Source organism: Marmota monax, unplaced genomic scaffold (genome assembly GCF_021218885.2).
Source record: "Marmota monax isolate L192 unplaced genomic scaffold, Marmota_monax_Labrador192_F-V1.1 WCK01_AAM20220418_F8-fsc00070, whole genome shotgun sequence".
Taxonomy (NCBI): domain Eukaryota; kingdom Metazoa; phylum Chordata; class Mammalia; order Rodentia; family Sciuridae; genus Marmota; species Marmota monax.
In genome coordinates this window covers 666,814-810,992 of record NW_026692116.1, presented here as the reverse complement: position 1 = coordinate 810,992, position 144,179 = coordinate 666,814, and the positions used below count along the sequence as shown (strand labels likewise).

The 144,179-nt window shown below is 39.5% G+C and overlaps 1 protein-coding gene across 8 annotated transcripts; it reads right to left on the bottom strand.

Moving 5' to 3' along the window:
- Positions 1-29,656: 29,656 nt before the first annotated feature.
- Positions 29,657-140,923, bottom strand: Lrrc8d (leucine rich repeat containing 8 VRAC subunit D). Of its 8 annotated transcripts, XM_058585077.1 has the most exons (5): positions 140,792-140,923; positions 117,823-117,969; positions 103,017-103,156; positions 98,093-98,188; positions 29,657-32,611 (listed from the first exon to the last, which is right to left on the bottom strand). In XM_058585077.1, exon 5 carries the CDS (start codon positions 32,607-32,609, stop codon positions 30,033-30,035), a length of 2,577 nt encoding a protein of 858 aa, XP_058441060.1. In that variant the 5' UTR covers positions 32,610-32,611; positions 98,093-98,188; positions 103,017-103,156; positions 117,823-117,969; positions 140,792-140,923; the 3' UTR covers positions 29,657-30,032. The 8 variants fall into 8 exon arrangements, with proteins under 8 accessions (XP_058441060.1, XP_046317428.1, XP_046317434.1 ...); XM_046461472.2 differs by lacking the exon at positions 103,017-103,156; XM_046461478.2 differs by lacking the exons at positions 98,093-98,188; positions 103,017-103,156 and adding an exon at positions 61,034-61,096.
- Between the last annotated feature and the right edge of the window lie 3,256 nt (positions 140,924-144,179).

The window sequence follows — 144,179 nt, the reverse complement described above, 5'->3', positions numbered from 1 at the left end:
TGATATGCTTGCTGAAATGGTGAACATTTCTTCATAAAAGTTCCAACTTGAGTACAATTTTCCCTCCCTTTAACTGGTGACTGCATTCAGAGTGTATGTAAAATGCAGTTCTATTTTAGGTTTGAAGATTATAAACAGGTTTTCTACCAACACGAACCTCATCTGGTGGGACATTTCAAAGTCACACTTAAAGAGGTTCATTATGGGCCAACTCATTTATGGCAGCATCTCTCTTCCTTCTGGTCTCTGACCACTAAATGCTAGTTTTTCCCACTCACATATTTCCAAATGGCTCCAGTGGAGAACTTTTCTCTGAGTGTCCACATTGAAATAAGGGAATCCCAAGTGCTGATAGAACCGAAGGCTTACTTGTAAAGTAGAAATAATAGTATCTGCCTTGCAGGAAATTATAAGAATTGAAATGAGATCAAATATAAAAGTGCATGATACAATGCCCAGGCCATGCTAGTGAATGAATGGTAATCATTCTAATGTTTTATTTTTTTATTCCTTAAACATCTCAAACTTACTCCCGTCTGCAAGCCTTAGAACTTTCCACTCCCTCCACTTGGAATGTTCTTTCCCAATCTGCCTCCTTATCATTCAAGTCAAGCTCAGAAGTCCCCTCATCAGAGATGCTTTCCATAACCGCCTAAGCCAGAAGTTGTGTAGACCTTATTCATCTTCTGCTAACTTTGATAAGTCCCTGGAGAACTGATATTTATGAACAAGTATATGGTAGGCACTTCCTTTATGCAAAGCAAAGGATAGAGATTAAAAGACCATTTCCTGTTGATCTCACTTCTGCATTGACCCTGAGGAGCTTGCAGAGCCCCCTCCTCTCAAGATGATTGAACCTCTGGGTCTTTGGAGACTCTGGGCTAGCTCTCGTAAAGAAAAGCCCAACCAAACTGGCTGCAGGGTGCCTGAATCTTCTCCACCTCTTTGGGGAGCCCCCACTCCCTCCTGGAAGGAATGAGACACAGTGAATATCACTGTGGGAAGAGGTACTGGAAAGAAAAAGCATGCAATGGAGGAAGGATAGCATCTTCAACAAATGGTGCTGGGAAAACTGGAAATCCATATGCAACAAAATGAAACTGAATCCCTTTCTCTCACCATGCACAAAAGTGAATTCAAAATGGATCAAGGAGCTTGATATCAAATCAGAGACACGCCGTCTGATAGAAGAAAAAGTTGGCTACGATCTACATACTGTGGGGTCGGGCTCCAAATTCCTCAATAGGACACCCATAGCACAAAAGTTAATAACTAGAATCAACAAATGGGACTTACTCAAACTAAAAAGTTTTTTCTCAGCAAAAGAAACAATAAGAGAGGTAAATAGGGAGCCTACATCCTGGGAACAAATCTTTACTCCTCACACTTCAGATAGAGCCCTAATATCCAGAGTATACAAAGAACTCAAAAAATTAGACAATAAGATAACAAACAACCCAATCAACAATGGGCCAAGGACCTGAACACACACTTCTCAGAGGAGGACATACAATCAATCAACAAGTACATGAAAAAATGCTCACCATCTCTAGCAGTCAGAGAAATGCAAATCAAAACCACCCTAAGATACCATCTCACTCCAGTAAGATTGGCAGCCATTATGAAGTCAAACAACAACAAGTGCTGGCGAGGATGTGGGGAAAAGGGTACACTTGTACATTGCTGGTGGGACTGCAAATTGGTGCAGCCAATTTGGAAAGCAGTATGGAGATTTCTTGGAAAGCTGGGAATGGAGCCACCATTTGACCCAGCTATTCCCCTTCTCGGTCTATTCCCTAAAGACCTAAAAAGAGCATGCTACAGGGACACTGCTACATCGATGTTCATAGCAGCACAATTCACAATAGCTAGACTGTGGAACCAACCTAGATGCCCTTCAATAGACGAATGGATAAAAAAAAATGTGGCATTTATACACAATGGAGTATTACTCTGCATTAAAAAATGACAAAATCATAGAATTTGCAGGGAAATGGATGGCATTAGAGCAGATTATGCTAAGTGAAGCTAGCCAATCCCTAAAAAACAAATGCCAAATGTCTTCTTTGATATAAGGAGAGTAACTAAGAACAGAGTAGGGTCGAAGAGCATGAGAAGAAGATTAACATTAAACAGGGATGAGAGGTGGGAGGGAAAGGGAGAGAGAAGGGAAATTGCATGGAAATGGAAGGAGACCCTCAGGGTTATACAAAAGTACATACAAGAGGAAGTGAGGGGAAAGGGAAAAATAATACAAGGGGGAGAAATGAATGACAGTAGAGGGGGTAGAGAGAGAAGAGGGGAGGGGAGGGGAGGGGAGGGGGGATAGTAGAGGATAGGAAAGGCAGCAGAACACAACAGACACTAGTATGGCAATATATAAATCAATGGATGTGTAACTGATGTGATTCTGCAATCTGTATATGGGGTAAAAATGGGAGCTCATAACCCACTTGAATCAAAGTGTGAAATATGATATATCAAGAACTATGTAATGTTTTGAACAACCAACAATAAAAAATTAAAAAAAAAAAAAAAGAACATAGTCTGGAGTCAGGTGGGCACATGTTTGTACTCCACCCACCAATCATAATTGACTAAGACTTTGAATCATTCACATAATTTGCCTGTGCTTCAGTTCTACATTTCAAAAATACATCTATAATACTTCTGTTATGGAGTTTCTATAAGGACTAAACAAGATTGCAATGCATATAAACTGCTTAACGTACCTTTCGGGGGCTGCCTGCCAAGTATTTATTTCTTGCTTTAAGTGGGAGAGTGAAAATTACCACTAAGTGGGGGAACATGATGAGGGAAGCTTCCCCCAGCCTAGTTCTTGGAGAAAATAGAAAAGGAGAGACGAGGAGGATGCAAAAGTGACTAATTCAGGAAGAGGTGACATCTGAGTTATCAAGTAGGATAAAATTAACTTGGTTCACAATCAGTAATAGAAGGCCTTGGTAGAGCACAGTGACTCTGCATGTTTTATATTCAGAAAACCTGGCTTCCTGTCCCAGTTCTGCTGCTTGCAAGTGAATTGGGCAAAGACACTTCACTTCTCATGTTCTTTATAGGATAAAATGGGTTGAATAATACCTGGCTTTCAAATTTACTGTGAAAATGAACTAAGACGTAGGATGGAAGGTACCTGGCTCCCAGCCAGACTTTTATTCATAGTAACTCTTAACCTACCGAGAGCTGCTAAGCTAGTATCTGAAGAGACAGGAGTAAAGAACATAAACATCAAGTCCTTATTAGTATTTCAGCTGGGCTAAGTTAGGTGGTGATAAGTAGCACCCAAATTTCAGTGACTAAAGTTTGAAAATAAAATTTCTTATTCATAATACTCTTTCATAATAGCTGTAGGCTCTATCCCACACCTTTATTATCTGCACTCAGGCCCCAGGCTGACAAGAGAAACCCCTTTTAGGAACATCACTGTTTGCCATAACAGGAAAAAGATAAGATGATACAGCATTCTGACTTTTAAAGCTTCCACGGACACTTCATTGGTCAAAGCAAGTCATGTGGCACTCCCTCCCAATGGGTGAGAAATTACTATCCACCACAGGTCAGGAAGGAAAGAGGACAAGAATATTTGTGAACAGCTCTAATGACTACTGTAGGTAGGGAGAAAAGACTTCAGAAAGATTTAATTATCTCTTTTCCCAGGGAAAGATTTGCCATGAATTACCTTGTTGAGAATTGGCGTATTACCAAGAATATGTTTTTCTTTTCTTGATGAAAATAAATTATTAGCAAATAGGCTTGCAGAGTTGTTGTACTTTTTTGCAATGTTTTCTGTTGCCATGCCCACTGCTAAGTATAGCTACCTGAAGTTGATTGCTGTAGCCTTCTTTATTAGCAAGGCTGCCTCCTGTTCCTCTGTGAGTCTCTTCCGTCTCCCATGTTAGGAAGGTAGACCTCCTTGAATCTTTTCCTACTCACATTTTGAAACCCCAAATTTCTGCCAGCACCCAAAACATAGAATACTTGATCAGAAACTATGAGTTTGAAATGACTAATATTTGTTATTTTTAAATTTTTTTACTTGACAATGGACCTTTATTTTATTTATATGTGGTGTTGAGAATCGAACCCAGTGCCTCACACACGCAAGGCAAGAGTTCTACCACTGAGCTACAACCCCAGCCCTGAAATAGCCAATATTTTAATATACCTTTCTCACCGAATTGGGTCTCTAGTCACTGTGAAGTGCAGGAAAATATTGCCATCTTTCCCATTTTAATTATGCAAGGACTTCTCAGACTGCCTTCCTTAAATCTAGGGGGGTGTGTCAATTATCTACTGCTGTCTACCAGGTTATCCTAAAATTTAGTGATGTAGAAGAACAATAGATATTACTATTTCTCATAGTTTTGGTTTTGTTTTTGGCGGGGGCGGGGGGGGGGGGCTCAGGAATTCTGGAGCAGCTTAGCTGGCAGGCTTGGCCCGGGGTTTCTCATGAAGCTGCAGTAATCTGAAGGCTGGCAGATCTGCTTCCAAAGATGACATACTCACATGCTGGAAAGTTCATGCTGACGGTGAGTAGGAGGGTTAGTTCCTCTCAATACGTGGCTGCTCTGCAGTGCTGTTTGAGTTGTGCTCCTTCCTCCTGTGGAAGTGATCCAAGGAAAGCGAAGACAGGCCTGCAATGTTCTTTTTGACTGAAACTCCAAGTCACACACTGTCACTTCTACAGTTTTCTATCGCTAACTCAGGGCAGCGTGGGAGGGCATTTTACAGGGATGTGGTCACCAGGAGGCAAGGATATCATTGGCAATATTTTGAATGCTGGCTACCCATGAAGGCAGGAATTCTCTCACTTCACTTGAAGCCCACCCCAAACATAAAAAGCAAGAATAATGAGATAAATTCTCTGAAGGCAAGGATTTTTTTTTCCTGTTTGTTCTCTGCTTTGTATTTTGGACATGACCTAGTACATGACAGTATCTCAATAAATGTTTTTGCAATAAATAGATAAGAAAAATCAGGAAAACTTTTGTTTAAGTCTCTTTGTAAAACATTACAAATATTGTGCTTTTGCAGCTTCAATAAGGCAGAATGAATGCCTTGGAAATGTGGTACGCAGTGCCTTATTTTGTAGACACCGAGCAAACATTGAGAAAATAATATCCACAAAGTTCCCTTCAAATTGGCTCAAATTCATTAACTTTTTGATATATGATTTCATGCTGGGCATGGTGGTGCACAACTATGATCCCAGCAACTCTGGAGGCAGAGGGAGGATAACAACAAGCTCAAGGTCAGTCTCACAACTTAGCAAGATCCTGTCTCAAAATAAAATTGTAAAAAAATGTTTGGGGTATCACTCAGTGGCAGTGCACCTCTGAGTTTAATCCCTAGTACCTCAAGCAAATAGTCTGATTTCATCAGGGAAGCAATGTGACACAGTGAATAAACTCAGAAGAACTGAGATTTTTTTCTTGTTCTACCACCTTAGCTCAATGAATTTGGGCAAGTTGCTTTGCCTTCCTGGGCCTCAGTTTCCCTACTTACAAAACAGGTTTAGGGCTGGGGCTATAGCTCAGTGGTAGAGCACTGGGTTTGATGCTCAGCACCACATAAAAATAAATGAATAAATAAAGATATTGTGTCCATCTACAACTAAAAATTTTTTAAAACATAGGTTTAGATTAAGATATCAAAAGCACTTCTAGCATGAACATTATTTGACCTCAACTTGAATTTTACCATAAAAACTAGACTTAAAAGAAACTATTTCTGATCTACTCTATTTATTTGAGAGTTTTTCTATATGTACCAGATTTGAGGCTACAGTGCATGCATAGGGCTGAGTTTATTTAAGGTTTATGGAGTGAATCACTGAGTCTATGTGTATGAAGATTTGAGAATCCTCCTAGAAAAAAGTTTATTTCAATGTAAGTGAGAGTTTGGTTTAAAAACAATGTCTGAAGAATTAGAAGAGAAAAGCAATTTTTAAAAATAGCTCCATGCCACCCATAACGTTCACAGACCCCATTTGCTCCTGTCTGAGAGCCCAAGAGATGGGGCTGAAAGTGAAATGGGTGCAATAACATGTGCAGTAATGACACACCTTTTTTTTCTTGTCTCCCACAGAGGAATGCAGTGCATTGAGCGTGGTCTAACCCAAGAGGAAGAGAATTCCAATACTGTTTTATTATTTTTAAAATTTTTTTGTTTTATTTTTTATTTTTATATGGTGCTGAGGATGGAACCCAGTGCCTCACGCATGCTAGGCAAGCACTCTACCACTGAGCCACAATCCAGCCCCTCCAACACTGTTTTATTTGGGAAGCTGTGAAATCAGTATGGGAGAGGACCCTGGGGATGTAGTTCAGTGGTAGAGCACATGCCTAGTCCATATACAGCCATGGTTTTAATTCCAAGCACTATGAACAAACATGACAATAATTTTCTTTGGAGAGGCTGCGTCATGTCAACTCTTGGTTCTTATAAGCTGGTAATAATCAGAGCTCCACAGAGTGTAGTCACTACATTTTCACACCTTTTGTTGGGTTAAACTCTAATTGGTGCCTGGGAACGCTTGCTGTGAGATCAGAAGAACTCTGAAAAAAATGTGATAAGAGCAGAAATGGGAAGGGGAAGCTGCTAGCCACTTCCCTCATCTCCAATCTTCGGGTGAAAATCAAAGCAGAGTACCCTGGTTGTAAAGTAAGAGAATATATTCATAAGCACCTTAAGAAATTCTACACAGTGGGCATGCAACCCATCATTCATATATATATTTCCCCCCTGCTTGTAGGTGCATTGCGGCCCTCCCAGGTATCCCAGCCTACTGCTGCCAAGGAATATGTGAGTGATAAAATGTCCAAACCTTGAGTCCTCCAAGTTCTTTATTTTTGATTGTTGAACAGTGTGCTTGGGGCATTTGCAGTCGTGGAGTTGAACACCTATACCTTACACTAAGCTAAGCGTCATCATATTAAATTAATCCCATTGTTCCCCTCAGCCCAGGTCCTTTGGATCCTGCTTATGTCACTTAAGCATTGAGGATATGTGGGTTAGTGTCCCAAAGGGAAAATGACCAGAATTCAGAGAAATCCCAAGGGCTAGTAACTTTGCAGAAGCCACAAGGGAAGGGTGAACACCTAGGCAATGGAAACGTCTTGTGTCTCTGGATGAGAGAATCCTGTGCTGGCCTGCAGGAAGGGAGCAGTCCTCTATTCCCTCTCTCCATTTGGATCTCCCGCTGGAGCTCCTCAGGTCCAGACCCAAATAGACTCCTAGGCCACTTGGCACACAGTTTACACAGGTCTTCCTCCCTTCCTAGAGCAGGATGGAGAGTGGATCTAGGGGACCACATGAACTTTTCCAGATCATTAATTAAAATGTAGAACACTCAAGACCATAAATGGAGATCTTCAGCACAACACTATAAATTTTATAGTCTACCCATTGATCTATTAATTTAAAACATGCAGTTCATTTGATATATCATAACCAAGAAAATTATTCTATATTCTTAACACACTGATGCCTCTTTCTTCTAGTGCTTTGCTTTTTTCCCCAGATTTCTTGAAATGGAATTCACTCATTGCAGTGTATAAATCATTGTATGTGTCCACTGTATACTGTAATTGTGGGAACCTCTTATGTACAGCTGGAGGGTCAGATGTACAAGTCACAACTTGGGGCTTGCAATTGGCATCAAAAGGGGGCAGAGGTAATTTTGTGGAACTGCGTCCTTGACCTATGGGATATGACACTGTCTTCAGGTAGGCAGGGTCAGAATTGAGTTAAATTATAGTCTACCCAGTTGGTGTCTGCTGGAGAATTGCTTGGTATGCCCAATCTGGTGTTGGAAGGCCCATGTGTAAGAATAGGGAAAACACTGTTTTTTTTTTCTATCTTTATTAGCATCTTTTACTAAGGATTATGTTTTCAGATTCACCCACATTGCAGCATACATCAGGGATATTCCAGTGTATGGATATACCACATTATTGAGTTTTTCCACTTTGGGCTGTTATGTAATGTATAATGCAGCTATGAAATTTAGGTACAAGCTTCTGTGGGGGCATATGTTTTCATTTCTCTTAAGTATATACTTAGAAGTGGAATTTCTAGGTTGTAACTCTATTTTTAACCTTTTCAGGAACTGCCAAATTGTTTTTCTAAGTGACAGAACCATTTTACAATTCTACAAGCTCTGTGAAAATGTTCCAATTTCTCTACTCATACCCTGGCCAACCCTGTTTCCCCCCCCCGCCCCCCTCAGGGCCTCATGCATGCCAGGCAAGCACTCTACAACTGAGCCACATCTATAGCCACCACTAGTGTGTGTGAAGGGATATCCTGCTGTGGTTTTGATTTGCGTTTCCTTGATAGGTAAAGATGTTGAGCATCTTTTCCAGGTTCTTGGCTCATTTTTTAATTGAATCATGTGTCGCCCCACCCCACCCACAGCAGTTCTTGAGATTGAACCCAGGAGCCCTCTACCACTAAACTATATTCCAGTCCTTGTAATTTTTTTTTTAATTTAGAGAAAAAGTATTACTAAATTGCACAGGTTAGCCTTAAATTTGCAATCCTTCTGCTTCAATTTTCACAGTCCCTGGGATTGCAGGTGTTCACCACCACATCCAGCTTTGTGTGCATGTTTTATTTTTTATTAAATTGTAGCAGTTCTTCATATGTTTTAGATACATTTTAAATATATGATTTGCAATTTTTTCTCCTATTTTGTGGGTTGTCTCTACCCCCTTTTTAATGATGTCCTTTGAAGCACCAAGTTTTTAATTTTAGGATGTCCAATTTATCTATTTTTTTTTCCTTTTGTTACCTTTGCTTTTGAAGTTATATTTTAGTGCTGGTTTTATTTTATTTTATTTCTTTGTGGTGCTGGAGATGGAACCAGGCCCTTGTAAATACTAAACCCGTGCTCTTCCACTGAGCTATATCAGAGCCTCTAGTGCTGTTTTGAGAGCTATTTTTTTTCCTAGCTTCTTGTTCAGGGTTGGAAAAATAGTTCTGGTTTTTCTTTCCTGCCCCAAATTGCTCAGAACAGTAGAAGCTAATATTTACTGAGTACTTACTGGGTGCCGGCTCTTGTTAAAGAGTTCCAAGAGCTTGGGTAAGCAGCCCAGGATTTCAGGGCTGGTAGGGGTCAATCCAGCTAATCTGTCTCCAGCTCTCAACTGCTTCACTGTCCTACTGAAAGTATCTCCCTTGTCTTGACATTTGTTTCATTTTTTGCAAGAGGAAACGGTACATCTGCTGTTGGTGTTGGACAACTCAGTCTGCCTATGTTCTTTGTTCCCTGCCCTTCCCTGAGGTGAGTGCCCTGCCCCACCCTTCGAGGACTGCCAGAGTCTACAAAGTCTCCAACACACACATGGATTCATCCAAAAAGGCAAAACAACACCCTCCTTCATGACAGAAGATTTAAAGCCCTGACGCCACAACTGCCGCCTCTCCTTGACCCTGGTCTCACCTGACCTGTGCTGAGTCTGTCCTCGTGGTGATGTCTGGGCATTGACATCCAGGGGCAGCTCTGACACTCCCAGGAATTGAATTCCACTTTGTGGCTTGTTTTAGAACCCACACCAAAGCTCCCAGGTTTAAAATACTTCACCTGTCAATTTGAATAAGTATCATCTTGTGGGGCAGTAGAGGACAAATCAAGTTAGAGCAACTTCTCAGTACTTCCTTTCCCTTTGACAGTATTGACTTTTGGACTTCACTTTCTGTGTGTGTGTGTGTGTGTGTGTGTGTGTGAGAGAGAGAGAGAGAGAGAGAGAGAGAGAGAGAGAGAGAGAGATACACTGGGGATTGAAACCAGATTGCTCTACCATTGAGTTGTATCCCCAGAACCTTTTTCAAAATTCTTTAACTTTGTGACAAGGTCTTACTAAGTTGCCCAGGCTAGCCTCCAGCTTGCCATTCTCCTATTTCAGCCTCCCTTTTGGCCAGAATTACAAGTGTGTGCTACCATACCTGATTAGAATTCATCCTCCTCCTCCTCCTCATCATCATTATTCCTATTATCATTGTTATTATTTGTGGCACTGGAGCTAGAACCCTAGGCCTCCTGCATGCCAGGCAAACACTCTACCCATAAGCTACATCCCTGGATCCATTTTTTTTTTAACTAAGTGAGATCAGACTTACCAAGCAGGAGTCTAAGAGCTTCTTCTCCAATACTTCATCCTGCTATATCCAACTGCCTATCAAATCTGTTTTAATCAGCTTAAATGTTTCTTAGCCTCCTTCTTTCATTTCATCCTTCCAGCCACTGTATAAATTCAGTTCCTTATCATATTTTAGATGAATTACCTGGTCTAATTTCTCAGGTCCTTCTTCCATCTAATTGAATTGAGTTATCTCTTCATGGTTGTCTTCCCCAGCAGGTTAGGATATCCTGACCTGAAAGCCAGAGACAGAAAAGAAGTAATTTTCCCAGAACCCAGCACAGAGTCCTCCATCTAAAGACATTTCATTAGCACTCATGGAAGAACACTGCTGCCATACTTTTCCACTGCCTGAAAATCCCTAATGAAAACCCTTGTAATAAAAGCAATTTAATCTCACATGACCCAGGTGTGCCAGAAAGCCCCTCCTGACTCGCAGAGTGGCTAGGCTTTGCTAGTCCTCCAGATGTGATGAAGACAAAGCAGGCATCTTGTCTCCATGAAAAGGGGTCCTCTGCTGGCCTGTGTAGGGGTAAAAAGATGTAGTATCTTTTTGTCACCCATATCAAGGGTCATTACCAACATTTATATAGCAAAAAAGAGGCTAGCAAGAGGTTACCATTACAAATTGAGTTAATGAAGTTTTATGTGGCATGAGAACCTCCAAAATTGAAACCCAAAGACCCAGGTAAAATGATGTATTTTTTAGCTTGATTTCATGAAGAATGGACAGCTGTGAAGAAATACCATTGGAAGCCGGGTGCGGTGACACACGCCTGTAATCCCAGTGGCTCTGGAGGCTGAGACAGGAGGATCTCAAGTTCAAAGTCAGCCTCAGCAACTTAGTGAGGCAGGCACTAAGCAACTCAGTGAGACCCTGTCTCTAAATAAAATACAGAATAGGGCTGGGGTATGGTTCAGTGGTTGAGTGCCTTGAGTTAAATTCCCAGTACTAAAAAAAAAAAAAAAAGAAAGAAAAAGAAAGAAAGAAAGAAAGAAAGAAATACCACTGGATCAAAAAAAAAAAGATGTGTTTTGGTGGTCATAAACCAAAGGGGGAACACAGCAAGGCTTGTCTGCTCAGATTCTTCTAGCCTCTCTGTGTAGCCTTCTTATTTCTCAGTGTAGGTAGAACACCTGTTACATGAGAAGCTTCAGGGGAAAAGAGAGAAGGCCAGAGAGTGACATTTCTAGGTTTTATGACTTGCTTTGCAGAAGAAAGGACAGGAGACAGGAGGGTGGAGAAGGTAAGAAGTACCTTGCCTCTGAGACCCTTCAATGTTCTTCAGTTCAAAATACTCTGCACGCCATAGCACCATACTGTAGGATATAGTGTTCTGAGCCCCAGCACCTGTTAACTTCTCTTTTTCTTAGTTATGGAGGAGAGTCTGGCCTATGTCCTTCTCAGACCATCTTCCCATCAAGGGATCAGAATTTTTGTTTTCTAAATATATGCACACATATTTTCCCAAGTTCACATACCTCCTGAACACTGATAAAGGAGTATCCAGACTTTTTTTTTTTCAAAATATTTAGGTCAGCATTACAAAATAATTCACAGGAGAAGGACCAACAGTTGTAACCCTATCTGAGTAATCTCCCCACTTCTTCTACATGGGGAAAGGTGGAGGCAAGTGGAAAGGACAAGGACTCACAATTTAGGCTTTTGGGGGGTTCCTCAAATCACTGCTTTCTTGCTAATTCTATCTTCCCAGGCCTCTGCTGTCCTCCTCTTAGGTCCTCCTCCATGATCCCCTTTTTAGTGTTCCCGTATCTTTGCCATAGAAATCTACTCCACTCTGCCCTATTCCCATAAAAGAAAGTGGCCCTCATTGCTGCTGTCTTTTCTTGTTAAATCCAAAGATTAATGTTTTGGCTTTCTGATGGATTTTAGAAGTACTTCCCTCTGCCAGCCTCAGCCACTCTGAGGTAGGAGGAAGGTAGATTGGTCCTAGAGTGGAATGTTCAAATTTGTTTACTCTGGGACAGTGAAGACTGTTGGCTCAGACAACTTTCCTTATGAACTACCCAAAGACAAGTATCTCTCCCCAAGACCATTATTATCTTTCAAAAACAATGCAGGTCAGTAGAACAGGCCAAAAAAGAAATTTTCAGCCAATTAATATGATCTTCATCTATTCCTATTATTAAAATTTTGGCATTTTATTGTGGTGAAGGAGTTTTTGTTTCCATTTTGAATCTATTTCATTGAAAAGGTCCCTCATGAGTTGAGATTTATTGATTTTTGTTTTTATTTTTCATTTGGTGGTAGTCCTGGGCATTGAACCCAGGGCTTCTCACATGCTGGGCAAATGTTCTACCACTGAGCTATTTCTCTAGCCCCTTTTTAAATTTTACTCTGAGACAGAATCTTGCTAAATTGCCCAGGCTGGCCTCAAACTTGAGAACCTCCTGTCTCAGTCTCCCGAGAAACTGGTATTACACTCATGCACCATGGTGCCCAGTTTACCACAGAATTTTTTGATCCCCACATCTCTTCCCATATGGGGCAGTAATGGGAAGGATCTAGCTTATCCTGCTGCAAGAATAAATAGGAATTTAGAAGTTTGTATATAGAATTAGCAAGATAATTGCAACGGTTCTGTTTGTTCATTCAGTGCCTTGAGTTGTAAAGTGTCCTTAAAGAAACTTTATATTCTTCATATTCTTCAATTTCAAGGGAAATAATGAAATTCCTAATTAACATGCAGCTTTTTTGTCTTGAATCTAAAGACCTCTTCTTCCAGTTCACTGTTTGCAAGATGAAAGGAACTGATTAAAGATTTCAAACAGATTCTTGGAATCCAGTGTAATTCACCTAATGTCTACTGAATCTCTGCCACGGGGAGGATTGAGTGGTGAAAATGCAATTTTGTCTCCCCCAGGGAAAAATTCTCATGGCTTCTACACCCTTGCTTTGAGAAATAATATGCCAGAACAAAAGCCCATACAAAAAATACTATTTCTTTTGCCATGTCAACCTGACGGCAAAGGAAGAAAACATTTTTCCAAAATGGTTCATCCTAAAACCTATAAGCCCTACTGGGGATTTTCATGGGGTAAGTAGCTTGTTGGGGTTCAAAAGTTTATGGAAATCGTTCCAAATTTCTCGTTTTTCTCTCAGTAGTGACTTCATTTAAACTGGACAGTGACAAAGAAACTTCTTCAAGGAAAAATAAAATTGAAAGAAAAAAAAGAATTTAAACAATAATTGAGTCTCAACCATATTTCAACTGGAAATATGAGCACATAAACAGTGCCAAGAAAAATGTGTTTGAAAAGTCGTTGGAAAAAATATCACATTTCCTCAAACTATTTCAAGTGAGAGAAATCATTCATGAGAATCTAAAAGGGAACAATTTTTAAGGGATAAACACAGCTATTTTACTCTTGGGTATTGAGAAATACTTTAGTTTACCACTCATACTGTCCTAAGAAATCATCTACCTCCACTAGAAAATTCTGGGCATAGGCAAATTAACCTGCATTATAACATAAAACATTATTTTCCAGAATATTCCCAACCCCGCTGCCACCTACTAGACAGTACAGCCAAGGTGCTCTACCACTGAGCTATACCCCCAGCCTTTTTTTACGTTCATTTTGAGACAGGTCTCACTAAGTTTCCCAGGTTGACCTTGAATCTGCAGTCCTCCTACCTCAGCCTCCTGAGTTGCTAGGATTACAGGTGTGTGCCACCACTCCTGGCTAGAGTAGCCTTTTTTATATGGCACATTATTATGAAACATTCTAAGTTCTCAGATGCATTTGTCCTTCTACCTTCGTTTTAATGTCAAATCCTAAATGGAATTTGCATCACCACACGTAACAGACAGATGCTTTAGTGGTAAGCCATTCTTGATGAATTCCCCTTCTCCATTTACTTAAAATTCAAATTGGTTGGGTTGGTGTGCTTTGGGTTTCACATCTCAGAAAATGGTGTCACATGCTACTTTTATTATTATTATTATTATTATTATTATTATTATTATTATTATTATTTAAAAACCCTGTTAATTCTTTTTTAAAAAATGTTATTGTATTTAAAAAAAAATATCAATGAGTCAGAATCCAAGTCTTCCTCTTCTATCTCTATTGCTATTGTCCTGGTCCAAGCCATCAGCATCTTGCCGAAGGAACATTACTACTCTAGTCTCCTAAAATTTATCCTCTTTCGACCCCTGCTCCCCTAAAACCCATCCTTTTTATTGCTGCTAGGTTAAGCTTCGAGAACTTAAATTTATTCATTTGGTTTCTGACCCTCTTGAAATCTTCCAGTGTCTTTCATCACACTAAAATAGAATGCAAACATCATGCCACTGTCTAGAAGACCCCACATATTTGACCTGCTTCTTTGACCTCATCTCATACCCAGTATTCTTCACTTACTATCCTGGCTTCAATATAACTCTTGTGCTTCTCTAACCCAAACATCCAACTTGTTTTAAACTCAGCACCCTTCAAAGGCCTATGTCTTAAAGGCTTGGTCCTCAGTCTGTGATGCTGCTGAGGGGTGGTGGAACTTCTAAGAGGTAGGACCTAGTGGGAGGAAGTTAGGTTACTGAGGCACACCTTGGAAGGGGACTTTGGGACTCCAACCCCCTTCTCTTCCCTTCTTTTACTTCCTGGCTTCCTCAAGGTAAGCAATTTGCTCTTCCACACTCTCCCTGCCATTACATGCTGCTTCACCACAGGCCCCAAAGCAATGGGGTCAACTGACCTTGGATGATACCTCTAGAACTGTGAGCCAAAACATTTCCTCTTTTTAAGTTGATTACCTGGTTATTTTGTCATAGTAATGGAAAGCTGACTAAATGGTGTTTCCTCTTTCTGAAACTCCCCTCTCTAGATTCTTTCCTTATCTTTTCTGCCCAATGTGTAGTCCATAAACCAAGTAGCATAAACATCACCTGGGTCCTTATTAAAAATGCAGAATCTCAGGCCAGTATCCTCATGTATTAAATCATGATCTACATTTTTATAAGATCCCCAGTTGATTCCTATGCAAATTTTAAACCTCAACTTAGTTGCTGCCTCCTCAGAAAGACTTAGCCAACTCCCAATCTAAATTAGTTTCCCAAATAATTTTCTATTATTCCACTTACTTGATTTTTCTAATGGCAATTAACTTTAGACAAAAACATTTTATTTGTTAACTAACCTGCTTGCTGTTTCTTTCTCCAGTACAGTCGAGGTTTCATGAAGGCTAGAACCATATTTATATTGTCCACTTCTGTGTTCCCAATGCACCTGTCTCATCAATGAATACTTGATAGAAGAATGACTATTCCAACACACATTTAATCTTCATGATCAAGGAGATGGTGGAATAAAACAAATTTTTGATTTCTGTTTAATCTAGCTTTTTCTAACCAAGTTACCAGCCAGAAAAAGTATTAGTCATATCAGTTATTTTGGCACAAATTGCTTGCTGTATGCTAATCATATTTAATAAAAGAAGAAAGGACAGAAAGAAGCCTGACCTCAGAAGATGAGGTGGTAATAATGACATGGAATTTACAAAAGCTTGGAATGCTGAGAGATGTAAAATAAGATCACAGGGCCCCCAGAAAGGTGTAAATGATGCTAGTTTCTTGCCTTATAGAGCTTGTGGAACACTGAAGATTGAAGCTTTACATTTCCTATTGTTTACATGGAGTACATCATCAATTAATAGCTATTAAGAAGGAAAAGTATGATAATAATCTCCAATTAATAAAATTTCTCATATGATGTTTTAGTCAGCTTTTTCACTGCTGTGACCAAAAGACATGATGAGAACAGTTTTCTAGGGGTAATTTTTATTTGGCACTCAGAGTTTCAGAGGTCTCAGTCCACAGACGGCCAACTCCATTGCTTTGGGCCAAGCTGAGGCAGAGCATCATGGTGGAAGAGGCAAGCAGCTCAGGACATGGCCATCAGGAAGCAGAGAGAGACTAAGCTTGGCTCACCAGGGACAAATTATATACCCCAAGGACACATCTCTAGTGACCCACCAGCCACATTCTACCTGCCTACAGTTATCATCCCGTTCATCCATTCAATTGGATTAATGCACTGATTATGTTAAGGCTTTCATAACCTAATCATTTCACCTCTAAATTTTCTTGCTTTATCTCTCACATGAGCTTTTGGGGGACAGCTCATATCTAAACCATAACACATGAAAACCTCATTCCTTACTCATCAGTAAACCAGAGGGAGTGTTGGTAGAATGTGTCTATATCAACAGGGGAAGTACAAACAGTTGAGTTACATTTGTATAGCATTTTCATTGTTCTGATGAAAACAAAATCTGCCAGGTGTAGTGCACAGGCCTGTAATCCTGACTCAGGAGGCTGAAGCAGGAGGATCACAAGTTCAAAGCCAACCTCAGCAACTTAGTAAGGCCTTAAGCAACTTAGTGAGACCCTGTCTCAAAAGAAAAATAAAAAGGACTGGGGATGTGGCTCAGTGGTTCAGCACCCCTGGGTTTAATCCCCATTACCAAAAAAAAAAAAAAAAAGAAAGAAAGAAAAAAAGTTCATATGTATGTTTGAGCTAGGAAACATAAATTGTTTGACTAATTCTACATACAAATTTAAGCTCTTATATTTGCATTTGCATTTAAAATAAACATAGTACAATAGATAGGTGAGTTGGGCTTGGTGGCACATGTTTGTAATCCCAGCAACCAGGAGGCTGAGATAGAAGGATCACGAGTTCAAAGCCAGACTCAGCAAAAGCAAGGCTTTGGGTTTCACATCTCGGGAAGTGGTGTCACATGCTAAATGGTGTCTCTAAATAAAATACTAAGTAGGGCTGAGGATGTGGTTCAGTGGTTGAGTGCCCCTGAGTTCAATCCCTGGTAATCCCACCAATAAATAAATAAATAAATAATAAAGTTTAATCTAATAATTTAAAATTTTATATTCTTGTTTTTACATAGGATGACAGTAAGAAACTAAAAACACTTAAGTTGAGAGAAAGAATAAAATATCATGTTTGGAAAAATGACTCATCTCTAACTTGCTGTTAGCCACAATATAGTCTGTAGATAACTCAAAAGGATTTTCTTGAAGGGGCCAAGCCTTCTCCTCCAGCCCTCAAATCATAAAGGCACATTTTGAATATACTCAGTTGAGCACTTTCTCAAGTCTGGTTATCATTTCCTGTTAATATTAAGATTGGCTCATTAACCAAACCTTCTCAGTGTAGAAAAGCAGTCTCAGCTTGAGTGAAAATTGTTCTCTGCTCAGACCAGAATGACCTGGCAATCACAGGTTAGACACATGACTACAGAGTGTAAATTTAGACAAATAGCACAATGCTGTCCAGGGGCAAGGTCCATAAAGAAAGGACCTGACACCTTTACTGTTTAGTGTCTTCATGGCTCTGGATCATGAACACCTTCAGATTATGTCCTCCATGGGGAAGTATCAGAAAAATAAATGTTTCCATTTCCTCCTGGCCGCTGGCCTGAAGCCACTTGGCTAACCAGATATATTTACAGAGCTTCCCAGGCTCTATCCCCTGGGGAGGAAAACAGAAGAAGCTGCCGAGGCGTTTTGCTTGGAGGATTTTGTGATGGCTGGTAGAAAATGTGGGTCAAAAAGTCAGAAGCTTACTTCTTATGGGCTGTGTGACCTTGATCTAGTCACTCTCTCTGTGTGGGCCTTGTTTTCTCATTCCTAAGGTAGAGGTGTTGATATTTGCCTTACCTGTCTAGTGAGACAGTTGTGAAAATAAAATCTTTTTTTTTTTTTTTTACAGTAAAAGCATACCCAAAGTCACAATGTGACTAAAAACAAAACATTCTGGAAACATTTTCAAATTATTATATTCAATATTTAACAGATGTAGGCATTTCCCATAGGCCAAGGTGGTGGAGAAAAATCAGGGCATAAAAACAGATATTTCTACTTGTATAAAGTTTATAGTTTGTTAATCAAGAATAAAAACTATGCAGAAACGTAAGAGTGGGGCTGTTATTTTAAGTAGGATGTTGTGGCAGATTGTTACCATCATGGCCCCTAATAAATCAGACATAAATAAGCCCACACTCTCTTGCAATAGATTCTGCTATTCCTGACTGGCCAGAGGCCAAGGCCCAAAGAGGCCTTGAAATGTCCACTCTTTGCTTTTTGAAATATTCATGTTGTTATGTAAGGAAGCCAGGATTGGACTCTAGAAGAATGAGATACCCCAGGAAGAGAGAGAGACTTTGCCAACAGCAGCAGCAAGGCCCAGCCACAAGAGTGAGGCCATCTTACTCCCTCTGGTCCAAGTCAAGCTGCTGGAGGACCCTGGTGAACCTAGGTGCCCACAAAATTGTGAGAAATAATAAACTGATGTTTTTAAGAGACCAGAGAAAGCCTCTCTTAGAAGGTGATATTTAAACAAAAACTTGAAGGAAGGCATTATGGATTGAAAGTTTGTGTCCCCACCCCAAAAATTAACATTTTGAAGCCCTAACCCCCAGATTGGTTGTATTTTGCGAAAGGGCCTCTATGGGAGTATTAAGGTTAAATGAGGAGGTAAGGAAAGGGACTTGATCTGATGGGATCAATGTCCTCGTAAGAAGAGAACCATAGAGCACTGAGAAAAGCATATGTGGGGACAGAGTAAGAAGCTGGCTGACACTGGGCCAGGTGGTGCATACTGGTGGTCATCCCAGTTACTTGGGACGCAAGTTCAAGACCAGCCTTAGCCACTCAACAAGACTCTGTTTCAAACTAAAAATAAAAGTCCTGGGGATGTAGCTCAGTAGTAGAGTGTTCCTGAGTTCAATCCCCAGAACTGAGGGGAGAAGAAGGAAGAGGAGGAGGAGAAGGGGGAAAAGATGATGATGACAGTGGCTGACTACAGGTCAGGAAGAGAGCCCTCACCAGAAACCAAATTGGTCAGAAACTTGACTTGAACATCGATCCCCCAGAACAGTGAGGAAACAAATTTTTGTGGTTCGAAACACCTCATCTGTCTATGGTAGTTCGTCATAGCCTGGGATGACTAATACTGAAACCACGCAGATGTCAGGAGGGTGCTCTCCAGTCGGAAGGATGAGCTGATACAGAGGCCCTGAAGCCCAGGGAAGGTGGAATGTTGGGAAACCAGAGCACAGCAGAGGAAGGAAGGATGGGAGGATGAGGTCTAAGAGCCTGGGGAGTGGAATGCAGGCCACTAGGCCATTTAAAGCCTTTGCCTTTCATTCTGGCTTAGAAGAATGATTGGTACAGAGTTTTGAGGGGTGGAATGACCTGTTTCCAAAGGGCATGGATTTCTGTAATATTTGACTTTTGTGTAATGATGAACATAAGTTAGTTTTGTAATCAGGAAAAAAAGGCACCAAAGCACTTAGAAGGCTACATAAGTAAACAAAACAAGTGATGCCCTTTAATGGCAGCCCATGAGGTGCAGAGAAAGAGAGTAGGTGGGGAGAGATTGAAGCTGATTAGAAGACCAGTTCCACCAGGCTACTATCCTTAGGTTCTATGAAACTTAAATGCTTGCATTGGGCTCCTGCTCTTAATTACACCCTTGTGGAGAGGAGCCTGGGAGCAGAGGGTGAACGGGCCAGAGCAGAAAACAAAGCATAGATTGAGTCCTTCCTTGCTGGGGATCAAGTACATCTGTTTTACTCCAGCACTTAGCACATTGAATGGCTTATGTGGGGTAGGAGCTCAATTACTATTTGTTTCTATTCCCTTCCTAACTTCCTTCCTTATTGGTATTTGGAGACAGGATCTCATGATGTTTCCCTGGCTGGTCTTGAACTCTTGAAGTTAAGCAATCCTCCTGCCTTGGGCTTCTGAGTTGCTGGGACTGCAGGTGAATATCACAAAGACTGTTTTTCAGTGAACATTTCTTTTGGCTTTTTTTTTTTTTTTTGGACTGGGGTTTTAACCCAGTGGTGTTTTACTACTGAGCTACAACCCCATCCCTTTTGATTCTTTATTTTTTTTAAATATTTATTTTTTAGTTGTAGATGGACACAATATCTTTATTTTATTTTTATGTGGTGCTGAGGATCGAACCCAGGGCCTCGCATGTGCTAGGCAAGTGCCCTACCTCTGAGCCACAACCCCAGTCCTATACTTTTTATTTTGAGACAGGGTCTCACTAAGTTGCTAACGGCCTCATTCAGTTGCTAAGGCTGGCCTCCAACTTGCAATCCTCCTGTCTCAGCCTCCCAGATTGCTGAGATTATAGGTTTATACCACTGCACCCATCTTCAGTTAATATTTCTTTAAGAAATGAATGAACTGGCCTGACCAGTCTCCTTAAATGACTCTGCCGATCACTTTCTCCATCCCCATCCCCTTTCTTTGACAGTACAACTGAATTCTACAGAGGGTCTTTACAAAAAGAGTGGATGGAGTGGAGGTTAATATTTCATATACTAAAATAGCAAAGTCTACTGTACTTAAGCCCTGCATACCTCATGGTCTGTTTCTAGTTTTTAAAATGTAGCAAATTGAGCTGAACCTTCAAGTAAGCTTTGAAATCTCACAGGTCCTTGGATAACCCTTTACATCTCATCAATCCATTTATGTGTAAGTGTGTGATTGGGACTGAAATTGTTAAAAGCACAATGGAAATGTTGGTAGGAGTCGTGTATGTTTGTGAAAATATTATCTGCTTTTTCTTCCCCCTCTTTGGTAAAGGGATGCTCAGTGGACAAAGATGCTCAGTGCCAGCCTGTCCAAAGTGCAAATGTGCTTTGCTGCAATCAACAGAAACATTGCCAAAACATGAATAATCTTTTTTTCTGAATTCTAGGGGAGCTAACCCTGATGAATAGAAGAAAACATTCTTTTTATGTTGTAAATGATCATCCCCTTAATGATCTATTAACATGCACTTTTATAGATCTAGTATTTTTCAATACACAGATGTGTATCTCTCTCTCTCTCTCTCTCTCTCTCTCTCTCTCTCTCTCTATATATATATATATATATATATATATGAATGAAATACATTTTTCAAAGGAAGTAAAATCACCCACTGTTTGTGGTCATGGGGAGATGACTTTTCAATAACCCCGTCTTAGTTATAAGTTTCAAGTTAACCAACAAGAAATATAAAATGCTGTTCAGCCAAGCAGCAAATTCCTTATCCCCTGTACCACGAAAGCAGATCACATACTTTATTGTGGACCCAACAGCTCAGTCTAAGAGAGAGCTCCTTGCTGCTCTTCTTTAGAAATCTGAAATCTGTCTCCCAGCAAGCTGAGCCTTTTGCTAGATAGATCACTGGGTCTATCCCAAGTTTAAAGAACTACTTAGAAATCATCATAACCAACCAAAGAGGGTTCTTAACATTGCAAAGTCTGATTACCCTGATTTGCTTAGCAAAATAAACAAATTAATAAGTGTATAAAGAGCTGCTTGTGTATCAAGTCACTAAGCACTTGTCCTTGCTATCTTTTGAAATGAGAGGAAGGCAAATTAATTCTTACTGGGACAGCGTCTAGTTCCTTACCTCTTACATTTGCATAGCCTTGTTTCCCAGGTTTTATTTTATATTTGCTAATGGACACATCTCCCCAAACTCTCAGAAACATTAGTAATGAAGACCACTTCCATGTATTAAACATTCAATGTGCCAGACACTGTCCTAAGGGCTTCGTATGTGTTGGCCAATTTAATCAACACAGCTGTGCTTCAGGTGAAGACTATCATTAACCCCATTTCACAGATGAGGAAGCAAAATCACACCATGTTAAGTAATTCTCCTTCCAGGAGGCAGTTCCAGTAGCTTAAGCCCTAGCCGGTGTACTCTGCAGTTTCTCAGTTCCAATGACAGAGAGCAGGTGGTTAAGCTGCTGGCAGGAGGCTCTGTTTATTCACAGGGAGTTAAGTCTTAGGCCAAGAAAATTAATTTAACTTCATACAATTAGGAGGATTGTAGCAAAAGGAATTCAGTATGAGTACAGTTGTTTCCTCTCATAATCTTCTCAAAAGCAAACTGCAAGAGTTCCCAGTTTATTGCAACTGAGCACATGTTATTTGCTCTGCCTTCAGCTCTTGCTGGTGGTGGAAGAACTGAAGCCATACTTAGAATGTGTCATCAGGCTAATTTTATTCTGTAAATAACAGAATAATTGTTTACAATATTTTAAAACATTCCCACCCCTTTCCTGGCTTCCTCCAAGTTCTTTCTTAGTCCTCTGTCAGCAGACTTTTTTTGGTCACCACGGACTCTAATTTTAGTCCTGGTGAATGAGAAGATTCTCTTGGTAATATTGACTGCATATGAATTGTATTATCTTAAAAAAAGTCTGCTCAGTTTTACAAGAGGTTGAGGATATAAAACATACACAAATTGTCTCAAATGACAACTCGTGTCTTGGTTAAAATTCACTTACCAAAAAGAGTTTTTTGTTGATCTGTATGTTTTTTTCCTGGTGCTAGGGATTGAACTCAGGTTTTCCTGAATGCTAGGCAAGAGTCCTATCACAGAGCTACAGCCAAGCTGAACTCATTTGAGGTGAAGTTTTAGAACAAGTTACAGTGGGTAAGAAGAAAGGCCAAAGATATGAAACAAACAACACAAACACACATACACACACACTCACAAACAAACAAATAAATAAATAAAATCAGAACATTTTAGAGGCTTTGAAATGTAAACCTGTTAGTGTAGTGCATTACAATAGAGGTGGGATTATCAGTTTCTCACTTCTCTTCCTTCTTTCTCTATCATAAGCAGTTTCTTCTGTGTGAAACTGGGTCCTTCCTCCCCACAGACCACAAATATCTGATTTCTTGTCTTAGCCCAGATGGTGGAGTACAGTGACCGTTGACAGAGAAAGAAAGAGATCCAGAGAAAATAAAGGTCAGGATGATGCAGGCGCCTGGTGCTGCCTGGGTTGGTAACAGCCTGAGAGTCCCTGTTTGAAATGCCAAGCTGGAAAGAAAAGTCACATCTGCCTGGAGGGCCCAGCAAATGTTAGTGTTTTCCTGCACCCACCTTTTTGGATCTGTTGAATGTCACTCTCTACCGCATTGACTCTGCATCAAATAGCGGAGACAGAGCTTTCTCATTTCTGAGTAAGTGACCATGAGTAAAGACGGTCATGCCTTTAACATTTAGCAAGGAAAAATAATTACATTACCTGGGGTGGATTGCCCTTTCATGACTGTCAACAGCCCAACTGAGGAAACAAGTTGTAACGCTAAGGACAGATGCTGAGACACATCAAAAACTTCACTCTAATAATGCTAAAGAATGAAAGAAAATCCTAGCTTGGGGCATATTTATGTAACCGGATGTCAACAGTGATTTCAAAACGTCTTTTGGAATTGCTGACAAACACCAGTTTAGTGGGAGAACACAAGTTCTGGTGCCTGATTTAGCAGTGCCACTCTTCTGCCAGGAAGGGTGACCTTCGACAGATAGCTTAACCTCACAGTTTCTTCATGTGTGAAACAGGGACATTCTCAATTCCCTGATCTTCTGTGATGAGCGAGTCAAGTGCCCATCAGGCAATGAGTTGGAGCTATTGCCACTTACCTACGTTGTCCAGTTCACTTCCTAATATCTTCTTCCACTTTTTGAAATAGATTATGTGCTGAATGCACAAATTCCCTGAATAGCAGTTACTTACAACTGATCAGTGGAAAGTGTGGGCTTGACTATGTGTCAGCTACTTCTCAAACTAAGATGAACAAGCTGTCTTCAACTGAACTTCCTGCCTTCTACGATGATAAATTAATGGCAAACTGTTATTATGCAGGGTTTATCTCCAGGGAGTAGTAGGCACTGTGCTGACATTATCTTCACAATATCCTGAGTAATCTAATCATCATTATCAAGATGAGGAAGGGTTAGGAAGGTGACCAGATGTTTCCACTATAACCAAAGCCAGATAGTCAGTAGGCCTAAGCTGTAGGAAAAATCTGGATTAAATCTTTGGAAATGTATCTTGAAGAGATTTCCTTCCAAGCAGTGCCTCATTTCAAAATGCTGAATTATGTGGCTACTACATATAGTTTTTCAGTGGCAAACTAAAAACAATATATTTCTTTTCTTTTTGGTATCAGCAATTGAACCCACCGAGCCATATCCCCAATACTTTTTATTTTTTGAGACAGGACCTCACTCAGTTGCTTTGGGCCTCCCTAAATTACTTAGGCTGGCCTCAAACTGAATATCCTTCTGCCTTCTGAGTCACTGGGATTACAGACGCATGCTACCACACTTGGCAAAAATATATTTCTTTATATTATCTATGTGGCATGGTTTAATACCCATGTGTTTCCTTTGAGTAGATCTTACCCTGATATTACTCCTGCCAGGTTTCACGGTGGACTACCTGGCAGTTTCCCAGGGGCACTCTAAAAAGGTTCAAATGGGCAAATTATCTCATGGTTGGCTGAGCTTTTGCTGCTAACTCAGACCAGTCTACGGTTAAACAAAGGAATGGGGGCATTTAGCTACCTGGGCGTGTGAACGGTGTCAATGGATGAAGGGTATAGCCCAAGTGCATGAGCTACTGGGGCAATTATAGGCACTTCCAGACCTCACACTCCTGGGAAGAGGGCATATATTGCTACCACCTTGGCAAGCAGCCCACAGCAGCAGTTTGCTACCCATCTTTCTTATAGTTGCTATGGTGATATGAACAGCATGCTGCCTGCAGGAGCAAATGGGGGTGTGGGAATTGGTGTAAGTCACAAGCACCAGCCAAATTCCAAATTTCTCTCTGGAGGCTGATGGGAGAGGCAGAACCCAGTGGTGCTGGAAAACTAGCCAGCACCATCCTCTTTTCAGCTGAGGATGACCAGCTGATTCATTCTCTATAGATTGTGCGCTTCTAACAAATTCCCGAATGATGCTCTTGCTGCTGCTGTCTACAAACAGCTGTTTTGATTTTTTGTTTTGTTACTGAGAACTAGGGGATTGAACCCAGGAGCCCTTGATCACTGAGCCAGGCCACTTTCTAATTTTGAGATAGGGTCTAAGTTGCTGAGGTTGGCTTTGAGCCTGCAATTGTCCTGCCTCAGCCTCGTGACATACACAGCTGTTTTGAGTAGCAAGGTCTTCAGAACTTACTGCGTGCACCAGAGTGCTTATTTAATAGAGGCTTACATAAGAGAGAGGTTTATTTCTCCTTTCTGCAACCCTGCTCCTTGAAGTCATCAGGGGACCAGACCATTGTTGCACTGCTGTGCCGTGTCTGATTTGTTGCTCTGCTTTGCACAGTCTAAATTGGACCCATTTCTATAACTGCAGTTTAAGCAGCAGGAATAGGGCAAGGAGGTGGCATGCCCTTCTCTTTAAGGGCCCAATCCAGAAATAGTGCATTGCTTTCCTCTTCCCACTCATTTTGCTAGAATTCAATCACGTGGCCACATCAAGTTCCCAGTAAGGCTGAGAAATATTTTTATAATTTTATTCTGTGTTCCACATGCCCACTGAAAATTTCACTCTCAAGAGAGAATACGTATTAGAGACTCACAATTGTAGATTAGAGACAAAAGTAATATAAGTATTACTGAGTATGTACTGTTTGCTAGGCACACTACCTCTAAAGAATCACCTTATTCAATTGTCACACACAAGCCCAAATTCCTGAACCCAAATAGACAGTTGATATGCATTTGAGTTTCCAAAAAGTTCAAGAGGGGTTGGAGGTATGGTTCAGTGGTAGAGCACACCTAGCAGGCACAAGGCCCTGGGAAAGATCCCACTACACAAAACACAAAACAGAATAACCCCTCTGCCCCCGCCCCCCCCCGCCCCCAACATTGAAGAAAGAACAAGCTAGTCTGTAAGTTTTAAGATTTGTGAGTGAAGTGGCTTTCCCCATTGCAGAGCATGATCCATCCCCACCTCTCAGACAGACTTGAGAGGTGCCTGGTTTGTGCTTTCCTGCTCTTCTTCTCTTGCTTCCATTTTTCCCTGTCTCCAGCAAACATTACCCTAAAAGCCTGGTGCCCTTGCCTAGGAGAGCCACAGCTGGTCAGGACCAGATGGGGTCACTTTGTGCCACAGTCATAAGTTAGAAGACATTTAAAAACTTGTTTCCAGGGGTTTCTTCTTTTCCCCCTTCTTTTCATGAAAGGGGCTTTTTGTTAACCACAGCCTTTGTTTGGGGATTCAGTTAATAAAGGGACCATTTTATCGGAATGAATTACTGACGTAATCACCGCCAGACGAGAGGACAGCACTCTGGCTTTCATTCAGCAAGGTGAATGGAAACAACTGTTGGGCGTTGGTCTCAAGGGCACTTTGGAGTTTGCTGTCATTAGCAATTTGAAAAGAGTTTGTTCCTGGTTGATATACAAAGCAGGAGAGACAGTCACAGAAACTACTAGGGATATTTATAAAATATGACTTCCCTTTATACATAAAAAATGTCAGTTAGTCAGAATCCACTGGCCAGGAGTTATACAGAATGAACTCTATTATTAAATTGCTAAATCACCACTAAGAATGGAGTCTCTGTAATGATTTCAGCTCATTTTTCTGAACCCTTAAGAAAGCCAGTCTTCTTTGCCAAGCCAACTAAACAATGGTGGAATAAAAAAAAAAAAAAAAAAAGCCACAAGAAAACTAGGTTCTGACTGCATGGGATTCACCAAAACATGGAATATTTAGATTGTTTACAATAATTTTCTTCATATGGGTGCTCAAAAACTTTGGAGAAAGATATGAAAATATTGAGCCAAGACTTATACATTCTAATTTGTATCACCCCATGTCTGATGTGTATGCGATCAACATAAATTTGTGGTTACATGGGTAGACAAAACAGGCCCATAAATCCCTCATCTGTTATGTGCTGAGACTCCAACACCCAGGTATTTTGAATTAATCAGCATTTATCAGGAAACTTCTCCTAGAACAGTGCTACTTGCAAACAGCAGCATGGAATGTGCCATTTAAATCAACTGACCATGAACTCTTCAACATTCAAGGACACTACAAAGGGCTGATAAGGTCAACAAAAAGTGGGTAAGAGGAATGGTATCCTTTGATATTGTTTGGAGGCATCTCATGCCGCTCAGTTCTAAGTGACTGAACCCCAATTACTAAATAGAAAATAGGCTGCCTGGGGGAGAGCTGCCAGTGGCCAAGCTTTGGGAGTATTTCAGATTCTAGGCCCTGTAGAATGGCTGTTGTCTGAAAAGCAAGATGAGCATGGCATCTTGCCACTTCTCCCCTACAAAAATGACATGCTTGCCCTTTGTGCATGTCTGTAATCCCAGCTATTCAGAAGGCTGAAGCTAGAGGAGTGCAAGTTCAAGGCTACTCTGGGTATCTTAGTGACACCTTGTCTCAAAATATTTTAAAAAGGGCTTGGGATATAGCTTAGAGGAAGAATGCTCCTGAATTCCATCCCCCGTACCACAAAAAAAACAAAACAAACCAAAAAACACCCCCAAAACCACATGCTAGGCAGGTGTGATGGCATACACCTGTAATCCCAGCAACTCAGGAGGCTGAGGGAAGAGGATCACAAATTCAAGATCAGCTTGGGAAATTCATCGAGACCCTCTCAAAATAAATTTTTAAAAAGTTCAATGGTAGAGTACTTGTTTAGCATTTGGAGGCCCTGGGTTCAATCCCCAGTTCCACAAAAATCAAAAGCAAACAACCCTAAAAGCTTGTTTTAAAACAACTCTTCATAAGGTATATATGTTCAGTATGTACAGCTTTTTATATGCCAATGAAACTTTAATAATTTTTTATTTATTTCTGGTGCTGAGGGACTGAACCCAGGGCATTATGCATTCTAAGCACATGCTTTACCACTGAGTCACACCCCTTTGCACCCGTCATAAAGAGATTTATCACTGGGAGTGGTGGCACACTCCTGTAATCCCAGTCTGAGACAGGAAGATCTCAAGTTCAAAGTCATCCTAGTTTCAAAATAAAAAAAGGAAGATAAATTTTTGGACTGCAGAACAAAGATCATAATATTTGGTCTGTTGATTTCATAATTAAGATGGTGTGGCATTCTTTTAAAAATGCTGTAACAATTTCAGGTGATAGCAATTGCTCAGTGGGGAGAACAGTGCCACGTGGCTGATGGGAGGGAAACGCAAGGAGTGTTTACAGGCACTTTGTTATATTACAACTGTAATTAATCATTTCTATCACTTGCATATTAATATTAATGCCCTCTACCTGGCTGACAATCTCTATGTAGCCCTGTGACTGATTCTAGTATTGAATTCTCAGTTCCTCACACTGGCTAGGCACAATGCTGGTGCATAATCAACACTGGTGAATTACATTAATCAAGGCTGAGAGAAATAGAAGAGTATATATGGGGGATAATGTATTTGAATAAAAAATTTACCATTCACCTCTGATTCTCCAAACTTGGTCTTTTATAAGGTGGTCTCCCATCTCAAACCTTTTAGGAATATAAAGGAATGGCCAGGATGTGGGGGCTGTGGTCAGTTCCTAATTCAATGACAGTGACTGTAGCCTTTCCTATTAGTGACAATACTTCTTAACTCAAGAGTATTTACAAGTTCTCCAGAAAGCTGATTCACCTCCAGTATCTATATGAGAATCCTAGAATTTAATTTTGGGGAAGACAACAAGGAAATAAGTCCATCTTTCCATAGTCTGTGCATAGGGTCCAGAGGATGTCCTGTGTTTCACTGAGCAAGTTCAGGCTTGTAGAGAGAGAACATTACTTTGTCGCTCAGAGCACCAAAAAGTTCTTTCCACTTGAAAAAGCACTCCCAGGGAAGACCCATGAAACACTTGTCAATAAATACCTAGATGGGGGTCAGGAAATTTTTCTTTTCTTTTTTTTTGAGACAGACTTAGATAATCCATAAGCTAGATAAAGTAGGAAAATCATAATCTTAAAAAGTGTATTCTGCTAGAATGTCCCTGGACATGGCCTATCCTAGCTTGAGACAAACACAGGAAATACAGCTTGTCACTAAGATGAATAGGAAGTCAAAAGTTTTCCAACTCAGTAAACTACGGGTCTTATTTTATAACCACTACCTCCATCAAAAGAGTAGGAAATTAAGTGATACTTACTTTGATTTTGTGTTGTCTTCCAAATGGTTATTTTATAAAGTTGTCACCAAAGTCACTAAAATTATTGTGGCTGTAATTACACATTTATTTTTAAAAAACATTTTCTATTTATTGGTAATATTATAGTATCAGTACAAAAGTGTCTCATATAATCAGAAATCTAGTCCATGGGAAAAAAGTTACTATTAAAGGATGTGTTTTTTTTTCCTTGTTATTATTTATTTTTAAGAAAAACAAAAAGGCCCAACAATCTGCACCCCTTTACTACATCTCAGGCCTTCAAGAGGGTAAAATCCATAGGGGATTCTACGAAGAAGCAGCATTTAGCAGATATTAAAAGAAGTGCTTATTTGAGGTGCTATTTAAATTAAAACAGGAAAGAAATCAATATGTCAGCAAATCTAAATTTATAGGTTTGGACCTGATGTGTCTTAAGCAATCTGAGTAAAGCAATATTGCATCAGCTAAGCAAAACAAATCAAACACCTCAAAAAAGGTAGTATAGTAAGAAAAAGTCAATTTAATCATTTACTTAAGCAGGCAAGCAATTTGTAAACATTCAGTAGCGGCAGCATCCAAGTTACAAACAATTAAAAAGAACCAAGATTAGTGATTATAATTTTTCCTTCCCTTTCCCCAGAAGAAAAAATTAAAAAAAAGAAGAGAAAAAGAAAAGATTTGGAAATGAATGACTTAAAACACTACAAACATTGAACATTCAATTATGTCTTCTATCAGCCTTCTATGCACCCTCTCATGTTTTATTTTAAAAGATGTATCTACTCCTAAAATGCATTATCTTGCAATAACTTGTACATGAGCATTTGCAATCTAGGAAGTTGTTCCTGCACATGGATGTGCATGTAGTATCTCAGTTTAAATCCCATTTGCAAAGGGAACATTTATGTCTTGATTCAATGCTTCTTTGACTTCTAGTGGCAGAGTGTCAAAAAGGTGATCTTCCACAGCAAGCCCGCTTTTCTTGAGCATTCGACACTGGCCCAGCTGGGCTGGCAGGCGGTCCAAGCAGTTCCCCTTCAGCTCCAGCTGAGTGAGCTGGGACAGCTGACCAATTTTTTCTGGGAGGGAGGTGATGCAGTTCTGTCCCAGATTCAAAGTCCTCAACTTCACACATTTAAACAATTGTTTTGGCAGAATGTCTACTTTGTTCCCAGTGATATGCAAATGCTGCAGGTTCTGAAGCAATCCTATTTCTATGGGAATCATTGAAATGTTGTTGTAGCTTACATCTAAGCATCTGAGTTTCTGTAAACTAAATACTGCCACTGGTAAAGACTCGAGCTTGTTGTTGGAGAAATAAAGTGACTCCAAGTTTTTGACATGGGTAATGGAGGGGGGAATGGTAACAATTTTATTATGCCATAATTTTAAACAAGTCAGTCGTTTTAAATGCTGGAAACTGATGATCTCCTCGATTGTGCGTATGTTATTTGACTTTAAATCCAGTTCCTGTAAATTAGAGAGGCTGAAAATAGCATGTGGAATTCTCTCTAGTTCACAGTTCTGGAGCTCCAGCTCAGCGACATTCATCATTTTCTTAAGGCTGTTCAGTACCAAGAGTTTAGTGCCGTCATTATGAATGACTAACTTCGTAAGATGTGGAGCCACATCTGTAATGTTGGAGGGAACTTTGGTCAAATTGCTCTTCACGTGGAGAATCTTAAGGTGCCGCAACTCTCGGAGAGATTCAAGTCCTATCATCTTGTTGTTTTCTGAGTTCAAATTGCCTATCAAGTACAACTCTCGAAGGTTTTTGAGCAAATACACCCAGGCAGGAATTTCAGCCACATCTGTGAACTTCACGTGAAGGCATCTCAAGTGATCGCGGAGAAAGCTAAAAGCAGTCTGTTCAACTTTCGCAGGGCAGTGGCAGAGGTGGAGCTCTTGGAGGTTGGTCATTTGAGAAATCTTAGCAGGAATTTTAGCTTCTGGAATCAGTTCAAGTTTTAGCACGTCCAGGTCTGTGAGGTCAAAGACGGCATCGGGCACCCCCGACAGCATGAACAAGTGCAGCTCCTGCTTGTCCTGGGCGTTGCGGGACACGTGCTGTCTGAGTTTCTCAAATGTCCATTCATGGTTCAGACTAATTTCCCTCAGTTTGTTCTCACTGACTTCCGATAAGAACACACCAAAACGCTTGGAATAGAGCTGGTCGTACTGGTCTACCATGTGCAGGAGGAACGCAAAATCGTTTTTGACGTCTGGAATGTCACTGAAACTGCTCTCTTCTCTAACTTTTTCAAAAGAATATTCCTTCAAAGGTATCCTGAATAACCAGAAGAGAGTGTAGAGGCAGATAAAACCATAAACACAAATAATGGATATATAACTGATGAGAAGCTTCTTCAACATGTAAGCCATATTGTGGGTGCACTCAAACACCTCATAACCAGTCAGGTGCTCGACTTTCGGCTTGCAGACATGCTCAAAGCTGATTGCATTGACAAAGTTTGCAGTGTAGCAGAGAATAAAAATGAACTTGGCTGTTTTGATAACTGTCTGGACCACATAGAGTTTATAGATCAAGTCACTGTCTTCTACGTGAGCACGGAATTTCCTCACTTTCTCAAACAGGGCTTTTGCCTGTTCCCCATCTTTTTTATCCAGGATGGTCATGCTGGGAACTTCGATCACAGGCTTTTCAGCTGAGAATTTGAAGCCAGTTTTGTTGATCATTGGGGTGCTGGCGCTGGGGCTCCCTTCATCGCTGCTGGTGGACACATGCTTTGGTAGAGTCTGGGCCCCTGTTATCCTCTGCTTGTTTTCCTCTGAGTCTTCACAGGCTGTCTCAGACAGCGCTTTAGTAGTCCAAGGAGATTCAAAGCACTTTCCTAGTATTGAAACAAAATGCTCTACTTTTGAGCATGTTTTGGGATATTTGAACCAAAAGTTGCTACTGACCATGAGAATAATAGTATGTATAAGAGCAAGGTATGGAAAGTACTTAGAATACCAAGGAAGGGCCAGATGGTAACACATCTGATTAATAAATACATATTGCTGAAAATCCAAGTTTGTTTTTCGGCCCGTGGGATCTCTCTTCTCCTTCTTTTCCTCCTGGCTTGGAACTGTGGAATCCATGTGAGGATACGTGGCTCTGAGAGGTATGTCAGGTGTCACAGCAGATGTGCCAAAGGAAACGTCGTTCGTTGTCTGCCCATCTTGGTCTTGGTGAGTGGCTGTTTCCATCTTCGGGATTTCGGTGGTGATGTCAGTGTTTCCTGGTGATGTATGTGTCTTTGAATTTACAGGAGATGGCAGTACTGGCAAGCAGACCACCTGATCTTTGGTAAGTTGCATGGTTCCGGCAAAGATGGCTACCATCAACATTACAACAGCCAGGTAATCCATAAACACGTCCCACCATGGTTTCAGGATTCGGTAAGTTGGCTGAATGTCATTAAGTGAAGCAACTTCCGCAAGGGTAAACATTCCTAGAAAACGAAAGAGAGAGAAAAAAGACATTATAACAGAAATGCAAGTAACAACAGTAAATGAGAAAAAAACCCCATGCTTGCTCCAAACTAAAGAGTCCTCATACAGGGTCTATCTTTTCATCCAAGATAGGCATAGTAAAAATAAACAAAGAGGAATATATATGAAGCAAATGGTCATTTGTTTATAGCTGTTTCTCTCTGACTGCAAGAGAAAAGGGAAACAAAAACAAGGATTGCATGGCATGCAATGATGACAGCCTGCGCGAAGTCTAGTGATGACTGGATCTGGAGGAGGATAGGAGAGCGGGATCCATTTGTTATGGATTGGACTGATTTAAGGTTCAGACTTAAATTCAGGGCAGGAGCATGGGATAACTTCTATTGTAAAAAGCCCAAGTGGAAGGGTCTACATGTACTATTCAACTCTGGACAGTCATGTATCCCAGACTTGATCGTGCCATTTACCAAAGGTGTGATTCTCTAAGCCTTGTATTTCCCATCTGCAACTTCTAAAGACTATCAGAAAGGCTTCATAAGGAAAGAATGCAAATGCCCTTAGCATACCCTCTGGTCCCAAGTACTTGTTATCTGTTTATATTAGTTCTTATTATTGTGCTGGAAGTGTCCACGAACAGTTGAAATAAAAGTTCCAGACTTGAAGAGAAGTCATAGAATACATACTTAGGATTTATCAACATATAGTTAATACTCTGGAATCATAGTACGCCAAACTAAAAGATAAACAACTCTGTCTCATGCCATGAGTACTTCAGTCCCAATCTAGAGATCACAAAACAGCACTGACTCACAGGCTACAAAGAAGCTCTTACTTCAAGTACGTGGTTACTATGCTTTGCACAAGTTTATTCTTGGTAAAAAAATTGATGGTCCACCTAGGACCATAATTTTTAAAGGGCCGCTTGTGCGGATAACAGGAAAAAGAAAAAAATATATATATATATATTTATTTTATATATATATATATATATATTTTTTTTTTCTATCAGGTTTTAGAAAAGCTGTTAGGGTTGGAGGATTGAATTGAGAAGTGAATGTTGACAGTGACTGTCCTAAGAACACTGGCTGTCTTTTGCATCTTGATTATTTCAGCTGGTATCCCCACCTCCACTCTTGACCTCCTCCAACCTGTCAGTCTTCCACCCTCCTGCAGGTCCTTTCGCTAACTCCTCCCCTCCCCACCCTCTTAGGTCAGTAACTTCAGTTCTTCTAACAAGCTATTCTCCCTGAGTTCAGCCCCTTGTTGTTTCCTCTTTCTAGACTACTTCCTCCCCCTTTTGACACTAGACTGTCAGGGGCTCCCATATGACTCTGCAGCTCTCCCCATCATGACCCAATCACACTGCCTGTCTGATCTCCCACTAGATTATCAATTTGGTAAGAACAGGGGCTGTGGCCATCTTCCTTCTGTGTCCAATATATCCAATACTGGATACATAACAGTGCTCAATCAGTAACAGAATGTACAAGATTCTGATCATCACCTTCATCTGCATAAAAGTTCCAAGAACACTTAGTAACTGCCTACCTATGGTATTAAGCAGAGGAACATTTTATTAAGCTGAATTCTTTCATTGAAAGGCTTCCTGGAAAAGGAAATAGGGAGGGGGAATAGTTTGAAATAATCAAAATGTAAAAGACAAGTCACCAATGTTCTTTGAATAGTTACTAGCACAGAAACTCCAACCTCAGGTGAGCTCTTCTCTAGCACACTGTCTACTCTGCCACCCCACTGGAGGTTCTGTGCCCCTGCATTTCCTTCAGTCTACTTCCCTTCTGTCGAGTTTTATTTTCTCTTTAATTACCGTGGAAGCACTACCTTTTGCCCCACATCTACTCCTGAAAGAGTACAGAAAGCAGTTAGTAGCAATAATAATAATAATAGTTATTGCTTGTCACCTTCCTGTCAAATATCATGCACTATCTCAGGAGCTTTATATCTGACACCATCCCTGTGTTTGTACAGAATGCATTCCTGAAAATGAACGTATGAAAATTTAGAGTTTAAGGTTTTGGTGGCAAAGTAAATGGCTCCATTTCCAAAATACTATAAAGTATTATAAAATCCACCCAAATCCCTAAACTGAAAAAGACAGATAATACTAAGTGCTGGTGAGGATATGAGAGCAACTGAAACTATACCATCTTTCAACAGAAAAAGTATAGTGAAAGTAGGTATGGCTACAGCCTATCGTAGTTATTCATGCTAAGCTACAGTCTAATTCAAGTACAAATGTTAAGATGATTGCTACATGTTATCATTATTACATAGAACTGGTTCTGGAGAAAAATCTTTAGCATGTACTCATTCCTCTATGATATCTATACCTCAGTTATAAAATCTTCATAATGACCTCACAGGGTAATGTATCAGGAACACCCAGTTCACAGTTTGGCACAAAATAAGCCTCCAAAGATGGTCATTGAATCCAAATGTAAAAAAGACTTACTAGGAGATAAGCAAGCCAATTTCAGTCTTTATAACTGAAGAAAGGATTGGCTTCTCCACCCCTCAAGTCAAACCTAGGGTCTTGAAGTGCAGTCTCCCAGTGTAGATTGGCAGCTGCTGGGCCCTGGAGGTGCGCTGATTTTTAAATCTTCAGACTAACTGCTATTCAGCTAAAGAATCTGTGACCTACCTGGATCTACACTCTGCCTTCAGGAGCTCCACCTAGAGGAACTCTGCTCAGAGAACTCTATAGCCACCTCATCCTGAGAGGGGAGCAGACAATATACCCCAACCCACTCCATCCCACACGCTGAGAAGGGAAACCAAGAATTTGAACTCCAACTGGTAATTTGAGGAGCAACATAAAGAGAAAGAACTTGACAGCCTGAGGCTACTACTCTCTTGTGCAGTACATGCCTCAAGAAAAAACAGAAAGACATTGAGGAGCAATGAACCTATACTCTGACAATTTCTGACCACCATAAGGAAACAATTCCTTAATTTTTTATCAAGAAACGTTTTTTTCCCCCTCTCATCCTTTTCTTTCTTTTTTTGATTGTTTGCCTGTGTGCTGAATGGTTCATGAACCTTTGTACATATTTGCCTCTTTTCTCATTTCCTGAAGATAGTTATTTTTCATGATTCTGTCTTTTGAGGGACAGGGTTTTTGATTGGTATATTGTAGTTTTGTTTTGTATTGTTTTACACTTATCTATTTCTCTTTGATTCTCTCTTTTCTTTTGCTAACAAATTCTATTGTTTTCTCTTTCATTCTTCCTTTAATTTTTGACTTCTACTTTCTCTCCTTCTCCCTCATAATCATCACATCCTACATCTCTTCTGCATTATCCCTGTTCACCTTTTGAAATAAAAAATGCTTTGTCAAAGTTAATGTTATTACTGTTGGCAATTGCTTATCACACCATTTCTGTTTATTGTGCCGATTAACGCTGTAGATGTTATAACAGGATCTAAGTATTTAGTCAAATGCATTGGTTGTTGTTATTATTTGTCTCCCCCTAAACTGTAAGGTACTAAAAACTTCAGGCACGTTATAAGTCATAGGGTAGAAACTCCACTGCTTCACATTCATACTAATAAGTGGGTAGACACACAAACAATATGAAGAAGTGAGGAAACAAACCATCACAAACCAACCAAAATACCTCAATAATAGAATCCACTGACATCACAGTGGAGAAAATGTCAGAGAAGGAGTTAAGAAAGTTTATAGTTAAACTGATCTGTGAGGTAAAAGGTGATGTAAGGAGTGAAATCAGAGAGAAAATACAGGAAATGAAAGATTACTTCAATAAAGAGAAGGAATGAAAAAGAACCAAATGGAAATACTTGAAATGAAGGAATCAATAAACCCAATTAAAAATCCAATGGCTGGCATCACCGGCTGATTAGACAACTTGGAAGACAGAGTTCTAGGCAATGAAGACAAATGTATATAATCCTAAAAAAAAAGTTGACCACAGAGAAAAGATGTTGAAAGATCATGAAGAGAACTTTCAAGAAATATGGGATGCAAAAAGGCCAAATTTAAAATTCTTTGGGACAGATGAAGGCTTTTAAAACACAAAGTAAAGGAATGTACAATCTTTTCAATGAAATAAAATCAGAAAATTTCTCAAACCTTAAGGATGAAACTGAAAATCAAATTTTTGTTAAAAAAATTTCACAACGAGAAAGCCTGTACTACAAAACATAATCACTAAATTATTTCATGAGGAAAAAATAAAAATTAAAAGTGAAAACCTTCAGAAGGAGAAATTACACTAGAAGATTAGTCAATCAAAGGAGAAATTAATACAAATTAAAAACTAGAAATAAATCAAAATGACAGGGAATAAAAAATCATCTCTCAATAAGAACACTGAATGTAAATGGCCTAAATTCATTAATCAAAAGGCATAGGCTGGCTGGAAGATTGAATTAAAAAATAAGACCGAACAATATGCTATCTCCAAAAGACTCACCTCACAGGCAAAGACATCCACAGACTGAAGGTAAAAGACTGGGAAAAACATACCAATCACATGGATCTTGCAAACAATCAGGTTTTCTATTCTCATATCAGATAAAGTGGACTTCAAACCAAAGTTAATCAGAAGAGACAAAGAAGGTCATTTCATACTGCTTAAGGGAATTATATACAACAATAAATAACAATTGTAAATATTTATGTCCCAAACAATGGAGCATCTAAGCACATCAAACAAACTCTTCTCAACATCAAGAATCAAATAAACCACAACACAATAATACTGGGGGCCTCTCTCATCACTGGATAGATCTTCCAATCAAAAACTAAATAAATAAACTACAGAGCTAAAAAATATAATTAATAATTTAGACTTAACAGACATATATGGAATATTTCATCCAAAGATTGAATACACTTTCTTTTCAGCAGCACATGGATCATTTTCTAAAACAGACCATATCTTAGGCCACAAAGCAACTCCTAACAAAGACCAAAAAGTAGACACAATACCTTGCATTCTATTAGATCATAATGGAATGAAATTAGGAATCAATGATAAGATAAAAAATAGAAGCTACTCTAACACCTGGAAATTAAATAATTCATTATTGAACAAGGAATGCCAGCAGAAGAAATCAGTGGTGAAATAATAATAATAAAAAAACCACTTAGAGGTAAATGAGAATAGTGATATAAGAAATCAAAATCTCTGGGACACTATGAAGGTAGTTCTAAGAGGAAAGTTCATAGCATTGAGCTCGTTCATTAAAACAACAGAAAGACACCAAATAAATAATCTAACATTGTATCTCAAGTCCCTAGAAAAATAAGAACAAATCAATACCAAAATCAGTAGAAGACAGGGAATAATTAAAACCAGAGCTGAAATCAATAAAGTTGAAGTTTAAAAAATTAAAAAAAAAAAAAATCAATGAAACCAAAGTTGGTTTTTTGAAAAAATAAACAAAATTGATAAATTGTTAGCCAAGCTAACCAAAAGAGGGAAAAAGCTCAAGTCATTAAAACTCATGATGAAAAAGGAAAAATCACCACAGAACAGACACTACTGAAATACAGAAGATAATAAGAAACTCTTTTGAAAACTTTACTCCAATAAATTAAAAAATCTTGGAAGATAATCGACAAATTTTTAGAGTCATATGATCTAATAGAACCAGGAGGATACAGAAAATTTAAATAAACTAATTTGAAGAAATTAAATTGAAGGTGCCATCCAAAGCCTACCAACAAAGAAAAGTCCAGGACAATGTGAATTGTCAGCCCAGTTCTGCCAGACCTTTAAAGAGAAACTAACACCAATCATCTTCAAATTATTCCATGAAATAAATAGAAAAGGAGTGACCCCTTCCAAACTCATTCTATGAAACCAGTATCAGCCTGATACCAAAAGACAAAGACACAACAAGGAAAGAAAACTTCAGACCAATATCTTTGCTGAACATAGATGCAAAAATTCTTAACAAAATCCTGGCATATCACATACAAAAACCACATTAAAAAGATAGTGAACCATAATCAAGCGGGGTTCACCCCAGTGATGCAAGAGTGGTTCAACAAATGGAAATCAATAAATGTAATTCTTCACATAAATAGACTTAAAGACAAGAATCAAGATTATCGGAATAGATGCAGAAAAAAAAATTAGATAAAAATACAGCATCCATTCATGTTTAAAGCACTAGAAAAACTAGGGACAGGGGGAACATACCTCAACATTATAAAAGCTATCTATGCTAAATCCAAGGCTGACATCATTCTAAATGGAGAAAAACTGAAAGCATTCCCTCTAAAATCTGGAACAAGACAGGGATGCCCTCTTTTACTTCTATTCAACATAGTTCCTGAAACTTTAGCCAGAGCAGTTAGGCAAAAGAAAGACATTAAAGGGATATGAATAGGAAAAGAAGAGTTCGAACTATTTGCTGATGATGTGAAACAGAATTAACACCCATAAATCAATTGTGTTCCTATTCATGAGTGATGAAGCAATTGAAAGAGAAATCATAAAAACTATCCCATGCATAATAACCTCAAAAAATTGGTTATCAATCTAACAAAAGAGGTGAAGAATCTCTACAGTGGAAACTACAGAACACGAAAAGAAAGAAATTGAAAACTTTTAGAAGATGGAAAGATCTCCCATGTTCTTGGATAGGCAGAATAAATATTGTCAAAATGGCCATACTACCAAAAGCACTATACAGATTTAATGCAATTCCTATTAAAATTCCAATGATATTCTTCATAGAAATAGAAAAAGCAGTCATGAAATTCATGGAGACCAATGGAATAGAAGACACAGAGACAAATCCACATAAATATAGTTATCTCATATTAGACAAAGGCACCAAAAACACACACTGGGAAAAAGACAGCCTCTTCAACAAATGGTGCTGGGAAAGCTGGAAATCCATACATAGTAGAATGAAATTTAACTCCTCTCTCTCACCCTGCACAAAACTCAATTCAAAGTGGATCAAAGACCCAGGTAACCCTGCATATAGAATAAGAAAATGTAGGCCCAATACTCCACTGATATGTGGATGCTAACCCACAGCAAGGGGACAGGATGGAGTAGGAAGAAAGAATAGAGGTTTAGTGGATTAGACAAAGGGGAATCAAGGGAAGTGAGTGGGGATAGGAATAGAAAAAACAAGGGCTGGGGATATAGCTCAGTTGGTAGAGTGCTTGCCTCGAATGCACAAAGCCCCGGGTTTGATCCCCAGCAACAAACACCCCGCCCCCAACCCCCCCAAAAAAAAGATAGAAAGAAAAGACAGTAAAATAAATCTGGCTTACTTTTTCTGTGTACATATATGAATACACCACAGTGAATCTTAACATCATATATATCCACAAAACTGGGCCCTAATTAGAATAAGATATACTCCATACATGTATAAATATATCAGGATAGGTTCTATAGTCATGTATAACTAAAAAAAACAAATAATAATTTAAAAAGTGTGTTACTCAATATCACATATTCTTTTAAAAACATGTAAATAAAAATTACTTATGGGCTGGGGTTGTGGCTCAGTGGTACAGCACTTGCCTAGCACATGTGAGGCCCTGGGTTCGATGCTCAGCACCACATAAAAATAAATAAAATAAAGGTATTGTGTCCAACTACAACTAAAAAATAAATATTTTTAAAAAAATTACTTATATTAGAAAGGAGTAAATTATATTAGATTGGGTACAACTTTGATGCCACAGAGACCTGAGTTTAAATCTTGTCCTTTGTTCACATTTGATAGAAGTGTAAAATGGTTAACTAACTACACACTGGAAAACAAAAATCAATGAGATTATTATTATTATTATCAGCAAGATTATTATTATTATTATTATTATTATTATTATCAGCAAGATTCTAGTATCAAACAGAAAAATATGATCACCTAAATTAAAACTTTAAGAACAATAAATCTTACCATCACTACCAATAACCCTTCCCCAACACTCAATATACATGTAAGAATGTACATGCAAGTACACAGACTCACAGAACACCCAAGTCAGATATCAAAAATCCCTACAGTTTAAGAAAATAATACCTGGAATGGTGGTGCATGCCTATAATTCCAGGTACTCAGAGGTTGAGGCAGATCCGAGGATCACGAGTTAAGGCAAGCCTCAGCAACTTACCAAGGCTTCAAAATATAAGATGGTTAAAAAAAAAAAAAATGGGACGGGGGTACCCCTAAATTAAAAAAAAAAAAAAAAAAACTTTCTTGGGGCAGCACTGGGGATAGAACCCAAGGCTTTGCATATGTTAGGCAAGTGCTCTACCACGAAAGGACATCCCTCGCCCAAAGAAACACTTTTTAAATAGAACCTACTATTATCTGATTTCACACTGGGCAAAATCCACCCATTTTGTGAACCACCAAAAACTTTTTATAAAATCCATTTAACACCTGGAAGATGAGTTCTGAAGAAAATTTAGAACTTGTGAAATATAAAAAGAACTTTACACAAGGAATATTTTGGTACCTCTTTAGTAGTTTCTCCCAAGAGCACTGCTATTCTCAGGGAAAATTTGCTTCAAAGCTAAGGAACAAAACTCTAAATACTTGGTAATGGATCTAAGGCAAAGCAGCTTAGGAATTAACAAAAACGTGTTAATATGTTACCGTGAATTCCTGGCCTTTTGTTCTAGCTCTCACTTGTAAAAACCCAGGCTCATGTCTGAGAGCTTAAAGAGGAGAACTTATTCATGGGACAAAAGAAAGAAGTCTCCAAGTCCATGCTTCCACGTTTTTTTTACTCACAGGACCCCCGGTGATCCTCAACACACTGTCACTGGCATACCCTAAATCCCAAACTCTGGACAACAGAATATCACCATGCTTTAGTTCCTACAGACCCCACTTAGTTAACTCACTCTCTGCTAGAAACTTCATTTAACAAATATTTGCAGATTATTTGCTATGTGCTAGATACAGCTTCTGGGGATTGTAAATGGGAATAATTTAAAACCCTTAATGAGAACGGCATCCTAGAGAAAACATAAAACAGGGGATAATGGCAAAGGTCTTACTGGCCCCTACAATAGAGTCTGGCAGCTACCTGACCTTAACTAAAGCTCCAGAGACAGCTGGCCCAAGCCTAGAGTGAAGCCTTCATAATTCTAACCTTCATAATCCTAACTTTACCCAGTTTATTATGTAGCCAGTGTGATTACTAAGAGAGCTTTGCTTGCATCTTTCAAGCCCCTTCTTTCCACCTGTAATATGGGCATCTTAGACCAAAATTTGACAATTCTATTCTTCCGTTTACTCACTTTGAGTGTTTTTTTTTCCTGGAGTATGCATGGCACGAGCCTGAAACAGAGCTAAGGAAAACATGCTAGGGATGGAATTCCCTGACCTCCTAAGCAGCTTTGCATGGTCCCAGAAGCTTGTCGCACTCTCTTCCAGCTGTCTCTGGGATAGAGAGCCCCTCTGTTGGCAAACTCATGAGTACTCTGGACATGGAAAGCTGGGAGCCTGCCAATCCTTACTTCTGCTGTGGTGAAGACAGCTGGAAAGCACCCAAGTACCTGGTACATACACGTGCTCATCCTATGAGCCCTCAAAAACTTCTCAAAGGTAGCATGAGAGAAAGATACTAATACAAATTCTAATCCCTGGATAGGTAGCTTATTTAGTTGAAACGGTTTCTTGGTAGTGTATTGGAGGCCCTAGTCATTAGAAATAAAAATGAATGTATAGTCAAATAATGGCTGCTCCTGAGGCCGGCACAACCCTTAGGCTTCCTTTCTCCCTCAGCTGGGTTTAAATTCTTCTCCTACAAGGAGGGCAATGCACAAGATAGGCACTTAATTAATAAAGGTCACTATTAATTATTCCAAAGTAAAAATGATCGGCTTTGATAGGCTGATCATTTTCAATGCCTAGATGGACGACACATTATAGCTCTTTGTAACAGGTTATTCTAAACCTAACTCGATCCAATAAACAAAGAGCAGGCAGTTTGGCTCACACCTAAACATTTTATAGGGACAGAAAGACAAAGGTGAGGGTGAGCATATCCTTACTAGGACAGACGATCAATATCTAATTCCTGAGGAAGGGCAGAGGCTTAGAGCCTGGTCTTAGCACACAGCAGGTGATAGAAAAGGCCAGGGATGAAGGAGCTCCAGAGAGGGAGTCTCTTTGAGTTATGAAGCTGCCAGAGCCTCAGATTTCCTCACACATGGGGTTTTCTTCACTTCTGAACAGGCAATGGCGCTGGGTGTTGTAGTGCCTAGGCACATGCTAAACATTCAAGCACACACTGTACACTGAAGTGTTGAGCCCAGAGCTCAGGGAGTGAGTACAGCATGAGATGATGCAGGACCCTAGAAGATTTGAGATCATCAAACTAAGGGTAGTGGCAAGTCAATGTTGAGTTTTTTTGTTGAAGACAAGTGAAAATCAGTTTTATGTATCTTTATCAAAAGAATACTCTGGGCTTAACATCCAGGTTAGTAGGGAAGATGAGAGCTCAAGAAGGCAGCTGCTGGGGCTGGGGTTGTGAAGCTCAGCGGTAGAGTGCTTGCCTAGCATGTGTGAGGCCCTGGGTTCAATCCTCAGCACTGCATAAAAATAAATAAATAAAATAAAGGTATTGTGTCCAACTACAACTAAAAATTAAAAAAAAAAAAAGGTATATGTTGCATTACTCTGGTCAAAGGACATATGTGGTAGTTATAACCAGGCTGTGAGTGATAAAAAGAAAAATGAGTAGTAAGCAAGTCTTATAAGAGTCAGGAAAAAAAAAAAAAAAAGCAGAACTTAACAACTGATTGTATGGGAGGGGAAAGAGGAAAAGACTCCCAGATTTCTTTTAATCCTCCATTTCATTGTCCCACTATTTGTTCTTTTACTCTGATTTACATGGTTTTATTATAAATGAATTTTTTCACATGCCTTCAAACCTTTTTGAAAAGTAGGCAGATTATATATAATAAATGAAAACTATAAACCCTCATATTCTTAGACAAGAAATAGACCATGAAATCTACCAGCTTAGTTGGAACTACAATGTGTTATTAATGTATAGGTAATTGATAACTATTCTTTTGTAATATTTCTGGAGTGAAACATACTTTGAAAACTAAAAATATTTAATTTTGTCTTTACCTATAAAAAAATATAACCATTGTGTGCCAAACAATCAAAAAGGGTCAACTTGCCTTATGTCAGTCAGCTTTTCCTTGCTATGACCAAAATACCTGATGAGAATAATTTTGAAGATGACACGTTTATTCTAGGCCTATGGTTTCACAGGTCTCAGTCCATGGTCAGTGGTCGGACCCTCTTGCTCTGGGCCTGAAGTGAGGCAGAATATCATAGTGGGGTGGGGTGGTAGAAGAAAGCTGCTCAGCTTGTAGCAGCTGGAAAACAGTGAGAGCAAGGAGCCAGGGACAAGATAAAGCCCCAGGACATATCCCCAGTGACCTATTCATTCAGCCATGTTCCACCTGCCTACCCAATAGTCTACTAAAATCATTAATCCAGGGCTGGGGCTGTAGCTCAGTGATACAGCACCTGCCTCACACGTGTGAGGTACTGGGTTTGATCCTTAGCACCACACAGAAATAAATAAATAAAGATATTGTGTCCATCTACAACTAAATAAAGTAAAATAAAATAAAATAATTAATCCATCAAGTAGATTAACCCACTGATTAAGAATACAGCTCTCTTGGGCTGGGGATGTGGCTCAAGTGGTAGCGCTCTCGCCTGGCATGCGCGAGGCACTGGCTTCGATCCTCAACACCACATAAAGATAAAATAAAGATATTGTGTCCACCTAAAACTAAAAAATAAAAAAAGTAAAAAATACAGCTCTCAAGGGGTGGGATTATGGCTCAGTGGTAGGGCACTTGCCTAGCGTGTAAGAGGCACTGGGTTTGATCCTCAGCACCACGTAAAAATATATAAATAAAAATAAAGATATTATGTCCATCTACAACTAAAAATATTAAAAAAAAGAATATAGCTCTCACAATCTAATCTTTGTATCTATGAACATTCCGGTGTTGCTTAAAATTCCTGAGTTTTTTGGGGAACGTTACAAATCCAAATCATTATACTCGAGTTTGTGCCCCAGCACCACAAAAATAAAAATGCTATCTTGGACCATTTTCTCAGAGTTAAATAGATGTGCTTTATCAGAAAGTAAATATTCAAAATGATCCATAGTCAAAGATCTTCATGAGTTTTCAAAGAAGCAACTCATCTAAAATAAGTAACAACATACTGAATTAAAAATTAGATTTGTCGTATTTTGTACCTTCCCACCACATGAAGGTTTAGTTTTTTTGTTTTTGTTCTTTTAAATAAACCACAGTCCGCTCAATTCTGATTCAGTATTATAACTCCACTAATTCTTTATAATTGGGAGAAGTGTTATAATGTCCTAACTATGGCTCTCCATTAAAACTCCACTTGTTCAAATAATTTGGGGATAGGGAAATGACCATTAATTACAGCACACCTTAGCTAATGAAAGGCTTCCTGCTAAATGTCCTCTCAGAACTCCTTTTCTGGATCATTTGTAATTTTCACAAGAGTGACACAAATAAATAGATGCGAAGTACTTAGAAACAAGATTAAATATGAATAAAACATGTCTTTGTTTTATCAAATCCTTCAAAATAGGACAAAAGTAATATTTATCAAGTTTACTAATTTATCACTAATTCTAAAATCAGGCTCTATTTGTGTTACTTTAAAAGGTCAACCCATTGGGGGAATTTTTAGTTAATTCTAAGACATTTTCTAATGTTAATAATAAATTCCACCACAACAGAGATTATTCTGTTGAAGGTCATTAACAATTTTTAAGTGTTTGGGTTGTCCTTAATTTGTACATTATTTGACTGATTTATCCCTTTACTCTCTCTCAAGTCCCCTCCTGGTTTTGATTTTTCTATTCTCCTTTCTTTTCTTTATTGATTTCTTTTCCTCTCAAAGCCTTCATGACCCTTTATATTCCTATCAACATCATATTCCAAATTCTGGGTTTTCTTCACAGGTTCCCCCTGCCCTCCCATCCCCCCAGATGTTTCTGCACCTCTAAATCCAATTCCAGGGAGCCCTAGCCATGAGAACATTTAATATGTGTGCTTTATTACAACCGTGTTTTAACCCATTTCATCGATAAGGAAAATGAAGATCCGAGTTTACTCAGTGAGTAATGTGAGATATCAACTATTTTAATTTTTCAGATGAACTCATAAAAGGTTGCGATAAAATGAAAACTTAGGCAAGTGAAACTCCTTAAGTCACATTCTTATATACCATTCTAGCAATTTAAAATTGAAATTCTATTTTAAGTTAATTCAACAAAAGAGACTGTAGGCTACTTATGTACATATTATGATATCTGTTGTGTTGATTATCTTGTACAGGTTTGGAGTATTTGGTTTTGTCCTCATTCTACATCCTTGTATCTTTGAGCCCTCCTTTACTGTTACCCTACTTCTTGGCTATCATTTACTTATGAAGTGTAAATCATTTTAATATTAGCCTTAAAAAAAAACCCATTGATGAATGAAAAACTATGCTACCTTTCCTTGTCTCCCTAGAAAGTTTTTTGTTGTTGTTGTTTTTTTTGTGTGTGTGTATTTTGTTTGTTTCACTAGTTTTTCAATTATTCCAGAAACCAGATTCCATTAGCCTGAATAGTCTGAAAAATAATAGGCTTTAACTGTGGGTTCTTAAGGTGTTATGGTTTGATTCTTTAATGTCCCCTGAAAAGCTCATGTGTTAGGCAATGTAGGAATGATCAGAGGTGAGACGATTACTGGTTGGTAACTGCTGGTAGGTGGCATGGCTGGAGAAGGTACATCCCTGGGGGTTGGTGCTTTGGAGGACTATATCTAGCGCCTGGTTCCTTGCTCTCTCTGTTTCCCAGCTGCCAGGAGCTGAGCAGCTTTCTTCCCCCAAACCCCTCTGCCATGATTTTCTGCAGCACAGCAGGCCTAGAGCAATGAAGCTGGCTGACCATGGATTGAGAGCTCTGAAACCTTGAGCCCCAAATTAACTTTTCCCCCTTTATAAATTGTTCTCAGGTATTTTGGTTAGTGATAGAGAGCTCACTGAGGCTTTGCACAGGCTAGGTAAACACTGTGCCACTGAGGAATATCCAACCCTCAATGTAATATTTTGAAAAACTGTTTTGCAAACTCATACTTAAGCACCTGCTATTTTTTTTTTTGGGGGGGGTGCATGGGGGCGGTTTACTGAGGATTGAACTCAGGGGCACTCAACCACTGAGCCACATCCCCAGCACTATTTTGTATTTATTTAGAGACAGAGTCTGGCTGTGCCTCATTAATCTGCTGAGGGTGACTTTGAACTCACCATCCTCTTCCCTCAGCTTCTGGGTTGCTGGATTACAGATGTGCACCACTGCACCCAGCAATTTTTCAGTTTTGATAATGAGGATTGGTGTAATAATTTTTAAGTAGAGATGGTTGAGCTAAAACTCAGAAGAAGGATCTGGAATACAACTAGACTTATGACTAATCAGTGTATGGAAAGTGAGATCACCCAAAGAGAGCACACACAGGAACTAGGGAGAGAGGCTTGTCCTGGAGCCACAGCAGGGAAGCATTTCAGGAAGAGAGTGGTGAGCAGCAACACCCATCACAAGCTAGTGCTGAAGTCAGGAATAAAAGTGCCTCCAGTGCTGGAGCCTCCAGAGATTCCTATGAAGCCCTTTCCGTGAAGTTTGGCCCACAGTGAACAAGGGTCAAGTGAGAAAGTGAATACTGAATGTTCCCTTCTCAAAACCTACCTGGGGTGGGGGACACAAAGAAACAAAGGCTAGGTCAACAGCAAGATTGATAGAAGAATATACTTTTTAGGATGGGAAAGGAGTAGGGAAGTAGAAATTGAAAATAGCAGGGTGACACTAGGCACGGTGGTACTCGTCTATAATCCCAGGCTGAAGCAGGAGGACTGAAAGTTTGAGGCCAGCCTTAGCAATTTAGATCCTGTCTCAAAATTTTAAAAAGTAGGTTGTGGGTAGGGTGGCTGGCAATGAAGCTGAGTGGTGGAGTACCCCCTGGTTCAAACCCCAGTACTACTATACACACACACACACACACAGACAAAAAGTGTGAAAAAGTTCAGAGATGTAGAGATGTTTTTGAGCATAAAGGTAAGTCACATACTATAAACATTTCTACTAGGACCTACAACTCACATATATATAGGGTGCTTAATATTCACACCTTCAGAAAGGACTAAAGACCACGGAATTCCAATTCTGATAGAAGTTTGGATATATAGTGTTTGCTTTTCCCTTTAGTAAGCTGGTAAACACCAACATAATAGGGTCTTTTTTGGGGAAAGACTAAAGGAAAAAAAGATACCTTGCAAAATGGTTCCACATCCTATGTAATTCACCCCACCTGTACCACATAGTACCTGGCCACAGGGGTGAGCAGCTCTGGGTATGATCAAGTAATGGGCGGAGAGGTGGGAGGTACAGGGTGTGCTGATGTCCTCACACGGCAATCTTAGGCAGTGCCTTCCACTCAACCCCAAGGCTACTGAAAACACACAGGGAAGGTGGGAAGAAAAGTATCCCTATTGAGGAACCAAGTACTCACATACTTGGCTCATTAAATTGTCCATCTGAGCAGTAGGATTATGTTTTCAGTTCTACTAAGAGGAAACTGAGGGATAGAAAGCTTGAGTAATTTGACCAAAGGTCACACAGCTAATGTACAGTGGACTAGGATTCAAACCCAGATCTGACTGACTCTACTAAGCCCACAGCTGCCCCGTTCTCTTGCTTTACATTAGAGATGAGTCCAAATTAAATTAAATCCCCAAATTTACCAACCATTAGAAGGAACCTTTATGTGAAGGAGACAACGCTTAGTGTTCAAAGGCTACCCCAGGACACCTGGAACACAGTCTAAAAAAATGCAGCTACAACTTACAACCTAACTGCTATTTAACGACAACATCACTTCACACCTTTATCATCAGTCTGGTTTTTTAATAGCCCATTCATGGAGTCCAAAGAACCCGATCCTTACTAACTACTAAGAGACAAAGAAATAATGTGAACTTTGTTTTATAGCAAGAAACAGCTACACAAGGAGATGGCAGAATAGAGATTACAACTGGAAAGACACCTCTGACATTAAGTGTGCTAGATTGGCTCCAATGAGCGTCAAGTCTCACTCAGTTCTTTACTCATCACTATCAGAAGCTTAAAAAATTCAGACCAAATATTCAGGGTAAGCCCTTCTTTAAACCTATGTTATGAAGATTTCCTTTTATTCTGAAATCATTTAATATTAACTGTTATGCTGACTCTCAAAGAGTAAAATATGTACTCCTACCCCCTGTGAACAGAGTTGTACCTTAGCTATGATTTCACAAATATTAAGGAAAGGTCTAAAAGGCTTAATTCAGACCTAAGATTCTTACTCTGTGAAGGGGTTTGGTATTTTTACTACATTCTTAGAATTCTACTTTGCCAAATAAATTTCCTTTAGTGCTTCTGAAAGATGCACCATTGGACCCCATACGCCTTCTTCTCTGTCTCTTAAATTAGGAAATGAAAAAAAATGTGGCATTAGGGAAAATATTTCTACGTACTACTTTTAGTTATTAAATCATCGGTTACACAAGCCAAGGCACCAAATTGCATCCTAGCAACCTATACCTAATGGCTGCTTTGTGTATATGATGGAATTTGAGGAGGTAGTGCATTTCTTAGAGGATGCAGGTATTTATTCACTAATGTCACAATCAAGCAGAAGAAAAACCAGACCTGAATTAGACAAGCACAGGCTGAAAGATAGTAAGGCCACAGATATAAATTACAGGCCTCCCCTAAATCAAACTCTGTCATCAACCTCACATAGAGCTTTCTGCACAGTCAAGTCTGCCTTAATTGGTTTTCATCCTGTTGCCGTTGAAAAACAGAAAACTGAGCCATCTCAGGCAGCATTATGGGTCGGTCTCTCTCTCTCTCTCTCTCTCAAGCTCAAGTGAATACATCCATTTTTTAAGGAAATACTAATAACAAACAGGTTGAGGGTATTTTCCACTGGTTTAAAAATAAAGCATTCTGCTGGTAAAAAAAAAAAAAAATAAATCTCAGAATTATAGGAACAGGAAGCAGCAGCTGGATTTATCAGCCTTCATTTCCTCTGAGAGTCAAAGTAAGGAACTCCCCATTGAGACAAAAGCAATGCAGAGGTTAGCCCCTCCCGCCAGACCTACAGGATCCCCACGCGGCTGCTGACAGTTACAACAGCAGATGGTGGTTGGCCACTTCAAAACCAAACTGCTCATTTTATCTTATGGAGCATTTGGTGTCCAAGCCCTGCATTTTGATAAAATGAAAAATCTGACTAACATCTAAACACACATATATAATTGGCCCTAGAGGAGCCTGACTCTCATCTCTCATTGTATTTCCTTCCTGGGCTCATTCCAGAGGTTTCCAGAGTCCCCGGGACATCAGATGACCAGGACATACCCCGAGGGACCCTGTGGCCTTTTTCTGGTGGCTTACTGGATACAAGCCAGTATCCTGGGTGGATTCTAGTCCCCTTTCAGCCATCTGTGATAACAGCTTAAGTACCTGGTCTCTCTCAGGCTCAGTTCTCTCCTCTGTGAAACAGCAAACAGATCGCCTATCTCACAGAGGTGTCATGAAAAGTTAACAAGACAATGACTGTGAAGTACTTGTAAGTCACATGTGAATAGTAACAGGTCAGAGTCACAGGATACACATACTTATCTAAGGGGCTTTACCAGTGTCAAAGCTTTCACAAACATTGCATTTGATGCCCTAAATGATAACAGCAGGATCAGGGGCAATGGAACTATGGTGGTCCTCCTCCTCCTCCTCCTCCTCATTGTGGTCATCCTTACTGTTTTACAAGTCATTGGTCTAGAGGAACCCAGGGAAACTCCTCTGCAAGTGTTCAAATACCTTAAAAACATTTCTGGCACTTAGTGAGTGACAAGTATGAGGTGAGGAGTTTCGAAAGGTGCTTACATTTCAGGCTTGTGGCTCTGGGCAAGTCCCTTCACTTCTCTGGCAATATGATTCATTCACTTGTCAACAGGCTAGTGGCAGACAAAAATAAATTAGACCTGGTTCCAGTTCTTGAAGAACTCTTGGAAGCAAGGGTGGGGGTGGAAAGACGTGACATATAAACAGATTAATTACAAAACAGTATTTACTTAAAATATGGAGTATGAACAAAATGCTGTGGGATCAGAGGGCAGGAAATGACTAACTTTGTCTGGGGGACTCATGGAAGAATTCCTTTAATTTGTAAACTGGGAAAGAAGGGAATCAAACAACAAATTCATCATCTTTGGGGGCTAAAACCCTGAGAAAACTAGTTTTAGACTGGCAATAATCTCAACACAGCATGATTCCTCTTATTTGCTTGCTCACAGTCAATGCATAGATATATTTGAAATAACCTAGATATCTTAAGTAATGGAAAACTGTAGGATACAAAATTCTAAAAAAATCACTTTTTTTAAAAAAGAATATTACTCAAATATACATTATACTTGCAAGTCTGTGAAAGTCTGTGGAAACAGGGTCTATGTTTAGCCTTAGGTGCAATAATTTATGAGACTGAATCCTAGAGCCAGACTGCGTGGGTTCAAATTTTGACTTCGCTAGTTACTAACTATAGGAATTGGGGCAATTTACTTTATCTCTCTGTGCTTCAGTTTCCTCACTTATGAAATGTGGCAGTGCTGTGATAATAAGAATAGTAATGGTCACCTGCCATATATGGCCAATGTGAGGATTCAATGAGTTCATATACAGAAGTGTTTCCTGGCACAAACTGAAGGTGACCTGAGTTAGCTGTACATTTCCAAAGTGCATTAACTGGGATCTTTGGATTGCTATTAAAAAATTACTCTCTTAGGATGGAAAGTTTCACTTTCTAGAAATTTATAGAATATTCCAATAATCAGTGGTGAAATATAAGCTGTTGGCTTCAACAACCCATACTTTAAGCAGAACTGGGGGGAATGTTATACATCAAGTATGAATTTAAAAACTTACTTCAAGGGTCAGATGTGAAGCCAACACACTAATGCAAGTTTAAGGTGGTGTAATCAGAGATCTTTTTATTTTAAAAAAACGACCCACCTTTAAAGTAACTATATCAGGGCTCTGAATAATATTTTGGAAATTACAGAAAAGCAAAAAACAAAGGGAGGAGGGTATTTATATATTCCCTCGAGATTTCTTTTGTTCCATTGTCATAGTATTATCTTTAAAAAAGATATAGTTTATAGTATTCCAAAATTGTAAGAATTCAATGTAACATTAAAGATGCAAACTGGGGGCTGAGGTTGTGGCTCAGTGGTACAGCACTTGCCTAGCACGCATGGGACACTGGGTCTGATCCCCAGCACCACATTAAAAAAAAAAAAACTAAACAAAATAAAGGTATTGTGTCCATCTACAACTAAAAATATTTTAAAAAGATGCAAATTTGGCTACCTATCAGAAAATATAGACCATTAAATATTAAAGTTATTTTCATTTTTTTCTCATTGCATTCACATATAATTTTAGGAAATCTTTTGGGCCTTTAATAGTATTTTATCATTATTATATAGTGACTGTCAGTTGAAATAGATTGTATCTAGATAAAATTAAATTTCTGTAAATCAAACTGGATGTTTTAATTGGCAGCATCAGCAGCACTCACCAAACCATATTTCTGCCTTTAATATTTAATACATTAAACATCATTTATCCACTGGCTTTAAACCAACATCAATACTTACTGACTCTAGGGACCTGTGGTTTTTATTATAGTCGATAATGCTTAGGTTCAGGCTTTGAAATTAATCACTAAGACCTGCTGCTAGAAGAGTGCTTTCCAGAGCCTCCAAAGAGTAAAGTGAAAGAGAGGCGGGTGGGGGTGGGGTGGAAGATATTTATCATACCCTTGTTATGTCTGGAAAGAACGGGATATTGTTTCTCAATACAAAAGGTTTGCTTTGTGACTCTTAATGCTTTACAACATATTTACAGGAAATGAAGCAAAATAATTCAAACTATAATGTTACTGAGATTGAAATATGTGGGCACACGGGGGTGGGGGGTTATAAGATCATTTCATTTAAATAAATTATTTCCTCAATTTTTCAAGTGTGTGTGTGGGGGAGCTCAAGAACATTAAGTGTGGCACAAGACTACAATCCAGCAGCTCAGGAGGCTGAGGCTGGAGGATGAGAGTTCAAGGTCAGCCTCATCAATTTAGCAAGGTCCTAAGCAACTCAGCAAGACTCTATCTAAATAAAATATATATATTAAAAAAAAAAGAAAAAAGAAAAAGACTAGAGATGTAGCTCAGAGTAACTGCCCCTGGTTCAATCCCTAGTATCAAAACAGAATAAAACAAAACACAAGCAAAATTAAATATGTGGGATTCTACCTCTGGTTCAGAGGTAGAAAGCTTGCCTGGCATGTGTGAGGCCCTGGGTTCAATCCTTGTAATACAAATCAATCAACCTATCAATCAAACCATTAATAACAAAGAATACATGGGTATATACACATACATAAGAGTTGTCGGGTCCCCCCCCCACCCCAGTGCTAAGAATGCCAGGCAAGAGCTCTACCACTGAGCTATACCCCAGCCCCAATTTTTTGTTTGTTTGTTTGTTTTTTAAACTGGTAAGAATGAATGATACCTGATGAACTGGAGCTAGCTCCAGACAGGCCCTAACCTACTTTAGATCTATTTCAGGCATCAAGAAAGACATTGCTTAGAACAAGTCTCCCCCTCCCATACTGAGGATTGAACTCAGGGGCACTCGACCACTGAGCCACATCCCCAGCCCTGTTTTGTATTTTATTAGAGACAGGGTCTCACTGAGTTTCTTAAAACCTTGCTTTTGCTGGGGCTGGCTTTGAACTCCTCCTATCCTCCTATCCCAGCCTACAGAGCTAGAACAAAAGTTTTATAAGACTAAAACAAACAACAAAAAAAGAAACCTTAAATTTAAGAAGTAATTGTCCTTTCCAACAACTCTTTTTTCCCCCTTCTTTCCTTCCTATCTATCTCCTATTTATTTATGGTACTGGGGCTTGAACCCAGGGGAGCTTGGAAAGAGCTATATCCTCAGCCCTTTTTATTTTTTAATTTGAGACAGGATTTTACTAAGATGCCCAGGCTGGTCTAGAATTTGTAATTCTGCCTCAGGCCTCCAACTTGCTGGGATTACAGGTGTGCACCACCACACCCAGCATTTGCTATCCTTTTAAAAAAACACCAATTGTTTTGTAGGTTGTCCACATAATCATATTAGAAAAAATAAAAGAAACGAAATCATTCAAGTGGTTCTGCCTGAGGGTATTCAACTAGTTCATTTAATTCTACAAATCAGGAATTACAATGATAAGATAAAATAAATTTGTAAGTGTTTGGTGGGTATAAGGCAAGAAACTTAGCATGAACTTGTAGGAACTGACCTTTTAGGTACCTGTGTAAGGTCAAAAGTTTATATCACTATTATTTAACCAATCTTTATAATCAGAATTAAGAACAAAAGTTTGGTGACACTGTAATATTTTATAGAAAAGGCTGATTTAGGACAAAAGGTTCAACATTCAAATAATTCAATGCTATAAACTTTTTATTGGGTACCAGGATCTCTACTTAGCAACAGATGAATAAAATTCTTTCATTTTTTTCTTTTATCTGCCTAATGATATTGTGTGATGCTCGATTTATAGTTCTTAGATTACCTGGGGCCCCAAAACTATTCCAATTAAGAGGTTTTAGTTGGGCACAGTGTTGAATGCCTATAATCCCAGCAACTCAGAAGGCTGAGGCAGGAACATTGAAAGTTCAAGGCCAGCTTCAATAATTTAGCAACATCCTGTCACAATAAAAAGGGCTGAGGATTTAAATAAGTAATTAAGTGCCTCTGGGTTCAATCTTCCAGTCAGTACCAAACAAACAAACAAATAAACAAACAAAAAAACCCAAACCAAACTAACCAATCAACAGGTTTTTAGTCTGTCCTGTATTTTACTGTCTTTGTAATGAACTATTAATGTACATGTAGGTAGTGTATATACCAGAAGAGTTGTTACTTTAGGTTTCTACAAAAGAAAATTTAAAAGGTAATCCTTCTCAGATTTATGATAAAGGTAACTCTATACACACCAGGCAGTTCTATGAGAAATTATATTCAATAGAATGTTGATTTTATTTCCCCCAAACAATTATTTATATGGGAAGAACATGAGTGGCCCAAGCTCTATTTCCAGCAGATGCAGGAGAGTTCTAGCAGAACTCCAGCTCTGACAGACACTGCTGAATCCCACCAAGGACAATTAACATTTCTAGGTCCCAGACTCCTTATCTATAAAAGAAAGACTGTATTAAGATCGTCTTTGGGCCCCTTCCTGACCTAAAATTCTAAAATTTGGTTCCCTTAAAATTCAAAGTCAAGGGCTGGGGATATAGCTCAGTTGGTAGAGTGCTTGCCTCACATGCACAAGGCCCTGGTTTCAATCCCCAGCACCACAACAAACAAATAAATTCAAACTCAAATGTGTCCTTAAGAAAAGCCACCTTCCATCCCACTCCAGGGCAGGGTTATCTGGGCCTTTCTTGACATTCCATCTTAGTTTCTTCATAGTTTATTAGGATAATCATCAACAGATAATTTCTGTATATACATGATTTCAGGAGAGACTGTCTTATTCATCTTTGTATATGTGTCATCTAACACATTCTAGCTGCCTGGTACACAAGAGACAAATAATAAATATTTATGGGATAAACTCTTGTAATCACACTATCAAGCATCCATTTGGTATTTGTCTTTTCAGGGGCCCTTGGCTATATTCTTAAGACACATTAGTTTTCTCATCCATAAACTTTTCAATTAAGAAACAGGGCCCCTGGGCTCACATCTGTAATCCCAGAAACTCAGGGATCTGAGGTAGGAGGATCACAAGTTTTAAGACCAACCTTGGTAACTTAGTTAAAAAAAAAAAAAAATTAACCCCCAAAATAAAAAGGTCTGGGGATGTAGTTCAGTGGTGGAGCACCCCTTGGACTCAATCCCCACAATAGGAGGGGGGGGAAAAAAAGGCGCGCGGGGTGGGGGCGGGGTGGTGGTGGGAAACAGGACAATCAGGTGAGACTATAATACTACAAGTTTAAATTTAGCACATTTTAAAAAGTAAGTTTTAAATTTATAATAAGTTTAAGGAAAAACATGCTCCAGGAGTTTAAGATCTCTATGATTCCTTGATGCTTTCCTGTCTTGTGATTCACCTTGTAAAGCTATTAACTTTTTTTTTTTTCCCTTCCTCCATATTATGGGGATGAATTGCTTGTTTTGAGGGGAGGTACAGTGGGTTGAACCCAGGGAGTTTTACCATTGAGCTACATCCTCAGTTGTTTTTTTTTTTTTTTTTAATTTTTTAATTTTAAGACAGGGGCTTGCTAAATTGCTAAGGCTGTCCTTGAATTTGCCTTACCAGTCACTGGGATTACAGGCTGTGTCACCATGCCCTGCTACAGCATGCTTATTTTTAAAGATTCAACTGTTGAGAAGAAAAAGTGATCTCATAAGGGGAGAGACTGATTCAGAGCTGGAAAAGACTTCAAGGGAAGGAAAAAGAAAAAAAAGTTTAGGAAAGGTTAACAAAAATTTTTAATGAAGTGGTGTGAATTAAGAGTGAGGTTACATAAGGCCAGGGAGAGAAAAGAAAAGATGTATATTTTTTTGCCTGAGGTGCTTAGCTTTCAAGTTCCAAAACAAAATTTCATGTACTGTTTGTCTATTCTTTGGCATTTATTTTCCTTGTTCATGCACATCCCTGGCAATCAGGAACAAAAGGGAGTAAAGGCGGCTGTCACTCATGCATAAAGGCACAGTGGAAGACAGGAAGCCCAGCACCTGGAAGATGGATGGGGAGTCCTTTGGGACCCTCTGTGTTCTCACAATGACAAATCACAATAGCCTCTCAGCATGAGTAAAGGCTGACAGGTTGGTCTAAAGGAGGTTGATTTACCCATGAGTGTTTATTAAGAAGTAACAGCTGGGGCTGGAGGTGTAGCTCAGTAGCAGAGTGCTTGTCTGATGTGCACAAGACCCTGGGTTCAATCCCTAGCACCACAAAAAATAAAATATTCCTCAAGAAGTAACAGCTGAATTCAGATGAGTTGGGTTAGATATAGCAAACTGAGATTGCTGGGCTATACCCAGACTTATTCCAGCTCTACTTGAGCCCTCACAGACCTGCAAAAAGAGCCATTGACAGCCACTGGAATGCAACCAGTAGGAAAAGCAAACTAAATGCAGTTTGGGAGCCCTTGCCAGCAAGCCTGAGCCCAGATGACTCAGCAGGGTAGAGCTGTGACCCTTCACTTCCGGAGTCTTCATCCAGTGCTGCTACAAATGCATGCACATGAACTGGTCTTACTCCAGAGCCTATCCGAGAACAACATGCAGTGGCTAACACAACTTGGCACAACACACAGGCAGGCTTCTCTGAAGAAGGTCAATCCCCAGGTTCTGGGTAACATCAACTCCCAAAAGGACATAAAGGACAGAGCACCAACATAAAGGACAGAGCAGACACCTAGCAATCACAGTCTACCCGAAATCCTGTAAAACTGTTCCCCTAGACAGGCATAGGAGTTGGAGAATGTAGAAAAGAACAGACAGGGTGGGATGGAACTATGGGGTTCTGGCTGATGCATCACAAATCACCTTCCAAGGCTGAGCAATCAGTAATCGCAGTAATGATGAACTCCCTTCAGTGACAGCAGTGGCTTTACTCCTCAGCAGCTGAGACGCCCCAGAGCAGATAGCTGCCATGCATAACACTCTGCTCCAGCTTCAGATAAAATCCACCTCTGGGCTGCGTGCATTCACCACCAGGTATCTGGTACTTTATGAAGAGGAATCCTTCCTTTCATTTTTTAGTCAAATAAGGATTCATTTTTGAAAGGCGCTTTTTAAAGAAGCTCCAGAGAGGATGGGAGGGTAGTTCAGTGTTCAAGTGTTTGTTTAGCATGTACGAGGCCCCAGCACCATAAATAAATACACGAATCCACACATAATCCATAAGTAATCTTCAGAGATAGGATGGGGGATAGAAGTGAAAAGTAATAGTCCAATTAAAACATTGGGGATCGGCTGCCTCACAAAATGTGCTCCCACTCCTAAAGATGCGCAGAAGGGCAAACGGAGGTTCAGTTCTCCCAGTAACAATGCCTGGCTTCCTTCCCCACTGAATGCACTTACTGAGCAGGGGCCAGAAGGCCTCCTCAGGTTACATCACCTGGAGGGAATTCCCTAAAAGAATTCATCTGGCCTCTCTCTCCCCCTGAAAATTCAAACCTTGCTCTTTCATCTCTCTGGGGTCTGCCTGCCTACAGAGATGATGAATTCTGGATCCCTCTCCTGTGGGTGTAGATGGCTTTCCCTGCAGCTTCCTGGCTCCTGTTGTCATGCTGTGCTAGGGAAAGGGTGGGTAAGTCTACCTAATAATTCATGGATAAAATTTCAGAAGGCTCCCTTGGCTGCAGACCCTAAGCCACATTCTTTAAAAAGCATCATCAGCACTAAAGATAGCATTTTTGTATCTATCAGCCTTACTTCTTTCTTTCTAACTGGTTTTGAATTTGGGAATGAAAGAGGAGTTATTTACTGGGTCCTCAAATCTCAAGAGTGGTTAGGAGTTGCCTTGTATATCTTATAGTTTCAGTGAATATTTACTGAAGATATATATGCAAAAATGTTATAAGAAAACTTAACAAAAGAAAATGTGTAAATGTACATAACAATCCTATGAAATTAGTGTTGTTATAGACCCCAAGTCACAGGAGAAACTTGTGTTCAAGAAGTTCAAAAAGCAAAAACGTGATAAGAAGGAAACAAACAATAAAATATATGATCTTATTTCTTCGTGAGTGGATATTTGACCATATCTGACCCCATCTAATTTTTGAGAAACAGTCCAAAACATGATATGCAGAAATTTCTGTATGAATTTTCAGAGCAAAGTAATCTAAACTATATTCAAGTCAGGCACAGTGGTGCATGCCTATAATCCCTGGGACTTGGGGAGCCAAGGCAGGAGGATCACAAGTTCAAGGCCAGCCTCAGCAATTTAGCAAAGCTCTAAGGAACTTAGTGAGACCCTGTTTTCAAAATAAAAAGGACTTAGCATATGGAAATTGGTTTTTCAAACATGTAGAATATAGAAAGTTTATCCCAGATATTTTATAGGCCAAATGACAGGTGAAAACCTAAGACAAAGGACTCTTCCTTTATATGTACCGAAATAAACTTGAAGGGCACCATGACACTGTTTCACAAGTTCTTCCCCATTTTTACAACCAAATATTTAAGCTATTATTCCTTTATGAGTTATTAAAAAACATTCAAAATGAACTGCTTCCATGTAAAAATTCATACAACTAGCCAACTGCCTGCAGTTGAAAAAGGGAACTGTGTGTAGAATCATAATAGCAAGGGGACCTGACCAGCTTCCACAGTGACTTTAAGGTGTTACCATTTTAATTCACCCTCACAAATGCACAACGAGCCTATGAAAACTAGTGCTGTTATCAACCCCAAGTCAGGGGAGAAACTTGTGTTCAAGAAGTTCAACTCCTTGACCAAGATTATCAGCTGATTAACAATAATGGCATTGAGATAGAAACCCAGGTCTTCTAAAACTTGGTTGCTATCCGTTCCATTCAGTCATGATTCTGGAATAAGGATGCTAAGATGTTCACACTTTCCCCTGCAGCTTTACAGTCTCTGGTCCTGAGACCTGGACACTTAAGCAAGACCCGAATAAAATAAGCAGGAGCATACAGAAGTGCTAGTTAATTCACTGCCTTCAAATTCCTCCAACCTTTCTCTATTCCTGCAGGCTCCTTTTAAGGAAGAAAAGTGAATGAAGTCTTTCACTTTATTTCCTTCCTTCTTTGTCCCTGGTCTGACCTGAGAAGGTACAGCCCAAGAACCTGACCAGTAGAGAGCTGATAGGAAACAGTCTCCCATCTGCTAACTACAGGATGCCCCCTTAACTCCAAGAAGAACCTGATGGTTCAGCTTTCTTGAACTCACCAGTGTTCAGATGCTCACCTACAGCTGCCATGAAAGCAGCAGCTGGCACGGGGTTCTTGAAGGAGCCAAGCTACAGATGAAAGGCATTGGCTTTGATAGCACTATGGGAAACGAGGGAGGGAGAGCCTTGAGTGCTGGGAAAGCAGGTTTCTAGTAGTAGTTCTGCATCCTGCTCCGCCCTCTTGTATTCTTCAGGCCCACCTTCTCTGATTAATTTTCGAAGGCACAGCAAAAGGCTGAGTAATGAGCAGGGGGAGCTTGAGTGGTCTCAAGGCAAACTGGGAATCCAGTGACAATAACAATTATCAAGCACAAAAACAATGCGTAAAAGGAGCTTCCCAAACCACCAGAATCATTAAATAAAATGACATCTGGATATTGTATACCAGAGTTATTAAGTGAATTTTAAAAAATATTTATTTTTTAGTTATAGGTGGACATAATATATTTTATTTTATGTGGTACTGAGGATCGAACCCAGTACCTCATGCACGCTAGATGAGTGTTCTACCTCTGAGCCACAACCCCAACCCTATTAAGTGAATCTTCAAGGCATCCTTGTTTTGGAAATCAATTCAGTGAAACCTGACTGTCAAATTTCTGGGCTCAACTCAAGACACCTAATTAATCTTAAGAACTTCATTCAGGAGAAATAGCAGACTGAAATGTTCATAAGAGATTCCTTCTTATGAATCATGGTTATTGTACTTCAGTTAAGTGTGGTGAAGCAGCCACAGAAATAATGCTTAACTTTCCAAAGGAAAAATCCTCCTTAAGACCAACCAGCTGCACCCGAATCCTGAAAAGACACATCCTGTGTGTAACTATGCTTGCCTGAAGGTGACTGAGATAAAACACCTAACACCCCTCTTTCTGCTAATCCTGCCATTTCTCAGCTGTGAGAAAGTATCACCAGAGTGGAAATTACACGCAGCAATGTGATACTGGGAACCTCGTTGAAAAGGCATCCATGACAGACCACGAATACTGGGTAAGAAAAGTGAGGAAGAGAATTGAAAAGATGGCACTGTGGAGAAGATATTACCTAATATATTCAAGGGAAAGCATTTTCTGAAACTTCCTCTTGTTAACAATTAAAAAAAAAAAAAAAAACCAAACAAACAACAAAACACAACTTTAATTGTAATGGAAAGAAACCCAGAATTAATTAGCTCTTCATCTACTCAAGGTAAGTTACTACTTTCCCCACACTGTCTCCAGCCCACTACACCTCCCCTCCTCTTCCTCTTTGAACTCACAGCTCAATGTCATATTAAGAGGAAGGGCTCAGTACTTACATCAATCCAGAGTGACAATCCTGGATCTGCCATTTAGATTACTTATCTCTGTCCTCCTTGTTCCTTTCAATAAAAGAGAAATGACAGCACTCACCTGAGTAGTCCTGGGGAGGATTTAGTGAGTCCACATAAACACCCCTTTAGCTCAGTGTATAACACTGGTTCACTTCATGCTTTGGATATTTCTTGCTGCTCAGCCGATGCAATTTGTTTTTAAAATGGACAAGTTTCTTTCTCTTCCTCTCTCCTTGCTCCTCCCTAATCTGTCCCCCTCTCTAATCTCAGGGGAAATAGGATTACCTTTCTTCACAGTCTTAGATTTTTCTTTTCGGTCCTTAAGCACACACCCACCTATGAATGAAGTAATCCAGACTTTGGGGATGGTACTAGAAGATCTCAGAAACATTTATCTCCCAAATTAACGAGTAAATTACAACTTCAACAGAGAACAGGAGCAATGTAGCCTTTGTATCACCTCTTTAAAAGACCATCATTCCTGTTGATGGGCAGAATCACAGTGTTTGGGACAGAAGCCTCTTGGTTTCTCCTTTGCTAGCCAATCAATAAACCTTCTTTTTCTTTTTTCTCAAGACCTTGCCTTCGTTATTGGATTGGCATTGAGGATGAGGATGGAGCTTTCAGTTACAGAAGGACAACTGTGCCCCACTCTCTTGGCCTTCCTGTGCCCTTGGACCAATCCCCTGCATAGAGATTAACAGGGGTTCACTTGATGCTTTGACAATCTCTCTTGTGGCTTTGAAACTTACATATATTTTTTCTTTTTCCCAATCTTCTTTTCCCTAAACTTCTCCTCCCTGATTTTGTTTTCCTAATCTTCTCCTACCTGATCTCCTCACTGATCTCCTTTGATATTCTTTTCCCTAAACTTCTCCCTGATCTCTCCCTAATCTCATTTTCTTTGAATTACTTCTATAAAAGCCCCCTGCCCCTGTGGATGGGCAGAATCACAGCCTTTGCAAAAGGACTCCCCTGTGTTTCTCCTCTGCTAGCAAAGCAATAAACCTTTTTCCTTTTTCTCAAAACAGTGTCCTCGTGATTGGATTGGCATGGGGATAGGACAGAGCTTTCAGCAGAGATATTCACCTGGAAAGTACATAATGAAGTAGAGCCATGCCATATAGAAGGATGGGACTGGGCTGGCTTGTCCCTGCCTCTGAGAGGCTTTGGTGAAGGGGCTGAGTCCGAGAAGTTTACAGTGAGGAAGAAGATGAAGCCACCAAAGTTCCCAAGCACCAAAAACATCAAGGTGTTTCTCCAAATCGAAGTTGAAATTGAAATGATAAACCATAAAATAACTTTACGGAAGTCCGTGAAGGTCTGCTTTTACCCATGACAACCCATTTGGGGTGTTTTGGGTAAGTACTGAATATCAAATTCTTTTAAAAATATTTCCTACTGGGCACCAATCTCCAGGTGCCCTGAATACATGTCGAGTCTGGCTACCTGGTGATCTAGTCCTGCTTGCACCAAGGATCCCCTCCAGGTCCACTGAAGCAGGAAAGCTAGCATGGGCAGGTGAGGTAGAGGGGGAGCTGGATTTCAGTTCCTGCCCTGTCTCCAGCTGGCAGCTGGACCTTAGGCCAGTTCTCACCACAGGGCTCTAGTTTCTACCCTGTGAAAGGAGAAGACTGGGCTCAGACCATTTCTGAAGTTCTCTCTAGATTTAGGCTGGCAGGAATCAGTTTCTAAGCTTACTGTAATGCATCACTGCTGATCCCCAGCTGTTCTCGGTGCTGCCCCATCCTTTCATTCTTACTGTACCAGGCTGCTCAGTGCTGTGCTCAGTGCTGCAGGTCAGCAGAGCTAGGGAGAATGGACCCCTTCATATCACACTTTATGATGAAGCCATTCGGTTTTCTGACAGGATTCACTGGGCTAAAAATGTATGAGGCACAGTCTGTTCCCCACCCTGCAGGAAGTCTGGCTGTTATCAGAACACGTGAAAATTCATGGCACAAAAGCCCACAGCACAAGAATTAGGTACCCCTTATTCTTCCTGTCCCCTTTCTGCCTCCACTCACCAGAAGGACAGAAATCACCACTGGATATCTGGCTTTGTGATTCTTGATTGCTAAGATGGTGGGTGCAATTGCGAAGGAAACAGGGAGAAGACAAGACACCTACACCGACTAAGGCCTACACTGACAAGACACCTAAGCTGCTAAGGTTGGGTAGTCTCGAAGGGATGCTGTTGTAGCTTTGATGGTTGGAAAACTGGGACAGGCACAAAAAATGACTGTGGGGCTAAAAAGAAGCTCCAGTTTGGTGCTCCCTGCAGTTTGTAGATAAACTCTTTGATTTAAATTATAATTCTGACCTCCAGAGCTGTAAAGACTTTCTTAAGAACAGCCTTCCTCACTTTGCTTCGGAAATTCTGTGTCACTATATTTCAAGGTCAGCCTCAAATATTAAGCATACACTACACCTGACCTGAACAGAGGCCTATTTTTAACTGTGGATTTTTGATGATGTATAAAAATCACTCAACTTCATTCCTCTTCCATACCCCAAATATCTACACAAAATCAGGCAAAAAAGAATACACCTGATGATGGTTTTAATCTACATCTCTCACCTTCTTTACCCTCTGAATTCTCTCCAATAAAGCCTTTACCCAACAAACACTTATTTCTCCCAAGGGAAAGCAATAATTGAATAAAACAGGGTTAGCATCAGCATCACAATGTCCCCCTTCTGGGTTCTCTTTGCTTACTGCTTTCTCTGCCTGGAACATCCGGTTTTCCGGTTCTCCTTATTGGTTTTATCTCTGTCTGCATCAGTGCCTGTTGGAGGTATTCTTGAAATCTCCATGCCAGTAACCCTGCTAATCCTTCCTGATTCTCCCAGAGCATCCTCTGCATTTCTGCCCTTCCGAACTTTTCAACAATTGCCTGCTTTTGTGTATCTTTCACTGAACTGTAAATTTGTGCAGGACAGGGATTATAACCTACGTTTGCTTTTCCAGGGCCTAGTACAGCACCCAGCACAAGGAAGGAGTGCAATAAATACACAGTTGTAAGGCTTACCACAGTCTTCAGCTGGATTCTTAAGAGTGACACTGTAAGGCAGGAATCACTGGTCTCCTTTTACAAAGAAACTGTTGCTCAGAGGGTTTTTTTTATAGACTTTCTGAGCCTTCAGTTCTGACACCTATGGCTCCTAGGTTCGACTTTCACAGGACCACATTCTAATCAGCTGACTGTACAAATATAGAAGACAAAGGCGAAAGCACTGATCCTCTGATGTGGGCATATGCTAGAGACCCACACAAGTGAAGTACAAACATACAAAACATTCTAATATGGGCAGAATAACTGTTCTGAAAGCAGGAATGCTGATCAGATATGGAGATGGAGTTTACATCAATTCTTTTCTCAAGGACCTTTTGGTCCTAGAGCTCTGCAGAAATGTCTGGTACACATGAATTAGATACAAACAAAGTTTATCTGGTTATAAGGTCATGAAACAAACTGTCTCTGGTGAACTGCCAACACTGCCTCAGACATCTTGAAAGAGCTGCTTATGGGACAGCTGCAAGCTGCCAAAGTAGAAGTAACTTGGATGTGGCTGATTCCCCATTAGGCTCAGGAAGCAACAAGGGGCAGGAAATGCAGGCAGCTAACAGGCAGGCGGGGCGGGTGTGGGTCTTGACTCTTTGTGACCCTGTGGAGCACTTGAGTTTCTCCTGAGCTTAGAAAAGTGGTTTTTAGCACAGCTGTACCCCGTAATAGCATGGAGTAGCCTCTTAAAAGCACCCAAAACTAGCTGTTGCATTAGTTGGCCTAGGGTGGCCCTTGTGTGGGCATTTGAGTTGATTAAAAGCTCCTCTGCAATTCTCACATGCAGCCAGAACTAAAGGCCTGGGTGTTTTCAAAGTAGCTCACCTGGTTGATCCAAAATTAAAATGACAAGCACAACAGTAACACAATTTGAAACTTTCTTTATCCTATATCCATTAGTGTTTAAGACACTTAGGTAAACAGCCACTTAAGTTAGGTCATGGGGGGCATGTCCTTTAAGAACAGATTAGGAACCCAGCCCTTCTTCTTTCTCTCCGTTTTGCTTCCTGGCTGTCATGAGGTGAACAGGAATCTTCTGAGCACCCCAACTATGATGAACTCTGCCACCACAGGCTCAAAGTATCAGGGCCAAGTGACCATGAATTGAAATCTCTGAAACCCTGAATAAATAAACCCTGAATAAAATAAACCTTTGTTCCTTTAAGTTGAAAATCTCAGGTATTTTGTCACAGAGATAAAGAACTGACTTAGTGTACCTATAAATGACACTGAGATTATATAAGACCACAGTATCTAATAATGGTTAAAACACTTGCCTGTTAGAGCTTTACACTATGTAAAATGTTCAGTACATATCTGCTGTCATACCTTTCTTTTCCTATCCCAAAGAGCTGGGTATAATATTCTGGAGTTTGGGGCTCAGTCATTCTGTCCTGAGCCTTACAAATTATACACAGATGCACACTGCTTTAAGAAAAAATGATAAAGATATCACTAGAATCATAAAAGAATGAGATGTGATTATTCATTTTCTCAGAGCTCTTTTAAGACATCTAAAAATAATTTAGCTAACAAAAGTTCAAGGTCTTAGCAATTTTTCAGAAGCTCAAATGCTGTATAAAATATATGAACAGAAACATGTAGATATGAAGATATTTTAGTAATTTAAGGATTATATAAGTCAAATCTGTCACTGCTTTTTTTTTTTTTTTAGAGAGAGAGCGAGAGAATTTTCTAATATTTATTTTTTAGTATTCAGCGGACACAACATCTTTGTTTGTATGTGGTGCTGAGGATCGAACCCGGGCCGCACGCATGCCAGGCGAGCGCGCTACCGCTTGAGCCACATCTCCAGACCATAAGTCAAATCTGTTCACAGAGAAAATTGGAAACTAAAGATAAGCAAAAAGAGAAATGAATACATACATCTTTATGTAAAACTTTCAAATCAACATTATGCTACTTAGACGATACATGTACTACACAGAAAAAATTTTATTACACATACATCTATACACAGTTTTGGGAGCCTGGTTACAGCCAGCTTGAGTTGCCTCTGAAATTACGCAGATACACAGTTGAGAATTTTTCTAAGTTGTTTGTTTGTTTACAATAATGGTTTGAAAAAATATAGGAATTTAAAACTCATGTCAAATAAGAAAAACAAACTAAAATTCTATCTCAGACTTTAATTTCATTTCTCAAACATGCTCACTATAGTATTATCATTTACTCAGTTCCTATCTGTCCTCAGATGAGCAAGTACAGAGGTCAATTAACACAGGTCACTGCTGTCCCTGAAACCATATGCTCACTGCATGATACCTGGGTGGAATGGGAATGGAAGACCTTGGTAGGTAGGCAGATTTGGGTCTTAGGCTGACAATGAAAGAACATAAGCCTGTTGCAGAGAATACAGCTTTTTACCTTTTATAATATGGTTCTTTCTGAACTTGACAGAACTTCCCATACTGTGTAAGCCAATACCTTTCCTCAACTGTAAGATACAGAACACTTATATTCTTAGGAAAAGAGACAAATACTTGAGTGACTACTTATATTGCCTTTATGAATACACTCATGCTGCTCACATGCAAATAGTGGTAAATATATATTATTTTTCTATAATCCACTTTACCTAATATTGAACTCATAATGTACACTAAACTTATTGGTTTTACTCTGTTCTCAATTCACTGTTAGCCAATTCATGTCACCAGATCCTGTCTGATTTACTAAATGATTAAAGTTTACCTGTCTAAAGTGCTATCTAAAAGAATGTCTGAGATAAGGAACCATCAGAATTTCCTATGTTCTAAAATGTAACACACAGAGATAAACAAGAATCACACTTTTACTGTACATTCCAATCACCTGCCAAGCATTTCCTCTCAAACCCTCATGCTCTGATGCCAAGAAAGCTATGCACTTGGCCCACTCTGAGAAAGTACAAAGTGAGAGACACAAGGAGATATGAGCTGTTATAACAAATGACAAAGCCCAGGTGGCTTAAACAAGCATTCATTTCTCATGGTTCTGGAGGCGAGAAGTCTGAACTCAGGGTGGCAGCATGGTTGAGTTCTGGGCAGTGACCTTTCCCACGATGCAGAGAGCTGACTTCCCTCACATGGTGAACAAAGGGCAGAAGAGCTCCCTGGAGTCCCTTTTTTAAGGGCAATAAATCCCATTGTGAGGACAGATCCCTCATGACCTAATTATCAGCAAACAGCCCCAACTCCTAATACCATCATATCAGGTTTAGGATTTCAACATGTGCATTTTGTGGGGGACATAAACATTCATACCATAACAGGAGCCCTCTGCTTTCAGCATACATTGTTCCAATGAGAGTTATAAGGCAAGGATTTAGCACATTTAAATCTTAAATTGATTGGGGGAAAAAAGCAGTCAAAAACTCAAAACACCAATTATTTGCAAATACCAAAGCAGAACAAGCCAAACTAACGATTAAATTACTCCAGATATGCATGCAATGAAACACTCATTTTCTACTATGCTCTACTGAAAAAAAGATCAAGTCTGTAAAAGGTCTTTAAGTCTGAAGACCAAGGGCACATCTTGAGGCAGTGTTTTACACTAGACACTGAAGCACCCAAAATGATAACATAACCCAATACAGTACAGATAGATGGGTTTTCTACTAAGGAGTATTATTGTTAGGGAAGAATTTACAACCTGGGGACACAGGAATGTTCTTAGCAATCCTTGGGAAGCTGTAATTTACAGTACTTTGTTTTATTTTCAGATGATACTTTTGTTACCAGGGAAAGGTACTAATTCTCATCTTACAATTCTAGTCTACCTTTTCTTCTAGCTTTTTAGCAAACAAGGTGAAAATTTCATCATAAAACTACATGTTTTCTAGAACAAAAACATTAAGTATACTCATCAAGTATACTTGGAAGCTGCATCACGTTCTGGCCCACTGATTGCCCCTCTGTTATCTGGGTATGCCGAGCTCACATGTGCCTTGACAACTCTGCACCTGCTTATCCTTCTGCAGGACTGCTCTTCCTCAGAACTTCTCACTGCTCCTCTTCTCATCATGCATGCCACAGATCCCCTGTCACCTCTCCACTGAGGCTTTCCTGACAATCTCCACCCCGATTCACTGTCTCCATTGCATTTATAACTATTTGAAATTATCCTGTTTATGATTTGTTTGCTTGTATATCCATAAGCCAGGACCTGGTCTATCTTGCTCACACTATATTCTTAGCACCTAGAACAGTGCCTGTCATGTAGGTATTCAATAATTGTATGTTGAGTGAATGAACTAAATTAACTTAGAAGTCAATGAGAGGTCTTATGAACATGTAATTGCAAATGAATTTGTTTGATCAAACCTTTCCTCTGTACGCTGAGGCTGGCAGGAACACTAGAGACAATCTACATTGATTTCAGGAAAGTATTTAACAAAGTCTAGATAATAACCTTGTGAATTTGACAGAAATAGCAATCTAGTGACAGGTCTACAGATTCCTTACAGGCTGAACCACTGTATCAAGGGAGCTGAAAAATGGAGTAGGAGGGTGTCTCTGTGTACCTGGTCCTGCCTGACCCTACACTGTTATCAAAAGTCTGTGAGGTGAAAAATTTAAACTGCGCAAAGCCGAAAAGGATAGCAAATGGATGGCAGAACAGAATCAGATATTATCAAAAACATCTCTGCAGGTTGAAACAAACAAGGATATTTAATAGGAATCATCCTAAAGATTTGCATATCATTTAAAATTCTAAGATTAGAGAGATGGACTTTTGGACACCTGTCTGAACCAGCAGTAGCACCCATGAAAAGTCCTAGTGTTATTATTGTGAGCTTCCTGTGGGTCACCCACATGATGTGGCTACCAAAATCATTACAAGAATCTAAAAGTGCTTTAGGAGGATGAACCAGAGTTATAAAAATTCTAAATACAAATTTCATGTTTGATTTCATTCAGTAACAGTTTCTGAGCATTCCTGATGTGACAGGCATTACAGACAGGACAGGAGCTGAAGGCATAAGACACTGAAGGTCCAGTGTGGGGGACAGAATTTGGGTAGGGAGGACAATGGAATAGGGGCAAACTCTAAGTCATGGGAGCAGAGTTGTCCAATCCACATGGATGGGTTGGGGAAAGTTCTCCAGAATAAACGACTTTTGGAAACAGAAGATTTAACTCAGAGAGTGAGGAGAAAATAAGTGAAATCAAGAGCTCAGCACAGTGCCAGGCACACAGCAAATCACAAGAACAATGTTGGGTACAACTATCATTATCATCAATACTGTTGCTGTTGTTATAGTAATTATTAAGAATGAATTCTCCTTGACAGCTCTTAGAGTAGAATTCCAACTAATATATGTACAGGAAATGATGGAAACATAAAACTCAACCATTAGGCAAATATTTTAGTAATTAATAATCACTAGAGTCCAAGACTCATTGATGAATGCTAAAATTAATGGACAAAAGTATGAGAAACAAGACATTTGCAATGTCTCAAAATATCTTTCCACAAGAAACTTATTACAAAGGGGGAAAACACTGACACCACCCTGACCAAGAGCTCAGTTAATATCCCCAGGGATAAGACACAGCAACATCATGTTCATCTTGGTATGATTAACTGGGAAGAGCATGTCACTTCTGTGGTATTCTTGCTAAGAATGCATAATCCCAGTCTAACCATGAGAAAATACCAGAAAACCCAAAGTGATGGTGAACAAAATAACCAATCAGTGTGCTTCTACCAAAATGTTAATGTCATGCTTCCCTGAGGAGCTACCACAGACTGACATAGACTATAAGGGATCTTGAATTGGATCCTACAACAGAAAAAGGACATCGGTAGGAAAATTTGAGTAAGGCCTCTACATCAGGTAACAGTGTTGTATGAGAAGATTGATTGCCTATATTCTATCATCACCCTTCAACATGTACGACATTAACCTCAGGGAAGCCAGGTGAAAGGTAGTTAAAAAAAAAAATTCTGTATTATTTTTGTGACCTTTCCTTGAATCTAAAAAATATTTCAAGATAAAACATTAAAAAAACTGGATACACCTGAGCCAAGAAACCAGCGATTCTGACAGGAGATAAAGGGAAGGCGGAGAGGCTGACTCAGACCTAAATTTTAGTTACTGAGACTACCAGGCTAAACTATGTCAGGAAGAACACTGAGCCTATGATGGAGTGTACAGAGCCTGGGGCTATAAATACCAAAAAATTGGCTCTAACTAAAAGAATGTAGAGAGAACTGCTCTGAGTAGAAGAGAACTGGTTCTCAGGGTATAGCCAAATGTATTCTTGATGACTCAGCTCCAGTATCAAGAGCATTAATCAACACGGTTTTATAATGTAGAGGCCCCAGGGCTTCTGGGTGTGGTGTACAGCCCCTCTCCTGCAATGCTGCTAGAGTCTTGGTGCCTTTTCTTTAAAAAAAAAATAATAAAATAAAATAAACATCTTTAAAATATGGATTTAGATTTACAGAAAAGTGTGAGGCTACCATTAGGAGTTACAATTTACCTCACACTCAGTTTCCTGTTATTTTATGAGTACAGAACCAACCACTAGGGTCCATGTTTCTGGAAGATTTCCTAATGCTCTGTTTCTGTTCCAGGATCCCATCCAGGAGACCACACTACATTTATCAGTCATGTCTCCCTAGGCTCCTCTTGGTTTAGCAGTTTCTTACACCTTTCTTGTTTTTGATGACCTTGACAGTTTTGAGGGGTACTCGTCAGGTATTTTATAGCAGGGCCCTCAGTTGGGATTTGTCTCATGTTTTTCTCAGGATTAGCCTGGAATTATGGATTTTTGGGGAACACTATCTTAGAAGTAAAGTGCTATTCTTACCACATCAAGGGGAAATATTAACATGACTTTTTGCTGTTGATGTTGACCACCTGGCTGAGGTAGTACTTGTCAGGTTTCTTGTCCTTTCCATGCTCACCTGCTGGACGGAAGTCACCAGACACAGCTCACTCTTAAGGAGTGGCAAATTATGATTCATCTCCTTGAGGGTGAAACACCCACATAAATCAGTTGGACTTCTTTTCTGCACAGCCTATTCTTCCTCATTTATTTACCTTAGTATGAATTAATATTTATTCCATAATTTGGACTATAGATCATTGCTAGTTTATTTTGGGATCAAACTATAAGGTTCTGTGTCACTTTGACAAACCTCCCTCACTGCGTGTGGTATTTTTTTTTTTTTTTTGGGAGTACTTCCTGTTTCCAGCCCGGCAAGATATGCCAGTTTCATCTTATTCTTATTTTTACATTCTCTGCCCCAGCTCTAGAAACTAGAATCAGCCATTCTGCCAAGAATACTGGTTCCTTTATAGAAAAATGGTATTAGAAACCAAGATCTGGATACAAAAGGAGATTGTTACTACTGGGGCACTGTTGCTTCTAAGCCTTGTTAGCTGACAAAAGCAGAGAAATGTACATCTGGGTGCTAACTCGTGTACATCCACACATCTGTATTTCTATATGCATCCATCAGTACTAACCATCAAGCTAACCATGAACTCATACCAATAACTCAAAGTAATCCATCACATGGGTCATTTCTCCCCTTGCTTATCTATAACTTGCCATTTCAAAGAAACTGGGCTCCCACCACCCATCATCCATTTACTTAATTATTCACTTCCAGTATACACATGTAGTGATTTCAGAATTATTAACCTGCACCCCTGGGAAACACCTTTATCAAGTAGGGTACAGTGCTTATATATAGTTTCTTTGCATTTAGTTTTATAGTCTCCACCCTTGTCTAAGAAATCTCTTTCCCTGTTGTTCCCTAATCTGTCATTAGCCAAGAAACTAAATAAATGAGTTCTGTTAATATTACAAATATGCCAGCCTATGGGAACGCCTCAAATGCCAAGCCCGGGGCTCTCTGACCTGTCCTACATTCTAAATCCAGGATACTATTGCAGGAAGAGTTTTGATTACACAAAGTTTAAGAGGACAGCAAATGGAATAGAAAGAGAATTAGCAAGAAAAACACCTTAACAGATTGAAAAATAGGCCAAAATAAGAATGGTTAGATTAGCAGGGATCAAATTAAATAATTTGATTTTCAAAACTCAAGAGTTCAGATCAGGGTCAGAGGACTGGTTTAAAAGCTGCTGCTTTATCTGTGATAAAGATTTCGTGTTTTCACAGATTTTGAGTTTGATGAGGCAAAGAGAGATTAACTTGGTCACAAAAGACCATTACCAGGACAATGACCAGGATTGAACAAATGAGGGTCCCACAATTTTTGCATTTGTCAGATCATGCCTGACCCTGATGATTTATTCAGTTTTGGACATGGAAGTCCTAACTGACATAATGAGATGAGCCAGAGTTGTAAAGGGGCTAGAAAAATTAATTCAAAAGCAGTTAGTGAATACTACCATTGTATAAGGTATTATAAGATGTGCTAGTATCCAGGGATGATAATGATGAAAATAATAAACTAGCTTATCATATCCAACAACTGCTCAAAGCACTTCACATGTATGTATTAATTTAATCAGACAAATTACTTCTTGGTGATTCTCCCATATATTAAAGTTTCCAGATTTCTGCACATGAGAATGATGACTAGTTCAACATGTTGTATCTAACCACTTATTTTCCCATATCTTACATGCTTTTTTCCTAAGTTTTCTTCTTTTCAAAAGTAAAATTTAAATAATAAATTACCAAGCCAGGCATGGTGGGCCACACCTGTAATCCCAGTGTCTCAGGAGGCTGAGGCAGGAGAATTGAGTTCAAGACCAGTCTCAGCAACTTAGCCAGGCCCTAAGCAATTTATTGAGACCATCTCTCAAAAGGGCTGAGGACATAGCTCAGTGGTAAAGCACCTCTCGATTCAATCTCCAGTACCAAAAACAAAAACAAACAAAAAAAACAATAATAAAAATATAATAATTATAATAATAATAACCACCAAATCACTTGGTAGTCTATTATTATTAATTTTATTTATTATTATTAATGTTCATCACTTGGTATTGATATCTAAAAAGTACTTTTTAAAAAAGTTTTTTAATTATAAAGATAACATCCAACAAAAAAATTTGAAGAGACACTGAAGTAAACAAATCACATAAAACTTTATGATTATTGATAACATTTTTGCTATGAATAAATTTGTGATCTTCATCTTATAATGAAAGTTGTACTGCATATGCATATTTATATTTGACCTGGTGAACTTGATATTCCCTATTATTAAATAGGCTGTTTAAGCATTAATTCATGGGTTGTGAATATAACATAGTTTTCAGATTAAAACCAAGGAAGATGCTTCCTGCCACACTCACCCATTTTAATCACTTATTACTAGGTCTTCTAAGGTTTCTAAAAGATGTCCTTGTCCTCATAAATGAATGCTCACAGAAAAAGAAAGGTAGTCTCTTAATTGCTATTGTGACAATGAGCACTTACCTAAGGTAAGGAGACGTTTTTCTGAGTGAGTTAGATTACAAAAGCTACCCAATCTTTCCATGATTTAGACTTCTAAGACATTTCGAAGAAAGAGAAAATTCCAAGTGTGACTTCCATTTTTGAGGCAGTTACAAATTCTTGCCCCTGACAATGCCTTTGAAGAAGGGCTATGCCCCAGGTCTAAGGTATTCCCTCCCATCTCCAGAGGTCTAGAGAACTGGCATGAAGGGAAATCTATGAACTGCCATGGATGAGACACCGTACTCTGGAAAATGAAAGAGAATTTAAGAGATTAATGGAATTCACACGGATGACATGTGAGAGGGAACAAATTCTCTCATTACTACTCCTTCCCTTGCTCCATCTCTTTAACCTATCTTTAATGAGATGAAAGAATATAAGGAAAAATGTAGGTCAGTGAGGTAAGCACCTCAACGTTATGGTTGAGTTATTAGGTGTCCCAGAAAAGCTCATGTGTGAGACAATGAAAGAAGGATTTGAGGTGAAATGATTGGGTTATGAGAGGTTTAAACCTAATCAGTGTGTTAATCCCCTGATAGGGTAAACTTGTTGGTAACTGTAGGCAGGTAGGGTGTGGCTATCCTTGGGGGCTAGCCTTTGGGTTCATATCTTGTCCTCCTTCAGCAGAGCTCTTTGCTTCTTGGGTGTCATGTTTCCTGCAGCTTTCTTCAGCCACACTCCTCTGCCATGATATTCAGCCTCACCTCAAGCCCTGAGGAATGGAGCTGGCTGTCTATGGACTGAGACCCCTGAAACTGCGAACCCCCAAATAAACTTTTCCTACTCTAAAATTGTTCTTGTTAGGTCTTTCAGTCAGAGCAGTGAAATAGCTGACTACAACACTCAACAAACCAGAATAACTTTACGTTTTGAAGATCAAGCTAAATAGCATTTGTCTATATGACCAAGAAACATCTGGCTACACCTTCAGAAAACTGATGTAAAGGAAACCTAGGGAGCGAATTTAAAATGACTTTTTGCCTATTCTTCCTCCACAGCCAGTGGTCTGTGGAAGGAGATTCCTGGGAGAAAATAGGCAGTGGGTCACTTTCTGACACAGGGCTCTGCATGCCAGGTCCTCACTAGGGCCTCAGCACAAGGTGCTTATTTCATCTAAGTAAACAGAGTTGAGAGAAGACATTAAATACCAGCAATAACAAAATAAGGATTCTCTAATGGGTCTAGAAAAACATTTCTTAGTACACACAAATGGGAAACTTATTGCTTCTTGTTCTTCCCAAACATCCCAACACAATAACATCTTCCTCCCTGCACTAACTCCACTCTGGCACTAACCTTACTAGGATGTACTAAGTCATTATGAAATTAATATATCCCAACAGTGTCAGGAAATTAATCATCAAGGTAGAAATAAAATATAAAGCAGGGCTGGGGCGGCAGCTCAGTGGTAAAGCATTTGCCTAGAGTGCTTAAGATCCTAGGTTCCATCCCATCAGCACAACTACCAAAAAAAAAAAAAAAAAAAAAAAGAGGAAGTCAGAGGGGTGTCAAGATATGAGTTTCTCCACCATTACTTAAAAAGAAGATATGTTTTGGGGCCCTCATGCTTCTTTCGTGACTAAACACAGACATACACACATGTATATTTTTAATTGTAATCAATACTATGCACAGTATTTTACACAGGACTAATAGTACGAGCAGGCTGGGGATGTAACTCACTGGTAAACTGCTTGCCTAGCATGCATGAGGCCCTGGTTTCAATTCCTAGAATGGAAAGGAAGAAAGGAAGCAAGAAAGGAATGAATGAAAAAAATAAATTAAACTTACTTTAAGGGCTGGGGATATAGCTTAGTGGTAGAGTTCTTGCCGAGCATACATGAAGTGAGGGTTCAATTCCTATTACCACCAAAACCAAAATCAAACCACTGAGCTCATTCTATGTTTGAGGTTAAAATGCATGGTGTAGATGGACATCATTACCCTAGGTACATGTATGACTATACATATGGTGCAATACTACATCGTGTACAACCAGAGAAATGAAAAGTTGTGCTGCAGTTGTGTACAATGAATCAAAATGCATTCTACTGTCATATATACCTAATTAAAATAAATAAATTAATTTTAAAAATAAAACACACAAAAGATGCATGGTGTGACTGAAGAAAGAACTGGTGCTGATTAGTCCTAAGAAATAAAGTCAAAAGGAAAGTTTTAGCCAGATCTCAGAAGACACCAAATCCAAAAGGTGTAAGCAACAGAGACAGTGGCGACTCAAAATAGTATTGAAGAGCTTTAGAAAGCAAAGTCACACCATGCCATATGAAATGGGATGGGGGTGGGCAGAAATGGGAGAATGAGAGACACTAGGGATTGTCTGGGAGGTATTGCCATAATTAGCTAGAGAGGAGGTCCAGCTGGTATTGGTGGGACTGAGGCAGAGAAAATAAATGTAATGTTTTAAATGGAGCAATGTGGGTGGGAACTCTGATAGGCTGGGTGGAAACAGGCCATGGATGCCAAGATTTGACAGTAAGTAAGCCAGGATCCAAGTAAGTAAGTTCTTATCAGTTACTGAGCACTTCTGTGGGGTAGGCCCTGTTTGAGAAGTTTCATAAACCTAACTTCTTTTCATTGGCATGTCAATTCTGAGGGTACTTATCACTATAGTTTATAAGAAGGAACCTGGGACTCAGAGATATTAAGCAGAAGGTCACCCTGCTGAAAACGGTGGGCTGTGAGCTCATTTTGTAGACCCCTCTGTGACTCTTGCTCTCCCCTTGCTTCCCCAGCATCAAGGCCTGCAGAAGAAACACAGCAGACTGCTCTCCACTCCAAAGCCACCCCCAAATTAAGTACACTCCCCAGGTGCCTGAGACCCGATCCTGCTTTCATTAGAGTATTAACATCACATACACGATTTCTGATACTTGGACGTGAATATATATGGCATTTAGGAGCTCTGAAGTGCTGAACAGATGTTAGGTATTATTTTTATTATTGGGTGGGCATTTTCCTTCAGTGACTAATGTCAGGAAATAGAAAGGGGCCCATCGAACAGTCTACCTCGTCTACAGCCCACCCTAAAGATGAACTTATTAAGGTTTACTGTGAGATCATTTTCCTTTACACCAAGATGTATAGACCAAATGAAGAATCTGTGTTCACGCTTTGGGATTCTTGCAGAAAGGCCCATCTAAAATTTTAGGTACAGGCTGTAGCACAACAGATGCTATTCAAACACCATGCCCTACTTTCCTCAACAGTGAGAAAGAAGAAAAAAAGGTTAACATGAAACTCTCAACTAGCTGACTTGTTTTTCTACAAACCTTACCTACAAAGTAGTAGCAGTAATAAGTAAGCAAGAAATGGATGGCAGGCCCACCCTCTGCAGGGACCCTATGCCCTCCCTGAGCCGGATGCTGGCAGCTGGTGGTTGTCTGGGCTTTCAGGAAGCACCCAACTTTTCCAAAGTCCCTGTGTCTCCAATGACATTCACAGACTGCTAGTGCCGAACAGGATCTGAAGGATTATTTTACTAATGAGGTAATTAAGGTCCCAAGAGATGAACAGTTCTGCCCAACTATCAATATTCCAGCTACACCACTTGTACTAAGTGTTAGATGCTGTGGAGCACATAAGGGGTCTGCCACTAGCTTCTTCTAGGTTTCCTGTCCTATTTTTCCCCCAGGAGAAACACCATGATGAGGCATTTTCACAGTGGCCTCAAAGGCCCAGAGTCAAGGGCATGCATGGGTCAGCTCCTTCAGGGCATCTCTCTTCAGTGGGGACTTTGCTGCGAGTGTCCCACACCTCTTTTTTAACCAACTCCGAGTAATCTTGCACCATCACAGAAGTCCGTTGGTCTCTTCCCTGAGCCTCCACTCCTGCTTTAGACTCTCCCATTCTAAAAAGTGAAACCCCATTTTGATTCTACAACCTCTCAGATCTGCCCACCACATTCCATCCACAGCAGCTTCTGCAAGTACCCCTCCACCCCCACCCCCGCTGCTGCAAATAGCCCTTTAAAAACTCCATTACTTTGAAAATAAAAACTTACTTGGCTGGCAAAGTCTTACCCATTACCTGACCCCATCCCTTCTCCTCATTTTCCCCATTTCTCCATTTGCCCTGCGCAGAGTTCTGTGCAGCTTCCTGGGTTTTATGAGTGGCTGACTTGTGCCACTTCTGATACACGGCATTCTCCTCCTTTCTTATGTGGACTTCCCCCTATTTTCCCAGGCATGGCTCAAATGTCACCATTCTTGTAAGAAACACTATAAAAACACTATAAACACAATATATACATTTGTGTGTGTGTGTGTGTGTGGTACCAGGGATTGAACCCAGTGGCGCTTAACCACCGAGCCGTATTCCCAGTTCTTTTTTATATTTTATCAGAGACAGGGTCTCACTGAGTTGCTTAGGACCTCACTAAATTGCTGAGGCTGGCTTTGAACCCACAATCCTTCTGCCTCAGTTCCCAAGTCACTGGGATTACAGGCATGTACCACTATGCCTGCCTAAGAATCACTATTATAGTAGCATGTCAATTTCTGTCTTGCAATAAACAGTTATTTGTCCATTAATTCAATAAACATTTATTAAGCATTTGGGCACCAGTACTCTGCTGAAGATACAAAGACATTTGGAGTCTGAAATATAAATGACCAAATAATGAAGAATTTACATGGCAGTCTGAACTTCTGGAGGTACTTGAGCATATGTGTTCCTTTCTCCCACACAAACTGTAACTTCCTGAGGGCAGAGACTGGGCCTTTTTGTTTAATATCTCCCATAGCACTTGCCATCTGTGGATGCACAGAACTTTTAGGATATCTCAGTTACAGAAGAAACATAAAGATATTGTAATTTACCTGCTTATACTTGAGTGGACTCAAAACTTAAAATTTCAGTCGGTCCAGTGCATGGCACAAAATAGTCATATAGTAAATCAGATGAATGAATGAATGGAAGGAAGGAAGGAAGAAACAAACCACTATGACAAATAGAGCTTTGTGCACTTTTGTGTCCGTGGGCCCAGCAGAATTGGCAAATAGTAGGGACCTATCTAGCATGGCAAACAGCCACAGTCACTATTCTAGAGGGATTTTTCTCTCAATCAATGGTCAGAGTATCTAGTTTCTAGTCCTAATACATGTCCAAAAAAAAAAAAAAAAAGGTCTGTGGAAAGAACCAGGGCCTTTAATTTGCAACCCCTCCCAACACACTGAACCATCACCAAGGCCAGGGACAGGGAGGAGCTATGTCCAGGTGAAGATTCATGAACAGCTCATTGAAAGGCTTGAAGTTAGCACCACCAACTCCCTCTCCTCATTCATGCCAGGAGCACTCAGCATGGCCTTACTGCTCTGGGCCAAGGATTACCAGGCCCATGACCATTTGGCCCAGCTATCAATTTGGAAATGAAAAAGCAGATGCTAAAAATAAAGTTTAGTGAAATCATTCAAGGTCAATGGAATGAAAACCACAATGAATCCATGCCTGAGAACAAGGCCAGTGGTCCTGGGATGGCACATGCTGGCAGCACTTGTAACTTCCCATGTGTTCCTTCCTAGAACCACTCAGTGTCTGTAGCTTGGCCAACACAACTCAGTACCTGCTTTGCCTCTATCATGAGGCTTCAAATTCTTTCCTGAAGGTGAAGTAGGGTGAAGTTCCCCAAATATAAAGCTCATTTCCCTGACAGAAAGGAATAACCTCAAGGGAAAAAAGTTGTAGCCGGGAGCTTAAACACAAATTGCCATTGTGTTTACCTTTTAAAAAAACTAATTATAAATGTGAAGATTGCACATTAAAATCCTGACTATTTTTAAATACTGAAAGATCTTGGGCTGGCGTTGTGGCTTAGTGGTAGAGAGTTTGCCTAGCAAGTCAAGTGTGAGGCCCTGCATTCGATCCTCAGCACCATATAAAAAGAACCCACACACATAAAATAAAGGTATTGTGTCTATCTATAACTACAAAAAAAAAGAAAAGAAAGAAAAGAAAGAAAAGACCTTGCAGCCTGGAATCCACATGCCCCATGACAATGACAATTATTGCTGAGCTGCTCTTTTCAGAAGGATCACGTACCTGCCAGTTCACCACACCTCACCTACTCCTTATTCTCTGGTGTTCTGACTAGTAGGGCCCTGTGAAGATCTGAGTATAAAAACCACAGTGATGGGGCTGGGTTGTGGCTCTGTGGTGGTGCACTTGCCCGGCCACATTTTAGATACTAGGTTGGATCCTCAGCACCACATAAAAATAAATAAATAAATAAAATAAAGGCATTGTGACCATCTACAACTAAAAATAAAATTATTTTTTTTTAAAAACAAGCAAACAATAAAAACCACAGTGACCTAGTCAATTTAAGGTAGAGTCTGAGCATCATCCCTGACTTTGCTCTTCCTCATAATAAATTAATTACTAAGGGCTACTTACCTTTTAAACATCTCAGACACACTTCAGTTGTTCAAAGCACTTGCTCCGGTATTGACTCTCATGATCTGTTACTCTCACTGGAACTAAATTCCACTCATCCCATATATTTGCACTATTCTTCAGCCCCCTTATATCCTCTCCTCCTAGTCTAGCATTACAAGTCCCCAACCCCTCTGCAGCTCACGTTGACTCTTCTCTTCTTCGCCTTACTGTTATTAGTTGGATCTAGAACAGGTCCGAGGGTCTCATGTATTAAATGCTGAGTGCCTAACTTGGCACTAATGAGAGGGGGTGGAAACATTAAGAGGTGGGACCTCACAGAAGGTTTTTAGGTCATTGGATGTGCCCTTGAGGGGAATATTGGGACCTCTTAATCCTGGCCATGAAGGGAATGGGCCTTTCTGTAGGACACATGCCTGCAGCTGTGAAAGCTCTAGGAAGCATTTCAGGTGTGCCACTCCAACAAGGTTAACGAGAACTAAACACAGTCCTTCACACACCCTGATGCGATGGGTCACACGTAAAATTGCCACTTACCAAATTACAAAAAAAATTTGTACTGGACATAAAACTGTTTGATCAGCTGCTTGTCAATGATGTTTTCAAGATTATTTCACAATCACTCCAATGCTCAAATCACTTGGTGAACAAAGGCATATTTTTTTTTTTTTTTAAGCATTCAAGCTACAAAGTGATGCCATCTTTCTTCACTGATTGTCCAGGGAGGGAATAAGTTGAAAGAGAAACAAGTTTCATATTTTGAAAAAATTATTCCATCAAATGGTTCTGCTATGACCTTAGGAGAAGAACAGTCATTTTGGAAATACATTAAAGTTCAGGAAGAGCACCAGGCACATAATCATCTGTCTTACAAGTTAGAGAACATTGTGCAAACAGTAAAATACTGCTAACAACCTGAATTTTCCAAGTACAGGAAAACGGGCCCACTAAATGGAATATTATACAAACCTGTAACTGTGCATGTTATATATTGATATGAAAATGTAGTGACTTAAATGCTTTGTATTCTATAGCTTTAACCATATTTTTTTTGGAAACAGAGATTACATACTAATAGTGATTATGTAAGGGTGTTTTTTCGTTAACTTTCCAAAATTTATCATACTGCATTTATACTTTAGATATGTAACTAAATTTTTAAATTAAAAAAATAGAGACAATTTTTACACGTGTTCACATACCAAAAAGGCTTAACTGCATACTCTATTTTGCACACTACTGCATCTTGAGATTTGGGTCAGTCCCCGGTCACTCTCAACTTCCTCTTTTAATAGTTTGAGACAATATTCTGTACTTGGTAGCTGTGTTTTAATTTCCAAGCAATTTAGATTTGTTTTAAAAAGTCATGACTTAAATATATAGAGAGAAGGCAACAGATATCTTTACAACTGACTGAATTACATATAAAAATACCTATCTATACTATTTTGTGTGAAGAATTCAAAGAGCAGCTATTTTCTTGACAGTCCATGATACTTTCATTATCAGAGAACAATGCTCATTTCATTAATGCAAAGACAGTTAAGTGTTTCACTGTCTTATGCAAATTCCACAGTACATCCAGAATTGTATACAAGTTGGAATAATTGTATAAAACTAGCAAGATTTCTACCATGGGTTCAACATCCATTTAGATGTCACAAATGTAAGGTTTCTAGTGCTATATTGAAAGGTATGAATTCATAGTTCTAGTCCTCTAATAACTTATGGTCTAGGGCTGGGGTTGTGGCTCAGAGGTAGAGTGCTTGTGTGGCATGTGTGAAGTGCTAGGTTCCATCCTCAGCACCACATAAAAAAAAATAAATAAAATAAAAGTATCATGTCTACCTATAACTAAAAACAAGTAGATAAATATTTTTTTTAAAAAAAAGACCTTATGGTCTAGAAGGAATATAATAAGCACACCTATAACACTCAGTGAATAAGGTGAGTATGTGATCCTGCGGTGTGTTTAAGTGTTGGCTAAACAGATGACTGGATGAAAAATATCCCAGAGGAGCAGAGCAAGAGAGGGAGGAGAAATACTTAAACTTAGATTAGGGAGAAAAATGGAGCTGGAAATGGGAAGGTAAGGTTAACACTGGAAGAGATAAAGCAAATAGCTAAGAACCTGCTCTTCATTCTATGGGAAATAGAGTACCACTGAAGATCTTTAGCAGGGCAATAACATGATATGTATACTTGAAAAAATTAACCTGACATTCTACATTCAGTACAGCAGTGCACAGATCAGTTCAGAGACTACTGTAATAGTCCATGCATGAAGATATATGGTAGTGAACTCAAAAGGTTGAAATGATGTAGAAAGGAAATATAATATAAATATGAGGGTACCTAGCAAGTGAGGCAAGAAGGAAGGAGGAAGTACCCCTTCTCTACAAAGTATTTTGCTTTAAACTCTGCCTCTTATGGTCTTAGAAATAACACTGCGAAGTCAATGTATTCATTTAGATTAGATAATCTGACCTCTACCCTTCTCATCTCTTTTCTAACTCACTGTCCCCACAGATACGACAGTCAGCCACACTAGACTACTTGGTATTCCTTTCCTTATACATTCTAACCACATTCCCTCCTTATCCCTAACCAACTTCCTCATCTATAAAAGGAGGATAACAGTACCAAATCTCTTAGGGACATGCAAAACACATAGAAAAATGTTTCATACATAGTAAATACCAAATAAATTTAAATTGTTTTTATTCTTTCCCCTTCCAACCTTGTCTTTTAAAGTTTCAGTCCATACCACCTCTAGATTTCTCCAGAAAAAAAAATTACATTAAATCATTTCTACCTTATTGTTTTTTTAATTTAATGTTTTTCATGGTGCTATTTATATTCTAGCTCATGTGCATGTGTCTATTTCTCCAATTAAAATGCAAAAGCAGTATTTCCTTTATATTTTATCCCCCATCATGCCAGCAGAGTGATGGAGTACAGAAGTCCCAAATAAATAACTGCTGCTGAATATTTCAAGTATACTGTAATCAGTAAGTCATTAATTAATTAAAAAATGAATTTAATGGGGCTGGGGTTGTGGCTTAGCGGTAGAACGCTTGCCTAGCCTGTGTGAAGTGCTGGGTTCGATCCTCAGCACCACATAAAAAATAAATAAATAAAATAAAAAATATTCTGTCCAACTACAACTAAAAAAATACTTTAAAAAATGAATCTGATGATTATATAATACATATTAAAACAATGATCGATACTAGAGTTAGTCCCATTTACCTATAATTTAGTAAAAAAGAAATAGTTATTTGTACACAAAATTACAAATAAAATAATATCACATATTTAATGGGAAAATGGTTACTATTATTAGACCTTCAAAGTGTACAACATTGAAGTGCACGAGACCATCCTGACAGCTTTCTATACATTCAGCTTCCTAACCGAGTGTTTGATGTGTCTAAGGTCTTTCCATAGCCCTAATTCTTAACAAATGCTTCTTTATATTCAGCTCAAGTCAGGTTTCTTGTAAACTTCTTCTGATTAATTCTAGCTTTGCAATTTATATTAACAAGGTTTACCCCTTCTCCAAAAAAATTAATAATTGGAAGCACAGTCTTCTAAACTGTAAGCTATACCTCTTCTCTACAGTTCAAACATAAGGAAAAAAAATAATGAATCTGGAGCAGGAGAAATGGCTTTTATTGCTAACTCTCTTTGAGCTGAAGTGATGCAAATGAGTGCCAATAGCTGTAGATAAGTGTGCTAGAAAAGCAATTGATAATATCTAGCAGGCAGAGGCAGCCAAGGAATACCAAGTGGGGAGGTACAGGGATGTGCAAGGAAAAACAGAGCCTGCAGCCAAACAGCTGTGCTTACTGACAACCAAATCCCTCAGGGGCTACATCACATCAGAGATTTCCATACTTCCATATCCTTCTTCCTTAATATGACCCAAGTTTCAGGCTCTTCAGGGTTTTAAGCCATAAGATATTAACAGTTGACCATTTCCTCATTCTTCCTACTCAATGCAAAATAAGCCCATGAAAACTCTCAGCACGTTCCGTGCATCCCAGATACATTCTAGAATTGGAAAATAGAAAACAAATAGAATACCATGTCTTAAAAAATGGGGCTGTTTGCATTAAAAAAAAAAAAAAAGCCCTTGCCACAGAAGCAAAGCTTTCTTCTCAGTATTATTTGCTTATCAAGGAGTGTTGCAACAAGGTCTTACAGATCAAAAAGGCAGCCTTGGAGAGCGACTGTTGGACACAGACTGCTGGACATTTATTCCAGCTTTGGAAAACAGACCTAAGAACTAAAAAGTAATGTTACATTACTAATGTCTCAGAAAACCTCAAAGCAGACTTTCAAGGGCCTACATTCATTGATTTCTGGGATGTCTTTAAATGATTCTTGTTTATCTATTGTAAGTACCCAGCATTGGATTATTAGTAGATAATACTGAAGATGAGAACGTTAACAAATGATCATTCAATTAAATAACTCATAGTATGATTCCAAAGATATTTTTTCACTTTTCCATTTGTATCTACATTATCATTTATACAAACAATTGTACCACCCAACTCCCAGTATGTTCCTGCCGGCCCTGCTTATATTTCTATAAAAGGGAAGACATCAAGCTTACTCATGTTAGGAGACTGTGACATATTTCAAGATAAAATAGAAACATGCTTCCTTTCAACTATTACTAGCATTTTTTCAGCTTAAGAACAAGTGCTCACACTAAGAAATGTTCTGCTTCCAATTAAAAATGCCTAGTTTATTTTTTGAAGAGTTTCTGCAGAATAATCTAGTTGCCTATCAATGTACAGGGTAACCACCAGGAACCCAGACAATACCGCATTGTCTGTGTCACATGCTGGACCTAACTAGCTTAAATGTTATGAAGCTACAGAAAAGAATACTAGGCACAGCTGATCTCCAAACTGGGAACAGAGTACATTAGGCCAGTTATTGTACCCATCACCCTGGAATTTAGAATCCTCTTTCCTTAACACAAGAAGAAAAGGACTGGGGTAAATACATGAGGATTATTCTTCTTGACTATGCCTCAAAGTGCTTCTGGAATAATAAGAGCAGCATGCATTTATGCAGTTTTTATTATATGCAAGGCCCTTTTTTAAGCACTTAAACACATAAACCTCACAGCAATCTTATCAGATAGGTACCATGTTTGTTTTATAAATGAGGAAACTGATGCAGAGAAAGCTAATTTGACCAATGTTAAAAATCTGGTAAGTGCTAAGGCTGGATCTTAGCACAAATAACTCTTAATAACCACAGGGGAGAGGGATGGGAGAGGGAAAGAGGGAGAGAGAGAGAGAAGGAGAGAGGGAGAGAGAGAGAGAAATTATTTTAAGTTTCCTCTAGAATGCATCCTTTCTAGATATTTCTTTCCCTAATCTTTGTCTTCCCAGAAGTCTGAAGTAGACCCTTGTCAATACTTAACACCTTACAGTCAAACCTAATCTGAAACCTTCTATCCATACCTGTGTTATTCAATATATTAACTAGCCAAATGTGACTATTTATGTTTAAAAAATAAAATTAATTAAAACCAAGTAATAGAAATTTTCTATAAGTCATATTACTCACACTTCAAGTACTCAATACTCAAATTTCAAATGCTGGTGGTGACCATATTGGAAAGAGCAGATAGATATAGTTCTGTCTTGGAAGATCTATTAGATAGCTTAGTTACCTGGCAAACTTTTTCTGTGACAGTAAAATAGTAGATATTTCAGGTTTTGCAGGCAATAGGGTCTTTGTAGCAATTAGGCAAATGCTATCATGTAAAGCCTTCACAGACAGTACATAAACAAGAGTCATGTTCCCCAAGTCTCATGGGCCACAGCTCACCGACTCCTATTCTAGGTAACGCTGGAGTTTCTACTTGGATTTTTCCCTTAGTATTTGATCTTCCATTCCCCTACAACCTCTCTTCCCTAGCTAGCACAGGAAAGAATTGCACAGGACTATAGAATCACCCTGAACTCATGGAGATTAACTTCTTTCATGTAACTCTTTCCTCATTTCATCTCCTTCCTCTCCCAAGGGTAAGTATATATCCTCTAGTCCAGTAGTTTTTAAGAAGCATAAAATACAGATTGGGGGGGGGGCCCAATCGGCAAGGACTGATACAGTGGGTCTGAGGTACAGCTCAGGAATCTGCATGGTAAACGAGCCACCTGGTGGTTTTAATCCTGGTGGTCTGTAGACCATAGTATGAAAAACACTGCTTCCTTTTTACGTAGTAGATGACAGAAGGATAGAAAAGCAGGTGATAAATCCCCACAGTAGCTGTGATCCCCTAACCAGAGAGAAAAAGCCATCATTTTACCTCAGCAGCCCCAGGAAAGAGGATGCAACTGATGCTTCGAATGGGTTCATCAGGAAAGCAGGGGAAGGAGGCCTGGGGAAGAGCAAGTGACATCTGTCCAGCCTGGCAGGCAGGGGAAAAAGTGAGCTTTGTAAACAGAGCTGACTTGCTCTTCCCCTAGCATGTGGAGTCCCACCCTCCTGCAACCCAGGAGGTGGCAAAAGAATCTTCAAGAGTCTTTGTTTCTTCCCATTATTTTTTTCTGGACACATTCATTATTTGCTGTAACCAGTTTCTGTGACATTTTGGATAAGAAAAACTTTCGTGCCTCAGTTTCCTCATAAAATGAAACAGTACCCAAAGGGTACTTCTGAAAAATCAAGTGAATTAATATTTTCAAAGCACCAAAAACACTGCTTGGCTTAGAAAAGTTCTTTGTATTTGTTAAGTAAATAAAAATTATATTTAACATTTAATAAGCACCTGCTATGTGCACACAGAATGAAGAGAAGATAGTAGAAATAAAGAGAACCTCTAGGAAGATGGAAGTTAAAATACGGTTCTACGTGAAAAACCTTCTTTGGCCACCTAACACCCCCTTCTCCACTTCCTTGTCTCCTTATCCTGATTTCTTTTTCTTGTGGACATTTATTGCTGGACATCTGATAAATATACAAGAAATTTATGCTTTTTAGGCTCATCCACAAAATGTTATACCAATGATAGTATCTCTAGCTTCTAAAACATTTCTTCTAAATGGTCAGAGACTGCTCATGAAATGAATCAGTGAATGAATGAAGAACATTTAATGGATCCCTACAATGATATTTTACAAAGGCTAGGTTGTCAACTTTGTATGTGTGCGTGTATATGCGTGTGTGTGTGTGTGTGTGTGTGTGTGTGTGTGGTGTGACCACAGATTGAACCCAGGGGCACTCAACCACTGAGCCACACTCCCAGCCCTTTTTTCTATTTTATTTAGAGACAAGGTCTCTCTAAGTTGCTTAGGGCCTCATTAAGTTGCTGAGGCTACCATTGAAATCATGATCCTCCTGCCTCAGCCTCCTGAGCCACTGGGATTATAGGAGTGCACCACCATACCGGGTTCTGACTTTTTAATCACATTATATTTTAAAACTTATAACTTGGTAAACTTTCCCCATATTAGAAAGATCCAAGAGTAATATCTGAGTCTGAAAGGGGGAATTTGTATTTTGAATCAAGTCCCAAAAGATTCTAACTGGTTGCTTGACCTGTCTTAGTTTATAGCTTCATTTATATATTTTATTTATCCTCATAGTGTTCCTGAGGGGCAAGGATGGGACAGATATTTCCTCCATTTGTAATAATGAGAAAACAGGCAAGAGAGGTTGCCTTATCCAAACACAACCTGTTCAACCACAAAGCAGGAAACCATGCACCTGTCTCCTCCCAGCAGCTCTGCTGACTAGGTACAGCAGAGTGATTCCAATAATAAGATATTCCCATTGTAGGAACTACTAAAATGACAATCATGGCCACGTCTCAGAACTAAAAACTCAACGGATATATGATTAGCACCCTCACTAGTCAATCAGACAGCTTTTCTATTAGCCTTTTAACATCTTTGGACCACTACTGAAGACACCATCTTTACTTTTATCTACGAATAGCAATTATACTTTTTAAATGCCACCTCTTTGCTACAAGTCAAATTAACCAGCTTCAATTCAAATTCTGGCATCCTTTGTCAATGTATATGGAGTGGAGAGGAGGGCAGGATCCACAGGCAAAAGGCAATGTGTGACACAAATTCTAACTGAGCACAGGTTCCTGCTTTTATTAAGGGGGTAAAGTCACTGAATTAATGAGCAGCAATCCTCATTTCTTTTGATATAAGGAGAAACATCCAAGTACTGAAACTCTCTCAAAACACACAAAAAGTTACTATTTTTCTTCAATATAAAAAAACAGATTCAATACTTTGGGGTCATAGAGTTCACACCCATCTTGTTAGAGATGAAAAAACTAAGGTACAGGGAAGTTAAAAGATGTGTCCAAACCACATGGCTAGTTTCTGATAGCACCAGAGTTAGACCCTAGACTTCTGTCTCCCAATAGGAAAATCCCCATTTAGGAGCTGGATAACCCATGTAAACTAGCACTTTTTCCTCCTAGTTTTTCCCTTTAATACTCTTTTGGGTTTCATATAGAAGAAATTTAGTCACTAAATGAAGTACCCACTGACTTATGCATCATAAGTTCCCCATAAATGTCTGAGTGAACTGAACTGAATCTGGACATGACTTATTCCCATAAGAAGCAGAACACTCAATACGACTATCCCATTTGTGATTTTTGGTTTCCATAGTGATAAATAACACTTACTGCTACATGTGGTCTGGCTTACATCTATGAACAAGCATTTCCTGATGAATGGCAACTCCCACAAGATATACTTTCCCAAATATTTCAGACAGCTGATGGAAAAAAAAACACACACACACATTCCCCATAGAAAAGATTAATCACCGATTAGGTCATTTAGCACTGAAAGGTACTCTACATTTGCTATGGTATGGTTGATATCCTATCCTTCAACATTCATTTCAGAAACATAAGAAAAACACTTGGGCTTTATTAACAAACTTAAGAGGATAATAAATTTTAGGATAGTGAGACTCATTCTACAAATTTGATTCCATGGTTTAAATTATAGGATCATTCAATCCTACTTGATGGCAAAGATGTACTTTGTATTTTATTTCTTCGTCTGTTAGCTTTGCATTTACAGAAAGGTCCTATTTTTTCTGGCAGTAGCATCCTTCTTCTGTTTCCAGAGCTTACTTGTAACGTACCAATCCTGTCAGTCCACTGTGGTCATAAATGTGGTGCTATGGCAAAGAAGGAGCCACTGAGAGAAAGCCATGAGCTTCAAAACCCAGCTAGACCCTCACCACCTCCAGCTGGCTTTCATATTTGGCAGCTTAGTGTTTCTGTTAGAGCGAGACTTATCAAAATGTTCAAAGTATTAGGTCACTAAAAATACAGGAAGAGAGGGCTGGGGCTGTAGCTCAGTGGCAGAGCACTTGCCTAGCATGCATGAGGCACGAGGTTCGATCCTCAGCACCACATAAAAATAAACAAACAAAGGCATTCTGTCCATCTACAACTACAAAAAATAAAATAAAATAAAAATATAGGAAGAGGGGCTGGGATTATGGCTCAGCTGGTAGAGTGCTTGCCTCCCATGCACAAAGCCATGGATTCAATCCCCAGCACCACAAAACAAATAAACAAACAAACAAACAAACAGGAAGAACCTGTGAAGGATATACATGCAATTACCTATTAAGAAACACAGAAGGCAGTAGCACAGCATTTGTACTGACAGCTTTGGGGGTTGCTGATTTAGAGGGGAGGAGTCACATATTTTTTCAAAGAGGACAGGTTGAATTAGTATCTCCATGTTCCTTGGATCTCTATGATCTCTTCCCTGTTCATCTGCAGAAGCCTGTACACACTGTTTCTAAGAACATTTCAACAAAATTGCCTTTGGTGAGAACAAGACAACTGTTCAGTCTGGACAGAAAAAGTAAACCTTTTAAAGCTTCTAGTCTAAAACAAGTCTTTAATCAATCTGTATTATTCATCTTGGGTGACAAATTATTCCCACCTAAAAATCTAATATTCTACTCCAATTAAATTCTACTCTGCTCCCAAATTTGGAAATTAAGCAAAAACATTAAAACTTAAACTTTTTTTTTTTTTTTTTTGGTGCTGGGGATTGAACCCAGGGCATTGTGCATGCAAGGCAAGCACTCTATCCAGCAAGCTATACCCCAGTCCCTAAAAGTTAAACTTCTTAAAAGTATTAATTCACACAAGCTTTGAACACATCACTAAGCACCTATTGTCTATGGTGCCATGTAAGAGACACAATGGTGCAGGCTTTTGGTTGTGTACATCTGCCTAAAAGGGGAGGGTCAAAGCTGGGGAGAGATAAATTTTAAATTGTGCAAGAGATTATGTTTTGTTATGTTTTATAAATTTCACTTCAGGGAAATGAAATTGCATTTGGTAAGCAGACAGAACTCGGAGGAAAGTTAAATATCTAAATACAGATACTTGACATCAATTAAGATATATTTCTAACAAATTCCTTAATCCTTAAGGGAATTTTCCGGGAGATACAGAATGATGAAACCAAAGCTGGAGAAAGTAGAACAGACCACGAATGTGTTGTTCAGAGTACAACTGGGTTGTTCATGTCCTGTGTTCTCTCTAACAAACAAAAGAGCAAAGTCCTATTCATGACCACAAAAAGACTCTTGTAAGGAACAGGTCATCACCAGCTCACCAAACTACCTCTACTCCTCACCTACAGGGCAGTTTTAGGTCCTATATCTTGGCATGAGTGGTATGGCCTGAAATGGATGAGTAACATCTATGAAAACAGACAGCAGAACACTCCCTATGTTACACTTCCAGATAAGATTGTTCATTATGCACCCAGGGCAGTTCAATTCAGTGCACGTTTACTGAGAAACCACCCAAAACTTGTAACAAGTTAGAGATAGATACACTCAGGAAAATGACATCCCAATTTATGAAATATAAATTTCAAATTCTCCAAGAGAGAACCCAGCACTGAGAAAGAGTCATACAAGGAACTGAGTAATACTAGGTCAATAGAAATACCTTGACCCCTGGTGCCAAATGAAGGCAAAAGCTGTAAGTGCTCAAAAGCAAAACAGAAACATGAGGTAGCATTTGAAAGCAAACAAGCAAAAAGTGATGGTAACGAAAAAATATACTCCCTGCCCCCCACCCAGTGCTAGGGATAAAACCCAGGGCCAAGAGCATGCTCAACCACCTGGGTACACCCCCAACCCTACTTCATAACAATTTCATCAAATTTTTACTACAGAAGAGAGATACTGAAGGTATTGAAATAAATCTATCACCTGTACTAAACCATACGTAACAAAGCACTCATTATGGGTTACCAACATTTTCTAATTTTTATAAATCACTGAGAAGTTTTTTAATAAAATTTCATTAGTATGAAACATCAGCCCTTGAGATAATAGTTAGGTACCTTGTAAATATTCCTATAGGTAGCAGAAACAATGAGAATGAGAAAAAAAAGGAACTCTATTAATAGTCATCAGAGACCTTAAGAGTAATTATTCCCTGTGTAAATTAATGTAAATACAAATACTCTAAGAATGATAGATTTTGTATTCTGCTCAAATATATTTAAGTTTGAGTAAATATATATTTTTACAACCGATAAGTGGGTCTGTCCTGAATACTGGAACCTCAAAGACCACTACCCACAGGGTCCTTACAAGAAAAGAATCTCTGTGTGTTTTCAATTAATCATTAATGAGCCTCCAAATACCAACTCAACCTCAGGTAATCATCTACTCACTTTATTTAACAAAGCCCAAAAAAACAAACTGTTGCACCGTATTACCCTTGAGACGGTCACATTTAACCCCAGATAGACGTAAGATAATTTGACTCTATAAACATAAAACAGCTGCGAGAAAAATCCAGATAGCCATCACACTAAATGCTTGAGGTCTCTACCTTCTAGCAACAGCAAACGAGCATTTCTTCACTAGCATTTTACTGAAAACAACTTACATAACTGCAACCTTGAGGCATGAATGAAATGACACAGGAAGTAATTTCATCATCTATCACTCCAATGCTATATTATTAATTAAGCACCTCATCCCAGAAATAGACTCTGCTGTAGAATTATTTAAAGTTGAATTGTATGTCCAGGTTGAAGGTACGGAGTAGCCTATAGAAATTACCAAATTTAAATCTTCCAAGAATAAAAATCTTCCCAGAATACTATTAGTTCACTCAGAAAATTCCCAAACTGAACAAATGTTCACAAACATTTATGGGAGGGATTCCTAGTTTCAGGCTGTCACTGGTTCCTACAGAGTCTGTTTTCCTTACACTGAAGTTTGGCCTTGAAGAATCTTAAGACAAGGCTGGACTGGATGGCCATGCAAGCATCAGTATGACCAGGGTGAATTCCCTTGGGAAGAGGGCGAGGGGTATAAAACGACCCAAGCCTCTTCAAAGGTAAAATGCTTTGAGCTTCCCTTCTAACTGCACCTACTTCAGAGAAATATTTCCCCAAAGAAAAACTATGGTAAAAATACTCTTAGTTTAATTAAACCCTTCTTTTGCTTTAAAAAAAAAAAATTTTACCTGAGGCCAGTAGACACTTCAGTGTTCAGCATTTTTCTAGAAAAACTAAAAGGCAGGCAGATGCAATTTAACTTTGTTTACCTTCTAATTAAGTTGACAAAAACATTCAAGATCAAGAGAGCCACATGATTCCCAGATAGCCTGGAACCTAAGTCTACCACTGGCTTTTACACACCTCAACCCATCTCCACATCAAGGAGGGTAGTTCTTCCATTTCTCCAAGCTAGAATTTTTGAGGCTACTTTCAAGTCCTCTAACTCACAAGCAGGTTACCTAAGACCTAATCGTTTCCCACAGAAATCTTTCCTGCTGTCCTCTCTTCCCCACTGCCCACATCTAGACACCAACTCAAACTGAACTCCCTGTCACCCATCTCTACCCACTTCCATCCCCGTTCTCCTCAATGCCACAGGCACAAAAGAAGCAAATCTTGACTCTCCTCAGGGGGAAAATCCTCTGCTTCATCTAGGAGCAAGTCCAGCTTTCCAAGTGTATGCTCAGTAATCAAGTGCCCCTGAGTTCAATCCCTGGTACAACCCTCAAAAAAAAAAAAAAAAAAGATGTAGCTCAGTGGTAAATTATCCCTGGATTCAATCCCCAGTACCCCCTTCCCCCCAAAACATTGTTTATAATAATACCTATTATATAACTGAATTTAACAATTAGTTCTTTGTTACTGTAAGAACTGATCTGTCTTTTTTAAAGGGGAATAAGGTGAGATATAGTTACATAAATCCTTGGTATCATCAAATTCACAAATGCCTTTCATGCATATGTGGTGTGGTAGTCAGTCACAGCAGAGACAAGCAGAGTAGGCAGAGCAGGCAGAGAGTCTTGAAAAAACCTGAAAAATCAGAGGATGTTCCCAGCAGTTTATAAAGACTTGAATGCAGGGATGCTTTATTTGGCAAACCCTTTTTATTCAATCTCAATGTAAAGTTCCCTGATGGAATCATTAGCTTCAATCTTACATTTCATGACTCTAAACTCTTAGTGTGCTGGCTACATTCAATGTTATATTTTTATAATCAAAATGAATACTTTTTGCCCGTAACACCAAATGACATAGTGGGACTATAAAGATGGCTTCTTTAATTTTTTTTTTCCTGATAGGGATTGAAACCAGGGCCTTGAACATGACAGGTGAGTGTGCTACTACTGAGCTACATCCCTAGCCCTTTTATTTTATTTTGAGACAGGGTCTCACTAAGTTGCTGAGGCTGATCTTGAACTTGATAGCTTCCTGACTAACCCTCTGGAGTTGCTGGGATTACAGATATATGCCACAGTGCCTGGCTTCAATTTTCCCACCATTTAAGGTCACTCTTTGGCTTGGCTATGCTGGTAACTGAGAATCCTGAAAGGGAATCTCTTACATTTTGGCCTATCATCCATCTTTTCTTCCTTTCTTTGTGTAACACAAACAAGCTCTTTAGTAGTTTCCTAAAAATGAAAGATTGTTAAACTGCTTCTACTTAAATTCTGATCTGCCAATGCTTAGTCCTTCTCTCTTCCATCCCTTGTTCTTCCCTCTTCCATTCCTTGTTATCTGTGTCAAAATTTACATCCTCAAGAATTCCCAAAGGAAGCCAAGCACTGTGATGCATGCCTGTGTCACAGCTGCTAGAGAGGTGAGAGGCTGAGGCAGGAGGATCTCAAATTCCAGCCCAGCCTGAGCAACTCAGCAAGACCTTGTCTCTAAAAAAAGCGGGAGAGGGATACAGTTTAGCAGTATAGAGCTTGCCTACCATGCATGAGATTCCCAGTACAGGGGGGAAAAAATCCCACAGGATGTATTTTCTTAAGTTATAACCCTGAGAAAAAAGAAAATTTCAAGAAAAGAAAATAAATCCGTTAAATTTTTAGTCTTCACATGAAAAGATGCTCTGCATCCTCAGACATTGGAGAAATGCAAATTAAAAATTACAACAAAATACCTCTTCATAGTCACTAAAATGGCTACCATCAAAATGATAATAACAAATGTTAGGCAGATGTGATAAAACTGAAATCTTCATACGTTGCCAGTGGGAATGTAAAATGGCACAATCATTTTGGAAAATAGTTTGGCAGTTCCTCAAAAATGTTAAATAAAAGAATTACCATATGCTCTATCAATTCCACTAAGCATACACCCAAGAAAAATGAAAACATCTCTCCACCCAAAACCTTGTACGCAAATATTAATTAGCAGCATTATTCACAAATGTCAAAATATAGAAAATCACACAAATGTCCATTAACCAGTAAAAATAGGTAAATAAAACAAGATACATTTCGTTCTAGTTTTATGAAATGAAAAAGTTCTGAATATCGGTTTCACAACAATTTGAATACAAGTAACAATACTGAAATTTGAATACAAGTAACAATATTGAATGGTACACTTTAAAAAGTATGGCACATTTATAAAATGGAATATTATTTGGCAACAAAAAGAAATAAAATACTGACAGGAACTACAACATGATTGAACCTTAAAAACATGCTCAATGAAAGAAGTCAGGCACATAAATTGTATGATTCCATTTTATGCTAAATATACAGAATAGGCAAATCTACAAAGATTAGTGGTTGCTAGGGATTAGTGGGATAAAGAATAACAGGACCACCAGGCATGGAGGTGCATGACCATAATCCCAGCAGTTTGGGAGACTGAGGCAGGAGCATGGCGAGTTCAAAATCAGATTCAGCAACAGTTAGGCCCTAAGCAACTCAGTGAGACCCTGTCTCTAAATAACATACAAAACAAGGCAGGGGATGGGGCTCAGTGGTCAAGTGTCCCGGAGTTCAATCCCCAGTACCCACCTCCCTAAAAAAAAAAAAAAAAAGATTAAGAATAGGGAGGAGCAAGGACTGTGGCTCAGTGGTAAAGTGCTTGCCTAGCATATGTGAGGCACTGGGTGCAATCCTCAGTACCACGTAAAAATAAATAAATAAAATAAAGGCATTGTGTCCATCTACAACTACCTTAAAAAAAAAAAAAAGGAATGATTTCCAGTGGGTACAAAGTTTCTTTTTGAGTGATAAAATTTGACTGTGGTGATGGCTGCACAACTCCGTGAATGCACTAAATACCACTGAATTGCATGCTTTAAATGGGCCAATTGTATAGTACATTAATTATCAATAAAGTGGTTTAAAATATATACAAATAAAGAAGTGCCTTGTTGGGTCCTTAGACTAAAGTCCCAAAGTTAATCTTGGCTTAACAAAATGCCTTCACGTTTGGAGTTTACATTAGCATCAATGTCTCCCTTTAATGTGAAAGAATCTGACATACTTAAAATCCTCACTACCTCCCTTAACTCCCCTGGCTGCTCTGTGGGCGCAGACCACACCCCTCTCAACAAGTATTCTATGCTCCTGAAGGGCAGGGCTGCAGACGGACCAAAGTAACCAGAAATGACCAGAGAGAGACTCCAGTAGAGGGCCTGTCTGGCTTAGTAAGACCAGGCAACAGTTTCACCACCCCTCTGACTAAGAAAGGGTTTTGTAAGACGCAGAAATAACATAAGAGGCTAAAGCGTAAAGAAAGGAATGAACCAGTAATTAGAACACTTCCAGAAATGCAATGCTCTGGCTGTATGTGTGTGCACCATCTGCTCTGAGCACTAGATGCAAGTGTTTTCAAATACAGGAACAAGGATCTCTCAAGAGGACACAGACACATTCAGGAACCTGTGACTTCTCCAGAGTAATCTTTCCATTTTGTCTTTTTATTTCAATGTTAATCAAAAAGAAACTGATATAAATACAAACTGGAGTGTTAACAACCCATTGTTATCAATATTGTGCCCAGGTTGGATTTATGACTGCAGTAGCACCAAGTCCCTCACCTGCAATGCTACTCAAGGCACACTGGTAAGCGCACACATGGTGACAATGAAGTAAATTAAGACACTTTCTTCAAGCAAAACTTTGATTTCATGCCGGCATAAAATGACAGAGGTGGAGCACCGTACTACACTAACTGCTACAGAGTAATGGGAAAAGGAGAGGGGCAGGTGGGACACATGGTCTGCACAGTACTACCAAGCAAAGATCAAATGACATAAAGGCATGTTCTATGCATAAAGGTACTGCATGTTAACACTTCAAAATTACAAAGAGGGCCAATGATAAGAAAGTGTTGTGTTCAAGTTATTTTCAAAGTAGTGTGAATGAGTTGTTTCTATTGACTTCTTTCAACAGTCTGACACGTAAAACTGCACAGTGAACTAAAATGAACAAACATTATATTTGTCCCTGATTGTGGTGACAGCTGAATTAGATATATATATTTTATGTTGATTTTAGTAACTCTGAAATGTTAACCTTTGAATGAACAAAATGGTTAAATTCTCTAACAAGAAAATTATCAGTCATTAAAATCATTAAAATCTCTAACTCAAGGACTGCTCTTTGGCGCAGAGCTGTGGTCTGATAGGGTCTGAAAGTCCTGAGTTAGAATGCAGGGCCTTCCAATCCATAATGTGCTTCTAAATAACATATTTATGCAAGCAAGTATTCTGTGCATTATTATTATCGAAGTTAAACTTAACTTTGGGGCTTTATTCTATGGACCCTGTAAGACACTTAAACTTTTTATATATATTTAACCACTTTATTGATAATTAATGTAATGTACCATTAATTATCATGAACTCAATCTATACTTGGACCCCAATTAATAACTTTATTATTTTTTAAAATTTTTACTGTGCTGGAGATTGAATCTATGGCTTTACACAGGCAAAGCAACATCTTTACATTTTTGTCAAAAAAATTACCATAGGTGATTTGGCTTTGGCAAAACAGCACTCATCATATAAATATTCATGTGAATTTTAAAGTATTGTTTGTACTTACTTGTGATGTTTCAAATGATTTAATAACTGCTGTAAGTATACATGTTATCTATTTCATGTCTGTACATATTAGGTACAACTAAGCAAAGCTAATGTATATCAACAAATTTCCTGTAAACTCCTTTAATGGCAAGAAATTCATTCACAGGCTGTTTGATAATTACTACTACAAGTAATAATATGGAAGAGTTTTGGATCATGTTCATTTGTTCAAAAAACATTTGAGATCCTACCGTGTGCCAGGGTGAGTGGGGAATGAGACAGACATATTAAAGCTCTTGTGGGACTTAAATCTATTAGAAAAGGCAAATAAATATAACATGTGTCCTGTTGTTCATGGGAACAACAGACAGACCTGATCCAGCTTGGGGGTCAAAGAAAACTTGAAGGATATGACATTTAAATTAAGACAAAAGAGAAGGAGTTGGCCAGACAAAGCAGCAGAAGGGGAGAGAGAGTGCTAAGCTCGAGACACACCCTGTGCAAAGGCTTGTGGTCACAAAGCAGATCAGAGGCACAGAAAGAGGTTCTCTGTGGCTGTTAAGTGAACAGTGGGGGAGGGGGGAGGCAACAGCTCTAGACTGGAGATGGAGGCAGGGACTTCCTCTAGGAGGGTTCTGAGATTTTCTTAAGGAGTCTGGTTTTTAATGCTTTATAAAGGAATCTTGAGGATAAGGAGTTGTCACTAAGGGCTTTACACAGTTCATGACCTCTTGCATTTTTTGCTCCATACCAACCTGAGGCTTCAATGTATAGAGGGCACCAGAGCTCAGAGGCAAGGAAGGCAGCGGCAGACAGTTGCCAGTAGTCCAGGCCAGATTCCAGGGTCACAACTGGAGGAAGCATATTGGGAAAATTCAAGGGATTATCAGATAAAGTGAAGAAATTAAGTTTAAGACAAAAATTTAGAAGACTTGGCAATTCAGTACAGGTGGGAGTTACGGAAAATGCTCAAGTAGTTAACCTGTGGACAGTGGTATCTTTCCACAAGATGGAAGTATTACAAATCCTTGGATATTGAGGACCACCTACATTCAAAGACAGCTTTGTACAAGTTGTTTGAAAGAAATACTTTTGTTTTCCTTGCTAGTTCATATCTCTGCATCCATTATGAAGTTTTTTTTTTTTTTTAAAAAAAAACAAAAACACTACAGATTTGCATAATCACTCACACCCAGAGGCGGCAATATTCAAAACAAGTCTGTGTTCTCTCTGGAAAGTCTTGGTTCAAAGACAAAAAACAGAGAACAGACAAATCTTTTGATCCTCACTACTGACATGGGGCTTCACTGCAAACCCAGGCACTACTTAAGACCTTTCTTTGATGGGACAATGGCAAGAGCTCAAGGCGTAACAGGCATTTAAATTTAAGAGACTCAACCTCTGCACTTCTTCCCAACCATAGGAACAGGGATTTAAATATCAAAAGAACCCACTCAAGTTCAAGTGACCAGTGCACCTGGTGAAATTTAACCCAGCATAAAACCTCTCCATGCAAATTCATAATTTCCTAAAAAAAAAAAAAAAAAAAAAAACAACTCTGGGAAAATTTTCCCATGACCCCTCCCCCTCAGGATCATTTTTAATATTTCAAAAATGCTTAAAAAACCGGAACAAAGCAATTTTAAAATCTCAAAGGGTCAGAGCAACTGGAATTAGTTTAAGAATGCATTATACATGAAAGACACCAGGGTTTTCTTTATAAACAGGGCATCTTCTTCACACTAAAGCACAAGAAAACAAAGGAAGAACTAAACTAACACAGACCACAGAAAACATCACATGAAAGGAAATTCATGTCTGGCCTAGCCTGCAACAGTAAGATCTCAAATAAACAGGCTTCGTCTACATGGGCTTCCTAAAAACAAGAAGAAGAAAAAGGAGAAGCCCAATAATTTTTGGCATGAGGAAAATGAGACAGGAGAACTTTAGTAATATTCCAGGTTGTTAGGGTTATAAACAAGGCAAACAGGGGCAGAGGGTCCTGGGAACCCTCCCCTGTCCTGTTTCCATGATCTCCTTTCTGGGTCTGTCCTCTTCCTTCAGGGGCCACAGACAGGAAGACTACTTACATGAGTGATGACGTATGTCATTCATTCCATACTTGTGTGGCAGCTACTATGCAAAGTTCTAAATGCTTTAGAAATAACCCACCGAATCCTCATAACAACCCTACAAGGCGGGCACTATTATTACTCTTCTTTTACATACAGGCAACTGAAGCATGGAAAGGCTGTGCAACTTGCCCAGAGTCAAGCAGCTAGTAAGTGATACGATACAGCTGACGTCTGAACCCACTCCATCATCTGACTATGGAGCTCCTGAAGTTATTTAAATGATCTTTTTCATCTCCTATATTCTTACACTTTCTTTAAATGAGGATTTGTGACTTTTCTAATAACAAAGAACTAAAAGACCACTTTTATTTTGAAAAAGCAAAACAAAAAATAGAATCAAAGGTCTTAAATATTTCATCCGTGAAATCACAGGGAAAATATGTCTGATGTGCTAAAAGCCAAAAGACTAGACCAGATGACCACTGGCTCATTTGTCACATAAGATCTTCAATTCCACGCCTCTGCTCTCCCAGCACACAGGCAGCAAGGGGAGTGGAGAACACAGTGAAGGGCAGCAATTACTACATGTGCTCTGGAGAACACACCCTGGATCCAGTTTCCCTTTACAAGCTGTATAACCTAGAACAAGTTGCTTTAGTTTTGCCAGCCTGTTTTCTCCCCTGACAAATGGGTACAGTTAGACCAGTCTGCTAGAGGAGACACATGAAGCCTTAAAAATACAACAGTGGTGGGGGGCTGGGGTGTGGCTCAGTGGAAGCATACTTGCCTAGCATGTGTGGGGCACTGGATTTGATTCTCAGCACATTAAAAAATAAAGATAACGTGTCCATCTACAAAAAAAAAAAAAAAAAACATACACAACAGTGTCCAGCATAGAGTAAGAGGTCAAAAAGTGATGATCATTGAAGAAAGAAATTGTCCAAATAAATACTTGCTTCTGTAGATATTCCTGGGCTTCGGCAAACAAATAAACCAAACTTTTCATAAAGTCATCAAATGTGGACAAAAGAAAGAATGTAAAAATAAGGAAAGTTTCCATTAATGCCTTAGTAAGCTGTTAGTCTTAGGATAGAGAACATTCTTGAGCCACAGAAAAATGACTCCTAGGCTTAGTAGCTAGAGTGTTGGTGCTGCATAGGGAAGTAAGAAAATAACTAGTGTTAGCTGCAGGTCCCTGACTTGCCCTTTCTAACATCAAGAGTTATAAAAAACAAGTCTCTTCATTGCTCTGATTCTCCATTTCATTATGGAAATCACTGCATTGCATGACCCCAAAAATTCCTTCTAGCTCTAATAATTTGTATTTCTCTAATGACATAACCAGTTCTCTTTCAGTCATAAAGTATGTACTAATGAGATTCTATCATACTTCTAAAAGATATCACTCTGCCAATAAGTGGATCTTCAAAGAGTTCATAATGACTAAAATTCTATGTTGCTTCTGTAGTACTTTTAGCTACTCCACAAAGTTATGTTAAATGTTCCTCTTAAAGAAAATGAATGCTTCTGGCCCTCCTGGACCTGATATTCTTCTTTCTCAAATACAACATTTGCAATTACAATCCTGGCTCCAAAACAGAAACTTAGAGTGAAAAAAGAAAAAACTAAAGCATTACCAATGTAGATTTCTATTCCATAAATCCTTGTATAAAAAGATTTTTCCCTAAACACATCCAACTCCAAACTGATATTTTCATGACCCCTCATCTATGGGGCAGAAAGTGGTACAGCAGAAGCCCACAGGAAGCTAACACAGCAGTGCATGTCTTCAGAGTCATCAAAGGGTCACAGAGAATCAATCCCTGACCACATTGAAGGTGTCTTGCACCACGGGGTAGACCTAAGGCATAGACTGAGAAGAGGACAACAAAAAGTGAGAAAATCCGAATTATTATTATTTTTTTTTATTGGTTGTTCAAAACATTACAAAGCTCTTGACATATCATATTTCATACATTAGATTCAAGTTAGAAAATCAGAATTATTAAAAGTGCTACAAGAATGAGAAGACAGAAAAAGGGAGGACAGAGGGAAAGGAAAAGGGCACAAAATGAAAAACCACAGAATCACCATCATCTGGAAGGAGAACTACACAGCGCTTTCTTTGCATGTGTTAAATTCACACAAGAGTCCTCACATTATTTTTTACTTTTATTTTTATTTTTTTAAATATTTATTTTTTAGTTGTAGTTGAACACAATACTTTTATTTTATTTATTTTTATGTGGTGCCGAGGATGGAACCCAGGGCCTCGCACATGCTAGGTGATTGCTCTAACGCTGAGCCACAACCCCAGCCCCTTGCCCTTCTTTTAAAGAGGAGAGAACCGAGACTTGGGAGATGTCAGCTTATTCTCCTAGGGTCACAGAGCTAGGACAGGGAAGAGATGGTATTTTACATGAGTTTTCCCCATACACCGCTCCTCAATGAATGGTATATATACTCCCTGTGACCTCTGAGGTCGCTGCTGGCCCAGCCTTTCATGGAAGTTTCGAACTTTTCCAAAGTGCCTGGGGGCTCTTGTCAGCCTCCCAATTCTATCATTTTGAAGGACATTTATTCCTCAGATAAAGCAAATATCTGTCTCCCAACAACATCCATTGCCTGCACTCAGGATCATCATCACATGGTGGCTAACAAGGTTTCTTGTCAAAGCCCTTATCAATAATTTCAAAAGATAAAATGGAGAGTATTAAAAGAATTAAGGAAAATCTCAAAAGTATCCCTTTAAAAAAAAAAAATGAACTTAGTGATATAGTTAAGAGCTCTAGGATTGGTAAATTTACTAAGGAGAAAGATGAAGGTGGGCCTGTCTTTGGTTAGTTATTTCATGGAGGATGATATATATTAAAAAAAAAAAAAGAAGAAAAAAAATTAATCAGGTTTTATCATAAAAGTGTTAATATAAAGAGTTATTGATTTAAGACATATCAGAGAGTGCATAGGTTTCTATGTCTTCCAGAAGAGCTTAAATAGCTATTTTCTTTATATGGAAGATATGAGCCTAAGGTAAAACAGGAGATCCTTCACCTACCAAGTGATCCGAATGACCTTCAACTCAAACTAACTACTTGACTTTTAGGCCCCAGACACAAACTGGAATAATACTTGGCCAAGAATATTTTGATATTATTATAAAATGTTGCTTTTTGGCTTTATTGTCCCACAAAATACACTATTCATATAGAATTAAAGACTTAAAAAGGGAAATTCATTTATGCAAATAAATAAAATATCTTATATATTTTATATATCACATGTAACTATTAAAAACTGTACATTTTTAGTGCTCAGTATTTTTACAGGGTACTTTCAAAGTAATTTTTGTCATTTAAAAATCTTCACTTCACTGTTTATAATGCAGTGCTGTAATATCTAGATCTCACACTGGGCATTTGTGGCAAAGCTAACCACAAGCTCTCACTTTTTTCAATGAGCAAATGATTGAACACGCAGAGGAATCATCATGAAATAAATGGATGAAAAGGCAAGTAGAAATTAGAGCCTGCCAATCTTTTCCTAAGAGTAGCTATTAAAGCATTATGGTTTACATTATAAAAGCAAAGATAACCTATTATGCTACCTGTTCTTTCCGGGTGAAAGCGCAGGGTTGTACATAATCCTGTTTCTCCATATTTAAAATAATGAGAGGATTATTTCTTTCTTCCATTCACAGTCCTTAGCCCCGAACCATTCTCACTTAAGTAATTTTCACAGCTGCACCTGAGGAGCAAGAGGCAAACAGAATTCTACACTTCAAATTTCAGCAAGTTAAAAACAGAGGAAGAGACTGAAGGCACCAAGGCTGTCACAGGTAAATGCTTGGAGACAGGAGCTAAGATATTAACAGTCTTTAGACTGTCATCACTATCCCTCTGCTGATACCACCCTCCATGTCAAGTCCCTCATTTGGAAATAAGTAAGAAAAAGAAGTCAAATTATCTACTCTTACTTGCTACACCTACTGAACACTCTACTGAATACTACAAATAGAATTTGTACTATAAATAATAAAAATTCAGTAACATCTTAAGATTATCTATCTTCATAAGTATCTTAGACACTTGACTTTTGACTGCTGTAATTCTTGTAAAATAACATCAAAAGTGAGAATTAAATTTTACTCATATCCCTTAAGTAGCAATTGTTTATATTTTTGTGTTCCCTTCAAAATTTGTATGAACTTTAACATAGTTGCAATAATTAGTGTAGTGTGAATAAATACTTTTTATATTTATTTCATACATTCTTCTGATTGTTTTTATTTATATCAAAATGTTAATTTCTGTAGCTCAGTGGCAAAGTGCTTGCCTAGCATGCATGAGGCACTGGGTTCGATTCTCAGCACCACATAAAAATTAACAAATAAAATAAAGGCATTCTGTCCATCTACAACTACAAAAAAAATTAACAACAAAAAAAGAATGATTATTACTCATCACTTAGCATCAGTGAAACGCCCTTGCTCCAATAATAAAATACATTAAAATGGAGATCTATAATTTTCCATCTAGAAATACAGGAAGACAAAGGCATTTGCTTTTATAGTCTCCTTTCTTTCAGAAGACTTAAAGTCACTTGTAATTTGTTTATTTCAATGCCACAGGCAAGCAGCAAAACATAATAGTCCTAATTTTACAGGCTAGCAAACGAGTATTTATAAAATTTATGACTTTCTTGATAACACAGTGGAAGTTACTTTACTAAAACCGTATTTTTAAAAAATCAAAAACACTGTTTCACTGGTTTGCTACTTTCTTAAACCTTCGTTTGGGTTTGGTTTATACCATGTCAATGTTTAGATATGAGGCAGCCCCTAAAAATCACTGTGTTAACAGGAATATTCAGAGGTAAAAGAATTATCTAGATAGTGACAGCTGTACTCTAATCAATCCATCCTAGTTTGAATGTGCTTGGAGGAGGTGAGTCACGTGGGCATACCTTGGGACCTGACTGACACTCCCTCCTGACTCCTCTATGAGCTGAGCAGCTTTTCTCTGCCATGTCCTTCTGCCATGTGCTGTGTCACCTTGGGCCCAGAGCAATGGAGTCAGTCATTTAGGGACTGAGACCTCTGAAACTGTGAGCCCCAAATAAACTACTCTTAGTTGTTCTTGTTGAGTATTCTGCTCAGTCACGCAAAACCTCATTCAAACTCAATGTAAACCCAAATAAATTCAAAAGATATAAGTCACATGGCAAAAACAGTAACGGTAATTTTTTCTTGTAGCCTACAAGAGGCCCAAGTGCCTCAATATTGAGCTGGACCAACAGCTGCACATGAAGCATCTCTTCACCAATTGTTCTCATCTCCCCCAGCATCTCCTCTCCACCCTGCCACAAAGAACAGCAAAACAAAACCTATCACAAGTTGTTTAAAAGCTTTACTTTACACTAGTTTTCAAGTGTTGTTCTTCTGTTCATTAGTTTTTTGAAAGATAGTGAAGAAGCATAAAGAAGTTCCACATGAGGAAAAACCTTAGTTATGAAGACAGAGGGGTTTGAAGCACTCTGTATTAACAAGTTTTATGCCAAGCCCAGAGTGAACTGTTTCCCAGGTCATTGTCAGGATTCACTGCTCTGTATGCTCAGAAGAACAGGAGAGGGTTGACAGTCTTTCCAGTGGAAGGTGCAAAGCAGCCAAATCTCTCTTCCCTGCCGGGGATTGCAGGCTGTTGAGAGACTATGTGCTTACTCCAAGTTAGAAAGAATCAGGTTGTAAAGTTTAGATTCAGAGGACATTTTTCAGTTTGTTTTGCTGTAATCTGCCTGTTGGTTCTTTTTCAAAATGAAAAGAGCTCTGTTGTTTCTGATTATAAAAGTAAGGCCTGCTTTTAAAATCAGATAATACTTACATTTTTAAAATCAGATAATACAGAAGACTATAAAAACATAAAGCAAAAATCAGCTATTATTCTACCAATCATTGATAACCACCCTTAATATCTTGGTGTACATACTTCCAATTTTTTTTCTATGCAATATATATACAAACATTACTATTTTTTTTTTTCCTTTGAAAAACTGAAATCAGTTGAAAACTCTGGGGCAACCATTAAAAGTTTTTTTTTTGTTGTTTGGCTTTTTTTATTTTGGTGCTGGGGATTGAACCCAGGGTTTCATACATTTGAGACAAGTGCTCTACCACTGAGCTATATCCCCAACCAAAACTTTTTTTAAAGTAAGTATAATTGGTATGCTGAGATAAAATGGAATTATATAAACTATTCACTTAAAAAACACAGAAGGCAGAAGAAGATGGGGGTGTGGGAATGGAAACAAAGAGCAAATGCAATAAATAAACAGAAAACAACTACAAACACAGTAGATATTAATTCATTTATATCAAGTCACTTCAAATACAAATCATCTAAATACATCAACCAAAAGCACAGACTGTTGGGCAGGATAAAAAGACCCAAATATGTGATGTGTACAAGAGACCCACTTTGAATATAAAGACTTAGGTTAAAATAAAGGGACTGAGAAAGACACAGATCCTAAACTTCATGCTTACACTGCATTGAGATCTGCTCTCTTGCCTTTAATCTTCCTTCCCTCTTCCCTTCCTTCCTTCCCCTCTTTTTCTCCTTGTTCCCCTACCCCCATCCCTCTTCTGCTGGGGATCAAACACAGGGCTTCATGCATGCTAAGCATATACTCTACCACTGAGCTACACTCCCAGCTCCATACCTTTTCTTGAAAGACTACTAAAAAAAAAAAAAAAAAAAAAAAAAAAAAAAATTCTAACAAGAAATTCTAAAAGTTCTCAATGTATTCAGAAACTTCCCAACATAAACACTGTCCAATATTTCAAAATGTTGACCTATTTTACACCATTTGGGAAAAAAAGAATCACATATTATTTGGCACAAATTAATGACAGATGAAAAATGAATGCATATATTTCTCCCTCATCTTGCCTGTTCCTACAAATATGAATCTGCCAACTATAACAGAATTGACTTCCTTTCTTTAAAACAGGCTCTCCTATCATGTTTCTAGAAATAGATGAATATTAATGTGCACATTTCTACACAAACACACACACACACACCAACAGAATTCCTGTAGCAGATTCTATTTTCAATGCAGTTCAGTGTCTGAGCTGCTAAACTTCTCCTACTAGCACAGCTATGAAATAATTTACTGAACTAGTGAATTTAAATTAAAGTTTAGATGGTGAATGGATGCAGGAAATCAGTTGGTTGTCCTCTGTTCTTCCTAAATTTAATGCTCAAGAAGGGTATTTTCCATTGCTTCATGTTCATACAAATCAAATACACCTTGGCAACAGATTCTTGGAATTAAAGACTAAATAGCCAACATTTATGCTAAGTATATTTTAAATATGCTCAAGGTGCATTTCTGAGTTGTACATATACTTTCTGATGCCTAATACCCAAAACAACAACAAAACTACATTAGACTTGGTTTTCTGGGTTAGAAAAATGACTGAAAATTTCCCATTATGTGGTCATGTTGGAATCTTTGATCTCTACTGCTCTGAGTTCATAGTCAGGCTACTTCGTTTATTTTGAGAAAGCAAATCCTTCCTGTTGTTTCTCAGGAAATGGAAGAACACATTTATAGACTACATTTTAACTTCAAGTTTAAAGGGTTTTAATTTTTAAACTATGTTTTACTTTGAAGAATATCGAATTATATGGAGAAATTAAGACTTTCAGAAAGAAAACAGAGCAGGTGGGTGAAGAGAGAATAGTATTCTCAGACTGAAGAGGGTGAATTCTGTAGAAAATGTCTCACAAAAATTATGACACCCTGTTACTTCCTGTGAAAATTTTTCCAAGCATTAAGTTGTATAATAGCGGAATGAGGGAAAAAGGAAATGCTGAGGCTTCTCCAGAATCTGTGAGAGTATGGACAAAGATTCGAGGCTCACTGTTTAAAAGAGTGCCCTTTCACCTGCCCAGGCTTGTTAAATTATTACAGTGATCTCTGGAGCCACTTAATCTGACCTGGATTTACCTTTTAATGCCAGCCACACCTCTGGGGTTTTTAAAGTGTTATTCCTATTCTTTTAAGAGCAGTAAATGGTTAAACAGCTTGAAGAGTACACCCTCTAAAGGAGCAGAGCAGAACCAACTCATCAGAGAGAGGAAGTCTTGCCAACTTTTCTGATTTCTCTATGGGCAAAGAAACTCTAGGTGTGTGAATTAAGGAAGGTGCTGAACATACTCAGGCCTCTGCAATAGATCAATTCTCTTCCACAACAGCACATTTTTAATGGAGAGGGGAAATGGAGCCCAGTGAGAGGAAAATACACATAGAAACAAGACCAAGATGAAAGTAAAACTATCCCCTCCCTTACAAAATGTCATCTGTGACCAGTGACTTATCAGGGAACCACGTGACACAGCAGGTGGGGCGCAGGGCAGATCTACTCATTTACCTCAAGTGCAGCTCTTACCACAGCTTCTCACTCCTGTCTGTCTCCTTTTCTGACTCGTGACCTCTCTCCAACTGCCACATGCAGCCACAAAGCATCCACCTGGGCACCATTATCTGACAGCTGAAACTGACCAAGAGCTGCTATCGGAAGAACCCCTGGGAAATAAATGACAGCAATCTAGCTCATCTTTTTTATGCACTCTTTTTGTCTAATGGTACACTCATCTCACAGAAGTTCTGAGAGCTATATGAGCCTTGAAAGGACACGAAGTATAATTTTTTCCATTGAAACATGGGAAAACTGAGGCCCAAAAGATTAGATCACTTTGCTAAGACTAGAACTCAAGTTCTCTAATGTTCAACCTCCTGTTCCTCTGTCCTCCTTCTCCTCCCTTCCCCCCAGATCTTTAAGCTTCCTTGAATCGCTAACTTAAACTTGATGTTTCAGGCAAGGCCTGTGTGTTCTATTTTAAAAGTTCATTCATATTAATCATATTACTCTATCAAGCAGGAAAAAAAAAAATCCACCATCAACATCTATTCCCACTGACAGAGCTCCAAGGGGCCCTCAGCTATGCACGACTCTCACCCTCCATCTGTAGCCTCCTTTTTCCTAAGTTAACTGTTACTAACTTTCAACAGCCTCCGCAAGGCACCTACCTCATCCTCAGCTCATTTCATCTCCACCTTTTCTGAGAACACCCAGCCTTCAGGATATGAACTCTTGCAACTTCCTTCCCACTCACTAACTGTACCCTCATCTACAGTCACGCAGACTCTTTCTCCTCAACTGTTCCAAAGGAGTAAATGTCCCAATTCCCGAGACAACCCCTTTTGAGCATGTCTGTGCTCCTGAACCTGGCCTCCTTATCTTTCTGAAACCTTCCTCTATTAGTTAGTCCCTCTTCTACCTGTGGTCACCTCCTCTTCACTCTTTTCAACCAAAGCGTAAGCTCCAGTCACTACACCCAACACACCAATCTCTCTTCACAAACATGCACATGAGTAAACATACACACTCTCTGCTCCCCCTTCTCATCTCCTACTTTCATCACCTGACAATCCAGCTTTAGACTTTAGAACTCACCTAACTACCAACTGAATACCTGATTGCCAAATCCAATGTCCTTTATTCTCTTTGCTCCTACTGACCTCCCTGAGTCCTCTGACAAATGTACAGTTGCTCGATATTTACTACCTGGGTGACTTGGTAAGTTGCTTACTTGAGCTTTAGACAGTAACAATGATTACTTCAGGGGGGGGAATGACGACATAAAATATGGAAATAAAATTTAAAATATAGAGTGCTGAATATTATTTTTATTTCTAGATTTTCTTGATTCTTGCTAACTCCTCTCCACGTGTCTGCTCAGTCTTTGATCCTTTAGGGGTCCCTACAGGATCTCAACCACATTCACGGCTCTCAGTCACTTCCCAATTCATATCTAAACCTGACTTTCTCTCCTGAGACCCAGACTTCTGAAACTCAACAGAATACCCCACAGATCCCCCAACTTCACCTCAAACTGGACCCACTATTCTCTTCAATCTTGTTCCTTTTAAGTTTTTATCCTCACTAGATACACCCTTAGACAGTGAATCTTCCAACCAGAAAACCCAACAGTCATCCTACTTCTTCTTTCCTCTTATTCTTCTCCCACTTTTTATGTAGTTAGGAGCCAATTCTTTCTCCTAAACATCTCTTAAGTCCATCCTCTCCTCTCCTTTTTCACAAATGAAGCTTCGGTTTTGGTCCTCATTAATTCTGCCTAGATTATTGGGGTTGACCCTGGACTTCCCTGCTATTGGGAAAGCTTCATCAGTTTCAGCCTAGTTTTGTCCAAGTGTACTTTGCTCCAATTTGTTCTCAGCTTTTCCGCATATCTTAAGACAATGATTTGAGCATTTATTTTACCTCTGACGAAGCCACAATGCTGTAAGGATAAAGCTCACATTTCCAGAAGTGTAATGCATGGTCCCAGATGCAGGCTGGACCAAGAATTCAAACCCAGAGGTGCCTCCAACTTCTTCTCTCTGCACCACAACCTCTCTGATCCAATCACTCATACTCCATGTTTCTCACACACTGAGCTCTTTCAGGCTTTGAATCTGAGCTGTTTATTCTATCTGGGCTACTTTTCTTCTGCTTAACTTGGTAAATAATCCTAACCCTTTAACGGCACCAATCTCACCTACTTTAGGAATTCTCTCCTCGCAAATAAGAACATACCATTCTTTCCTCTGTGTCCCACTCTTTACTGCTTATCAGAATACATTTCTGGAAAATGTCTTGTATCCTAAATTCCAGTTAATGGTTTATGCCTGTATTTTCTGAGGTCAGCCACCTTATGATATTTACTTTGTATCCTCTGAACTTAAAATGCCTAGTACACAGGAGGTAGGAGAAACTAAGATTTAACAATTTGGATAAGTAGTTTGGCTGTCAATTATAGTAGAAGAGTTGAATAAGAGAGGAAGTTGGTAGGACAGGTGGATCTCACAGCTAGTTAGGATAGCACAGAAGAATCTGGAGGAAAACTGGGAAACATCCATGTTACGAAGTCCTTAATAAGTATTTAAGTTCAATCAAATCACTAGCTTAGGCTGTTATAATCAAACTCAGGTGAATACCTACTAAACTGTGTCTAAAGTACAACAGAACAATTCCCATAGCCCAAAGGTATCTATTTTACCTGCATAAGCAGATTTTGGACTCCTCAACATTTCTACATTATAATTTTATCATACTTAATTTAATGCAAGTAAATCTCAGCAGTTAATGAAAAACACTAAAACTCTTTCCTATATCTATAAAGCAGATAAAAGAAGAAATAAAAATACAGTCTATCAGTCACATGATTCTAAAACTGATAGCTAAGGGTAACATCTTTGGCCTACACAAATCTTGTCATGCCATCTATTTTGAGACTGTAATTTGTTTCTCATAGTGATTTCTAATTTATTTGATAAAAAGTCATGTTATATACATTGTACTTTGCACAGGCATGCAAATACCCAGTATCAAATAAAGTAACATCGCATTCAGTGGAGACAGGAGGAAGAATGAGACCCAGTGAACTGAGAACAAATTGGAGCAAAGTACACTTGGACAAAACTAGGCTGAAACTGATGAAGCTTTCCCAATAATAAAAAGACATCTATAATTAACAGGCTTTCAAGAGTATGCACCCATGTATTAGAGCACCACACCTCATAAAACATTCATTCAAAGCCATACCCAGAATGTACCCATAGCTATATAAGCCCATATGGAGCACTGAAAAAAGAAAGTGAAGTCTTTGAAGTGAGACAACACTGTCCTACATAGAGAACTACGTGTGAAGAGGAGCCATAACCACCAAAAAACAAAACAGAAAAAGAAAAAAAAAAAAAAAAAAGTAATGTTAGGAACATTAAAAGTAAATTGTCATCAAATAATTTCAGAATGTTCCCCATTATGTAGACACATATCTAAAAAATACATTTGCAGGTGTAACAGTTACCACACACAAATAAGGGCAAGAAATCTGCCCCCAAATAAGCTTGGAGCTGGGGTACAGCTTAGTGGTAGAGTACTTGCGAAACATGCAGAAGGGTCCTATCCCCAGCATCACAAAGAAAACAAAAAAACACAAAACACAAAACTTAACACTAAGCCAGACTCAGTGGCACCCTCCTGTAATCCTAGTGGCTTAGGAGGCCAAGACAGGAGGATCGCAAGTTTAAAGCCAGCCTCAGCAAAAAGCAAGGCGCTAAACAAGTCAGCGAGACCCTGTCTCTAAATAAAATACAAAAAAATAGGACTGGGGATGTGGCTCAGTGGCTGAGTGCTCCTCAGTTCAATCCCCAGTACCCGACACCCACCCCCCAGAAAAAACTTCCCAAATTTAAACATTTTTGAACTTTTTAATATACATTAGTATCTCAATCATGTTAATATGATTTGTATATAAATGGTACATGTAATATGAAATCATGCTAATAAATTATATAAATATATCTGTAAATTTATAAAATTTATATCTTAATATACCATTATTTATAATATTTATTAATATGGCAGTGTATCAAATGCCCAGGAGCACACAAACAAATCAATTGAACAACATACCACTTACATGCTAACAGTAGCGCTAAAAATCTATAAAGAATGAATTATTTGACAATGCTGGGGAAATGACTCAAAATATGACCAGTTTCTTAAGATTAAAAATTGGAATAGTACTTGTACTATTTATTTGAAATTTGAAATACTCAAATCCAAAATAATTTTACAAGATAAAGGATAAGATTAAACCTATAAAGTTAATGAAAGAAAGTGAGACCAGTCACAGGGAATGACTTAAATGACTCAAAATGCACAGACCACAATAATATTAAAGACTGTTGAGTTCAGGGTTGAGGATGTGGCTCAGTGGTACAGCACTTGCCTAGCATGTGTGAAGCCCCAGGTCTCATCCCAGCACTGCCAAAAAAAAAAAAGAAAGAAAAAAGAATGTTTTTAATGGAATCAACTCCTTTAAAGCTAAAGATTTTTGTTGTTACTGAAAGGCACCCCAGACAAAGTTATCAGAGAAGTGACATACAAGAAGCAAGTATTCGTAATATCTAAAGACAACAAAGAATTAATATCTAGATTAGTCAGGGAACTCCACAAAAACTCTCCAGGAACTTCTTGCAATAAGGGCAGGAGTGCCAACAGAAAAGCGGGGGATAAAGATATGAAGACAATTCACAGAAAAGGAAAACTGAATAAATGAAAATATCTCTCAACTGCACCAGTAATCTGAAAAAAGCAAAATTAAACTGAGAACAAATTAAACAAAATTTAAAAAATAAAAAAAAAAAAAAACAATGAGGCACAATTAACATCTATCCAGTTGGTAACACCAGGAAATTCGTGAATAAAAAAAGAAATCATTATGCAATATTGGTGGAAGTATAAACTTGCCAACAATTCCTAGTGAAATTAGTATGCATATATTCTATAATCCAGCAATTAATTATGCATGTAGGCAACTATCTCAAGACTCTCTCATGAGGGGTAATAAATTCCATACACCTAAATTTCTTCGGGAAAAAAATGAAAATATATCACATGAAAGTCAAAAATATTTACTGTTTTTGACTTTTTCCTATGCTCATATATGAATACACAACCAGTGTAACTCTACATCATGTACAACCGTAAGAATGGGAATAATTATATTATACTCCATATGTCAAAACTCATTCTTCTGTCATGTACATCTAAAAAGAACAAATTTTTTTAAAAAGTTGACTCTTTAATGTTCCTAACATCTGCATTTTCTCTATGGGATTAAGCTAACCTTTGCTGAAAAGGTAGATAAGACTAAACCAAGATCACTTCTTTTCATACATTAGGCTAAGGATACAGAACACAGGAAACACAGCAAAGGAAATGTTAAGCTTGGGGGTGGCACATATCTGGGCATGAATCAAGGCCTTGTCCCTGAGACTTGAGTAAGTCATCTCTGCCTGCCTCGGTGTCTTCACATAAAACAAGGTTATAACCCACCCTGCACAATATCAAGAAAATTAAACATAATCCACATAAAAGTCTGACAAATAAGAAAAATAGGAAGTCATTTTTTCTTTTTTTACCAGATAAAAGAACTATTCTGGTGCTCTGCTTAACCCATCTTAAGCAGAATACAGACTGAATAGTTTTAACAGTAGGTGTAAAAACCAGAGACTGGCTCCATATGAACCATGTTTTTTCCCACCGCAGAACAGGGGCAAATAATATATCTTCCCTTCCACACACTTATTGCAAACTATCAAGGTTAAAGGTGGGAAGCTTCTCTGAGCTTCTGGGAAACAAATACAAGGATGTGGTAACTGCTATGACACTGGTGATTCTGAGATTGGTGTCAGAGTCCTGGCAAACACAAGGAAGGGATGTTCACAGAAATGTTCTTAGAAGAAATCCTGTTATCCATGATTGAGTAACTGAAAAGATTGCAAAGTTGACCATGAAAAACAATTAGCCTGGGAAAAAGATTAGATCCAAAGTCAGAACTTCGCATACCACTCATTTAATGTACAACAAAGTGGAAAAATTCCACCTGGAAGTGTTTATGACCGGAAGGGTAACATACTATATATGTTAATCACCATTTCAGCATTTCTGGTCTGGAGCAGTTGTTTTATTTTGGCCCGGATTTGCAACCTGTGGACTGGAGGTACTGGGAGAGGTCTGGAGACAGAACCCATCTCACGTGGACATGCACTACTACTTACAAATGCAGAAAATGCTATTATCACTAACATATACCCAGTAGAGTGGTATTAAGTAGCTTTTCTATAAAATATTTGCAGTCCTCAGAGATAAAAAGTAAAACTCTAAAGACAAGCTTTAAAATCTTTTAGTATTACACATTTTCTCATTTTTCAAGGGCTGAGAAACATTGCTTTATAGTTTAAAAACTGCTTACAATTTCTGACTGAGATGGTAATTTTTATTTTATAATATACATGAAGAAAAAAGAAGGTTTTGAAAAAAGGAAAAGCTTAACTTGATTTTATTTCCGCTCCTCGTTCTCTCTTGACCATTAACTTTTCCTTGGCATTTAACATCAAAGCTAGTTACCCTTTAATTCTTAGCCTCTCTGTTGGAAGAGACACACAGCTACTTCATAAGCCATTGAAACTCACCAGGAGAGACAGAAACGGCCAGTGTGTTGTGTATTAAGGAAACATACATGAATCATTTCACTCCTACCATATAAAAGAAAGAGCCCTCATTTTACCTCCCTTTCTTATCTTCTCCTACCCTTTACATTTTGACACAATATTATAGAGGAGGAATTACAGACCACTAAAGATACTCCAATTATTGAAGAGAAAATAAATACTTTATTCAGCATTTTCCAGTGAAAATATACCCCCAATTTTAATTTATATTCTTTAAAATGCAAAATTAAAATTATAACTAAAGAGAGCCTCAACTTTAAGTACTGCAAAGACAAGAAAATAAATCTATTTCTATAGAGGCAATATTGCAAAAATATTTACTATATAACTTAAAGTCATGTGGGTTTGCTCACACTTCCCAGTAATGTGAATTTCTTAATTGGTTATCCTGTACTGGGGCAAGAAAGTAGTGGATATGTATGGTAGTGGTATTGGGTGGAATATGGGAAAAGCCATATATATCACCTATTATAAAAGGGGTAAATCAGTGATATTTTTTGTTAATTCTAAAATGTTAAAGTATCCACAAAAAGATACTTGCTCACTGAGACACCACAAAAGACACTACCAAACACACCCAAAAAATATGGTATATCTGTAAATGAAAATATACCATTAGAACTTTGGCAACAGAATACAAATCACACTGACACAAACACATTTAAATCTAGTCACAGATGTAGAGAAGGTGTAAATGTCAAGCATGCAAGTCAAAAAACAACAAAACCCAAAGCTCTGGGCCAAAGCCAAGAAGAGAGGAATGGGAAAAGACCTGGACATGGGGGAATCTCTCCATAAACTAGAGTAAAAGTAAATGAATTCTGTTTTACCACTCTCTTACCAACGGTAAACAAGATATAGAAAATATACTCTGCAAATAGAATATGACAATTTAAAGGCCTATTACTATAACAATTTAAAGGCCTGTATTACTATTCCTGAATTTAAATCCTAATAAGGTGGGAGTAGATCCTGCTCCTAAAGAGGGAACAGGTTTGGAGGGTCAAAGAAACCATCCTACTGTATCTTAGAGCAGAGTGACAGATGCTGAAGAAAGTTCCTTCCAGCTGCCAGCAAATTAATAAACCAGAGTACAAGGAATATACCTGGGTATAAAGACAGAGGCAAGACAATAAGGCTATACAGGTCTTTCAAGAATTTCTCTTGGACCCTAAGTACATGTATGAAGACGGAATGGTGTGAAAATACTTTGTGTACAACCAGTGACTTGAAAATTTGTGCTCTATGTGTAATATGAAATGAACTGCATTCTGCATCGTGTATAACAAATTAGAATGAATGAATGAATGAATGAATGAATATATAAATAAAAGAATTTCTCTTGGCGCTGGATGGGAATATAGCTTAGTGGCAGAGAGCTTCCCTAGCATGTGCAAGGCCCTGCTTCAACCCCCTGCACTGCAAAACAAAACAGAACAAAACAAAAAACTCTCTTGATGACTTGTTTTCACTTGTCAGCTTGTGATGTATTTGGCAAGAGACACAATACAGACATCTAACAATTTAAATCATACTTAAGTCCACCTATCCAGTAAGGATGAGATTAACTGCTTCAGTTTTTATACTATGTCTTGGCTACTTACTGCTAATATAATTATGCCAATTACTCATATCACAATGCTCAAAGCAGCTACATCTTAAAAGAGATTAAAGTTCTGAAGGAATATTGGTACAATAGAATCTTATAATTCAAATTATATCCATACTATGTATGCGGAAACAAAGGAAGGGAAGGGGGTAATATAAATATATCAGTCTACCTGAGTACAAAAGATAAAATTAATTTCAAAGCAAATTAATTACATAACAAATATATTTTATTATAACTTTTTCAGTATCAGAATGGTTTAATAAACATTGCACATCATGAATTCTACAACTAAGCCTGCCTCTTGAGAAGGCTTGGCCACCTAATGAGGTGAATGAGTGGATATGTGTATTACTGTGATTACACACTCGCCCTGTTATAGAAAAAGATCCCCTTTTTCAAGGTCTCACTTTCCTCCCTCTAGTCGCTTGTTTTTAATCACTTTCTCCAAAATAAATAGCCTAAGAAAATGTTATTGACTTGCATATTGTCCAAACATTTAATCTGTCCTCATATAATCATGCCATCAAACTGAATCTTCTCTAGCATCCCTCCCTTAGTTTCCCTCCCCAAGACTAGCATTTCACCAGTTGGATAAATACAGGCATTATAATAAGGCCAGGACTTCACTGGAGGAGAAGTGAATTTGACTTATTCTGCAGAGTGAAGAGCAGCCAGGGAAATGAAAAAGCAAAAAGTCTGCAGCATAAACCAACCTTTCCCTAGTGTTTTCTTTTCCTATGAACATCTGAGGTGGCACGAGATATGGATATAAAATTATAATCCACCTAATAGATTTGAGAAAAGTCATTCTCAATTTTACTTTGGTGACAAACAGAATTTAATAAATGAAGAAGGCTGGTTCATACTTCTAAAGCACCCTCTGTCTCAGCACAGTGGAAACCACAGTGGAGTTAACAAGCCAGACACCAGACTAAACACCCCAGAACTCACTGCTCTCCCTCACTTCTGGTCTCTACCTTTCCGGTGTGTGTCTGCATCACCAATTCTCTCAGCCAGTGATGACATGGCTCTTCCAAAATAAAAAGCAAGAAACCAGGACCCTCGGTTTCAGGGCCTGGACACAAAGACTCTTCTTTCCACCTACTCTTTACCCACAACTCATCCTTTTGTTTCTCCCTAGGTCCCTACACTTGCCCTCACACCAACCTCATTAACACCCCTACTGTCTCAAGCCTCCCAGAACATTTATGTGGACAACCCCAGGCCAGCAGTGAGGAACAAAAAGCAGCTGCTCCAGGCAGCAGCCAGAGTAGGAAAGTGCGGCCAGGGCTGCTGAGGACTAGGAAGCGGCCACAGGCAGTACCCGAGCAACCCTGCCCTGGGGCAACCCAGCAGGGAAAGCGCCTGCCTAGGACAGCGCCCCTGCAGGTCCTAGCTCTGGCTCTGCGATGCCCAAAGCCATCCAGCCCGTGTGACACACCTGGGCGGTGGCAGCGACAGAGTTTAGCAGAAACCCTTGGATGAGAAAGCTGTAGTAGGGGCAGGCGATCAAGAAAATCCACCCAAGTGCAGCTGCAGTGCCAAGCTGGAGATCCGGCTCAAAGGCTCTCCGGGGCTGCAGGGGCTGCAGGGCCAGTCAGGCGCTTCCCCCCCAACGGGGTCCCCACCCTGGCCCGGCCCTGCGCACCTGGACCAGGAGGTCACCCTGCTCCCTCAGGGTACTCTCTCTGGGGACTCGGCTTCGGCGGGCTCCGGAGGCTGGAACCGCGGCGAGGCAGGACTTCACTCCTTCATCCTGGGACCAGGCAGCACATTACAGACAGCCGTGCACTTCCTGTTTGAAAACACAGGGGAGAGAAAGAGCGAGAGATCCGAGGGTTAGCGGCATGGAGGGAAGGACGCAGAGCAGTGCGGAGGGAAGAGCAGGGGCCCCAGCTGCTGCTCGCCTCGCCATGGTCCGCCCTCTCCCGCGCCGGCCGGACCCGGCCACACCGGCTGGGGCTCCAGCACCACCTCAGCCGGCCTCCCCCTGCCGGCCGCCTAACGCCCACTGCCCGGCGCACAGCCCTTCCGTTCCCAGCCCATCTGGCCTCTCCGCTCCCCACTAGTACCTACATCCGTGGACTCCGCGCCTCCTCCCGGTGGGCACCCCTGTAGGCACCCCAGTAAATGGCCTTCCTTTTCCTCCTTTTCTCATCTCCCCACCCCCGCCCTCGCCCGCTGAAAAGAATCACCTCCGGGAAGGTGTAAAGACAAGACTCAGCCTTTCCAGCGTAGCGGAAAGGCTGGATTTATGCAAATTTTAAAAGTTAATAGCCACATCCCAGTACATCTACTACAGCCAAGCGGGAGAAAGCTTCAGGATGGGAAATTACTTGTCTTGTGCCCTGCTGACTCAAAAGAGAAAGCGTGCACGCTACCACAAACTGAGTTGTCAGGAACTGAGAGGGTGGGGAGAGACCACCAATTACCCAGTACTATGGGTTCCTACTAGGGTCTCTACTCAGAACAGCCTCATCCTCAATCCACCAACATTTACATATACTGAATCTTCAGGGAACATAATCTCAGAGTGCATTCTTCCAAAAAAAAAAAAAAAAAAAAAAGATTCTGTATTTCTCTGCGTGTGAATCACAGAGATGTTCTAAAGTTCTAGAATTACCTTCAATTTGCTGAACTCCGATTTAGTGAATTTTCAGCGTAGTATTAAAAAATAGTAAATGCCCAGCATTGAAAAATGAAACAAACGTAAACAGATGATGGTTTAAGAATCTGCTGTGGGTAGAGAGAGGGTGCCTGCCCCATGAGTTGGAATTTGTAACCTGCCTGCCTTTGCACCCAGAATCTATCAAGTTACAGGCACTTACAGGACTGTCTGACAAACAACTCCTTTTATCATCAAATTGTTGGCTTAAAGAAAAGTCATCCTTGTTTCTAAGCTCAAAATGGAGAACAGAATATAAAGAATGACTCATTCTACGTAAAAAGCTAAACTTTGAAACAGAAATTGATGCATATTAAGCTCTTACTCAAGAGTTAGACAACATCTCATTTTAATCTCCTCTTGCTTAGAAGCATTTCTCAGGAGATTCACACAAATCCTATTCCCATGTTCCCAAATGAGGAAATAAGTTCATAAAAGTCAAGTAACTGTCCCAATGTCTCAGCTGGAAAGTGATCAAATGGAGAATCAAGTACAGGTCTTTGTGAAGGATAATATCTAGGCTATTTCCTCTAAACTCTAAATTCCTAAAAACAATAGTGAATTCTAGGGGAAAAGTCAAGCACAGAGACTATCTGAGATCCCCTCCACCTGAGAATGATCCTGCAATTTACAAGCTACCACTGTTGAAATAGCTGGGTTCTTCACCATTGATACCTTGATGACTGGATCAGAGGACACTGTGCTCTTTTGGTTATCTATTATTGGCTGTCAGCCTTTTCACAATTACTTGGTGGTAAAAGTTCAAAAGGTGCTGGGACAGCCACTCACATGCCAAGGTACAAAGTCTATCCAGTTCAGGACCTAATCAGCTAATATTTATTCCCTAAAAAAAACTTTTTCCCCCTAACAGGCTGTTTTAAGAGGTAAATGCTATTTACAAAAACAAACACATGGCTTCAACTTCTAGTAAAACTGTTGGCAATTTCTCATTTTCCATTTGCTTTTGCCTTAGGACTTGGTTTACGGTGACTTGTGAGTAGCATGCTGCTATAGTGACCTCCTAAAGCAGGCAAAGAAATAGCCTGTATAAAAAGGTGGATAGGAGTCTTGACAATGGCAATGCCTCTAGACCCTTGCTCAGAGTAAGGAGAGATGAACTGCATCTCACCTGCCCTTCCCCATCACCCTAATAAAAGCAGCACAGACTTCAGTTATGGAGCACACAGTTGAACTGCAAGGGCAAGGGCCTTCAAGTACAGCAGAGCCTGAGCAAAGGGGCCAGAAAAACCAGTAACCTGCATTCCTATCCGTCAGGCACTAAGAAGGCCTTGTTATTCAAAACTTTCTGAGGGAACTTAGCATCATTTAAGGTACTCCTCTGCCACCCATTTCCTTCTCTCAGTCTCTTGCTTACCATGGCCCTGACAGTTCTTCAAGTCTTTTCACAAACTTAATGCTTTTTCCCAAAGAGCTACCATTCCTTTCCCAGAAAGTACCCAGTGAGAGGGGCAGCTTGAAGGAGGGCATTTAGCTCAAAACGTGCTCATTTTAAAAGCTCTGCCAACAATCATTTTGTAAAACTCATAATTCTATTTTAGAGAATCTTTTGATATCCCTACCTTCATTTCTGCTACTCATTATAATTCTAAATGTCCAGAAGGAAAACCTCTGAAGAAAAATAAAACTCTTTTAAGAAAAGTTAAAAGGTAATGTGTTTAAATTAACCTGCAGATCCTGAGTTTCTTTCTGTCTTTGAGAACTTCAGGTCTCTGTGAAGGATTAGACTAATTAAAAATTTTAAAAATCTCCCTTAGTTCTGAAAACTTCAAAGTCATTATGTAAGAAACAGTCAATACTAAACCATTCCTATTTTGTCCTCATACTGTGCTGAGTGATAATTTTCTGATACAAAGTTTATGCAATTTAGTAAGTAACAAAATACACATGAAGAACTGACAGGGCCATAGTAAGCAAGGGACTGAGAGAAGGAAATGGGGCCACAACAGGACCTTACAGGATGCTAAGACCCCTCCGGAGGTTTTGAATAACAAATAATTTCTATGCTTAGTGCTTGAAGGATAGAAATGCAAGTAAATGATTTTTCTGGCCCCTTTCTCAGGCCCTACTGTACTTGAAGGCCCTTGCCCTTGAAGTGGGTAAGCACAACCCATTTCCTTCTTAGGCTTTCCATAACTAAAATCCTCTTCCTTATCAAAAAATATTTATTAGCATTCATCCTGCATATGGATCCCAAAGTTTATAGTTTGGAAAGCACCAACATAATCCATGATGTTTCCTAATCCCAACAACCAGAAGGCCTCAGCACCACATCATCCGTCCCCATGGTCTGGCAAACCTGCTCCTTCTTTGTTTCACGGAACAGCGTTTCTTCCTTACTGCTGCTGAGCAGAAAAAAATTAAAATCACAGTCTCATCAGGAAAGAAAGCAATATGCTCCCAGGAAGGCACAAATGATGCTATGAACAATAAAAGTGATTTTGGAAGAATTTGGGAGATTTCTTTGAAAGTCTCCACTCCTTAAGTATTTCAATCCATGGTACTTAGATAGCAACAATGTGAAAGCCATTGTAGGGGCTCCATATTAAGTTATAAGATGATACAACTCATCTCCACAAGCAATGCTGCTTATCTTTCTTCATCTTAAAAGAGGAAGATCTTACTTTGCAGGTTAAAAATGTCACAAAATTTCTGTGTGAATATCACATGTACTCCTGGTTATTATAGATTTTTACAAACAAGAAAATGAAAAATAACCGTCTGTCTGGTTACCTAAGAGATGGCCTCTCTGCACTAGCAGGCTTCACAGCATAATGTTCCTGTCTTGGCCATCACCTAATGCCCCACACACAACAGGATTTTTTGGAAAGGAGGTCTCTGGCACTCAAGCTCACCTCCTGGTCTCTGTAAAACCTCGGCCATGACTTTCAAGGAAGCTTTTCTCAGAGCCAACTGGCTGGCTTGACTGGCATTTCCCGAACAGGATCATTAGCCATCTTCAGGGAGCCAGAGCAAGTGCCTTTTCCCATGCAGCAACGGTTGCCAATCATCTTTTTAAAATATCTGCCTGTACCACGAGGGCCTGGGCTCCCTCTTGGGCACAGTTTCCTGGTTTTGAGTAAGTTGAAAGGAAAAGCACTGCTCAGAGCATCCCAGCACATCCTGGAAGAGGCAGCCACAAGAAGCATAGCACCAAGGTGGCTCAGGGCCGAGAGGGCATCTCCCTAAAAGTTCAGTGCCTCAGAGTCCTTAGCTTCCAAACACACACATCAGGAACCTACTGCCTTGCACCCACTCTGCCTCAGAGTTCTCCCTTCACAGGGAGAAGCCATTATCACCATGTAACAGCACAAGCAGGGGGGCTCACAGATGTGAAGTGATTTTCTCAAAGCAATGGGTAATAGAGTTAAAATCCACTCTGGTCTGTTCTTTCTCCTTTTAATTGGAGAAGAATGAGTGGGTGCATTTTTGGCTGAGGATTTATATTCTGTGCTACATGTCTTTTAAGTTTCCCCTCTCATTTTTCAGCTAATATGCAACTATGCACGGAAAGTAGACCATGCTGGCTGATGAACTGTGTGATTATGTGAGTATAACATGAAAAAGGGTAGGATACCACAAAAGTTGGGCTAAATACCTGTATACAGAGAAAGAGTGGCCATGTGTAGTGTGTGGGCTGAATAGGACCTTTCTCTTTGAAAGGCATGTTTTTTTTTTCTGCCCATCTTCTGTGGTACCTATCTCTGCCTTCTTCTTTAAAGAATTGTTTTAATCCTATTTGGTCAATTTTATTTTTTAAAATAGTATATTTAAAAGTATAGCAATTCAAAGAATTGGTCCTAACAAATTTAATAAATCTACTCTTCATTTCTAAGAAAAAAAAATGCTCTTAAAATGACTTTAGGGCTGGGGGTGTCACTCAGTGGTAGAACATGTGTTCAGTATGAGAACTTGGGTTCAATCCCTAACACCAGAAAATTAACACACACACACACGTAAGGACATACATCTGGTAGTAGTAAAATATGGGAGTTGATAGGGAATAAGTCACTTATATCACCATCTTGAGTGCATCAATTCTCTATTATCCATATAACACAGTCACAAAGAAAAAATACAATTCATGACTAATTTAAGGTTGCAAAACTGGATTATTTGATTTTTTTTAGCCTCCTTCTTTACTCTGCAGAGGAACGGTCATGGCAGATAGCACGAAAGGAAAATAAAGTGCCTGGAAAATCCAAAAATTTTATTATGAACTTTTGAAAGCTTATTCATCATTTTTTAAACTAATCCTAATTCATAAATGCTAATCACTTCACACGTACCATATTTCACTGCATAATCATCACAGACTTTACGCCAATTTTTTTTTTGCAAAAAAAGTGGAATACAACCATTTCGTGAAGCTTTTGTATTTTAATTGACTATTACTTAAAACTAATCTATTATTAAACTATCTTTGGTGAAAGATTAGGATGCCTGAAATCCTCATGAATATACGATTATGTGGTGAATTACAGGTATTAATTCACTCACTGCTGACAACAACCCTATGAGGTTATCTTGATAGTATAGATCAAGAAACAGAGATGTTAAGTGATTTGCCCAAAGTTACACTGCTATTTTTAAAAAAAGTTACACTGCTAGTAAATCCCAGTACTCAGGTGGCCTGGATGGCCAGAGTCTACTTTTAATCAACAGAACACCTGAATGGGATTTGCTTTATTTATTGTAGAAGTGAATATGGTATGGTGCCATGGATGTGGCTGAAAGAAAGAAGTGAGGTGAAAGGCTCTAATATTTTCTTTTTTATGGCAAGAATATATAAATCGAATGTTCATTAATAAATCTAATGTTCACTGGTCACAGGGGCACTAGACAGAAAACTTACTACTGAACTGAAAAAAAAAAAAGAAAAGGTATCTGCAGAATGGAAAATTCAGGAAGATGAGCTGCTTCCTCACCTTGACCAGAATCCTAGATTTCAAGGCTCCCAGATTACCTGGCTACCACACAACTGAATTAGCAACAGAAGGAAGTGCAGCAAACCCTATGTACTTTGATCTTGGTGAAACAGTTGATACAGTGCCCTGTGGAGTCAGGATCGCTAAATCAACCAAAACGTGGCTACAAGAATCACACAGCAGTTTCGAAGACTAGAAAGAAAAACACTGGATACATTGTTAGTGTGATGGAGAAAGAGCCACAAGGAAGAGTAGTCAATCTGCATTCGAAAGTAACTTAGAAATTATTCAGACTGTTATAATCAAATCTGCACACAATATTAATTTGTGAGTTATGAAAAGGGCAAATGAGGACAAGCCAGTGGACTTAGTTGTTAACAGAGAGGTAAAGAAAAACAAGAAGTTCAGTTGCATTTCTGTGTTCCCTTTAATTTGCAGGAAAGGGCTGAGGTGGAAACCACTTCTAGACCTGAAATGCCAAGACTGAACTAAGAAAAGCAAATTGGATACATTTAAAATTTTAGGACCTACAGTCTGAACTTCACAAGGTATGATCCCATTAATCCAAATGTTACAAAATAAGGTTCCATGGGAAATAATATTCCTTTCAAGTAAAGGACTTGGTTAGCAAAACCCAAAGGAAAAAAGGGGCTGGGGCTCAAAGGCTGATGACCAAGTCAGTTGACCAAGTCAGTGGTGTATGTATAATCTGGCCCCACTACAAATATGCCACACAGGCAGAAGGTCATGAGAATGCTCTGCAAGCTCATGGCAGGATCAAGAGCAGCAGGGAAGGGGGACAGTAGGGAGCTCAAACTTGGACCAGCATTATTTTTCTAAGCATAAATTGTAATTTCTAATTTCTTTAATGTTGAGAAATAGCCGCTCCCTTGGTAGAAGTGTTTATCTTTCCAGCAAAAAAATTATACTTTTAAAAGTTAGTAGTAGAACTCAAGAAATGGGAGCTAAGACAGGGTGGAAACATTTGACACAAGCGGTCTGTATTCAGGCTGGGTCCAAGGAAGTGTGCAAGTGAGCATCAAGCAACTCCTAAGAAAGTAAAGGAAGCAACTAATACCTCTGTGGTCAACATGTATGGAAAGGTTCTTTCCCAGTGATAGGCTCCAATTACATCTTATCCAGGCTTGTTTATGAGAGAAAAGCACATTTCTAGAAAATAAAAAGCCCTGAAAGGAAAGAGGAACACTGCGCAATCAAAGCTTCCTAATGTGTCATCCTTATTACTCCCCACAGCAATTTGCATGGTTACATTTTAAAGTGAAGCTCTTTTTGTGCGAGAAATGTAGGCAAGGAAGATCCCTGGGTATCTGCAGAATTACTGGACACAACCAGAGGAGCAACTCACATCTGAATGTCAACTGTGTGCCAGAAACCATTCTATGCATGTTATACAAATTATCCTCACAACTAACTCTAGTGGGTAAACACTACTATTTCTTCCTTTTGTAGAAAATGAACTAACTTTCCCATGGTACCATGGCTAGCAAGTGGCAGAACTGGATTAAAATCCAGGCAGCAGAATCCAGACCTCATGCTTTATGAGAGACTGTCAAGGAAGACAGCCAACAATGAAATCTTACACATCCCATTTCCTTCTAAATAAACAAAAAAGAGTCATAAACAGGCACAGAGGCATAAGGATCAGCCATACTACATTTTAGATATGAAGGGGAAAATGGGTATAAAAAACTTTAGTCAAATGACAATGCTCTGAGACTACTGTTTATTCACGGGGAATAAAAAGCAAACCATAAAACCTAAGTAGATATTTCACCAAGGGTTGATAATTGGCTCCCTCTCATGATCTAAAAGCATCCATACAATGATAGACCCCAAATTAGACTCAGTCCAGACTCTTCTCCCCATATCCTAATGCCCTCAGGAACCCTTCCCTCCCCAGGCTTCACAGAGAGACATTTGTGGGCTTTTAAATACACTTTCCCAGGCCTATCCAAGATCTGCAGCACCACAGTAGTGACATAGGATGTGCTCCTGGAATCTGTACATTCAAGAACCCTCAGGTGAGGGAACCCCTGCTGCAGATGTCCTTCTCCATTGTCCACCCCTGACCAGAATCCCTGAAGTCAGAGATAGGAATGAATTATTTCCTTTCTCAAGAATTTCCAATGGAATAACCTTTGTTCAAAGGCAATGGAATGAAGTCCAAATTCCTGAGCAGGATGCTAGGTCCTTTGTACTCTGTCCCAAACTGCTCCTCTGGCCCCCCTTTCTCCTATAGCCCTCAGTCTGTCACATTTCCCAAATTCATTTCCTACTTTTGGGTCTGCATACTTTGCTGCTCCAATGTCCCCTCAACTGTCCCACAGTTCTCTGCCACCATCTTTCTCATCCTTCAAGGCTCTGATCAAGTTATCTCTGGTCTTTCCCGTCAAAATCTGCCTCTCCTTCCTCTGAGAAAATGTCCAAACAATTTAGTTCACATGAGAATGTAGCACATACCGCACAGTGTGCTGAATCACCCCACACTGCTTACGTGCTGGCCACGCCTTCAGACCAGGGGCATATCAGACTCATCTTTTGTACTGTGGTTGAGACAGACTCAGGCTCAAAGTTTAGTTCTTCCAGTTACTTACTAGCCCTCTAACCCTAGGCACACTGAGCCTCCATTTGTAATCCTTGAAACAGGACACTAATGACACCAATCTTCAAGATTAAGAATGAGAACAAGACGTGAGAAGTGGCCCATTGTGGACCACCTGAAATGCACCAACACAACTGCTAATGTTGTTGTTATTATTTATTATCAATTTCTGCTTCCCATCCTACTGGAGTGCACTGCAGACATAGTAGATGCTTAAGAAGTGTTTGCTTTTTCGAAAAAAAAAAAACACGCATTTTAATTTCAATGTAATAAACAGTGACTTCTTAAAAGCCCTTTATCCTTACTCAATTTTGTTCTGTAATGAAGGACATTTCCTAATATTTCTATTGAAAAATGATCTCTTACGTTCCTTTCTTTCCCTCAAAAATCAATGTACAAAATTCTAAGGAACAAGCCCTGTCAGTGTCCCTCCTACTCCAGCCTGCCTTTCTGCTTTGAACTACAGTAACTCCCTGCAGCCAGTGTTGCTGCCCAGAGAATCGCCTGCTTCTCCCTTACAACAAATAGCACTTTGTCAGGAGATTGGAGGCAAGCCCAAAGTAGGAGGGGGAAAAAACAAGGAAAGGAAGTTTCAGCCAAAAAATTGAATTAACACCCACACTATGGCCCATGCTATAACACAGGTAAGAAAAGCGCAAGAAAGAGAGTTCAGACCAGCACCACCCATCCCACCCATCTACCTCCCTGCCCACCCATGGGAAATGCGTTCCAAGACACACAAAGGACATACTGGTCAGCTTGGTGCCTAATGCATGTGGCTTTTGTTGTTAATAAAATATTAATATATTATCAAATAGAATAGCTCCTTATACTCACCGAACCAATCACACTGCATTATTATCCCCTCCCCCAATCTCAGGACATGAAACCCAAGTCTTGAGAAATGCAAACAAGACTGAGAAGAGAAGCCAGGACCAGAATTCATGTTCTCTAAGCTCCAAATCCCAAGTCTCTCCCACAGCAATGTATCAACTGTAAATGGCAATTTAAAGAACGCTCTTGGAAGCTCACCAAATGCACTACTTGCAAAGGTAAAGGTAAAACAAGGCAGGTTTTGTCTTCTTTTTTTTTTTTTTATAATCTTTTTTTGTTTAGAGAGACATAGAGAGATGGGGAGAGAGAGAGAGATGGGGAGAGAGAGAGAGACAATTTCAATATTTATTTTTCAGTTTTTGGCATACACAACATCTGTGTTTGTATGTGGTGCTGAGGATCGAACCCGGGCCGCACGCATAGCCAGGCGAGCGCGCTACCGCTTGAGCCACATCCCCAGCCCCAGGTTTTGTCTTCTTGAAAACAATCCTGGTGCCAAGGATGAGGGTTGTCACAAGGCTTTCACAACAGCTTTCATAAGGATCAGTCCAGTATCTTAGTGCAGTGTTCCAGAAAGGTCCCTATATCAGCCCTCTGTTCCAGGATGCACACTGTTGCCACAATTTTATTTGCTCATTGGTTTGGGGAGAAAGTATTAGGGAGGGAGTAAAATTTTCTTTTGTAAATCAAACTTTGATGCTGACTTTGAGACTCAAGTAATGTGGAAGCAAAAGAAATTTCTAAAGCAAATTTGTGATTACTGTTATGAGGGTTCAAGGACCAGTAATGCAGAGATCCTGAAGCCAAGGCTGCTTGGGTTCCAATCACAGCTCTGCCACTTAACTACACTTCAAGCTATGTGACCTTGAATCACTTGGTTGTTCTTCGTGCTTGGGAGGAGCAGCCAGACTGGACAGCCAGCCTTGGTTTCCTCTTCTGCTAGAGTCTGTAAACAAGTCAAGATGGCGCCTGGCATTTTGAAGAGGGAGTGGTTTGTGAAGTAACGCCAGCGAGCCATTAAGTGTGGAGATTCCTTATTGGTTGACTGCTGTATCTAGTTTATGTTAATTAGATAAGCTGTGTGGAATGTATAAATACCTCTGTTGTCCTACAATAAACGGCTCCCATTCCTGCTGTGGTTGTCCCCCCACCCCCTATTTTGCTGCAGCCGGACTTTGGCACTCTTCTACAGAATGGGACTGTTGTGAGGAGAAAATTTGAGCTAATGCATATGTAAAGGGTTCAAGCCATGCCTGGCACAGAGGGAGCACTCCATAAGCATTTCCTGTTATTACTTCCAGATTAGTCATTAGAATTGAGTTCTTTTTTAAGTATACTTTATAAGAAAGTTGAAGAAAATTTCTTACATAACTTGCTAATTCATACTGTACAAAACACAGTCCAAAGATTATTTTTAAGTTTCACTTCCTGATAGGATCTTCCAGGATTTCCATCCATGGACCACAGTCCCTGGAAGGCCAATTAATGGAATTTGAAGAATTTTCCTTCTTCTCAACAGTGCAAGGAAACCTGTACCATTTTACCCAATTCCACAAATGGGTTCCCTTTCCAGAAGATGCTGAAATTCCTAAAAAAATGACTAGGTACTTGCGATGGTTGGGGAAAGGAGAAAAAAAATGTATGTATATGTTTGTGCATATATATATATATATTTTTCAAAACTGTTATACTCTTATACTAGGATTCTAGACTTAGCTATACAGAAATCTGCTAAAATACTACCACTATCCTCTCTTTCAGAGAGGGCATATGTATAACAAATCACACTTCAACAACATTTAAGATTTTCCCAGAGCAGATAAAACTGATGACTGGGGCAAGGCTGTGTCCTGTGCACAGGGTCAGCCATCGGGTGCGAGGGGTTAAAACTCATGGGACATTGCTCCCCCAGCAGTGTACTCAACAAGAGAGATGCAGCCTCGCTGACATTATGTCACACAAGACATAATATGTGGGCTGGACCACGGTTCTGAGCACACTGGCCCTCCACAAACAGAACAAAATGATGTTCTGAACCATCATTTCCTTGGGGACCACTGTAAACAGACTCAACCAATTCTGTCATTTAGTTCTGTTGGGGTGGAGGCTAATTTGTACTCTAACATAACAAACTCTCCACATGCAAACCTTTTCCAGCTTTCCTGGTTTACTTTTTGGCATTGCCTGCTCTATGGACCCCTTCTCTTATTCTCACTCCATATTCTCCTTTCTGCCCCAAATCCTATCCCTTCCATTTCATTCCAATGCCCCTCTGCAGAAGCCACACGAATTAACACAAATTCACTAAATATGGGAAAAGAATAGTACTCTTTGCCCTTCCTACATGGATTCTAAATTCTAGAGTCCCAGTTTTCCCTTTCTTGTGTAAAGATTCCTTATTCCTCTCTCTTCTGTCTCCATTTACCCCTAAATCAATTTTAAGGTAGGAGCAAATTTTTCCCTTACCTCCTGAGGAGCTGATTTCCACTCAACTCCTGATGGCTCTTACCTGTCTCTCTAGCACTGGGCCCATCTCTCTGGTGCCCTTTGCCCTCACTCCCTACCTATTTCTACCTGAACCTATTACTCTTCAAATACATTCACTCCAGATGTAACATTCCAAATTTAAAAGGTCAGAAATTGTGATATTTGTAAATATGGGGTTTTGTTCTGCTTTTTGTGTATGCGAGGGAGTCACAAAAGAATCAAATCAAATTTTGTTCTGATTCTGTGGTATTACGGATTGACCCCAAGGCCTCACACACAAGTTCTAGGCAAATGCTGAGCTACATCCCAGCTCTCAAATCAAATTTTGATTTGATTTATTTAAATTGACATTTTTTCCCCCCAGTACTGGGGACTTTACCACTGACTCAGAGGCACTTTACCACTGAGCTATACCTCCAGCCCTTTTTTATTCTGAGGCAGGGTCTAGCTAAATTGCTAAGGCTGACCTCAAACTTGTGATGCTCCTCCCTCAGTCTCTCAAGTCACCACGCCCAGTCTACGTTGACTTTTTAAAGTGTAGTATGATTTTATTCAAATCCTATACTTCCATTTATCTGGCCACTAAAGGGCTATCTATCTTTAAAAGCCTAATCTCACAGGCTGTATCCAGCCCACAAAGCTATTTTATTTAGTGGAAAGGAAGTTCTTATTTAAAATGTTGAATTAGCCAACCTTTTAAAATCAGATTTTACACAATAATCCAGATTCCTGGCTGACAATGAAAAATCAGAATATCTGGCCCATATTCCCACAGGGCAACAACCAGCTGCTCAACAGACCCTCTATAGACAGGACCTCCATCTTCTACTTCAGCCCAGCCCCCAGTCAACTCCCTCCTGATTACCCTGCCCTGAGCTTGACTACCAGCTGCCATAAATAATCTTATGTGAAGCCCACTTCAGGCAATGTTTGTATTTGCCTGAGACCTCAAGGATATAGCTAATATCCATTTCTCTCTCTAGTTAGAACAAAGATTACAGATGCAATAAAATTTCTTCATTTAGAATTTTCCAGGTACAATTTTATGGAAAATAATTTAGAACTAAGCAAAAAAGGAACTTTTTTATGACAGAAAATTATTTTAAAAGAACTAAGTTAAAGGGCCAGGTGCAATGGCACACACCTGTAATCCCAGTTATTCAGAAAGCTAAGGCAAAAGTACAGCCATGTTCAAGGCCATATTGAGCAACTTAGAGAGATCCTGTCATAGAATAAAAATAAAAAGGGGTGGGGATCTATTGCAGAAGTATAGTGCCCCTGTGCTCAATCCCCAGTACCAAGGAAAATTTCTCTATATATATACATACACACACACACACACAATGTGCACGTGTGTGTGTATGTGTGTATAGAACGAGGGTGTATGTACGCAAAGATGTGAACCTACAATTCCTCAGTTTACACTTTATTATTAGCTAAATGTTAATGTGAAAAATAGAACTGTTAAAAGTAGAAAATTCAACCAAATGAATTTATTGCACTGAAATTATTAGAGAATAATAAATACATAAATGAACACTCTGAAAAATGAATATTTATTCATTCATTCATTTTTTTACTTTGAGGATATAGGAAACGATTGTTCTATTACATATATTTATTATAGCATGCATTCAGCTTTGACTCCTTAGCAAATAGCTATATCTTTACATAATATATTTAGTTGCTATAGGGTCAATCTAACTAGGAGAATGTGTACTACTGTGGCATTTCTATCATCAGTACATGATAAAAAAAAAGGTTAGAAAACACCAAAACAATTAAGTGATTTAAAACTAGCTCTCAAGTCACCCAAGTGTTGTATTTTCTAAAACCACTGTGGGACGAAAAGCACAGTGGCCTGGAGAGATGAACACCTGGGCACCACTACCACCACACCCTTCAAACAAGAAGCAGGAACTAGATGAGCCTTGAAGTTCCTTTCCACCTCAAAATATGATCGATCACTTTTTTATTTAGCAGAAATAGTATCAGAATTATAAAATAAATACAGAGACACAGTGAAGAAATGAGAAGGCAAAGTACAGTGTATATGAATGAGAACAGGCTTTGAAATAAAACATGCCTGGTTTCAACTTCTACCTCCACCATGTGTATGTGATATTTTTGCAAATTACATAACCTCCCCAGCCTCACCATCACATCTATACAGAGGGAGTAAGTTCTCCTTTCACTTAGGATTGTTTTAAGGATTAAATGAGAATGAATGTATATTACAGGGCATAGGTTAAGACAATCAATAAATGAATTATTTGTTATTACTGAGAACTGTGGGTGTTCTATAAATTGTACAACTACTTCTCAATCATATAAGTTTTCTCAGTTATAGCTGAGAATAAACTGATTTTCAAAGCTCATTCAATAGGATGCTATTCCAAGCACCATGAGGGTCATTTTGCCATGAATCAATTTTCTAACATTTCTGAGAATTAGGTTGGGAACAATCAGTGAAAAGAACTTTGACTGATGGCAGTTCATACCCCATCTGATGCCTTCTGTTCCATCTTCAGAGTGAGAACTAGAGGTGGCTTTCTGGCCACCAGCAGAGAGAAGGGTGTCTCGCACATCCTCTCCTCCCTGCTCTGTAGAATTCACTGCAGTTCTTGATGTCTGTTGATGTTAACATTCAGCAATAGGATTTGTGCATTGCTGGGAGAATGAAGCCTCCTCTGACAATGTTCCTAACTATTGCCAGCAAACAGAGGGATGGGGTGGGGGGACCTCTTTATGAAAAGAAATGCTTTTAATGGAATCCAGCACCATATCTGTGAGCCTCTTCCAATAGCAGGTGTCAAGGGAGGAAATAAACATCTTGAAATCCTCAGAGCAGTGGAAATTCTCAAACTTCTGATTTCATAGGCCAGAAAAATTTTAGAAGAGAGACAGTCATAAAATTGCCAGGTTAAAACTTGACCAAGAAACAACACCAAAAATCAAACAATCACCATCCTTTCACAAAAGAAAAAAACAAAAACCCTCAAAGTAGGATGGACAATCCAATATTTTAAAAAAAGAAAGAAACAAAAAAGACCCAGACCCTTTAAATTGAATAAACTTAGCATTGAAATTTAAACTGAAAAGCTTGTTGCATCATATTTATTATTCTCATTATTCCACAGGCTGGTGAAACTATCCTCATGGGCTCACTGTGTGTGGGTTTGGTGTTATTTTTGGTGTTATTTCTTGGTCAAGTTTTAACCTGGCAATTTTATGACAGTCTCTCTTCTAAAATTTTACTGGCCTATGAAATCAAAAGTTAGAATTTCCAGTGCTCTGAAGATTTCCCTATGGTCACAAACTCAAGAACGGACTGAGAATTGCCATCCCATCAAGGCCGCACTATCTCACGGAGGCACCAAGGGCCATACTGTGGACCACCTGCTATCATAATCAGCATCCTCTAAGGAATCTGATGCCTCCTTCAAACTCCTTGTTTGTCTTAATAACCCTTCATGGGACTGTCAGCCACAAGTGTTTCAAACACCTTTTTAAAGGTGTTTTCAGTCACTGTGTAGCCTTTTGGCATAACAACATAAAGATGTTGGTTTTCGGCTTTAGATGGATATCAGAATCATTTGGAAAGAGAAAGGACTTTTTTCAAAACAAAACTCTGCCTCCAGAATTTCAGAATCTCCAGAGATTCATTCTGATTTCACAGGCATGGGGAAGGGTCTGGACATATGTATTTTAAAAATAATCCCCAGACTGAGTTTGACACCACCCATTGTTCACAAGAATTAGTACCAATATGGTACCAATTGCATTCACCCTGAATTCATGTCTTACAAAGCTTTAAAATAAACATTTTCATTTCTTTAGGTAACAAATACTAAGGGAGAGAGTACCGTGTATGGCATTAGAAAACCAGAGGAGAAAAAGACAGATAGGTCCCTACCTTCACCACACTGACAAGAGTATTAAGAACATGGAGACAAGGAGGCAGGCAATTAAAATGCCATAATTTAGGTTTACTGGAATTCAGTGAACAATCAAGAAGGCTTCCTGTGTCCCTAATCTGGCAGTTTCAGGGGCAATATCATCTTAGCTGACTACTTCCAGATATTGGAAATGCTAATGTTTTTATCAGAGAAATACACAGGCATGGATCTTGTCCTGTGGAGCTTACATTCCAGCAGGAACATCCAAATCTTAAAGGTATTACATTAGTCTTTCCTAAGCTGAAGTGCCCATGACTTTGAACACAGTACAATGGAAACTGAATTAGACTATGTTTTCTGTTTTTTTCCAAATCTTTTGGGTGAAGATTAGCATTTCCTGTCCATTTTCTCCTCAACAAGTTGAGACAACATTGTGAAAGTATTTTCAGAGCCCTTCCCTGAGTTTTCTCAACAAAACACCATCCTACGGAATTTCCTAATATCCCCTTAATACTTGACCTTGTATTTGCCCACAAAGAAATGCACCTACAAATCTTCTGATGACTAATGCATCCTAGTGTAGTTTCCCTGGAGCAAATCCCTATTGGTTAGATATTTCATAATCCAGAAAAGCTTATTGTCATCTGTAAAAGGAGAAATTCCACTGTGTGCTCCTTCTTTTGGTTCAATTATGTAAATAAGACCTGAGGGACCTCATGTTTACACACCTCAAGCAGATAATTCTTTAAATTTTTTTTTTTTTTAAAAAGGCAGACAGATTCTAATGCCCACTCTGAAATGATTAGTATGAACTTAAATTAATCACGTCACCTCCTTGTGCCTGGATTTTTTCATTTATAAAATTCAAAGGTTGATCCCTTACAGCTATAATATTCTACCTTTCTATTAAAAAAATGATGCAATGGTATATATCCTTAGTTCCAAGGTGATTTCAATTTTTTTAAATATATATTTTTAGACATTGATGGTTCTTTATTTTATTCATTTATTTATATGCAGGGCTGAAAATCGAACCCAGTGCCTCACACATGCTAGGCAAGCGCTCTTACCACTAAGCCAGTCCCCCAAGGTAATTTCAATTTTGACACAGTCTCTGAAACTGCAGGATAATATCTAAAGAGTTTTGGCTATTTTCCTCCTGAAGAAACCTCCTCATACTCATATATTCATAAAACATCCCTTCTTCTCATAGGAATATCCTTCACCTCCAGAGGATTAGAGGCAGGGTTCCCACGGGGCCTAGCACAGAAGTGAGACCCAGCAGAATGAACCATCAAGACAGATTTATCCACCAACAAGGAATCGAGTAAAATGGACAGTTCTCTTATTTATTTGTTAATTATTTATTTTAGTTGTAGATGGACGCACTACTTTTTTTTTTTTTTTTAAATATGGTGCTGAGGATTGAACCCAGTGCTTCACACATGCTAGGCAAGCACTCTACCACTGAGTTATAACCCCAGCCCCCAACAATGGACATTTCTAAAAAAGGGGCTGTTATGTATTGGATCTAAGATTTGGAATTTTACGCTAGCACTCCTTCAACACTGTGGGATGGCCACCAAGGAGTTCATTTAAATATAGTTTGTTGGACAGATCTAGAGCATTTGGAGAACCTGGCATTAAATTACATGGGATTTCTTACCTGCCTGACTCGAAGGACCTCTGGGAATGATAATTCCTAATGTCTCCTTAGTGAAGATGAGTAAAACCAATGATGAGTTAAAGTCCAGCTCTGGAAAAAGATTTGTTTCTAAGCTTCAATCCTCTCACCTTCCCTCAATGTAAAGCTGTCATTAAGTATTCTGAGCATATCGGCAAAAAGAAAACAAAGCTCAGCCTGAGTGGGAACCAAGTGCACACCTGGTTTTGCCAGTTTTCCTCTCTACCTCTCACAAATTTCAAAAGCAACTGTTTTGGCAAGTTTTTTTCCGATTTGCATAAAACATTAAAATCTCTCTTCCAGGGGATGGGGGTTGTGGCTCAGCAGTAGAGCAGAGCGCTCGCCTAGCATGAGCAAGGTGCTGGGTTTGATCCCCAGCACCACATAAAAATAAAAAAATAAAAGTGTTGTTTCCAACTATAAAAAAAAAAAAAAATTATAAGAATTGTTTAAAAAAAAAAAAAAAATCTCTCTTCCAGATGTCCAAACAGAATTACAAAGACCCCAGAGAAGGGAGTACAGACTTCAGAAACCTGCAGCAGACTCAAACAATTTCAAAATGGCATCTCAGGTGCAAGCATCACTAAATGCATGGTAGCTAAATGCATCGTGGCTCCACCACAAAAACAGATTTCTCAAAAGCCTCCAAACTAAGGACTTTTGGAACTCACCTCCATCACTCAGCAACTCCCAAATCTCAAACAGGACCAGCAGTGCCCCAGCCTATCAGGTTTCACATACTATGAGTTGACTGCAAAGTTTTCAGCAAAGCCATTCTCCTACTTCTTTTTGAGGGGGTGGTTACCAAGGATTTAACACAAGGGGCGCTTAATCACTGAGTCACATCTCCAGCCCTTTTATAATTTTTTTCTTTTGACATAGGGTCTCACCAGGTTGCTTAGGGCCTTGCTAAGTTACTGAAGCTGGCTTTGAACTTGTGATCTTCCTGTCCAGGCTCTGCAGTTGCTAGGTTAACAGGCATGCACCACCACACCCGGCCTCCACTTCTTTTGGACAGAATTAGAAAGCAGAACCAAAATTCAAAAATCTCTAAGACTCGACTGAAATAAATTGGATAACACTGAAAAGGAACAACAACACTCAACTTCTCAAAACTTGTTGCCCAATGAATGCAGGATGCAACAGTTCATACAACATATATCTGGGTGTTTTAACTTATCAATAACTTATACCTGTATCTGTACTAGGTGCAACTTGTGGAGGGAGGCAGTTGTCAACTTAAACCATAGTAAGCAGACATTTATGTCTAGGTTTCTGGGAACAGTTAACCTACTGTGCTCTTTGCTGGCCAGTCATGTCTCAATTATTTTATTCAATTCGACTCTCCATGAGAGATGCTGACAAACTGAGCAGACCATGTCCTACAAAGGACTGCGACAAGAATTTGGACCATTTTACATAAGAAAAGCTAATTAAGGGGAAGGGGACTTGATACTGTCTTTGTGCACTCAAAGGGCTGTCTTGTGGAATTGGGAAGCTCAACAGGAATAGAATCAATGGAACAGAAGTTGCAAGAAGGCAGTCTTCAGCTCAAATAATAACAATAGCACAAAGAGTCCAAAGATGTAATGGCAAGTCTCCAGTAAGGAGAATTCATTTGTTCCTGAGGGCATTTAAACAGAGGCTACCTAGCAAGTGTAAAGAATGTGCTAAAGAAGGTAGATTAGGCGGGGCTGGGGATATAGCCCAGTTGGTAGAGTGCTTGCCTTGCATGCTCAAGGCCCTGGGTTCAATCCCCAGTAACAAAAAAAAAAAAAAAAAGAAGAAGTTAGATTAGGCTTCTAAAATGCCAATTCTGAGTCTATGACTCCACACTTATCACAATTATTGTGTTGCTTTACCAGCTCATCAGCAGCAATCTGTCTCAAAACTGCCCCTTCCTTCCAACTAGGACTTGGATGGCAGAAGTATCCTACCTACACTGGCTTCCTAACCTTAATTTTTCCTCACAAATCAAGACCCCCCTCAAGGTCTGTTCTGAGATATAACTTCACTTCGCAGAATGCCACTGTGGCATTCATCCCATTCACTGTCTAGGGTAGTTTTTCAACCTCTGCAGTATCAACATTTTGGATAAGATCATTTGGGGGGAGGGTGGGGGTGGAAGGGGAGTTTATCCTGTGCATTGTCCTCCACTCCCTAAAAGTCAGTGGAACTTGCCCCCTAGCTATGAAAACCCCAAATCCTCCAGATATTGCCAAATATCTGGTAGGAAGCAAAATCACCTTGTAGAGAACCACTGATCTTGAGGCAAATGATTAACATCACTGATTTGTAGTTAAGTCTTCCACTAAATAGATTAGTCATATTTTCTGCTGCAGCCAGATAAACCTACTTTATTGCCTTTTTTTCTTTTCTTTTTTTTTTTTTTTGGTACTAGGGATGGAATGAGGGGCGCTTAACCACTGAGCCACATACCCAGCCCCTTTCTTATGTTTTATTTAGAGACAGGGTCTCCTGCAGCTGTTAAGGCCTTGCTAAATTGCTGGGGCTGGCTCTGAAATTGTGATCCTCCTGCATCAGCCTCCCAAGCCACTGAGATTACAAGCATGCGCCACTAGGCCCCACTACTTTATTGCTTTTAACCTATGACATACCTCAAAGCTTCTCTTAACATGTGCTCCTTCACCCTTGCTTTTGAGAGAACTGCATCACTAAGGACTATTGAAGTAAATTCAAATTTAAGCCTTACTCCCATTTTCATCTGGCGCCAAACCACCCCGAACTATAGAACAACTATAATTGTTTACTTGTGTTGTCATCCATGTGTACCTGTCTTATCTCTGTGACCACAAGAATCCTCTCCTTTCTTAAGTACCCAGAGCAGCCACTCTAGTTTCCTACTTATTGCTAATAATAAATATTAACTGGTCTTTTTGAGAATATCAGACATCAGGTCCAGATATAAAGAAGTGAAATCCCTTGCAAACTACAAACTCAAGAACATATGTGATGACAAATAAAAAAGTTTTGACAAAATTCTGGCCCTTTTATGTTCCAATCTGTCTATAGTCCTGAGAATAGAATCAAATCTAACTTCCAAAGTAGGGTTAACAAAACAATTTAACTGTTTGGACATGACAAACACTAGAATTTTCTAAAATGATTTCAAAAAAGTTTTTCACAATGTTAAAATTAAGAGGAAAAAAGGCCAAGTTTTGATCAAGTTTTTTAAATGCTAGAGAAAAATAGTAGGAAGAAAATAAGATGTGACTATGGCTCAATACTTTGTTGCATCATACAACACTCCACATGGTAATGGAAGAGACTGGGGGAGGGGGGACCAGGTTATTTGAGGACAGTTTCCTCTCCGACCTTCTAATCCGTTAAGTTTCAATCAACAAAGTATACACACACACACACACACCCTCAATAAAAACTAGACAAATCTAAGATAAAATGTTCAAGTGTATAATTAAACCATGACAATTCAAGATTTTTGTCATTTTTTTCTTCAGGTTTATGGACTAATTATTATTTTATAGAGAGCTTACTAAATACCACGCAGAATCAAATACTCCAAATCAACTTTGCCAGATCTTAGTTTAACCACTTAATTTCTCTCATTTGTGTGTGTGTGTGTGTGTGTGTGTGTGTGTGAGAGAGAGAGAGAGAGAGAGAGAGAGAGAGAGAGAGAGAAATGTGTGTGTGTACTGGGGATTGAACCCAGGGGCACTCTACCACTGAGCCACATAACCAGCCTTTTTCAGACAGGGTCTAGCTAAACTGCTAAATTTAGGCCTTGCTAAATTGCTGATGCTAGCCTTGCCTGGAACTTGGAATCCTCCTACCCCAGCCCTCTCAATTGGTGGGATTACAGGCATATGCCACCACGCCCAGATCACACTTGGATTTTAACAGGGTTTTAGTCAATACGTGTGAAGACAGAAAAGCAAAAACTCTAAACCGGACGTAGCTGACAGTAGGCGTTTAGTCAGTATTTATGGACTGTAAACATAAATGCTGTCTGAAGACCCCATTTACTGGTTATGGCTCAGGATTCTTCTCAAAGGTCTGTAGGATGCAGAGACACCATAATCTTTGGGAAGAAAGATCTGAATCACCGTCATTCTCCGCACGTGGATTGTGCCCTTGTTTGTTTACTAAGTTAACAGCCCTCACTACTCCCACAAACGTCCAGACTCAGCGTCCAGCACAAGACATAACAGATGCTCAATAAATGATGCCTGAATGGAATTTTATTATTAAAGCTGCCAAGGAAAAATTCCAAAAGTCAGCTCTTCTACATTCTTCAAAAGTATGTCCTCACAGCTTTCTTGCCCAATGAAAAAATATTTTTCAAGTCAAGGAGGAGGAAATCTGCGAAGGAACAGCACCCAAGAACCCAGTGGCTCTTGGGTCACTTGGCTAGGACTCCCCAATATTTATTCCCCAATACTCTGCCAACCTCCTACATACTCCTTCTCCGCTCTTCTCTTCTTCGTGCTTGTTTTTTCTTTCCCGTAACCCTACCTCCCCATTTTTGGCCACACACGCCCCAACTGCGTGAGAACTAGTGGGACCTCACACCCCACCTCTCCCTCTCCAGCAAGAACCTACCTCTCCTCCCCTCGACCTGAAGCAGTTCTTCTTCACTGCAGATGGCTTTTTTTAATTAAAAAAAAAATCTCATTTATCTGCTAGATATACCCCAAATAAAAGAGGGTGGCCTCCATCAACTCTCCACTAACCGGAGGCGATGGTCCTCTGGGCAAGCACCCCAATTTCCCTGCTTTCCAAGCCCCAGCATAAGATTCAAACACAAGTCCCGCTCCCAAGAGCCCACGCTTCCAAACAAGCTAGAAGCGGATTATACCGGTACTCAGCCCAGAGACGGCCCGCGGCGGGCTGGGTGCACCTGCGGCCCCAGCTCCCTCCCCCAGACGCGGGAGGCGGGGCCTGAGCCTTCACCTCCCCTCCCCACCCCACCCCGTGGGGCTCCCAGCTCGGCCCACCCGGCGCGGGACGGAGGCGGAGAGGAGGCGTTTCTGGAGAAGTTAAAGGGCTCACCTTCTGGGCACCCGGCCAACAAGGCCAGACACTGAACACCCACCTCCGGGATGAATCTAAGGAGCTGTAACCCGCTCTCCCGCTCCTCCGATTGGGCGGAAGGAGGCGGAGAAGGGAGCGCGCGCGCCGGGAAGCAGTCGGCACTCGCCTCCCTCAGGGCCCACAGCCGGCAGCCGAGTCGCCTGCCACTCAGACTCCCGAAAGCGGAACAATCTCCCGGGCCTGGGCGGCCAGAGGCGGGAGCACGTCCCCGCTTGCCGCCCTCTCCCCCTGACACCCCTCGCCGGTCCCCGAACGAGTTCCCGGCCGCAGCCTCCGCTCCGGCTGCGGGGCCGCGCACAGGGAGGCAGGACGCCTGCGCCGGGCTGGCGCGCTCGGGTTCCAGCGCGGCTCCACCTGCGCTTTGCCCTCCCTCGCAGCCTCGGGGCCCGAAGAGTTGCGTACCAACCTTGAGAGGCAGCCCAGGCAGCTCGGCCGCCGAGCCACGGCTTATGCTGAGACGGGAGGTGGCGGCATCACCTGCGGCGGGCGGCGGCTGCACCGGGACGCGCCGAAGCGGCGAAGGCGCGCGGCGCCCTGGACCCTGCTCCCGCGGCCCCTCCCGCGGCTGCCACCTCGAAGCGCGGCGGAGGAGCCGGGGCACCACGGGCGGCGGCAGCGGCGGCGACGAGAGCAGCAGCACATGACTCTGTAACGAGGGGAATTAGACAAAGCGTAACATGGACTCCGGGCCGGTGCAGGCGCTGCAGCTCTGGGACCAACCGCAGCCAGCGAGCGTCGCGACTGGCCCGGCCGCAGCCAATAGGGCGGGCCCGGGCCTCCATGTGATTGCGAGCACTTTCCCCGCTTGCATTGCCGCGCCCGCCGGGGGTCCTGCCGCTTCTGAAGGGGGCGCCTTCGGGCTGACCCCAGGGAGCCAGGGAGGTGGTCCGGGGTCGGGGGCTGTCGGCGGGAGACTGAGACATCCAGCAGGTGCAAGGGGCGAAGAATGGCAGTCGAATATCGTTATCGGCGTAATACTGATCTATCAAATGCACACCTGGGCTGGGCTCGGTGCCAGGCAGTCTGTTCTGTCAGCAGCGAGGCTTGGTCTGGAAGCTTCATCCTTTCTGCAAAGGAGCAGATTGTGTAAACAAAAAGACTTGGGGGGTTAAGACTTGGGGGGTGCGGGATTACATAAAAAGTCATTTAAGTACCTTCCAACTCTTAAGTAGAAAGTTCTTACCTGGGATATGGGGCACATGCAACTGAATCTCTGCGTACACAATTTCTCAGCTTCATCCGATCTGCCTCTGCTATTAAATCTATGTTAGGAGTCAGATTTTTATTTCATCTCAGTCTGCCCCTTTTCCACAAGTCCCTTTCAACAGAAAATTGTCTTACATATGAAGAAGGCGGTGAAAAAATTGTTCTGTGATAATATGTGTTTTCCAACTTGATTGTTTTCCTTTTTATTTTTGTCGTAAGGTTGAAGTTCCTTTGCAGTCGTTCCTAGGTGGAGAAAGAAGTTTGGAAGTATTTGGCTGAAAGGAAATAAATGATTTTGCCCAATACTTAAATATCTCCTTTTATCTGAACCCGTATGTTTCTGGAAACAATGGGAAGTCTCATCTCTCTACTAAGATTTCTCCATGTCAGCAAACGTTCAATCAACATTTACTCAGATCTAAATTTCGTTAATAAGCAATCTAAACAAAATGTTACAGGTAGTCAGGAAAGTGTGGGTCAGAAATAGTGAGGCATGGAGGAGAATGGTTTTTCTAGGGTGTCAGAAAAGGTTTGAAAATGGAGGCGACAGACTCGACTCACCCTTGGATGGTGAGCATCTGGGCATCAGACACTAAGAGTAAAGAGCAATGTCTTAGAGAGAAGCATGAAGCAGAGGTCCAGAATACACAAGGGGCTGCCCCTGGCTAGTTACAAGATGTCACCAGATTTGGAGCCCCCTGCCCTCCTCTTGCTTTCTCCCTTTCCTTCCTAATCCTCATACCAACAGCCTCTCCTATTCCATGCGCACTGCCAAAGAGGAAGTTCATGGGCAGTGGGTGTATGGCAAGTGATCTAATTATAGTCTCAGGTTTAACAGTTTTAAAACTGTTAACTAGTGATGTGATATTTTGATTGAACATACCTCACTATTATAGTTAGTTTAGAATATTTTGCTGTTGGTGAAAATACTCTCCTGTATTTTGCTACTTTCTTCAATCTTCCCTGGGTTTTAAACTGTAACTCCAGACTTGGAAAACGAAAGGGGGAAGGATTCAAAATTGGTATAAATTGAGAAAAGAAAAGATTATATTCAGAAAACATTCAAGTATAACTAGGCAAGATGGCACACATCTGTAGTCCCAGCTTCTTGGGAGGCTGAGGCAGGAAAATGACTTGAGACCAGGAGTTTGAGTCCAGCTTGGGCAACATAGTGAGACCCCATCTCAAAAGAAAGAAAGAAGAGCAGTCAAAAACAGGCATTCTCACACATTATGAATGTGAAGGTAAATTGGACAAATCCTTTTAAGAAGACAATTTGGGAATTGTCAATGAAGTATGTGTATTTTAGTTAGATGTGGTGACACATGCTTGTAATCCCAGTGACTTGGGAGGATGAGGCAGGAGGATCACAAGTTCAAGGCCAGCCTCAGCAACTTAGCAAGATCTTGTCTCAAAAAATATAAAGGCCTGGGGATGTAGTTCAGTGATAAAGTATCCCTAGGTTCAATCTCCAGTATAAATAATGATGGTGATGATAATAATAATAAAGTATGTGTGTTATTTTTGAACAGGCAATTCCACATCTAGGAATTTATATGTTGAGAATATTTGTGCAAAAAATTATGTAAAAATATTTGTACAAAAATAAATGTTCAATTGTGTTTACCGAATATTGTTCATAATAGTAGAAACATGTAATGGTGTAAAAATCTTAGTAAATCCCAGTAGATAACTATTTAAGCAAATTATACAAGATCTGTAGGATGCCTTCAATTACCATTAACAAAAATAAGATAGATTCACTTTGACCTGCATGGAAGGATATCCAAAATTTCTAGATGAAAAGAAACTGTAGAATCATTTGAGGAGTATGATCTCATTGTTTTTGTATTAAAATGTATAGTTACTCAAGCCTAGAAGAAATCTGGAAGCATATATGACAAGCTATTAATAGTGGTTGCTTCTGGATGTAGGATTACTAGGGCCTTTCACTTTCTGTTACCAAGTTCTGTATATTCCAATTGTTTTTATGTTGAGCTCATATTATTTTGATAATCAGAAACATAATAAAAATCACTTAAGACATTAGCTTTTCAGTGTGCTATAACAAATACTGTAAACTGGTTGGCTAAGAAACAACAGAAATTTATTTCTTACAGTTCTGGAGGCTAGAAAGTCCAAGATCAAAGCACTGGCAGACTGGTTCATAGAGGGCGCCTTTTCACTTCTGTCCTCACAAGGTTGAAGGTGTGCATGGGTCTTTCTTAGGCCTTTTTTGTAAGGGCACTAATCCCATTCCTGAGAGATCTGTCTTCATGACCTCCCAAGGGCTCCATCTCCTAATGCCATCACTTTTGGAGTTAGGATTTCAACAAATAAATTTTGGGGGGACACAAGGATTCTGACTATAGCAGATATAAAGTTATTTTGAACTCTATCATTGGGATTAGGGGTGTGTAGCATATGGGAGCACTAGGTTGGAGCCCTAGCATTTGGGGGAAAAAAACTGCCATAGCAAATAATGAAAAATATCTCTAATAGTTTAAGATGTAAAAACAAAACGTATAAGAAAACCTGTCACCTCTCCCTTTTACGTAAGGAAAACTATAAGGAAATAGGCAACAAAG

Coding starts and splice junctions, on each gene's coding strand:
- Lrrc8d (XM_058585077.1), bottom strand. CDS start 32,609: ATGTTTACCCTTGCGGAAGTTGCTTCACTTAATGACATTCAGCCAACT.